The 144,179-nt window shown below is 43.3% G+C and overlaps 1 protein-coding gene across 5 annotated transcripts; it reads right to left on the reverse strand.

Moving 5' to 3' along the window:
• Nucleotides 1-4,151: 4,151 nt before the first annotated feature.
• On the reverse strand, nucleotides 4,152-99,028 carry SPIN1 (spindlin 1). Of its 5 annotated transcripts, none has more exons than XM_075828843.1 (8): nucleotides 98,673-99,028; nucleotides 69,961-70,158; nucleotides 48,351-48,568; nucleotides 33,905-33,953; nucleotides 32,722-32,975; nucleotides 10,325-10,558; nucleotides 8,830-8,862; nucleotides 4,152-7,223 (listed from the first exon to the last, which is right to left on the reverse strand). In XM_075828843.1, the coding sequence occupies exons 3-8, from the start codon at nucleotides 48,400-48,402 to the stop codon at nucleotides 7,024-7,026; spliced, it is 822 nt and encodes a 273-aa protein (XP_075684958.1). In that variant the 5' UTR covers nucleotides 48,403-48,568; nucleotides 69,961-70,158; nucleotides 98,673-99,028; the 3' UTR covers nucleotides 4,152-7,023. The 5 variants fall into 5 exon arrangements, with proteins under 5 accessions (XP_075684958.1, XP_075684956.1, XP_075684955.1 ...); XM_075828841.1 differs by lacking the exon at nucleotides 98,673-99,028 and adding an exon at nucleotides 98,020-98,465; XM_075828840.1 differs by lacking the exon at nucleotides 69,961-70,158.
• Nucleotides 99,029-144,179: the final 45,151 nt, after the last annotated feature.

Genomic DNA, 144,179 nt, shown 5'->3' on the forward strand with positions numbered 1-144,179 from the left:
CTAAATAACTGAGGAGGAGGAGAGGGAAATAATGTTTTATCACTTATCACTACACCGCTTATCGGCCGGTGTAAAGGGGCCTTAAAGAGGCTCGGTCACCAGATTTTGCAGCCCCTATCTGCTATTGCAGCAGATAGGCGCTGCAATGTAGATTACAGTAACGTTTTTATTTTTAAAAAACGAGCATTTTTGGCCAAGTTATGACCATTTTCGTATTTATGCAAATGAGGCTTGCAAAAGTACAACTGGGCGTGTTTAAAAGTAAAAGTCCAACTGGGCGTGTATTATGTGCGTACATCGGGGCGTGTTTACTACTTTTACTAGCTGGGCGTTCTGACGAGAAGTATCATCCACTTCTCTTCAGAACGCCCAGCTTCTGGCAGTGCAGATCTGACACGTCACTCACAGGTCCTGCATCGTGTCGGCACCAGAGGCTACAGTTGATTCTGCAGCAGCATCAGCATTTGCAGGTAAGTAGCTACATCGATTTACCTGCAAACGCCGATGCTGCTGCAGAATCATCTGTAGCCTCTGGTGCCGATGTGTCCTCGCTCGTCTGACACGATGCAGGACCTGTGAGTGACGTCACAGATCTGCACTGCCAGAAGCTGGGCGTTCTGAAGAGAAAGTGGATGATACTTCTCATCAGAACGCCCAGCTAGTAAAAGTAGTAAACACGCCCCGATGTACGCACATAATACACGCCCAGTTGTACTTTTACTTTTCAACACGCCCAGTTGTACTTTTGCAAGCCTCATTTGCATAAATACGAAAATGGTCATAACTTGGCCAAAAATGCTCGTTTTTAAAAATAAAAACGTTACTGTAATCTACATTGCAGCGCCTATCTGCTGCAATAGCAGATAGGGGTTGCAAAATCTGGTGACCGAGCCTCTTTAAGTACAAACATGCTCAGTTCCAATCTCCAACTGGCACCAGCCAATGGAAAAAGTCTTCTCTGCTTGTAAGTTTAAAAAAAAAGTAGAGAATCAGCTTTTATTTAAAAACACAGCTTTTCTTTTCCAGTTAAGGACCGAGTTCCCTATAAAAGACATGTACTGGGGGCATTTGTAGAGTTTCTCCTAGAGAGGAGGGGATGACAGAGGGGGAGGAGCTGCAGCAGAAAGGACACACCTCCTATGCTGCCAGCCTGAAGATAGTCTAGTGAGCAATGAATGGAGAGATCTCTGGATCCATGTAAGATACAAGACTGGTTCTAGCTTTTTTTTTTTTTTTTTATGAAATGGTTATGCCCTATATAAATGTCTGATTTAAAAAAAAAATCCCGCTAAGGCCCCATGCACACGACCGTGTTCGGTCCGTGATATACGGTCCGCATGTCGGCTGCATGTCCCGGACCGAACACAGTGCAGGGAGTCGGGCTCCTAGCATCACACTTATCTATGACGATAGGGGTCACTGCCTGTCCGCGGAACTACTGTCCCGTACTGTAATCATGTTTTAGTGTGTGACAGTAGTTACGTGGATAGGCAGTGACACCTAGCGTCATAGATAAGTATGATGCTAGGAGCCCGGCTCCCTGTACTTTGTACGGTCCGGGACAAGCGGCCGACATGCGGACCGTATATCACGGACCGAACACGGTCGTGTGCATCAGGCCTAATTCTGGGACAACCCCTTCAAAATTCTTAAGGACTTCTCAAAACTTTTCTACAGGGGCCTCACCAGTTAAAGCATGGGGATGCCTGTGCCTCCCCTTTGGTTGATGTTCATGCCAAAATTTACTTTCTTAATTTTTCCTTTTTCATTAGTCTCATGAACCCAGCAAAAGAAAAAAAAAATAAGCACAGAATAAGTAAATTATGTTACTAGATCAGAGATTGCTGCAGCCAGGGAAAGGTCTATGTAGCATATAATGACTTGTCAAAACTGGCTCGCAGCTGCAACTCACAAACCACTATGGGGGGGGGGGGACCTCAGCACCTGTAAAAACAATTATTGTTATGGGCTCACTAAAACCACATGGGTTCTGGATATCATAACACATTTTATACTTTTAAATAGACTTGACAATTTTAAGTTATTTTATTTCAGTCTATTTAGCAGAATATTAATAGTCATAACGACATGAGTTTCTCCTATGGTGGCATTGACATTTGAGTTACAGTTAAATTGGCCATACACATTGAAGAGGCACTGTCACCAGATTATAAGTGCCCTGTCTTCTACATGTAATGTAGATAGCAGCAGTTTTTATTTTGAAAACCGCATTTTTGAGCAAGTTATGAGCAACTTTAGATTCATGCTAATTAGTGTCGAGCGTGGAGGGGGGGGGGGGAGAGAGATGGTTGCTATGGCTGCCTGGGGGCGTTTTTTGTACACCTATTAAGCCTTTAAAAAATATATTAAAAGTTTAAAAAAAAAAAAAAACCTTTTCCCATTTTCCCCCTAGAGCGTAGTAAAAAAATAAATAAACATAATTGGTATCGCCGCGTCCGTAAGTCTGAACCATTACAATATATCATTATTTAAACCGAACGGTGAACGCCGTTAAAAAAATAATAATTTGTAAACGCCAGAATGTCTATTTTTTGGTCACCTAATCGCCCACAAAAAATGAAATAAAAAGTGATCAGTCGCATATACACCAAAATGGTATTATTAAAAACTACCGCTTATGCCGCAAAAAATAAAGCCCTCATACCACTTAATCTACAGAAAAAAAAAAAAAGTTATGGCTCTCAGAATTTGGCAACGCAAAATACATTTTTTACACTTAGGTTTTTACATGTAAAAGTAGTAAAATATAGAAAAAACTATATATTTTGTATCGCCGTAATCGTATTGACCCACAGAATAAAGTTTACATGTTTTAATTGCACAGTGAATTCCGTAAAAACGGCGCGCAAAAAACCATGGAGGAATCGCTGTTTTTTCATTTTCTACCCCACAAAATTATTTTTTCCCCGTTTCCTAGTATATTATACAGCAAAATAAATGGTGCTACGAAAAACTACAACTCGTCCCGCAAAAATCAAGCCCTCATAGGACTATATAGACGGAAAAATAAAGACGTTATTGCTTCTGGAACGTGGGGAGGAAAAAACAAAAATGAAAATCTGAAAAAGGGCTGCGGCAGGAAGGGGTTAATAGACAACTGTGCATTTACCTTTTGACCAAGTGGGCGTTGTAAGGAGGAGTGTATGACGGGCAATCAGTGCCATAAGCTTCTCTCCATTCATGTCCATTTGTACTCGGCACAGCGTGATCTCGGGAGATCACGCTGTGCGGTCACATACACCCACATTAACTTTACTGAATTGTCTTGAGTGTATAGACATTACCGAAGTGTTGGGAGTGTGAATAGACATCACATCCTGGCTGGAGGCAATGTCTATTCTCTCAAGACACTTCAGTAAAGTTAAATGTGGGTGTATGTGACAGCACAGCGTGATCCCACGAGATCACGCTGTGCGGAGTACAAACTGACATGGCGAGAAGTGTGACGCCGATTGGTCAGCGTCATACACTCCTCTATACAACACCCAGTTGGTCAAAAGTTAAAAAACGCCCAGTTGTCTATTAAGAAATTAATTTGCATGAATCTAAAATTGCTCAAAAATGTTTTTCAAAATAAAAACCACTTATCTACATTACAGCGCCGATCATATCATGTAGGAGATCGAGCCTCTTTAAGTGTCCTGTCACCACATTATAAGGCTTTTTTTCTTTTTCTTCAACTTGTATGGTCGACATCCAAAAACGCCTCAAATAAGGAGATGTGGCAGAAATCTTCAGGTCAACATTGTGATGCATATGTTAACTAGGAATAAGTTTCACAAAATATAAAAGTTTTCTCTTGCTTTCAAGCTGGAAGCTTCAAACCTTGGATTGCTTACATTGGTCATACAATTATCGTAATGGCGATACCACAATCTAAAATCTTACAACTGACAATGTGCGCCAATTTTTTTTTTTGAGAACTGAGGGCAAAAATATACATATATAAAAATAACGAACTGTAGTACCTGTAAAAGGGTGACGAAGACAGAACACAAAAACGAAACAAACTAGAAATGAAGAAAAAAAATAAAACAAAATATCACACATGCACCTTTATTTAACAATTAACCTAACTAAGCATGCAAAAAAAAAAAAAGTCCGGTCAATTATATTTTTTATAGATTTTTTTTTTTTATGTAATATTACATGGCAGCCTAACATCACACACAAAATACAAATATACATCAGAAAAATAAAAAAAAAAAATAGAACAAAAATAGGATCACAAACAAAACACAGCTTTTAGTTCAGTCCTGTGAAATTTCTGGACATTGATTTCACCCACTTGTATCAAGATGTAAGGTAACCGTAAATGCAAGCACTGCATGCAGATCTAAAACATGAGCCCTAACAAAAACCTGAAGAGAGATGAATGGTGAAAGCTCTTTAATGTATACCTCAACAGGTGAAATTCATTGACAGAAGCATAAAAGAAAAAAAAAAAAATACATATATATGTACAGAAAAAATTTATATAAAAACAGCAAGTATACATGTAGCCATTAGGACATAAGAGTTCTTTAGCCCCAAAAAAAAATTAAAAATTAAAAATAAGGCCCAATTTGTCAATACATACTGTGCGTTTCCATTTGCACACATTTACAATGTGTTACAAAGTATAATGGTGGGCTCACGGAGCCAGGCTTTGCTTTGAGATTTACATGCAGGACTCTTCGGAGTCAATAATAGTCACTTAGAGATCTGCAGGATATAAACACTACGTACTTTGCGGAGTACACAAAAAAAACCATGATTCAAGACCTTAGTGTGTAACACAAAAAAGACAAATGGATAAGCTATTCACCGAATACCCACTGCCTTTTATTTGCCCAAAAGAACATTCAAGAAAGTACTGAAATAGCAATGGACAACTACACTGACCATGATTGTGAACAGTAAAAGAACAAAAAAAACAAAAAGAAAAAAAAAAGAAAATAAACACATTACAAGGCATTTGCCATAAGGCTAAATAGGAAACATGGCAGAAAGATTCAGTAAAAAGAACGCCACAAGGTTTTAAGTGAGTAACAGTTCAGCACTCTCGTGCATTTACAGGAGGTAAGTGCTAAAACTTAGCAGCAAAGGGGAACAAAACAAAAACCCTATAAGCATTATGGTAACCTGCTCCCTCAAAAAAATCGTACAGAGAAAGTTATATTGGAGGACACATGCGGCATTTCTTTATCCATTGTGCACAAAACACACCTCTTCCAATACTGTGGGTGAAATACATGGTACACCATATTATTATTTCTGGATTATACCAGTAAGAGGTTTATATAGAGCATTCAAGAGCTTGATGTCTACAGAGAAAAGTAATTATATGTTGGCACCAATACAGTTGTAAGTCTAGCCAATGTTTTAAAGGTGGTCCCAATTTAGCCCAACTAGAAAGAAACTCATGGTGCACAGCATTTTAGATGTTCAATACTTGGGGAGTGTAAGATGAACTTGAACTTTTGCAGCTTATCCACTTATAAGTCAACATACAGAACAAATCTTAAAAAAAAAAAAATTAAAAAAAAAATAAAAAAATATATAAATGTGCAAAACATAATGCAGAAGGGGGAAAAACAGGTTAAAAAAGGTATAAAAACACATTTATTTTATTTTAATTTTCACAAATAAATCTGTTTTGCAAGCCTTTCTGCTCGAGCAGAAAACGTTCTACACATTAATATGTAAGAAAGTTTTAGGTCTAGCTTCTTCCACATTAGGAGAAAAGGATTCAAAACATTCTGTATTTCACATGTAACAGAACTTGGCTCCCCAGAAGCGCGAATAAAAATGTATACTCAGCAGTGTCAAAATTTGTGCGTTTTTTTTTTACTGCTACGTTAGAAAAACTCACATGCTTGTCTGAGGCTGTAGATCGAAATTCTTCTTTAGGAGTGTGAAAAAAAACAAAAAACAATGCAGTCAAAGCTTGAGTAGTGCCATAGGTCATCACATGATAGAGTGGAGATAAGAATTTCCTGATATTTCAAAAAGTATTTTGTTTTCATTTTATGAAATTGGAATTCAAAATCAGGTCACACATTTTTCATAGCACTTAAAATACATATTAACCAGCAGCAAGTGACGGGAAAAAAAAAAAAAAAAAAAAAAAAAAAAAAAGAAGAAAAGAAGGAGTAAGTATAGCCAAACACAAAGGACATAACAGAAGAAACAAAAAAAGGAAAAAAAAAAGAAAAAAAGGAAAACGTGGGAAGTAGGAACACTTCTCACTCACAAGACAGACATAACACTGGAAATATACTTTCGACGCAGTCGAACTTGGTGCAGAATTGCCCCACAACCGAAGACAAGTCCAGGTAAAGCCAAAAAAAAGTTAGGACTTTATTTTTGTATCAATTTGTTTTTCCTTTCATTTACACAGCTGCACTAGTGTTGCCATATATTGGATGTGGAGCTTTAGGCCAATTTACAGCCAATGAACATCCCACAGATGCTCAACTGAATTGTGCCAAGAGTTTGGCAAAATGTTGTGTGAACTGTAAGTCAATACCTCACAGTGCAATGTTTTGCTGGGACTCACAGTACAAGTATCAATTACTCTTACAGCCTTCAAAGACGCTGGAAGTTAAAATAATGGACACCTACTTTACGGAAGCTAGACATACCAAACCGTTCTCTGTAGAATAAGGAATGAATGCTTTAAGAAATACATTTCTATCCAGATATTTCTCATTCTGCATGGCGGCTTTCATCTTTGCGCCAAGACACCTCCTGCTTTAAGTTTTTGAACATTATTCTTTAGTGTCCCTTAATCCAAACAGGTAAATCTTTGACAGTGGTTTGTTCCATTTTAAGAGAGAGAGACGGATAAGCATGTTGTTCAAACAAAATTACTTTCCCCTTCCTTTTGTACGCAACACCAGGGATTGTGGGTTCGCAGGAATATCTAAAGCATTTCTGTAATCAGAAAGCAGTATTTCTTTCTACAAATTTTACATATATTCAGATCCACAAGTTTGGCAAGGGTGTCCACAATCCCACTTAGGAGGTCTTCACCAAATCGTAGACATAAATATGGAAATCGTCATCAAACTTTATGAAGTAAACAGACGGTTTGGCTTCAACTTGATGAATAACCATGCCAGTCCTTTTTGAGCCATCTTCTTTGGCATATTCCACTTGCTTTCCCACCAGGCTGTCAACAACCTCCCCTGGTTCTCTTTCAGCTGGAGGAGAATCATCTACCGGTAGCATTAAACAAAATAATAACACATTAGCAGTCTTGCACTTTCAACATACATCACAAATTAAACCCCATTTAAAAGCCATATCTAAAAACGCTCCATGTAAAAGATCTGGGGCATTATACATTAGTCTGTAAAACATTTCCTTTTCCATAAAATGTTTTACATATGACTGGTGGAGGGGAAAAATAGATTTTTTTTTATTATATTGACTTTTAAACACATGTAAAACCCAATAATGTAGCAGAACAGAAATCCAATAGTTAGAGAAGCAGCACTTACAGGCTTACTTGATATGAATGGAAAAAAAAAAAAAAAAGGGGTACAACAGAAAGTACTAAGGGAACACTTGAAAACAAGCTATGAGCCCCAATTTATCTATCCATCAAAAAACAAACAAAATCTAATTTGTGTAAATATAAGGGATAATGCAACCCAAGCAGAAGAGTTCGAGAACTGCAAGAAAAAAAAAAAAAAAAAAAAAAAAAAACCACCAGCGGCTATTTACTTGAAATGTTGGATAATCCTGAAGTACACAATTCCTTATAATACATGAGTAGTAGATTTGTGACAAATAAATGAGTACTTTAAATATCACGGTCAAATGTGTGTTTTTCTGAATGACGTGTGTTTACTGTAAGAAATTAAATCAACCAGCGTTTCAGCAGATGGGATACTGCAGACTCTGGGTGCTTTTCTTCGTGTAGCACATATACAGGAAAGATAGCTTAAAGAGGCTCTGTCACCAGATTTTGCAACCCCTATTTGCTATTGCAGCAGATCGGCGCTGCAATGTAGATTACAGTAACGTTTTTATTTTTAAAATACGAGCATTTTTGGCCAAGTTATGACCATTTTCGTATTTATGCAAATGAGGCTTGCAAAAGTACAACTGGGCGTGTATTATGTGCGTACATCGGGGCGTGTTTACTACTTTTACTAGCTGGGCGTTGTGTATAGAAGTATCATCCACTTCTCTTTACAACGCCCAGCTTCTGGCAGTGCAGACACAGCCGTGTTCTCCAGAGATCACGCTGTGATGTCACTCACAGGTCCTGCATCGTGTCAGACGAGCGAGGACACATCGGCACCAGAGGCTACAGATGATTCTGCAGCAGCATCGGCGTTTGCAGGTAAGTCAATGTAGCTACTTACCTGCAAACGCTGATGCTGCTGCAGAATCAACTGTAGCCTCTGGTGCCGACACGATGCAGGACCTGTGAGTGACGTCACAGATCTGCACTGCCAGAAGCTGGGCGTTCTGAAGAGAAGTGGATGATACTTCTCATCAGAACGCCCAGCTAGTAAAAGTAGTAAACACGCCCCGATGTACGCACATAATACACGCCCAGTTGGACTTTTACTTTTCAACACGCCCAGTTGTACTTTTGCAAGCCTCATTTGCATAAATACGAAAATGGTCATAACTTGGCCAAAAATGCTCGTTTTTTAAAAATAAAAACGTTACTGTAATCTACATTGCAGCGCCTATCTGCTGCAATAGCAGATAGGGGTTGCAAAATCTGGTGACAGAGCCTCTTTAAAGAGCCTTAATATTCTAAAGTTCTAGAAGGATTCTATGAACAAACGTAAAATGTATTACCTTTGTCATTCTCTGGCATGGATGAAGAATGTCCTAATAGGTATAATAATAGGATTAATATATATGTATATAGATAACAATAGAATAATAGTGATGGTCTCCTAGAGATAGTGACGATCAGGGATAACTCAGAGGTTGATGCAGAATACAGTTTATAGCGGCTTAGATTTGCACCACTCATGTATTATACCAGGAATACAATTTACCAGCTATAAAATAAGATCACGATCAACAAATTAAAAAAACTCCAGAGTGTTTAAATCTTGGGTAAAAAAAAAAAAAAGAAAACTTCAGGTAAAAGTGATACATTGTTTTATGCTTCATAAGTGAGCATTGCATGACTCAGACTGGAAAAAACAGCAGTAACATCGGTCCTGCACTGCCCCTTCAGGCCCTGCACTGGGCATAACACCTTGTACCAGTTTTGCCTTGAGTGTTCCTTTAAGCACTACACTACCCCTTACATAATGGCAGTCAACACATTTTAGAGGAACCAAACGTATCAGTGTTAAGTCCTAGAACACCTCTTACATATCTGATAAATGCATCCCAAAACCAAGCGCTAGAGGTCCTCGCAAGCATCTCACCTGTTTGTAGACCCCTTAACTCTGGCTTCTGTCCTTCGGTTTCTGACTCTCACTATTTCTCCACTTAAATGTGTTTTATCAGTTAAAATCTTTCAACCATTTGGCAACACGCACCGTACATTTAGGACGCTAGCGCTATGCAGTTCGGTCCAAGCGCCATAAGTCTACGGTGTGGGCTCAAGAGATGTGCCCGCACCATCCGCAGTACACTGCATACACTAATGCATGCTGCAAGAGTTCTCTCCAATCCAGGCAGTGTAACTCCTCAGATGCTGTGTACAATAGCGACCGTGGCACCTAAGTGGTTAACGGAGTGCCGATGGGTTGCCATGGCAGCCGGGGGCCTTCTTTAGGCCGTGTCTGCAATGTGTGTATACCTATTAGTACACATAATTGGCATTGTGGCAACTAACGATCAACAATAAAATAAAACATTTATCCCACACTTTGCGCGACTTAAAAATAGACGACCATTACATTTTTATTTTTTCCATTGAGTTGCATTGAAAAGCATAGTTGGTGTAGTTTGAGTCAACTGTATCCAGACATACACCAGCCAAAAGGTATGCTAGAAGAACGCTATTGAAGTTAATGAAATTTTAGGTATACACATAGGGAGAATTTCATGGCATATTCGCCAAATAAGCACCACAGCCATGGTATAAACCTAGCCTTACCTCTTTCCACGGTCTCTGGATTTGGTGGTCATTTGGCTGGCAGAGAAAAGCTGAGCATATATAATTTTACTTATCTAATAAAGCCCATTAAGAAAGTCCATTTAACCATATATGTTCTAGTGTTTGTTTTTCCAGCCAAGACTTACATTTAAAGATACTGCGCTCTATATTACCAAAACCAACGAAAGAACTATTTTGCTTCATGTGAAACAAGATACATAAAATACTTACTTGAATCTGGCATAATGCGAAGATCTCCTTCTTTGTAGTCATCTAAAAGTTGATACATGTATAAGACAGGGTCCTTTTCATAGGTTATATAAAACCATGTGTTCATAATGGGTGCTCGTGCCAAAACCATCCCTCTCCATTCATCCTTGGAGCCATCTTCTGTTTCAAACATATGTTCTACAGCTTTACCAATCATTGTGTCTGCTAAATGGGCATCGCTGATTCGGGATGATGCTTTAATAGAGAAATACAAAAATAGTTTCACAGAAATGCTTTTGGTGATCAGACCACAGATACATATGCAACCATTCCACAAATTTTCTGTCAGCCTCAGACTTTAAATGAAGCGGCACGCACATTGCCCGCTCTCCGCTCCATTCAAACTCTTCCTTGCCGCCATCTTGCGGCTGGGGGACTGGGGTTCTCTATTCTGGATAGGTGAAAAATGCTAGTGACTGGAAAACCCCAGCATGAATTTCATATCACCATAAGCCCAATGTTGAACTAGTCCTAATGGAAATTAACTTTATGGACAACACTATAAAAATTCAAAACAGCTCAATAGAGACATTCCTGCATCAAAAACGTATTAACCCCTTAACGACCAAGGACAAAAATGAACGTCATGGTCGGCTGCTAGTTCCCGCACCATGACGTTCATTTTCGTCCGCATTTCAAACGGTCACTCTGTGTAAACACAGAGTGACAGACCCGCGCTGACAGCTGTCCTAGACAGCTGAGACATCAGTCTCGCCGGACAGCGGACCATCGCCGCTGCTTTCGGCAGTTAACCCCTTAAGTGCGGCGACGGATTGCCGTCGCCGCATTTAAGTGGTTTGAAGCACATCAGCAGACCCCACGAAGTGATCGTGGGGGCTACCGATGCTTGTCACAGCAATCGAGGTCAGATAATGACCTCCGGGTTGCCATGTACGGAAGCCTCGGAGGAACAGCCTCCGGCCGTTCCTCCTCTGCTTCCTGTCAGTGTGACAGTTACGTCACAATGACAGTTAGAGTACATTACACTACGTGTGTAGTGTAATGTACTCTAGCAGCGATCAAAGCTGCAAGACTAAGTGTCCCCTAGTGGGACAAGTTAAAAAAGTAAAAAAAAGTGATAAAAATGTTTTAAAAAAAGTGTTAAAAAATAAAAAAGTTATAAGTTATATAAACACGAAATGCTTTTTACCCTATAATAAGACTTTTTATTATAGAAAAAAAATGAACAAGTTAAAAAAGTACACATATTTTGTATCACTGCGTTCGTAACGAACCCAACTATAAAACTAAAATGTTATTTTTCCTGCACGATGTACACCCCAAAAAAAAAAAAAACAATAAAAAACTACGACAGAATCGCAATTTTTTTGGTCACCACCGCTCCCTAAATAAAGAATAAAAAGTGCTCAAAAAGTCGCATGAACCCAAAAATAGTACCAATAAAAACTTCTATCCGTCCCGCAAAAAACAAGCCCTTACACAGCTTTTTTGACTAAAATTAAAAAATTATAGCTCTCATGATATGGTGACACAGAATTTTTTTTTTTTATAAATAAGTCATTTTATTGTGCAAACGCTAAAAAAAAAGGACCAAACCTATATACATCTGGTACCGCCGTAACCGTACCAACCCGCAGAATAAAGTAAAAATGTCATTTATAGCGTAAGGTGAGCGCAGCAAAAAGAAAACATAAAAAACGGTGTCAGAATTCCTGTTTTTTGCTCAGGATTGCAAAAAAATTGAATAAAAAAATAAATAAATAAATAAATATAAAAAAATTGCATGTACCCCAAAATGGTACCAATGAAAACGACAGATTGTCCCGCAACAAATAAGCCCTCACGCAGCTCCGGTGGTGAAAAAATAAAGAAGTTCTGGCTTTCAGAATATGGCGATGCAAAATGTGCAGAGTGCTCCAAAAGCGGATAAGATCGGGCGCCATTTATCAGTGCGACACCGGCCACATATCTATGAAATATTATTTACCCCATTATTATACCCTCTTATTATGCCCTGATGTACCCCGCACAGATTACATATGCCCCCACATTATAAACTGAAATACCAGCGAAACCCAAAACAGAAAAACTACCAAGCAAAATCTGCGCTCCAAAAGCAAAATGGCGTTCCCTCCCTTCTGAGGTCTGCAGCATGCCCAAGCAGCAGTTTGCGCCCACACATATGGCGTCGCCATACCTGAGAACCCGCTTAACGTTTTATGAGGTATTTGTCTTCTGTGGCACAAACTGGGCACAACATATTATGCACTAAAATGGCGTATCAGTGGAAAATTGCAATTTTCACTTTGAACCATCCGCTGCGCATTAACCCCTTTGCGCACTATGACTTAATTGCCCGTCATGGTGCGGCGGTTGATGTATGGAGCGGGCTCACGTGCTGAGCACGCTCCATACGCTGCGGGTGTCGGCTGTGTATTACAGCAGGTTCCCTCGGTACTAACGGACAGATACAGCGATCGCTCTGTAAGAATAACAATATACTGCAATACATTAGTATTGCAGTATATTGTACCAGTGATCCAATGATCGCTGGATCAAGTCCCCTAAGGGGATTGATTAATAAAATGTGTAGAAGAATTATAGTTATTAGTAGTGAGAATTTTTTTTTTTAAAGTTAAAAAAACAAAACACCTTTTCGCATTTTTCTTCTAAAGTAATGTAAAAAAAATGAACAAAATTGGTATCGCTACGTCCGTAAAAGTCAGAACTATTACAATATACGAACATTTAATTAGCACAGTGCACACCTTAAAAAAAATGTAATAATTGAAACCGCCAAAATCGCTATTTTTTTTTTTTGTCACCTTCGCTCTAAAAAAAAAATGTAATACAACTTTTGAATCACTTTTTATGTACCAAAAAAATGGCACCAATAAAAACTGCAGCTCCTCCCGCAAGAAATAAGCCCTCACACCACTCTATTGATGGAAAAATAAAAAAGTTATGGCTCTTGGAAGGCGGGGAGTGAAAATCTAAAATATGAAAGCAAAAAATGGATCAGTCCTGAAAGGGTTAATTCATTTCTAATGAAAAAACTTTTGACCACATGTGGGGTATTTCCGTACTCGGAAGAAATTGCTTTATAAAAAATAGTTGTTTTTTTCCTCCTTTATCCCTTGTGAAAATGAGAAAATGCAACATTTTAGTGGCAAAAATGTTGATATTAATTTTCGTGCCCTAATTCTAATAAACTCTGCAAAAGACCCGTGGGGTGTAAATGCTCACTATACCCCTAGAAAAATTCCTTGAAGGTTTTTCCAAAATGGGGTCACTTTTGGTGGGTTTCCACTGTTTTGGTCCCTCCAGTGCATTGCAAATGCGACATGGCACCGAAAACCATTCCAGCAAAATCATAAATCCAAATGGCGCTCCTTCCCTTCTGAGCCCTGTTGTGGGTCCAAACAGCAGTTTATTACCACATATGGGGTATTGTCGTAATCGGGAGACATTGCTTTACAAATGTTGGGGTGCATTTTCTTCGTTATTCCTTGTAAATAATAAAAATTTATATGTTGTTTCAGAAAAAAAGTACATTTTAATTTTTACAGACTAAGGCCTCATGCACACGACCGTAAAAACTCCCGTTATTACGGGTCGTAATCACGACCCGTAATAACGGGCTCATAGACTTCTATTGGCGACGGGTGCCTTCCCATTTTCTCACGGGAAGGTGCCCGTGCCGTTGAAAAAGATAGAACATGTCCTATTTCAGGCCGTAATAACGGCACGGACAGTCCATAGAAGTCTATGGAGCTCTCGTAATAACGGGTGGCTACATGTGTGCACCCGTCATTACGGCAGCGTTGCTAAGCGACGTCAGTAAATAGTCACTGTCCAGGGAGCTGAAAGAGTTAACTGATCGGCAGTAACTCTTTCAGCACCCTGGACAGTGACTACCGATCAGTATAAACCTGTAAAAAATAAAAAACGTTCATACTTACCGACAACTTCCTGCTTCCTCCAGTCCGGTCTCCCGCCCGTTGCCTTGGTGACGCGTCCCTCTCGACATCCGGCCCGACGTCCTGGATGACGTTTCAGGCCATGTGATCGCTGCAGCCAATCACAGGTCAATCACAGGCTGCAGCGGTCACATGGACTGCCGCGTCATCCAGGGATGTCGGGCTGGATGTGAAGAGAGGGACGCGTCACCAAGACAACGGCCGGGTAAGTATGAATTTCTTTAACTTTTATTACAGAAAAGGCTGTCCCTTCTCTCTATCCGGCACTGATAGAGAGAAGGGGCTGCCGATTAGTGCAGTGCTATTTTGCCGCCAAAAACGCGCTCGTAAATACGGGTGGAATACGTGTGACACCGGACCCATATTTACGAGCACGGGTTCGTAAATACTGGTGCAAAACGGGTGGAATACGTGTGACACCGGACCCGTATTTACGCCAGTATATACGGGTGGGAAAAAATACGGTCGTGTGCATGAGGCCTGATTCCAATATATTTAGCGAAAAACCTGTGTGGTCAAAATGCTAACTATACCCCTAGATAAATACCTTAAGGGGTCTAGTTTTCGAAATGGGGTCATTTATGAGGAGTTTCTATCGTTCTGGCAGCTCAAAGCCTCTCCAAATGTACAGTGGGGCCTAAAACATTTTCAAGCAAAATATGAGTCCTGAAAGCCTCCGGGTGCTCCCTTCCTTTTGGGTCCTGCCGTGTGTCCAGGCAGCGCATTAGGGCCACAATGTTGGTATTTTTGAAAACAGGAGAAACAGGGTGATAGATTTTGTGGTGTGTTTCTTCATTCTCATGGTCGCTTTACAAAGAAATTGGTCTTCAAACTGATACTTTTATGAAAAAAAGTGAAATTATTTTTTTTGTTCACCTGCTATGTATTAAATTTAGCAAAAAACTGTGGGGTCAAAATACTTACTATACCCCTAGGTAAATACCTTAAGGGGTCTAGTTTTCTAAATGGGGTCATTTGTGGGGGTTTCCATCACTCTGAGACCTATGAGCCTCTGAAAACCTGGCTTTGTGCAGGAAAACAAAATGTACTTCAAAATGTATAAAATTATTATTCAATTTGTAAGTCCTCTAAATTGCTGAAAATTTATTTTATTTTTTCAAAAGTGCTGCCAAAATAGAGTAAAGAGATAGAAATATATATTTAATTAAAAAAATTGTACAGTATGTGTGTACATATGTGACATATTGCAGTTAAAAATAGGGGAAAATGGTAATTTTTACAAAATTTCTTCCATTTTTCTATTTTTTAATTAATTTCCGCAAATCGTATCAGTCTACTTTTACCACTAAAATAAAGTACAACATGTGACGAAAAAACAATGTCAGAATTACTTGGATATTCAAAACTTTCACAGAGTTATTCTCTGATAAAGTCAGACATACCAGATTTGACAAATCTGGCTTGGTCATTAAGGTACAAACATGCCCGGTCATTAAGGGGTTAAAAAAGCAGAATACATACCTCAGATGTGACAGCTTCCACCCCAAACTAGGGTAGCACGATGCGTCGAAATCTCGATACTATTTCAATGCCGTGCACCCTCAAACGGTTCAATACCGTTAATTCATGTATTTCGATACTAAGCTGTGCAGCCGCAGAGCTTAGTATCGTAATACTTGTATTTAGTCAGAGTGGGGCTGCGGCTCTGTAATTCAGCCATTGCCCTGTTCCCGACAAGTGTGCGCATGCAGTCAGCATCATGTGATGCGGCCAGCACTGCACTAATGAACGCCAGCACCGAAGACAGAGAACATAGTGGACTCAATGCAAAACAACCCCATGTTGTGTCTTCAGGGACGCGCCGCCGCTCATTAGTGCAGCGCCGGCCACATCACATCATGCGGACTGCGCACGCACACTTGTTGTCAGTAGTGGGGCAATGACTATTACACAGCCGCACCTAACAACAGAGATCAGAGAAACTTCTGATCTCCGCAGCTATCCCCTTGAATGATACGACCAAAGCGGACTGCAGCATTCAAGGGGAAAATTAGAAGGTGGCATGCCCCTTGTATCACGTCACAGGGAATCTCTGACACGATCGAGGGAGTATGTATGCATACATTGAAGGACGCCAGGACGGTCTGACCATATTTCCTGTTAGGACATATCCAACCCCCCAAAAGTGACCCCATTTTGGAAACTACACCCCTCAAGGAATTTTTTTTAGGGGTAAAGTTAGCATTTTGACCAAACAGTTGTTTTGCTGAATTCATTGGAATTAGTCTGTAAAAAGGTAAAAATCTACTTTTTTGCTGGAAAAAACAGACATTTTTAATTTTTACAAGGAATAAAGGAGAAAAAGCACCCCAACATTTGTAAAACAATTTCTCCTGATTACGTAAATACCCCATATGTGGTAATAAAGTGCTGTTTGGACCCACACCGGGGCTTAGAAGGGAAGGAGCGCTATTTGGCTTTTGGAGCTCAAATTTAGCTGGAATAGTTTTTGGGTGTCATGTCGAATTTGCAAAGCCCCCGAGGGACCAAAACAGTGGACGCCCCCCAAAAGTAACCCCATTTGGAAAACGACACCACTTAAGGAATCTATCTAGGGGTATAGTGAGCATTTAGACCCCAAACGTCTTTTGCAGAATTTATTAGAATTAGGCCGTGAAAATTAATATCAACATTTCCACTAAAATGTAGAATTTTTTTAAATTTTACGAAGGATAAATGAGAAAAAGCACCCCAATATTTGTAAAGCAATTTCTCCCGAGTACGGCTATACCCCACATGTGGTGATAAATGCTTTTTCATTAGAAAGTAATTAACCCTTTCCGGACTGATCCATGTTTTGCTTTTTTTTTTTCGCTCCCCGCTTTCCGAGAGCCATAACTTTATTTTTCCATCAATAGAGCGGTGTGAGGGCTTATTTTTTGCGGGACGAGTTGTAGTTTTTATTGGTACATACATCTTTTTTAGCACTTTTTATAAAAAATTTTGGTAGAGCCAAGGTGACTAAAAAACAGCGGATTTGCCATTTTAAATTCTTTATTTTTCACGGTGTTCACCGTGCGAGTTATATAATGGTATATTGTAATAGTTTGGACTTTTATGGACGCAGCGATACCAATTTTGTGTATTTTTTTTACATTACTTTAGAGAGAAAAAAAATGTGAAAAGGTTGTTTTTTTGGACTTTAAATATTTATTTAATTTTTTCTACTAATAACTATTTACTTTTGTTTTTACATATTTTATTAGTCGCCCTATTAGACTTGAACCAGCGATCGTTAGATCACTGGTAGAATACACTGCAATACTATATTGCAGTATATTGTCATTTTTACATGCCCCTGTAACAGCGCGATCACTATTTCTGTCCGTAGTCCCGGGTGTCAGCTTTTATACACAGCTGACACCCGCAGCATATGGCGCGGGCTCAGTGCGTGATACGCTCCATACATCACCCCCCACACCACAACATGCTATTAAGTCATGGTGCGCGAAAGGTTTCATGCGCAGCGGATGGTGCAAAGTGAAAATTAAAATTTTCGACTGATGTGCCATTTTAGTGCACTATATGTTGTACACAGTTTGTGCCACAAATAAAATATTAACAGGGTTCTCCCGGGTATGGCGATGCCATATCGGTGTACGTAAACGGCTGTTTGGGCACGCTGTAGGGCTCAGAAGAGAGGGAGCGCCATTTGGCTTTTGGAGCACAGATTTAGCTTGGTAGTAGCTCTGGCGTTTTGCTGGTATTTCAGTTTATAATGTGGGGGTACACGTAGGCTGGGCAGAGTACATCAGGGGCATAATAAGAGGATATAATAATGGGGTAAATAAATAATAATCTGCAGATATGTGGCCAGTGGCGCCCGATCATATCCGCTTTTGGAACACTGCACATTTTGCATCGCTATATTCTGGGAGCCAGAACTTTTTTGATTTTCTCACCACCGGAGCCGTGTGAGGGCTTATTCTTTGCAGGACAATCTGTAGTTTTCATTGGTACCATTTTAGGGTACATGCGATTTTTTTTTAGCACTTTTTATTCCATTTTTCGTCAAGCAAGGTGACCAAAAACCATCAATTCTGACAATGTTTTTTATTTATTTTTGACGGCTTTCACCCTGGGCTATAAATGACCATTATACTTTATTCTGCGGGATTGATACGATTATGGCGATACCATATGTATATAGTTATTTTTACACTTTGCAGCGTTTGCGCAATAAAATAACTTCTTTATAAAATAAACTTTTTTGTGTCCCCATATTCTGATAGCCATAACAACTTTTTTTATTTTTCAGTCAAAAAAGCTGTGTAAGTGCTTGTTTTTTGCGGGCGGGATGTAGTTTGTATTGGTACCATTTTGGCGTAAATGCAACTTTTTGATCACTTTTTATTGTATATTTGGGGAGGGATGTTGACCAAAAAATAGTGATTCTGGCATGGTTTCTCGTTTATTTTATTTGCGGTGTTAACCGTGCGGGAAAAATAATATTATAGTTTTATAGTTGGGGTTGTTATGAACGCGGTGATACCAAATATGTGTACTTTTTTTTTCCTCTAATAAAAAAGACTTATTATAGGAAAAAAAGCAGTTCTTGTTTATGTCACTTATAACTTTTATTTTTACACTTTTTTTTTATATTTTTATTCTTTTTTTTTTACTTTCTTTACTTGTCCCACTAGGGGACACTTAGACTTGCAGCTCTGATCGCTGCTGGAATACATTACATTACCTACGTAGTGTAATGCATTCCAACGGTCATTGTGACGTGACAGTCAGACTGACAGGAAGCCTACGACGACCACCCTCCGGGTGGTCCTCATAGGCTTCTGTACATGGCAGCCCGGAAGCCATTCTCTGGCTTCCGGTTGCTATGGGTACCATCGCCAGCCCCCGTGATTTTACGAGGGGGCTTCCGATCTCTGCTAAACTCCTTAGATGTGGCGATCAGAATCGACCGCCGCATCGAAGGGGTCAACTGCCGAAATCAGCAGCGATGGGCCGCTGATCGGCAACAGGGAATGCAGGGCAGACACCCTGCACAGTTAACCGCCGTTGCGGTGTAGCGCCACGTGGCGGTTAACTGTCAAAGCACAGACGTAACTGCACGTCGAGGTGCGCAAAGTGACTGCTCACCTCGACGTGCATTAACGTCAAGGTGCGGGAAGGGGTTAATGTGAGGCACATGAAGGTTCAAATTCATCACACCTTGTGCCTCACATCAGAAAATGGAAGAACTTTTTTTTTTTTTTTATTATTATTATTGTTGTTGCCAAAAGTATCGTTCTGGTATAGAGAATTGCAATACTACACACACAAAGTATTGGTATCGAAGTCCAAATTCTGGTATCGTGACAACCCTACCACAAACACATTAAAAAGTTTGTCTACAGCCAGGCAATCAAATATAAATTGTATCTGTTTCAGCCCAACAGACAGGGTTGAACAATTAAACCATCTTAAAAGGACGCTTTTAAAAATGAGGGGGATAATAGTGTACCTCTAGTGGAGATGTAGAATCCACAGCTAGGAGGTACTATGGACGTCTGCAAGAAAACAACATCATATCCTACACAAATATGACAGTCTGAAAATAGTCTCAAATCCTCCCCTACTAGGTTACAGACAACCTCCAAATTTGAAAAACATTATGATCAGGAGTTCATTACCCTCTGACACACAAAAGGGAACTTATCGCCGCAATGTAAAAAAAAAACTACAAAACCTGTTCTCATATAACGCACCATTGGGGGGGTCTATGTGGGAGAAGCAGAATAGAAACGTGAAGCAAGGAGGAGGTAGTCAACGCACAATTAAAGACAGAAAAACAAAACAAAAAGACCACAGAAAAGCACCGAGTTGTTTTTAAGGTGAACTCTTAGGCCTAGTGAACACACCGTTTTGGCCATGTGTATTGCGTACACCAGTAAAGCTCCTGATGTACACGTGTCCATAGCGCTCAATTAGCCTGACGATTTGCCAAAAGATCATCATTTTGGTCTACCTCGGGCTGATATCTGTCAGTATACCTATATTTGAAGGACAGACTAGTGTAGTAGACTACGCTATTCCATCCTACCGGATCCAGCAAGGAAAGGAGGAATACCACGCTGTATTTTTTTGTTTTGTTTCATTTTTATTTATTTTTTAACATGTGAACCTATGGGTGACAGATGCCACTATATGGCATTCGTCAGAGTTATACGTTAAGGAGTCCCCAGCCAGAGTGCTTCCGATGCATTGTATACATATACCTCTGGCAGAAGGCAAAATGCTGACATGAAGGGGGCTTTACTCTCCAAGCTCATTCTGTTTTTTTCTAATATTTTTTACAGAGTGTGTGAGTGCGAGCGCGTGAGAGCACGAGAGAGAGTGCGAGAGCATACGAATTAAATCAAAATTACGATTAGTTGAACATGTAACCTCGATTAATAAACGATTTTTAGGCCACATCATTTAATATAGATGCTCTGATCCTGCTGTATGTAATATATCGCGCCAACACTGCCCCTCAAACAGTATGTCCCTATAGATGCCCCCACAGAGTATAATGGCCCCATACAGCCACAATAGTGGCTAATAAAAACCAATAAAATACTCAACTAACCCTGTTCCGATGACAAGTGGGGGGGGGGGGGGATCCCTCTGCTCCTCCGGTCTGTGTTTCTCGGCACATATTGACAGGACTTCTGGTATATACCGGCATTACAGGCATCCTATTAGTCCAGTATCCTCAATGCCCGCCCCATTTACTTCTTGTTTAGCCTCAACACCCACGCGCCACGCTGAGCGGACAGTGCCCACCCCAATGGTATATAGAGCAGTGATGGGGGATATATACAGGAATAATGGGGGTTATATACAGGGATGATGGCAGGCTGGTATAAACAGTGGATATTAAAATAATATTAATAATCTTTATTTATATAGCGCCAACATATTACGCAGCACTTTAGCAATTTAGACCGGAAGATGGAGGACCCTGCTCGCAAGAGCTTATAATCTATGAGGAAACAAGGGAGACAAGTGTAAAAGAGTTTGTTCAGTACAATGGTCCAGCCATCTTTCATTCACATGGGGTGGTACACAAAGCTGCACGAACCGGTCACCAGCCAATATCCGTGTAGGACGGACATGAAATGCAGTACGGTGCAAGGAGTGTGAGGGAATCTTATTCTGATGACTAGGGAATGTTATAGGACTGTATAGAAATATGTGTTTTCAGGGCACGTTTAAAACTGTGGATATTGGGAATTAATCTTATTGTCTGTGGTAGCGCATTCCAGAGGACTGGCGCAGCACAAGAAAAATCTTGGATACGGGAGTGGGAGGTTCGGATTATGGCGGATGTTAATCTAAGGTCGTTGGCAGAATGTAGAGCGCAAGTAAGATGGTAGACAGAGATGAGGGAGGAGAGTAAGGAGGTGCAGCACTGTGGAGAGATTTGTGGGTAAGAGTAATAAGTTTACATTTAATTCTGTAAGGGATGGGCAACCAGTGTAGTGACTGGCACAGGGTAGAGGCGTTGGTGTAGCGGTTGGTCATAAAGATGAACCTGGCTGCTGCATTGAGGATAGATTGGAGAGGGGAGAGTTTAGGGAGGGGGAAGACCGACTAATAAGGAGTTCTAGTACTCAAGACCAGAGTGAAGCAGAGCAACAATAGGGTATGTGCACACACAATCAAAAACTACTGAAAATACAGGAGCTGTTTTCAAGGGAAAACAGATCCTGATTTTCAGGCATTTTTTTTTAAGCCACTCGCGTCTTTTCACAGCTGTTTTTTGGAGCGAATGAAAAAACTGTTCCAAAAAAGTCTCAAGAAGTGACATGCACTTCTTTCTTACAGGCGTTTTTTACGCAGCCGTTTTTTCAAACAGCCGCGTAAAGAATCCGGCCCGTCAGAACAGAACGTCGTATTTCCCATTAAGATCAAATGGGCAGATGTTTGGAGGCGTTCTGCTTCCGAGTTTTCGGCTGATTCTGGAGATATTTTTGAGGTGAAATTGACAGGAGCATGTAAGTGATTGAATTTGAGGAGTAAAGGAAATATTGGAGTCCAAACTAACCACGAGATAGCGGGTGTGCTGCCTAGGAGTTATGGTAGTGCCACACACTGAGATGGAGACATCAGGTTTGGGTAGGTTAGTAGATGGTGGGAAAACAAGGAGCTCAGTTTTAGAATGATTGTTTCAGATAGAGAGAAGACATGTTAGAGACAGCGGACAGACAATCACTGGTGTTTTGGATTACAGCCGGGGTGATGTCATGGGAAGAGAGTCATACAAGTCTACACACCCCTGTTAAAATACCAGGTTTATGTCATGTCAAAAAAAAAAAAAAAAAAAATCAGTAGAGAATTAATCATTTCAGAACTTTTTCCACATTTAGTGTGACCCATAATCTGTTGTTCAATGGAATTGTACAAACAAATCATTTAGAAAAGAAAAATTAAAAACAACAAAACTAGAGTAATTTGGTTGCATAAGTGTGAACACCCTCTTATAATTGGGGATGTGGTTTTGTTCAGAATTAGCCAATCACATTTAAACTCATGTTAAAGGAACAGTGTCACGACAAAATTTTTTTTCATGTCAGTTTAATGTTAGTGTTTTATTAAAAACGTTTTTATTTGTGTGTTACTTTTTTCTATTTTTTCACTTTTTCTTCCCTATGGGGGCTGGCATTTTTTTTCCATTTCTGTAACGACACATACAGACATGGAATACGGCAGCCACAGTCCCATAGGGACTGCGAACGGGGCCCGTCCCATCCACTTCTGTGTACGCCGTCTGTGTGGGAACTGCGCATGCGCCGCTCCTACACAGTCCAATTTGAAATGCGCGCCGTCCGGCGCCATTTTCCTGTGGACCGGAAGTCGCGGCCGGACAGTAAGATTACTACTTCCGGTCGCGGCTTCCGGACTTGTGCACTTGGACCAGCGGCAGCAGACGGAGCGGACGGGCCGGAGGGAGCCGCGGCGGCAGGAGCAGGTAAGAGATTTCTATGTATGTTCGTGTTTGTGTGTGTTTACTACTGTATGTAAACCTACTACACTGTGTGTTAGCTCAAAAAATGGCGACACACAGTGTAGGAGGTTAGACCGTTCAATCCCCTCGTTTATCCCGGCACTAGCCAGGATAAAGGAGGGGGGGATTCTCAGAGCTCACTAGAGCGAGTGCTTTTTTCCCAATTTTGCAGCAAAAAGCAATGTGGTTGCTTTACCACATGCAATGCTGCAATTTTGAGAATAGCTCCATCTAGTGACCAGCACTGGGAAATATTATAAATTAGAATCTAATTTATAATATTTCCTGACTCGTGAAAAAAATAAACTTGAATAAATTTGAACAATGTTTAATCACCTACACACTAAATGTTTAATTAAAAAAAAAAAATAATATGTTTTGCTGGCAACACATTCCCTTTAAATAGTAGTCAGTACAGCGCTGCCATTATTTAAAGTGATTCTGAGTAACCCCCTATAAAGTTCAGCTGTTCTATTAGGATTTTCCTGACATTTTCTTTGTTGCATGTGACAGCAAAAGCCATGGTCCCTAAAGAGTTTACAACACATCAAAGGGATCTGATTGTTGGAAGGCATCAATCAGGAGAAAGGTACCAAACAACTTCCAAGGCATTAGATGTACTATGAAACACAGTGAAGACTATCATCAAGAAGTGGATTACATTTGGCACAACAGTGACATTACCAAGAACTGGACGTCCTTCAAAACTTGATGAAAATACAAGACGAAAATTGGTCCGGGAGGCTACCAAGAGGCCTACAGCAACATTAAAGGAGCTGCAGGACTTTGACAGGTACTGGTTGTGTAGTGCATGTGACAATATCTCTTATTCTTCATATGTCTGGGCTGTGGGTTAGGGTGGCAAGACGGAAGCCTTTTCTAACAAACAAAAACATCCAAGCCCGGTTATGTTTTGCAAAGACCTACATCAAGTCTTCCAAAAGCATGTGGGAAAACGTGTTCTGCGAGACCAAGGTTGAACTTTTTGGCCAGAATTCCAATAGGTATGTTTGGTGCAAAGCCAACACTGCACATCACCAAAAGAACACCATACCCACAGTGAAGCATGGTGGAGGCAGCATTATGCTTTGGGGCTGTTTTTCTGCAGCTGGAACTTTAGTCAAGGTAGAGGTAATTATGAACACTTCCAAATATCAGGCAATATTGGCACAAAACCTGCAGGTCTCTGCTAAAAAACTGAAGATAGAGGAATTTCACCTTTCAGCACGACAACGACCCAAAGCATACCTCCAAATCAACAAAAGAATGGCTTCACCAGAAGAAGCGCAACATTCTGGAATGGCCCAGCCAGAGCCCAGACCTGAATCCCATTGAAAATCTGTGGGGTGACCTGAAGAGGGCTGTACACAGGAGATGCCCTCGCAATCAGACAGATTTGGAAAGCTTTTGCAAGGAAGAATGGGCAACAATTGCCAAGTCACGATGTGCCATTCTGATAGACTTCTACTCAAAAAGACTGAATGCAGTCATAAAGTCAAAGGGTAATTCAACAAAGTATTAGTTTAAGGGTGTGCATATTTATGCAACCCCATTATTTTTGTTCCTTATTTTTATTTTTCCACCCTAAAATATTTCATTTGGTTTCTCAATACAATTGTACAGATTATAGGTGGCATTAACTGTGGAAAAAGTTCTGAAATTATTCATCTTGGACGGACAAAAACCTGGCATTTTAACAGGGGTGTGTAGGCTTTTAACATACATACATACATACATGATGGGGGTCCCTGTATATAACCCCCATCATAATTCCTGTAAATAACTCATCATCCCTGGCTGGAGGGGGCAATATACAGGGACCCCCATCATCCCTGTGTATACCATTGGGGAGGGCATTAAGGCTAAACAAGAAATAAACGGGGCGGGCATTGAGGACTCTGTGGACCAATAAGATGCCTGAAACACCGGTATATGACAAATGCAGCGGACTCTGAATACATTCGTGCTGAGCCACTCAGGGTCCAGCAAGCACAGGCAGGGGTAAGGTAGTGACGTCAGCGCGCTTGTCTGTGCTGAGCCGTGAGCAGCCAGCGTTACACAGGGAATAGTACAGCAGGGAACTAATGTTCCCCCATCTCTACTATAGGATTCAACTGTATCCGCGTCCTGAGGGCCAAAATGCGCAAGAGGACCTTGGTTACCTATGCCGAATTTCTGCTAACACACTAATCACTTTAGGGTAATTCTAGCTTCTGTAATTGTAAATAGGTGTTTTCTATAGAGAGATTTTTTTTATATTATATATATATATATATATATATATATATATATATATATATATATATATATATATATATATATATATAAAAATTTAAGATATAGAAAACACCTATTTACAATTGGGAAGCTTTACAATTACAGAAGCTAGAATTACCCTAAAGTGATTAAAATGGTAACTCAGCTCAAATTATGGAGTTCTTAAATCTAGTCACAACATTAATCCTTATCAGAGCAAAAGGATGGGTGAAACAAAAGCATGTAATATTTTATTATTGTAATACACCACATACAAGGTTGTTCTTTGGATCTACCAAGCTGTAATACATACAAAAATAGTGCTAGTTTACACAGCCCCTTGTACAGTAAAAGTAATGTATTCATGAATCCACAAGGATCTGTGTTATGCCCAATTCTTTTTAAAGGGGTTTTCCCACCAACTAAAATACAGTTAAAGTGTAGCTAAACGTTCGACAAACTTCTGACATGTCATAGTGACATGTCAGAAGTTTGGTTGGTGGGGGTCTGAGCACGGAGACCCCCACCAATCGCTAGAACGAAGCAGCTGAAGTGTTCATGTGAGCGCTCAGCCGCTTCGTGGCCATTCGGCTTTTTCCGGAAATAAATGTATCGCTGTACGGATTAAATACAAAGTCTATGAGCCCGTACTCAGATACATCGGCTTTCCGGAAAAAGCCGAACAGACACGTATCAGCGGAGCGCTCACACGAACACTTCAGCTGCTTCGTTCTAGCGATTGGTGGGGGTCTCAGTGCTCGGATCCCCACCAATACAAACTTCTGACATGTCTCTGACATGTCAGAAGTTTGTCGAACATTTAGCTACACTTTAAGGCCTCATTTACACGAGCGCGTGAGTTTTGCGCAGGCAAAAAAACACAGCGTTTGGCGTGCGCAAAAGGCACTTGACAGCTCCGTGTGTCATCAGTGTATGATGCGCGGCTGCGTGATTTTCGCGCAGCCGCCATCATAGAGAGGAGTCTAGTCAACGTCAGTCACTGTCCAGGGTGCTGAAAGAGTTAACTGATCGGCAGTAACTCTTTCAGCACCCTCGACAGTGAATTCCGATCACAATATACACCAAGATGTGAATAAAAAAAAAAAAAAAAAAGACGTTCATACTTACCAAGAACTTCCTGCTTCCTCCAGTCCGGTCTCCCGGCCGTTGCCTTGGTGACGCGTCCCTCTCTTGTCATCCAGCCCCACCTCCCTGGATGACGCGGCAGTCCATGTGACCGCTGCAGCCTGTGATTGGCTGCGGCCTGTGCTTGGCTGCAGCTGTCACTTGGACTGAATTGTCATCCCGGGAGGTCAGACTGGAGGAAGAAGCCGGGAGTTATCGGTAAGTCAGAACTTCGTTTTTTTACACGTTCATGTATATTGTGATCAGAAGTCACTGTCCAGGGTGCTGAACCAGTTTAACTCTTTCAGCACCGTGGACAGTGACTGTCTCCCGACGTCGCGTACCGGAATTTTTTTTGCCGGGTTCGGTCAAAACGAGTTCGGCCGAACCTGGTGAAGTTCGGTGCGCTCATCTCTAATTTGACACTCCGTTTGGATGTTTGTAAACAGAAAAGCACGTGGTGCTTTTCTGTTTACATTCATCCTTTTGACAGCTCTTGCGCGAATAACGCAGTTCGCACGGAAGTGCTTCCGTGCGGCATGCGTGGTTTTCACGCACCCATTGACTTCAATGGGTGCGTGATGCGCGAAAAACGCACGATTATAGAACATGTCGTGAGTTTTACGCAACGCACTCGCGCTGCGCAAAATTCACGCATTGTCTGCACTGCCCCATAGAGTAATATAGGTGCGTACGGCACGCGTGAAAAGCACGAGCGTCGCACGCGTGAAAAGCACGTGCGTCGCACGCGTGAAAAGCACGTGCGTCGCACGCGTGAAAAGCACGTGCGTCGCACGCGTGAAAAGCACGTGCGTCGCACGCGTGAAAAGCACGTGCGTCGCACGCGTGAAAAGCATGTGCGTCGCACGCGCGTATATTACGCTCGTGTAAATGAGGCCTAAATGTGTCCATAAGTGGGAGTTATACATTTGTGGAATTACATGTTATTTTCTAAAATGTACTGTTATAAAGAACCGGCGACTGTTCCCAAGTGCTGCTTCTAAACTTGTAGTTAGCGTGTGCTACTGCTGTAGAAGACTTCGTATGCACTCGGGAACTGGCTTTTGTTCCCGAGTGATTGTGACATACGTCTGTGAGGATCTATATTTGGTAAGAAACGGTAGCTCAAATGGACAAATATAGATCCTCACAGGCGTATGTCACAATCACTCGGGAACAAAAGCCAGTTCCCGAGTGCATACGAAGTCTTCTACAGCAGTGCTACTGCGCATGTGCAGTAGCGCACGCTGAAACACATGTTTAGAATAAGCACTTGGGAAAAGTCGCCCGTTCCCGGGTGCATACAGTCTTGCTGAAATGCAAGTTTAGCAGAAGCACTCAGGAACAGTTGCCAGTTAGAATGCAGGCGGGGATTTGGACAGCACTACTGCTGCGCATGCGCAATAGCAGCTACAGAATTTTAGTCACACCAAGCACTCAGGAATAATCGGAAGATCCCGAGTTCAAACGAAATAAAACGCCACATCTTGAAAATGTAATTCCGTTTTGGGCTCCACATTGTAAAAAGGATATAGGAGAACTGGAGAGGGTTCAAAGGCGGGAGACTAGATTATTAAATGGGATGGGAGGTGTCCCCAAGTGTGCACACTTAGTGTTTTCAGGTGTATTTCGGGGTGTTTACGCCTGGAAAAACGCCTGAAAAAAAAACACAAGCAGAACGCATACAAACATCTGCCCATTGATTTCAATGGGAAATACAGCATTCTGCTCCGACGGGGCGTTTTTTATGCCTCGTTTTCCAAAAACGGCACGTAAAAAGACACCTGTGAAAAAGTGCATGTCACTTCTTGGGACTCTTTGGAGTAGTTTTTCATTTACTCTATTAGAAAAACAGCGAGAGAAAACGCTGCGAAAATAGTGAATAGCTTAGAAAAAAAGGTCTGAAAATCAGGAGCTGTTTTCCCTTGAAAACCGCTCCGTATTTTCAGACGATTTTGATTTTGTGTGTGCACATACCCTTAGAAAGAAAGGCTAGAGAAATTGGGCTTGTCCAGCTTGGGGGGAGCCTTAGAGGTGATCTCATTAACATGCAGGGCCGGCCTTCGGATGGCGCCCCGAGCAAAATTTTCGTCTGAAAAAAATGCCCCATAAAGTATATTGCCCCACAGCATAATGGCATTTATAGTGCCCCCACAGAGTATAATGCACGTTTAGTGCCCTACACACATTAACGTTACTTTAGTGACCCCCGTACAGTATAATAATTATTATAATATATAACCCCTTTAAGGACACAGTATACGGTTGTCACGATAACAGAAATTGGACAGCGATACTTTGTGTAGTATTGCGATTTGATAGCAAAAAGTTACTTTGCCAACAAAAAAATAAAATTGGGGGAAAAAAAAAAGGGTCCTTCCATTTTCTGGTGAGGCACATCGTGTGATGAATTTTGAATCTCCATGTGCCTCACATGAATAGTAATTAACTCCAAAATATACCTCAGTCATAATGGGCAACATTGGGTTAATGCGTGAGTGCCACGGTTAAAAACGCAGCGAAAAATGCTTCCTCTGCCTCACATTGAGGTCAATGGGATGTCAGAGACTTTAAACGCCCGAAGATAGGGCATGTCGCTACTTTTTCCATCGAGCCGGTTTTACTGCTCGCAGGATAAAAAACCGCCTCCGCCTCCCATTGAAATCATAGGGAGGCATTTTCGTCCGTTTGACGCATTTTCCCGCATCAAAAAAAACTGTGCGAACAGGGCCTTAATGTGAGGCACATGGAGGTTCAAAGTTTATCACACCATGTGCCTCACATTAATAAGTGACCCCATGATTTCCCTCATAATGGCAACATTGTGTTAACCCCTTAGGGACACTGCCAATTTTGGCCTGGAGGACAGAACTTTTTTTCTTCCTCTTTGCATCCCGCGCTCAGAACTTAATTTTTTTGCTAGACGTAGACTACTTTTTTTTTTTGGTACATTTTACATTATCGTTTAATTTATATACACATTTTTATTTTAGCAAAAATGGTTTTTTTTTTTTCTTTTACTGCATACACCGATCATAAATGACGCTGTGTGTTTGCTGTGCATTGTTCTACAGTCCTGACGATACCAAATGTATAATATTTTATGTATTGGGATTTATTGTAATAATGTTTATTGTATAAGAAAAAAAAGGGGCATTTGTGTATTTTTATTTAACTTTTTATACTTTTTTTTTTTTTTTTAAGTTTAATGTACTGGCATATATCTATATACCAGTACGTTAGCCTGTGTACTGCTAGTACACAGGCAGTTGTTAGTGTATACGGAGGTATGTCCCAACAGGAAATATGGTCAGACAGCCCTGGGGTCCTTAGATGGACCCTGGGCTGTCCACCCATATATGGTGTGTCCATCGATCGCATCACAGGGATTTCCTGTGACGCTATCAAAAGGGGGAGTCCCCCCTGCCCATTTTCCCCGTGAACGACACGGTTAGCTTTGATCAAGGGAATAGTGGCAGAGATCAGAGGTTTCCCTGATCTCCGCCATTAGAGCGGGGCTGCGACCCGTGTAGTACAGCCATTGCCACACACACGACATCAGAATGCCGTGATGCAGCCGGCACTGAAGAGAGAGAGAGACCATGGCAGGCGCTGTGCAGTGCGCCCGCCATGTCTCTGCCCTAGAGCCTGCGCCGCTACATCACACCATGCCAGTGTCCACATTCATGTATTACAATACTAAGCTGTGCGGCTGCTCAGTTTACTATCGAAATACATGTATGCATGGTATTGAACAGTTTGAGGGTGCACATCGAAATAGTATCGATAGGTCGATGCATCGTGCAACCCCAACAGTATTTTGTAATCTAAGTGTGCCCACACAGTATATTGCCCCCTGTAGTGCCCCTACGCCGTATAATGTCCCCCCTCCCCTGGGGACCACAGCCCCCACCTCCCCCTTGTAGACCGTGCCATACGGACACCCCAAACAAATAAAATAAAAAATACTCACCTAGTTACCATGGTAATAGAGCTGCTCCACAACGGGATCCTTGCGGAGATCCGGCGTGATCAGGTGAAGTAATCACGTCAGCCTGCGCAGGGATCCTGTCCCTGCGTCTGTAGCCTAGTAAAACAGCAGAACAGGGAGATACCTCCCTGCTCTGCCATAGTGTTCAATAGTATCTGCGTCCTATTGAATGTGGCGTCGCTACCGCTGTAGCAGAGCTAGTGACTGCTAGCAATGCCACCGGGCATGGGAGGGCCAGTTCCGGCGGCACAAGCCCCAACATGTCGCGGGTGCCGTAGGAGCAGCTATAGCGGCTACAATGGTAATCATGCCATCGCAGAGAAGGAGCGGCCGGGTGGAAAGGCAGCTGCAGAGTTGCCAGGCCCGGGCGCTTCAGAAACACAAGCTGGAAAAGGGAGCCAGCGCTCCCTTCCACCTGCTGGAGTGATGCACCGTGTGTGATGGCACAGGTTGCATACCCCAAAGGCCGGCCCTGTTAACATGTATAGGTCAATAAAAAAAATTAAAAAAAAGCACATAATCTATTCTTACCAAGGAAAGGGTTCTTTACCTTTAGAGTAGTCAAACTATGGAATGCCCATCCCCCAAGAGGCATTTAAAAAAAGGCTAGATAATTATTTACTAAAAAAAAAGGCATGAAGTGTTCGGGTATGTTCACAAGCACTGTTCTGACGTAATTCGGGCGTTTTACGCCTCGAATTACACCTGAGAAAACGGCTCCATTACGCCTACAAACATCTGCCCATTGCTTTCAATGGGTTTTACGGTGTTCTGTTCCCACTGTTTTTTTTGCGCGTCGCTGTCGAAATAAGGCGTGTAAAAAGACGCCCGCGAAAAAGTGCATGTCACTTCTTGGGATGTTTTTGGAGCAGTTTTTCATTGACTCCATTGAAAAACAGCTCCAATATTGTCTGTAAAATACACAGCGAAAAACGCGAGTTGCTACAAAAACGTCTGAAGACCGCTCCGTATTTTCAGACGTATTTTGCCAAGCCGTGTGAACAAACCCTTGTAAGTAAACCTTTGATGCCCGTGTCCAGGTCAAATTTTCCATTTCTGATATGCACTTTTTTTTTTTACAAAACTTATGGGGCTTTCATGTTCTAGATTAGTTTAATTCCATTGTTTAAATTTTTATTATGAGCAGGTAAGTCACTAAAAATGTGAAATAAACCCATACATTCATACCTACACACACAATTGCAGCTCTGTAACAATTAGTCTTCTTCCCTCTGTCACCCTGGATCGCTGTGAGGGGAGAGTGAAGAGTACTATAAGGCTACATTCACACGACATGAGAAAAAGGCAGTTGTAATACGGATCAACTGTCAGTTTTTCATGGCTGTTTTGCATCAGTGTGTCTCAAAATTTGACTGCCATTTACCATCAGTTTCTCCATGGCTGTTTAAAAAAAAAACAAAAAAACTTTTTATTAATTAGGGTTTTCTTGTTCCAACCTCCTGAAAACACCACAGTGTCAAAGTAGATAGTGCTGCATAGCACCAGTGTCCCCTGTAGGTAGTGCCCATATAGTGCAACAATGCCCATGTAGAAGTTGCTACACCTACCCTGTAAATAGAACGCCTCCCACACTCCCTCTAGGAGCTGAATCCCCAGTCCGAGCGCTCTGGACAGGTATTTCGCTCCTAGGAGGAACTTAGGTAGCGCTATCTGCAGGGGGGGGCTTGTATGTGGAGCTATCCACAGGGGGGGTTGTGGGTAGCGCAATCTATGGGGGGGGGGGGGGAGCGAGTGTCTGGCATCTCAAAGTCTCGGCAGACATGAAAGTGTAGCGCGGCTTACACTGAATCAGAACTGCACACATTAAACCCTGTTCCAGGCTGCAGCTTATATACGCCACAACCGCACATGGCAAAGGCAGTTGGAACGTATATAGCCATATGGCTGTTGTGAAGGGGTTAATCAAACAATAAATGATGTGTAATTTTTTTGAGAACGGTTGACCTTGATGGACCAGTGTTTTTTTATTTTTTAACTTATGTAACTATGAAATTAATCACTTCAGGGCACTTACCAACTCTGTCTGGAAGAACTTCAAGAGCAGACACCCTTTCATCCTTGTGAAGCTCCAGTCCATAGACACAATCAAATCCATCATATTTTATAAGATAAAGTGAAGGGTTGACAGGTACTTGATCCAAAACAGTTCCTTTCCATTGAGTTATTGGACCACTGCCCTCTTTCCATCCATGCTGTATTCTACAACCTACAATATTTCTTCTTGGTTGAGAGATTGGTTTACTTGGTCCCATATTGCTTCGATGTTTCCTGAAAATGAGAGAGTCTATGAAAAACATAGCAAAACTAAATTCACTTCGTGAGACCATATGTGATTTTCTATACGATTTAGTATCAGCAGTGCCGATTCAAACCCATAAATGATGCACTAATCATAAGCGCTAAAACATTGTACACTGAATTTGTGTACCAAAACTTTAAATTATTGACAGAGGAGGTTTCTAGCAGTCGCCACAAACTGCACCAGGCAAGAACCAAGACTGATCACTTAGGGCTCATTCAGCCGAGCGCAATTCTCGTCCGTGTGCCGTGCGTTAAAATAGCGCACCGCACACAAACCCATTGATTTTAATGGGGCTATTTGTGTGCGGTCCATGGTTTTCATGCATCAAAGAAGTGCTTGCGTGAAAAACACATGCCACACGCAAAGCACACTGATGCAAAATCGCAATGCACACTGACAGATTTGCGTGCTTTTCTTATGTGCGTAAATCGGTCACGCTCGTGTGAATGTAGCCTTACAGACTAATGTGTGGGTGGGAAGTACATTATTATTATTTTTTTTTTTAAAACAAAACACCGCCTTGAATATACTTTTTTTTCATGCAATTATGTCCTAGGTCTTTATTATTCGCTCTCTAGCTATAGAGTAATCTGATATCATGCAGCAGTCTGGGGGAATTTCAAATCCCTTACTACTGTAAAGCAAAATACTGCCTGTACTCTGCAATAACTCATACAGCTGCAGCAACATGTCTTGCATGCCGTTTTGCAACCAAGAAATATGTAAGAAAACTGCATGAATGTGATCTAGTCCTAACCGGAGGAACAGTAGTGACAAGCTAGTAAGGATTAGAGAAAATACATAGAATATTACTTGGCAGTCGCTTTAGAACGGTTACCAGTTCGTTGCACTAGTAAAGCCTAAACCAAATCCCAAAAAGTTCTTTTATACTCACTTATGAGAGGTCCTTTTCTTCATCATATTTGCAGAAACACCTGCATGTGCTGGGAGACAAGAGAAAAAGGCAATGGAAAATAAGTATTCTCAGCGGATTGTTTTTTTCTCTTAGGACAGCAGACAACTTCAGTGTACATTGGGGTTCATTGTTCTCTAACCAATATGCTGATAAATTGACACGGTTTTCACAGTTATTAGCCTGGGTTCACACGTCGTGGCAAACGGTCACAGTTTGCTGGGATTCACTGAGAAGAAAACAAACATTTTTGACCACGACGTGTAATCCCAGCCTTAGGCTACATTCACACGAGCGTATCCGATTCAAGCGGGTGAAAAACGCGTGTGAATCTGGTCCGGGTGTGTTGCGTTATGCATCAGTGTGCTTTGGGAGTAAAATGCGTTATTCACGCACTCGCAAAGCACATTTTTTTTCTCTCAATTGAATGGGCAAATCACGCACCGCACACGCATGTGCATCCATGTGTGGTGTGTGGTTCTCACGCACTCATTGACTTCAATGGGCACATCGGTGTGTGAAAGCTCACCAATATAGGACATGCAGTAAGTTTCACATAGAGGACTCTCACTGCGTGAAAACTCACGCCTGTGTGAACGGCCCCATTGAAATCAATGGGGACGTGTGCTGTGCATGGTTTCAACACAGCACACGGACGAGATTCACGTTCGTGTGATTGGGCCCTTAGGCAAATAGTTTCCCAGAGCAAAAAGGAGTTTTCCAAACAAAAAAAAAAAAATTACATTAAACCTTCATATAAAGCTTTGTAGACGTCAACACAAAAATATAATATAGCTATGCTCTCAGAATGTGGCAACACCAGAGCAAATGCTCAAATTTTTTTTTAAAAACCAAACTGTTTTATTGTGAAAGTGATCTAAATAGGTTTACAGGATTTCAATTTGTGTAGCATCCACCTGGCATGGAGTCTCGATCTGGTTTACATTTTAGTGAATGAGAAGTCATTGTTCCTTTCAGAAAAGTATATTACAGCTATTTCTTAGCTATGTGTGTCCTTGATGCTTAGGAGAAACTTGTTGTAAGAGATGCATGGTAACCTCAAAGTTGAAACAACTCTTTCATAGGGAGTGAAGGGAGCGAGATAAGAATTTGTTCACGCCTGGTGGGAGGGAATGAAGCTGGTATTGCGTTCTTGCCAGAGAATTTGCAGGTGTTAAGCCTGAAGGAAGCATCTAATGAAAAAAAAAAAAATGTTACATTTGAAATGTATTGTTTGTCTGATTGGCTCAACATGAAAATGAAATATTCTCATTGTATGCTATTGGCTGAATCAGCGTTTGTCATGATGTAAATGATTGGCTGAAATCAGGCCTATTCCCTTTTTGAAAGATATTATTAATAAAGGTCACCAGAATTTGGACTTCGATACCGATACTTCATGTAGTATTGCAATACTCTATAGCAAAACGATACTTTTGCCAACAATAATAATTAAAAAAAAAAGTTCTTCCATTTTCTGATGAGGCACGTGGTGTGATGAATTGTGAACCTCCATGTGCTGCACATTAATAATTAACCCCATCATGTTTCGCACAGTCATAATGGACAACATTGTGTTAGTGTGAGGTACATGATGGGGTTAGTTACTATTAATGTGAGGCACATGGAGGTTCAAAATTCATAATACCTCGTGCCTCACATTAATAAATGAAAGCAAGCAGTTTTAGGTTTACGCTGTTATAAAATAAAAACAACACTAGAATCTCTCTCCCCCTCTCATTGATGCTGCGGTCAGTCTTGATCGCAGCATTCAGTGGAATAGCAGCGGAGAGGAGGTTTCTCTGATCTCCGCCGATAGAGGTTGCGTAATACAACCATTGCCCCGCTCCTGACAAGTGCGCACGCGGTCAGCATGAGGAGATGCGACCAGTGCTGCACTAATGAGCGGTGGTTCAGGCAATGGGGGTGTTTTGCAGTGCAACCGCCACTCTCTGCCTTCAGTGCCGCCGCTGATTAGTGCAGCGCTGGCCGCATCACATCATGCTGACCGCACGCACATGTTAGGAGTCAGTAGCGGGGCAATGGCTGTATTACTCAGCCCCAGCCCCGCTCTCATACATTCATGTATCACTATACTAAGCTGTGCGGCTTAGTCTTGAAATATATGAAATAACAGTATCGAACCGTTTGAGGGTGCACGGTATCGAAAAGTATCGATGCATCGTGCATCCCCGAGTCAGAGGAGTATTTTGAGCATACAAGCAGCGTGTGTTTCTTACGTTTCTCCGATATAACCTACAATTTTGATCGGGATAAATCCCCTGGGAGGGTATCGGTTGACATACCCATTACAAGTTTGTCTAATATATTTTGGGCCATGATTGCATCAACAGCAGTAAAACAAACAAAAAATAAAGTAGTATTACATATTTACACCGAAATGGTGCTATGAAAATATATAACTCATTCTGCAAAAAGGAAAAAGAAAAAAAAAAAAAAAGTTAATTGAAAGATATACAGCTTTCGTAATGCTCCGATTGGAAGGGGGGGGGGGGGGACCCTGCATTCTGAAGTACCAAAATAAGCACTGTTTTTACGGGAGTTAAAGATTGCCAAAAACACGAACGCTCAATAAATATACCTTGAAATGGGTATTCCAGCTGACAGCATTTTTCACCTATACCCTGGATAGGTGATAAATGGTAGAACAGTGGGGGTCCGACCACTGGGCTGTTTCCATCAGTCCCCTAGACTTTAAATATAGCGGCACTGCACATGCCTGGCCACGGCTCCATTCAAACTACCCCTAGCCATTGTGTGGCAGCTGGGACCCCTGTTCTGGCAATTGGTGGGGGTCCCAGTGGTTTGACCCCCACCGATCTAGCATTTATCACCCATCCGCTGGTAGGCTGGCATACCCCAGGTAGGGGGGGGGGGTCGGGTATGGGATTAGAGATCGAGATATATAAACATTAAAGAAATGTGTTGTTCTAGTATCTTAGGCATTCTTAAAAAGTAGTGTTTTTTTTAACCCTTTAATGACCAGCCTATTTTAAACCTTAATGAACAAGCCATTTAACTTTATTTTTGCTTCGACATAGCTGTATAATGTCTTGCTTTTTGCGGGACAAGTTGTATTTTTTAATAGCACCATTTTGGGGTATATAATTTGATTTTTTTTTTTAAATCTCATGAAAAAGTTCTGGCTCTCAGAATATTGCGATGCAAAATGTGCAGTGTTCCAAAAGTGGATAACATCCGGCGACATTTATCAATGAGACACTGGCCACATATCTATGAATTGTTTATTTACCCCATTATACCCCCTTATTGTACCCGGATGTACTCCACGCAGCCTACATATGCCCTGATGTACTCCGCACAGATTAATTTTATAATGTGGGGGCATATGTAAAATACAAGCAAAACCCCAAACAGAACTACTACCAAGCACAATCTGCACTTCAAAAGCCAAACGACACTCCCGTTCTTCTGAGCCCTGCAGTGTGCCCAAACAGCAGTTTACGTTCACATATATGGCACACCAAACCCGGAAGAACCCGCTTAACACTTTGAGGTATTTGTCTTCAGTGGCACAACATATTGTGCCCTAAAATGGCGTTCCAGTGAAAATTTTTATTTTTCACTCTGCACCATCCACTGCGCATTAACCCCTTCGCGCACCACGACTTAGAGGCTCTGTCACCAGATTGTAAGTGCCTACATAATCTGATCGGCGCTGTAATGTAGATAACAGCAGTGGTTTTTATTTTGAAAAACTATCATTTTTGAGCAATTTTAGATTTATGCAAATTAGTTTTAATAGACAGCTGGGCGTGTTTTTACTTTTGACCAACTGGGGGTTGTGACGAGAAGTGTACGACGCTGACCAATCAGTGACTAATCAGCGTCATAAACTTCTCATTGTTCCAGCCCATTGTTCCAGTGGGATTGTGCAGTGAAAGAAGCTGGGCTGGAACAATGAGAAGAAGTGCAGGACGCTGATTGGTCAGCCTCATACACTCCTCTGTACAACGCCCAGTTGGTCACTTCAGGACTGAGCCTGTTTTGGCCTTGTGGATACAGACCAATTTTTCAAATCTGACATGTGTCACTTTATGTGGTAATAACTTGGGAATGCTTTTACCTATCCATGCGATTCTGAGATTGTTTTCTCGTGACATATTGCACTGTATTTTAGTGGAAAAATGTAGTATTGGTTTGTGAAAATCACCAAACTTTAGAGAAAATGTGCAAAAATTAGCATTTTTCTAAATGTAAATGTAACTGCTTGTAAGACAGATCGTAATACCACACACACAATAGTTACTAATTAACATTTCCCATGTGTTTACTTTATGTTGGCATCGTTTTTTTGAACATCCTTTTATTTTAGTTTTCTAGGACAATACAAGGCTTAGAACTTGCAGCAATTTCTCATATTTTCAAGAACATTTCCAAAACCTATTTTTATAGGGACCAGTTTAGTTCTGAAGTGGCTTTGAGGGCCTTATTAGATTAGAAACCCCCATAAGTCACCCCATTTTAAAAACTGCACCCCTTAAAGTATTCAATACAGCATTTAGAAAGTTTCTTAACCCTTTTGGTGTTTCACAGGAATTAAAGCAAAGTAGAGGGGAAATTTTCAAATTTATTTTTTTTGTCAGAAAATCCATTTAAATCCATTTTTTTCTGTAAGGCCTCATGCACACGACCGAAGCAATGTGCACGGCTGTGATTTTCGGGTCGGCTAGCCACAGAGTGTCAGCCGCGAGCCGCCCGCAAATCGCGGGCTGTGCACATGGCCACGGTCATTATTTACTGCTGTGATCAGACTATGTTTTCCCCCCAGTACTAAGGCTGCTTGTAGCAGCCTGTACTGGGGAGATGCCGGGCTGCGGGGAGCGCCCGTGTGCTCTGTTAGGAGCACACATATTTGAACGGGCTGCAGGCACAAGAACCAGCTCTGCAGCCCGTTAATGGGGTGGTCAGGAAGGGGTTAAGAAACTAATTAGCATAAATACAAAATTGCTCATGACTTGCTCAAAAATGATAGTTTTTCAAAATAAAAACCACTGTTTCCTACATAATCTGATCGGCACTGTAATGTAGATAGGCCACTGTGATGGATGGTCAAATTGCTTATGTTCTCTGTATTAAATTACACTATGAATTATCAAGCAGGATGCCGGATTATGAAGATATGTATTCTCCATTTTGTAATGACCTCTTTCTGGTTCTGCTTGAGTCACAAGGGAATTAGTGATTTCTTCGTGTGGCCTTCAATACTGGTAGATGGAAGTCTGGCAGAACGCCTAGACCTGAAATAATCATCATATTTGTAATTCTTTTCTTCTCCGTATTTCACACACATATATGAAATCATCACATAGACTTATGAAAACCTCCTACATTTCTATTGTTTGTAGGCCAGGATTTGCAGGTGTTAGAAAGATCACGTGACCTCAGTGGGAAGGTACCCTATGACGTATTTTCAGTCTACGTGTGAAATGTTATGATTGGTTGTTCCATGAAAGGTAACACCCTGATTAGAGGGTACGCCCTGAGGGTATATTAACTTATGTATCTTGATAATAAATGACTATTGATTGAGACAACAGATTGCTATTGTCTTTATTGATCTCCCGATGCACTGCTGATACTTCAATTACCATATTTGAATACCACCTGACAAAGCAGAGGGAGCCCATTAGAGCACCCATCCCAAAGGAGCTACCTGGAAAGGGTTTCTTAGACACCACTTAAAATCTGGTGACAGAGCCTCTTTAATAGCACGTCGTGGTGCGAGGGGCGATTTATGGAGCGTGCTCACGTGCTAAGCCTGTGCCATTCGCTGCGGATGTCAGTTGTGTATTACAGCTAACAGACCGGAACAGCGATCGTGCGTTTACAGGAGCCTATAAAAATGACAATATACTGAAACACAGTATTGCAGTGTATTGTACCAGCGATCGAATGATAGCTGATTCAAGTTCCCTAGGGGGACTACTAAAACGTGTAAAAAGAAAAAAAAAAAAAAAAGAAAAGTTAATACTAGTGACATTTTTTTTTTAAATAAGTAGAGAAAAAAATGGGGAAAGGTTTTAAATAAAAGTAATGTAAAATAAACCCCCCCACAAAATTGGTATCGCTGCGTCCGTAAAAGTCCGAACTATAACAATATACCATTATTTAACGCGCACAGCGAAAGCCGTAAAAAATAAAGAATTTAAAAAACGGCAAAATCTTTTTTTGGTCACCTTAGCTCTGGAAAAAAAAAAATCATAAAAAAAAAAAAGTTCAAAAGTTGCGTACCAATAAAAACTACAGCTCATCCCCAGAGGCATGATCTAGCAGGCATTCACGACAGGCAGACCTGGGGGCCTCTATTAGGCCCCCAGCGATCTTATCGCCGGGTGTCGGTGAGGGAGAGAGGGAGCTCCCTCCCTCTCTCCAAAACCACTCAGATACGGTGCACGCTATTCAGCACCGCATCTGAGGGGTTAAACGGGTGAGATCTATACGAATATCGATCTCACCCGGTCGAGCAGGGAGATTTGACAGCTCCCTGCTCCGTTTACTTATTGCGATGAAGCGACGTAAAAAGTCTATTGCATCGGAATAAGGCCCGTTAGTGACCGACGTAGAAACACTATGGGCCGGTCACTAACGGGTCAAACCTATCCAAGCGATTCTGAGATTGTTTACTCGTGAGACAATGGGCTTTAGGTTAGTGGTACAATTTGGTCGATATATTCAGTGTTTGTGAAAAATGGCAAAATTTTGAAAAATTTTCATTTTTCTAAATTTAAATGCATCTGCTTGTAAAGCAGATTGTTATACCACACAAAATAGTTACGAATTAACATTTCCCACGTTTATTTTAGATTTGCATCGTTTTTTTAAACCATTCTTTTTGGACGTTACAAGGCTTAGAACAGAATAGCAATTTTTCAGATTTTTAAGAACATGTCAAAAGCCTTTGAGGGGTTTATGTATTAGAAACACCCATAAAACACCCCATTTTAAAAACTAGACCCCCTCAAAGTATTCAAAACCGCATTTAGAAAGTTTAACCCTTTAGGCATTTCACAGGAATTAAAGCAAAATGGAGGTGAAATTTGAAAATTTCATTTTTCTTGCTGAATTTCAATTTTATTCATTTTTCTGTAACACAGAAGGTTTTACAAAATAAATACTACTAAATATGTATTGTCCAGATTCTGCAGTTTTTAGAAATCTCACATGTGGCTCTAGTGTGCTCGTGGACTAAAACACAAGCCCCAGAAGCACCTAGTGCATTTTGGGGCCTCTTTTTTATTAGAATATATTTTAGGCAGCATGCCAGGTTTGAAGAGGTGTCGAGGTGCCAAAAAACAGTAGGAATTCCCCAAAAGTGACCCCATTTTGGAAACTACACCCCTCAAGGAATTTATGGGTGTTGTGACCATTTAGACCCCACAGTTTCACAGAATTTATTTGAATTGGGCTGTGAATTAACCAATTTTTTCATTTTTTCCAAGATATAGTTTTGGGTCAAAAAGTCTTATTTTCACAAGGAATAAAATACCCCATTTTGTTGCCCAATTTGTCCTGAGTGCAGCAATACCCCATTTGTGGTGATAAACTGCCGCTTGGGCCCATGGGAGGGCTCAGAAGGAAAGGACCACCATTTGGAGCTTTTCTGGTGCGAAGTCATGTATGCAGAAGCCCCTGAGGTACCAGTACAGTTGAAACCCCCGAGAAGTGACCACATTTTAAAAACTACACCCCTTAAGGCATTCATCTAGAGGTTTAGTGAGCATTTTGACCCCACAGGTACTGTGTAAAAGATAAGGCGCAGCAGATGGTGCAGAGTGAGATTTGCAAATATATATATATATATATATATGCCATGTCAGTGTCCGATCTATTGTGCCCAGCATGTGCCACCGGAGATATACACCCCATAAACTGTAATGTGGGTTAACCCGGGTACGGCCATACCCTACATGTTGCAGTTATCTGCTTCCTGGGCACATGGCAGGGCTCAGAACGGAAAGAGGAGGGGGATAAGCTGTGCGGAGAGCATCAGGGTAAACTAAAAATCAAGGGATGTATGGTAATTCTAAAACAATCTTTCATACAGAGCCCTGGTTTTTCGGGACACGTGTCGCATTGGTATAGTGTGTCCTTCCTTATCCCCCTCATTGATCAGACTCTGCAACTCTTGACTTTTTCCCATTGTTGCCAGTTTGGGGAACTTATCCTGGAAGATGTTGCCCTGGTAATATGCGTGTGGGCTCACTTCCAGAAGTACTGGGTGCCCCCCTTCCTGGTCCCTAAAGATTAGGTTCTTGATAACCACCTCTCAAAATTCCAGGAAAGTTACCCTCTGGCCTGTAGATCAACGTAGCACGTACGCGTTGTACAATGCCATCTGTATGATGTGCACGGCCAACTTATTATACTATACCACACCCTCGATCTCCGCACGGCGCTGTAGGGCTTCAGGACTTGAACTGACAAGTCCACCCCTCCCATGTACCTATTGTAGTGCAGGTTGCAGTCTGGTTTGGGGGTCTCTGTACTGGTACATGGGTACTGGTGTGGCCATGTATTGTCAATACAAGGACATCTCTATTGTCCTTGTACTTGACACAATCGATTGCTGCTAGATTGTGCCCTGCTCTCACCCTTCTCCAGAGTCTTAGGTAGACCTCTTTTTTTTCTAGCAGTGCCGCATGCCACAGTACTTCTGGAAGCGAGGCATTTGAAGAGTGGGACGCTGGTATAAAAATGATCCAGGTAGACTGCTACCTAAATTTTTAATTTTGTTTTTATAGTTGACTTCCCCGACACTAAACCTAACTAGGGCAAGGGTTCCTAACACTAAACCTAAGTAGATTTTGTGTGAACTTCCCGGACACTAAACCTAACTACGGCGACTATTCCCTGACACTAAACCTACCTATATTATTCCGAGCTTTCCGGACACTAAACCGAACTACGGTGACGGGTGCCTGACACTAAACCTAGCTAGATTATTCCAAGCTTTCCTGGCGCCAACAACGGATTTTATGTGAACTTCCCTGACGCTAAACTGAACTACAGTGATGGATCCCTAACGCTAAACCTAACTATGGTGACTGATTCCTGACGCTAATCCTAACTGACTTATTCCTGATGCTAAATTCCCTGACGCTATACCCGACACTAACTAACCCTAATACTAATCTGTTGACTTTCTAAACTGGCAATTTTTTTTTAGATTTATTTTATAAAGAATATAAAAAAAAACCTCCGGGACCAGGGAAATATGTGGCCCTGAAGACTCAAAAGTGGTCAGTGATCGAGATCACTGACCAAAAACGTGGGTGACAAGGGGAACACAGGGACAGGAGTGGGAAGTGGATACAAGTTGGTAAAAGCAAAATAATAAAATTATATTTTTGTTATTTTTTAACTGCTCTGCCTCTCTCCGACTAACCAACTCCAACAGAGTGCGGGTGCGGCAGGATCTGAGGTCAGAGCAGGAAATTTCGTATTCGATCGCTGCTATTGGTCGGTCACTAACTAACCAATAGCAGCGATCGCGAAGGCGGGACCACTACGATTGGTCCCTGCACACTAAGCTGTGATAGCCTGCTGTCGGAAACAGCAGGCTTCACAGCTCTATGAAACGCTGGGGGAAAATGGTGATACATTTCACCCTGGACGTACTATATTGGCGCTGAGCGCGAACGATGCAGTTAGCGTGACGGAATAGTACGTCGCTGAGCGTGAAGGGGTTAAGGAGTAAAACACTTTCTGAATGCAGTTTTCAATACTTTGAGGGGTGTCGTTTTGGGTCATTTCTGGGGATTTTATAATATATAGGGCCCTCAAAGACTTGGGCCTTTATTAGGCCCCCTGGCTGCCATAGAAGACACAGACACCCTGCGTGTCTGTGCCAGTGGGGTGAGAGAGCGAGCTCCCTGCCTCTCTCCAAAACCACTCAGATATGGCGCTCGATATTGAGTGCCGCATCTGAAAGGTTAAACGAGCGGGATCGATACGGATATTAATCTTGCCAGTTAGAGCAGGGTTGATCCCAGCCCTCAGCTACCGGAGGTAGATGAGAGCAGGGAGATACGACAGGTCCCTGCTCCATTTATTTACTCTGATACAGCACCGTAAAAAGGCTACTCCATCAGAATAAAGCCAGTTCGTGGCCGCCGTAAAAACACTATGGGGCAGTCACTAACTGGTTAATCTTTCAGAAAAACACATTTATTGTTAAACATATGCAATGCTATTCACAAATACAAAACTTAATTTAGTGTCAAAAGAAGAAAAAAAAAAAGAAAAAAGGCAGTTTTCCCCATGAGACACATTTAGGACATATCCACAGGATACGTCATAAATGTCTGCGAGACCAACCTCGGTGAGCCACACCAATCTCCAGAACAGGCCCCCCTAAACCCCGTTGTAGCTTTGTCTAATCTCGCTGCCTCCCGGCCACTTCCTGGTTATGTGGTCAGGAGTTCTGAAAATAGCGTAGCTCGCTGATCTACGCGGTTTCAGTAACTCCCATAGTAGTGAATGGCAGTTACGGAAGCAGCGTAGCATGTGAGCTACACGGTTTCCGTAAGTCCCATAGTAGTGAATGGTAGTTACGGAAACCGAGTAGCTCAATTTCACATTTCTTTTTTCCTTTAGCAACTGATCCACTATAAAAATAGACAACACACGGATGCCGTCCGTGTGCTACCCATTTTCTTTAAAAAAAAAAAAAAAAAAAAAAAAAGTGTACGCATGTACCCCATAATTGTACTAATAAAGACTACAGCTCCGCCCACTCTGCTCCATCCACGAAAAAATAAATAAACTTCTGCTTCTCCGAATATGTAGATACAAAAACATGATATTTATTTTTGTGTTTTTATGGTGTAAAGCTAGTAAGACAAAACAAAAACTATATAAATTTGGTATCGCCAGAATCATATTGACCCACAGAATAAAGTTAACATGTTGTTTATACTGCAAAGTAAATGTCAAAAAAAAAAAAAAAAAAGTTATAAAAAAATAAAATAAAATCAGTGCCAGAATTTTGGGGTCTGCCTCAAAAAAATTGATTAAATATATTTAACAAAAAAAAAAAAAAAAAAGAGCCCTCACACATCTGTAAATAGAATATAGAAAAGTTATGACTCTCGGAACGCAATTACGCAAAAATGATGGCCCAGACTAATTTATAAGTTTAACAGTTTTTCGCCCAAACCACCACATCATTTGCTGGACCCCACATATTGACCCCGCAGACGCAGCAGGGAAGATGACGTTTTGGGTCCTTGTGTTGCATACGGGGCTAGTGAAGAAGCCAAAGATTAGGCAATACTGGGAGCTTGTATATTTTGTACAATACCCCGGATTTACCACATAGCCGTGTCCCAAGGTACAAAAAAAGCTGGCTGTGCAACATACAGATGGCTTTGTATAACGCTTCCCTAATGTGCAGGTCAGATGGGAACATTCCTTCAGTTTTAAGAGGTAATAATCAAAGCCCTAATATTTTGGTAACAGGAAGGAAGAGGAGCCCAAGCACATCTGCCCCTAAAAGTAATCTCCGCTGCAAGCGAGGCCGCTTGTATTATACTAGTGCAACACTTTCTCAGTGAAGTTCCCCAAACTGCAAACGATAGAAGGACTCAAAAAAGGTGCAGAGTGTGTTCCAAAAAAGGAATAAGAATGGACTCTATTAGTGTGACCCGTCCCAAAAAACCTGGCTTGTGAATTAACACTTTGACCGCCAATACGCCTTTTCACGATGGCATGCCAGAGCGCCGATGACCTGTGCCGGCTAAAGCGGGTGTCGGGCGGTCTAAAGACAGCCGGACACCTGCACTAATGGGCGGGATCGATTTCAGCATCTATCTCACTCGTTTAACCCCTTAGATGCAGCGCTCAATAGCGAGCGCCGCATCCAAGTGGTTTTGGAGGGAGGATGCTCCCTCTCAGCCCATCGGCATCCTGCAATTGCAGGGTGCCAATGGCTTCTATGGCAGCCAGGGGCGCCCAGGTCTGCCCTTAGTGGATGCCTGTTAAGCCATGCCTGAGGCTAGGCATGACCTAGCAGGTGCCTGTCAGTTTTAGGCTGGGTTCACACGACCATGTTACGTCCGTAATGGACGGAACGTATTTCGGCCGCAAGTCCCAGACCGAACACACTGCAGGGAGCCGGGCTCCTAGCATCATAGTTCTGTACGACGCTAGGAGTCCCTGCCTCGCTGCAGGACAACTGTCCCGTACTGTAATCATGTTCAGTACGGGACAATAGTTCCACGGGGAGGCAGGGAACATAACTATGATGCTAGGAGCCCGGCTCCCTGCGCGGTGTTTGGTCCGGGACTTGCGGCCGAAATACGTTCCGTCCATTACGGACGTAACATGGTCGTGTGAACCCAGCCGTACAGGCAATAGTACGCTGCAATACAGAAGTATTGAAGTGTATTATAAAACCCCACTTTTTCCCCTTACAAACTGCTTTAGTATTAAAAAATAAAAAAGTTACACATATTTGGTGTCGCCGCGTCCATAACGACCCCGACTATAAAGCTATTCCATTACTTAACCCGCACGGTGAATGTCGTAAAAAATGAAATAAAAAACGACAGAAAAATTGCTGTTTTCTGTGAATCCTGACTTTAAAAAAAAAATGTGACAAAAAAGTGATCAAAAAGTCGCATCTACTCCAAAACGGTACCAATAAAAACTACAAGTCTTCCCGCAAAAAAAGCCCTCATACAACTGCATCGGCGAAAAAATAAAAACATTTCGGCTCTTCAAATATGGACACACAAAAACAAATAATTTTGAAAAAAAAAGCGTTTTTACTGTGTAAAAGTAGTAAAACATACAAAAACTATACAAATTTGGTATCGTTGCAATCGTAACAACCCGCTGAATAAAGTTAGTGTTATTTATATCACACGGTAAACGGCGTAGATTTAGGACGCAAAAAAAGAGTGGCGAAATTTCAGATTTTTTTCTATCCCCCCCCCCCCCCAAAAAAGTTAATAATAATCAATAAATAATATGTACCTCAAAATGGTGCTATTAAAAAATACAACTTGTCCCGCAAAAAACAAGACCTTATACAGCTATGTCGACGAAAAAATAAAAAAGACGATGGAAAATCTTAAAAAATAGCCTTGTCATTAAGGTCTAAAATAGGCTGGTCATTAAGGGGTTAAGGTTTAAAATGGGCTGGTCATGAAGAGGTTAAGGATTGCTTCAAAGCGTACCACACATCCATAGGTTATTCATTTATTATTTATCCAATTATTTTCCACTGTATTATGCCCTGATGTACTCCGCCCAGCTTGCGTATGCCCCCATATTATAAACGGAGATACTAGAAAACCCCAAACGAAAAACTACTATAGGGTATTCCTGCACTTGGGAGAATCCAATTAACCAATTATGGAGTGCGTCTCCCCAGCGGCACAACATACATGGCACTAAAATGGCTGCTCTGTGGGAAACGTAATGTTCACTCTGCAAGATTCATGGAGAACTAATTTCTGGAGAACACCTATGGGCTCAAAATACGCACTACTTCACTAGCTGAGGCCTTGAGGGGTGTAGCTTTTAAAATTGGGTAACTTCTTTGGGGTTTCTTTTATTATTTCACCTCAGAGCCTTTCCTAATGGTGTGTAACGCGGTGTAAAAATCACCAAATTAAGCCTGTACATGATGCTCACTTCCCCGTCGTATGTCCAGGCAAAAGTTAAGGCCACATGTAAAAAGGGTTTCTAAAATGTGGAAACCCAGAATAAACGAGTCTTTTCACAGTAACACAAGATATTGTACTAAATTCTGTGGAAAAATTGCAATTTTCACTCGAACATCCATCGTGCACGGATTTCTGCAAGACGCCTGTGGGGTCAAAAGGACCACGACAGCCCTAGATTCATTGCTTGGGAAGGGCTTCCACTGGTGCCTCAGGGTTTTTGCAATTGTGACATTCGGTCGACAAACCTTTACAGCAAAATCTGCGCTCTAAAAAGCAAATGTTTATTTCTGTGGCCCAAGTCCAAACATTTCCTTGCAACACATCTGTGGTCAAAATGCTCACTACACTCCTAGATTCATTTTTGGAGTGTTGCCGTTTCTTTCCTATGTTTTGGCACTTCAAGGCCTCTAGACATGAAATAGTGCCTGAAAAACATCCTAATGAATAAAAAATTAAAGCAGGATGACCCCAAAATGCACAGGGAGCTCAGCTGTTTCCGCAATCCCAGCCACTTAATTAACCTCCTCCTGGATGCGACGGCCACCTCACTGGATGGGGTTGAGGGACCCGTTCTCAAGGTAGATGCGGGTTTCAGCTCTGGGACCCGCACCTATCAGACATTGGTATCATATCCACAGGATAAATGTCTAAAATATGAATACTCTTAAGGAATCAGATACTGAAGCTAAACAATTCCGACAAACTTTTACCTGCATCAGCTCTTGAACGCTGAGCGGCTGCCTTCCCAAAAGGAGTCTTCATTCATCTGTGTATGCAAGGGGCAGCAATGCTGCCAAACTAGGGTGAAGACTAGTCACTCCAAGTCTGATGTAGTACTTGCCATCTACATGGAAAAGGCACCCTTCTTTCCACCTTGCAGACCAATAGTTATTCAACCATAAAGTGCTCCTACCAAACGAAGAGTAATCTGCAAAACAAAATCAAGATTTTCAGAAGTTCTCGTCTACAAATAATTGTGTAATATTTCTTTATAAAACAGTTATTTCCCATTTAAAAAGATCCACGTGGGAGTCTGAGATGGGTTAATGGGACAATCATCGCCTGACTACCAAAGCAGGTCAGAACATTTTTAGACCGTGCTCCCTTAATGCAGATAAAGAAAAAGTAAGTTGTACAATTGGTCATGATAACAATTCAATACAATCTCGTGCCATCCAGTAAAAATAAATATATACCTTATTTTTAATTTATTTTAAACATGGGATTCTATTGGCACAGATGGAATTCATCAGAGGCATTAGTTGGCCATCTGTTGCCCATAGAGTCCCATGGTAAAAAAAAAAAAAAATTGTATATGTTTAGTACTTTTTTACTGGATGTCTGGGACGTACGGTAGACGTGTTTTTTTTTTGCTTTTTTTAGCATGGGAGTCTACGTGCAACTTATGGCTTTCCGTCTGAGGCCTACTTTTTTTTAGGTCTGTTTAAATCCAGGATGTACAGAGCGAGATTTTAGAGAGAGAAAGAAAGGGAGGACATCTGTACAGTCTTATCAAACTTCTCTACAGTATTCAGTCCTTGACAGGAAGGTTTTCAGGGAGGACATTTTACCTGATAAGTGTGGTATAAAATACGTACCATAATCATTACTAAAACTTTCAAGTTCTCACACTTCGAGCCTAGTTTTTCAACATCTGGAATGGAAGACCATCACGATGGCCTCATACACATTAGATTCTTATCAAAATCTGTAAGGCTTATATTCAACTGTAGTATTAAATCTTAAGACTACATAAATATAAGTAAAGTACACATTTAGGGTCAATGCACATGGGTTTACGTGCGGCTTTGCAGCACGGATTTGCGTGCAAATCCGCAGAGTAATACAGTACCAGCATAGTCAAGGAGATTCCAGGAAATCTTATGTACACTGGTATTTTTCTGAAATTGACCTGTGGCGCGATTTTTTAGAATCTGCAGCATGTCAATTTATCTTGCGTTTCCGCTCGCGAATTCCATCTGTCTAGTGCAGAGAAAAAGAAAAAAAGAAAGAAAAAAGAAAGAAAAAACAAAATCCACAGCATGAAAACGCGCCAAAAAAACGCATCAGAGCATGCACCTTTTGGTGCGTTTTTTTCCTGCAAATTTCTTGAGGCTTCCTGCAGCAAAATATGCAACATGTGCATGTAGCCTTAGGACTTATTCACACGACCGTAGTATAGGTCCGTGTGACGGCCGTTAAAACAGCGGCCATCACACGTACGCATGTATTTCAATGGGGCCGTTTTTTTCCCACAGATCTTTCACACGGTCCATTAAAACTAGGACATATCCTTCAGTTTTCAAGGATCCCTCAATAGACTCAAGTCTATGAGGGATCTGTGAAAACCGGTCCCGCACGGGTGAAACTCAGATGTGAAAAACTGAGTTTGCACACGGTCGTGTGCAGCGAGCCCAAGTATGCGTGTTCTCCCCTACATTTCATTTTGAGAGTTTTTATTTCTTTTTATTTTTTATCACCACAAATATCAGGTTGGCGGAGGCTACACTGTTTGAAGCAAAGTTGCCTGAAAGTGGTTGCTAGTGTTAAAAGAAACGTTTAAAAAATAATTAAAAAAAAAAAAGCAAAGCCTAAACTTACCGTCGGGCATTGTCATAGCGATGCATCCCTCTATTCTCCATGTAGCCCAGCCTACTGGGATGACACTGCAGCAGTCACATGGGATAAACGTCATCTCAGGAGGCCGGGCTGCACAGAGAACATAAAAATGAGTCGCTAGGACAATGCCAAGGGGGTCTGCATTAGCATCTCATTCATTTTTTTTTTGTTTAAAAATATTTTTTTGTTTGCAATTTTTTCAACTTTTCCGTCGTAAAAAAAACGCAACATTTGCCATTTGTTGCAGTTGCAACAGAAAAACAGCACTGTCGCAGAATAAATTCACATGCTGCGGATAAAAAGAAAAAAAAAAGGAGGACGCACCACAGTCGTACTTTATGAACATTTTCTAGGCAAATTTTTTCCAGGGTGTGGAGGAGATTTGTTCAAATCTCATCCACTCTGCTGATGCTGTAATACACTGCGGGTTTTCCCCAATTAAAATCAGCTGCGGAAAGTCTGCAGCTAATCCGTATCAACATCCCCTCATTTTTAATTATCCCCAAAACACTTCAATTTGCCATAACCAGACAACCTTTATAAACCTCACACCCTTAGCCATTCCCTAACAGAAAATGGCAAAGATCAGCAGGAGACTGACTAACTTATACATTCTCTGCAGGACTTCTACAAGACGGTCTCAGGAACAAGCAGAAAATCACACAGTCCGACAAACAGTGGGGGCAAATTTATCCATCTGGAATCACACATGCAGCTTTTGATGCAGTTTTGAGCCAAAGCCAGGAATGGATCCAACAAGGAGACGACGTATACAGTGAAGGAAATAAGTATTTGATCCCTTGCTGATTTTTTAAGTTTGCCCACTGTCAAAGACATGAACAGTCTAGAATTTTTAGGCTAGGTTAATTTTACCAGTGAGAGATAGATTATATATAAAAAAAAAAAACAAAAAAACACAAATCACATAGTCAAAATTATATATAATTATTTGCATTGTGCACAGAGAAATAAGTATTTGATCCCCTACCAAACATAAAGGGTTCAACCTCCTCCAGACCAGTTACACTCTCCAAATCAACTTGGTGCCTGCATTAAAGACTGCTGTCTTACATGGTCCCCTGTATAAAAGACTCCTGTCCACAGACTCAATTAATCAGTCTGACTCTAACCTCTACAACATGGGCAAGACCAAAGAGCTTTCTAAGGATGTCAGGGACAAGATCATAGACCTGCACAAGGCTGGAATGGGCTACAAAACCGTAAGTAAGACGCTGGGTGAGAAGGAGACAACTGTTGGTGCAATAGTAAGAAAATGGAAGACATACAAAATGACTGTCAATCGACATCGATCTGGGGCTCCATGCAAAATCTCACCTCGTGGGGTATCCTTGATCCTGAGGAAGGTGAGAGCTCAGCCGAAAACTACACGGGGGGAACTTGTTAATGATCTCAAGGCAGCTGGGACCACAGTCACCAAGAAAACCATTGGTAACACATTACGCCGTACTGGATTAAAATCCTGCAATGCCCGCAAGGTCCCCCTGCTCAAGAAGGCACATGTACAGGCCCATCTGAAGTTTGCAAATGAACATCTGGATGATTCTGAGAGTGATTGGGAGAAGGTGCTGTGGTCAGATGAGACTAAAATTGAGCTCTTTGGCATTAACTCAACTCGCCGTGTTTGGAGGAAGAGAAATGCTGCCTATGACCCAAAGAACACCGTCCCCCACTGTCAAGCATGGAGGTGGAAACATGTTTTGGGGGTGTTTCTCTGCTAAGGGCACAGGACTACTTCACCGCATCAATGGGAGAATGGATGGAGCCATGTACCGTCAAATTCTGAGTGACAACCTCCTTCCCTCCACCAGGACGTTAAAAATGGCTCGTGGCTGGGTCTTCCAGCACAACAATGACCCGAAACATACAGCCAAGGCAACAAAGGAGTGGCTCAAAAAGAAGCACATTAAGGTCATGGAGTGGCCTAGCCAGTCTCCAGACCTTAATCCCATCGAAAAGTTATGGAGGGAGCTGAAGATCCGAGTTGCCAAGCGACAGCCTTGAAATCTTAATGATTTACAGATGATCTGCAAAGAGGAGTGGGCCAAAATTCCATCTAACATGTGTGCAAACCTCATCATTAACTACAAAAAACGTCTGACTGCTGTGCTTGCCAACAAGGGTTTTGCCACCAAGTATTAAGTCTGGTTTGGCAAAGGGATCAAATACTTATTTCTATGTGCATAATGCAAATAAATATATATAATTTTGACTGATTTTCTGTTTTGTTTTTTAATATAATCTATCTCTCACTGGTAAAAGTAACCTAGCCTAAAAATGCTAGACTGTTCAGGTCTTCGACAGTGGGCAAACTTACAAAATCAGCAAGGAATCAAATACTTATTTCCTTCACTGTAAGTACTTCCTTAATATTTCCCATTCCATTTGGCTTTAGCTCAAGAACTACATGTGTGATTTAAGACTAAAAGCCATTTAAATAGACTTTGGTTCATGTAGGCACAGATATGGCTATATGTTTGTAAGCTCAAAGTGAAGAAATCTTTAATGCCCATTATGCTGCCCTTACTATTTCTCCCTCCTTTTGGGTCACATATGGTACTTAAAAAGTCTTAAGATAATTTTAATATGCACTGGGGAATATGGATTATTCAATGTTCCACAGTATAGTGTGTCTCATTAAAATGAAAATTGAGCACACATTCTGTGCGCAAAATATATGCTTAACCCTTTCCGGTAGCTCCACTGGTGATTTACACAGGGAAAGTTTTTTGTTTTTTTTAAATGGCACCCGCTCAGCCGCCGGGTCTCTGCTGTGTTACACAGCAGGGACCCAGCGACAATGCTTGCGATCAGAAGCATATCGAATCGCAAACATTTAACTCCTCAGATGCCGGCGTCAGATGTGACGATCGGCATCAGAGTTGTTTTTTTTTTTACTGCTCCTTTCAGGTCTCAATAGCAATGCACAGGATTTGGCACAGACTGCAAGATCACAATATTGCAGTCTATGGCATAAGCGGTCAAATGATCGCAGGTTCAAGCCTCCTAGGGGGGGGGGAGGCTACAAAATAAAACAAACCGATGAGGTATCCCCGCATCGGAAAATGCCCAAGCTATAAAAAAGACTTGCCAATACGGTGAATGCCGTAGCAGGAAAAAAAAAAAAAAAAAAAAAGGCAAAATGGCCGAATCGCAGTTGTCACTTCAACCCCCCAAAAAAAATTCAATAAAAAGTGATCGAAATGACAGACATTCTCCAAAAACTACATCTTTCCACATACAAAAAGATGCTTTACACAGCTCTGAACATAGGAATATAAAAAAGTTAAAGGGGCTCACAATATGGCGATGCAAAAAAAATAATTTTTTCAAACTTCGGGCTCATGCACACGAACGTATTCACCACGGGCCGTCCGCAATTCGCGGGCCGTGCATTCATTTCAATGAGCCTGGACTGCAAAATACAGCCATAATAAGACATGTCCCATCTTTTTGCGGTCCAGGCTCCCGGTCAATGCACAGACCGTGGAAACCAATGTCGTGTGAATGGGCCCATAGAAATGAATGGGACCTCAATTCACCCGCAGATTTGTGGGGGAATTGCGACCGCAAAAACACGTTAGTGTGCGTGAGGCCTTACCATTTTACAGGTACTAAAACTACTTAAGTTCGGTATCACCATGATCGTACTGACCCGCTAAATAAAAGGTAACGAGTAATTTTCACTGCACAGTGAACTCCGTAAAAACGAAGAAAAAAAAAAAAAAAACACATGAGAAAATGGCAGAAGTGTGTTTTTTATCCCCAATTCCACACCATTCTGAATTTTTTTCCAGCTTCCCAGTACATCATACAATACTAAGTAGTAAATAACATTAAAAAGTACAATTTGTCCCGTAAAAGCTAAAACCCTCATGTGACAGTCAACGAAAAAAATTAAAAGAAGTTCTGACTTTTTGAAGGCGGGGAGGAAAATAAAAAGCATAAAATTGAAAATTAGTCTGGCCCTGAAAGGGTTAAAGGGAACTTTTGATGCACATTATGCTGCCTTCAAGGAGGGCAGCATAATGTAGCGACAGACACGTTGATGTAGCGACAGACACGTTGATTTCAGCGGTCTGTCACTTATCTGCCAACGTGAAGCCGTTTCTAAGGAACTTACATAGCCTGGGCAGCATTAGTAGAGAGGAGCCAGGAGTATTCATGAGCCGTCACACGCTCAACCCGCACTCTCTTGGCAGACCTAGCTGCACCTCTGCAGACGTTGTCTGGGCTCTGCATGTTGCGAACGACTCCCTTTTTTTTTTTTTAAACGTGCATTTTTCCACAGCGGATATTCTGGACGAAAAACTGCACCACAAGCAGGCAGGCACACACAATCGTGTGCAAGATACTTAAAAGGACCAATCGCCAAATTAATCTATCCAGCTTTTTCTGGGTATTTAAGTTCCTTCTCTTCCTGTGCTCAAGTCAGAGCAATTTGGTTCGGTCTAGTGTTCCTTTGCTATTTTGCCTATTAGATTACCTTTTCTCCAAAGACTTCTCTCCTGCTGAGAAAAAAATATGGCATCGGATATTGCAAATTGTTCTTCTCACGATTTAAACTTCTTCCTCCATTATCGGCCAGCTGACAAAAACATGAAGGCCGATGCCTTTTGACCCTGAAGATCAAGATCCTGAAGCTCAATTTATCATTAAACCAGTTGTATTTTATCAGGGGCATCTACATTACATTCCTCTAAAAGACATATCCCCTACCTCTACAAAAACAAATTCTTCATTTGAGCAGTTTCTCCGAGTTCTCTGGACATCCTGGTAGTCAGAAAACATTAGATCTAGTTTCTCATCATTACTAGTGACCTTCTGTCCCAGAACATTAGAGATTATGTTGCAGCTTGCAAGGTTTGTGCTCAAAATGAAGTTTCCCACCAAAGACCTTATGGATTGCTTCATCCTTTGCCACTACCTGATTCTACAAAAAATTTCCACAGTAATGAGTCCATTACAGACTTACCCTCTTCCTCGGTCAACTACGAACCAAATCACTGTAGTCAGTTTCTCGAACATGGCACACTTCATTCCCCTGACTGGACTACCTTCTGCTAAACATCTGGCTACCCTCCAAAACACATTTTCCGCTCGCACGGACTTCCTAAGCACATAGTATCCGACAGAGGATTACAGTTCACTACAAGATTGGAGATAACTTTGCAGCTTACTTGAAGTGGAGTTGGACTTGATCTGCCTACCACCCTCAATCTAGTCGACCAGTAGAATGAAACAAACAATAGAAAACGCTCAGTAATTTTGAGTCTCCTCTGCAAGATAACTGGACCAATCTTCCTCCGTGGCCAGAATTTATCAGAATCATACTAGGGAAGCTACGCAATCTTCACCTTTTTTTTCTGGTTTATGCGTAACATCCTAGAGTTCCTCTGCCAGTTCCAACATGGGGGTTCCAGCAGCTAATCTTGCTCATGCCCACTTCTTACTCTCCGATAGAAGGCCAAAGGGTCTATTACTAAAACAGTATTCAGTTCCAAGAAAAAGGTAGATGAGAAGTGCAGAATTCCTCCTCAATTCCTTCCTGGAAACCAGGCCAGAGTATCCTCCAAAAACATCTGTTTGAGAACTCAGTCTTACGTTTGCACCTTGTTTCTTGGGTCCTTAAAGAGGCTCGGTCACCACATTATAAGTGCCTTATCTTGTACATGATGTGATCGGCGCTGTAATGTAGAAAAACGATAATTTTTGATGGAGTTATGACCTATATTAGCTTTATGCTAATGAGTTTCTTAATGGACAACTGGGCGTTTTACTTTTTGGCCAAGTGGGCGTTGTACAGAGGAGTGTATGACGCTGACCAATCAGCGTCATACACTTCTCTCCATTCATTTACACTGCACTAGCGATATAGCTATATCGCTATGTGCAGCCACATACACAAATACTAACGTTACTGCAGTGTCCTGACAATGAATATACATGTGGCTGCACATAGCGATATAGCTATATCGCTAAGTGCGGTGTAAATTAATGGAGAGAAGTGTATGACGCTAATTGGACAGCGTCATACACTCCTCTGTACAACACCCACTTGGTCATATAGTAAAACACGCCCAGTTGTCCATTAAGAAAATCATTAGCGTAAAGCTAAAAAATAGGTCATAACTAGGTAAAAAATTATCGCTTTTCTAAATAAAAAAAAACACTGCTGTAATCTACATTACAGCGCCGATCACATCATGTACAATATAGGCCACTTATAATGTGGTGACAGAGCCTCTTTAAGTTGTTTTAAAACAAATCAATACCGTCTCTTGCAAACTCCATCTTTCCCAGTCTTGAAAAGAATTGAGAATTTTTAATGCGTCTCTACTCAAGCCACTGATCATAAATCGGTTTAAGGAATACTCCATCTTCTGCTGCAACTTCTTGTCCAGACACGAGGTCACTAGATTTTAGACGCCAAGAGAGTGAGGGAGAAATTGTTGTATATTGTAGCTTGGAAGAACTTTAGCCTAATGAAAGATCCTGGAACATATGGAAAACATTCATGCTCCATCTCTTCTCAGAATTGTATTGTTGGTTTCCCCGAAAGCCTAAAAAGTGGGAGTGTAAGTGAGTTACGGTAACATACGCCGCTCCCCGCCACCCTGTTTTACTTATACACCCGCCATCCTCCTGGGTAGCGCTGTTCCTTCTGAGGTCCGTATCCGGCGGCGTATATTACATTGCTGACGCTCTTTTAAAAGGGTCAGGGCCTAATTCACAAGTGGCGCTCTCCCGCTCTTTTAAAAGGGTCAGGGCCAAGTTAGTTCACCCAGCACTTCCTGGGTTTAAAGGTACTCTTCTTCCTGTTCTCTTTGCCAGAGCAATTTGGTTCTTTATAGTGTTCCTAGTGTACCTTTGCTATAATGTCTATTAGATAACCAGTGTTTAAAACTCTGCCCGTACCTTTGACCATCCCTGCCTGCCCTGACCTCTTGCTGGTGACTCATGACAAACCTCAGCAAGTGGTTAGGGCAGGTGGCAAAGTACCCCCTTACAAACCTTTTTGCCGGTCTTTACCTTTTGCTATACCTTACCACACTTACTTGCACTTTACCTGTTACATTGGCTATCACCAAGGGAGACTGCTCTGGGGTTAGCAACCTGGGCTTCCCCTGCAGCAAAGTCCAGATCCCTGCATAAGGGTTAAAGGGTGAACAGGGGTTTCCTCAGACTACCTGGTTTAGCCCTACATCACATCCCTTGGTGACAAATTGGGTTCACACCACCCCCTGCTGGCCCAATGACAGACAAAATTTAAGAATCACCAATCTTCATACTCAGACGGCAGTGCTGTGAAACCATTTAATGTTAGAACTTATACAATGCTAAAAAGGGATTTTCCCAGAATTAACAATTATCACCTATTCATAGTGAAATGTAGCAGTGGTTGAGGATGCATCTGCTGATCCATTCAACGTCTATGGGACTGACGAACAGCCGAGCGCTGTACTCGGTTTCCATCATTCCTATAGAAATTGAATGGAGCGGCAGCACGCAAGCTTGACTGCCACTCCGTTCCATGTCCACATTGAGGTGGCACAGGGGGTTCAGGATCCCTGTTCTCACGAGCGGTGGGGCTCCTAGCGGTTGCAGGTGATTGTAAACAGAGCATTCCCAGAATCTATAACGGTTGTGCTAAATCATCAATTTTTCACTAATGGGATTTTTCTCCAATAAAACTCCGAAATCGTTAAATAGTAATATGGGTGCAAACTTTGTATGCAAGCCATTTTCAATTCATTTTCCCCAGAAACAAAATGCCATCCACTACAGAGACGAGACAGTATTGCCATGAAAAACGTATTTATTATACGCTAGATTACAAATAGTCATGTTTTTCTCAAGATACTTGGAGAAACATGACCAGGGAAATGCACGGAGGGAATACCTGACTGCTCTTTCAGTATTATATTACACACACATACATACATATATATATATATATATATATATATATATATATATATATATATATATTTTATTTTTTTTTCTACTAGAGGACTCTAGATCTCTACTTCAGGGATTTTAAAAGGCAATGTGTCCCGAAATTATTATTTTTTTTTAAATATTGGTTTGAGTTTGATATTTAAATACATTTTATTTATTTGTGTTGTGTTTTACTTTTTACGTTTTTCATTCTTTTACTTCTCTATGGGGGCTGCCATTTTTTTTTCCATCTCTGTGTGTGTCGATTTTCGACACAAAGTGATGGAATACGGCACACACATCCCCATAGAGAATGCGAACGTGAGCCATTCCATTCACTATAGCGTACGCGGTCTGTGTGGGAGCGGCGCATGCGCCACTCCCACACAGTCCAAATGGAAGGTCTTCGACCGAAGAGACATCCGGCGCCATTGTCTTGTGGGCCGGAAGCCGCGGCCGGACAGTAAGAGGACTACTTCCGGTCGCGGCTTCCGGACATGTGTTCAGAAGCAAGCGGAGGGAGCAGACGGACCGGAGGGAGAGGCGGCGGCAGGAGCAGGTAAGTCATGTTTGTGTATGTTTTGTGTTATAACCACTGTATGTAAGCCTACTACACGGTGTATTCGCTCAAAAAATGGCGGCACACCGTGTAGGTGGTTTGAACATTCAATCCCCTCCTTTCTCCAGGCACTAGCCAGGATAAAGGAGGGGGGATTGTTGGAGGATGCTAGAGCGAGTGAGTCTTTTCAAATTTTGCAGCATAAAGAAATGTGGTTGCTTTACCACATGCCAATGCTGCAATTTTGGGAATTGCTCCCTCTAGTGACCAGCACAGGGAAATGTTAGAAATTAGAATCTAATTTATAATATTTCCTGACTGGTGAAAAAATTAGAACAATGTCTAATCATGTATACGTATACTAACTGTTTAACTAGAAAAAAAAAAAATTCTAGCGACACATTCCCTTTAAAATGGATAAATGACTTGGTTATCAGAATACGTAAAACAGGGAACTAGGCGTTTCTCTATATGAGCAAAAAAAAAAAAAAAAAAAGTATAGGTGGAACCAAATGACATTTTATAGCAATAGGGCAATACTGATTTGTTCAATTAATGCCCAGAAGTAATGATAAGAGATGAACATGCTGTACAATCTGAACTCCTCAGGATCGGAAGCCTGCATTAGAGTTTAGCATTGCCAAATATAGAATGTATACCAGAAGATGCAACGCCAGCAAAATCAAGGCGGTTACCAAGATCAGTTTGAAATGAGAATTGCAAATGTGGAGTTCAGGTCTAAGGACCTGTTCACATCAGCGTTGAGGGGTTCCGTCAGAGGTTTGGTTCCAATTTGTCGTTTAATACTCAGCGGCTTTTCGGCTAGAAGTCGAAACGAGAGAGTCGGGTGTCACTAGTTTTTCAAATCCAATGTTGTTAGCTCCATAACCATGACAATTCTTATAAAACCTCAATCAATACCAGCTATTAGTTCCTCATTGCTCTCCCGTTTCCTCTGCTCTGTACAGGAGCGAGGACACTGCGAGGCAGATAAGCAGCCTCCGATGCTTTGATTGCAGGAAGTGCCATATAGACCGCAACGGTGGTGCACGGACAATAGCCTCGGTCTGTGCACCAGTCAGCCTTGATCTGTGGTTCTCCCGCTGTCTCCGCGAGCGAACACACAGCGTAACAGGACATTATACAAATCGCTCACTAGTGGAGAGCAGAGTATAGAAGGACAAATTCGAGCCAATTTACGCACGATTATTATTTGATAGTGTATTTATAAAGGAATACAAGGGACTAGATCACTCCATTCTTAGGGTCTGGAATCCTATTACACAAATTATATTCAACATCCGTGGGGTTGCACTATCCTCTCCAGTTAGAATCCAGCCTCAATTCCATCTCATAGCCACATTCATCTTGCAGGTATGGTGATCTGTATAATTTTACTGCCTGAAGATAGAACGATTAAAATTAAATTTATTGAGTTGTTTCATTAAAATGAGCCATCTTAGCCCCAAATAACAATATAAACAGGCTCAGATAAAGTGGTCAGTAATAAGGAGAGGTGTGCTGATGTGATAGTATAGTTGCAAACACCAAGCACCACCTCACCCCTCACGATATATTCTACTGACACACCTCACTGACTGACAGACAATCCAACGCGTTTCAGTGCCACATACATAAGTGACACATCATCAGGGATTATCGATTCAATTCGGTATTGTGTTAGATTTCACTGTTAATTCAGCCGGTTAGCACGATTGTGTGCTTCTTCAAAACCTCCCGGCGCGTGTACGACACTAATGCCTTGGCCGCACACGCGCCGGCGAAGTTCCGGTCTATTTGACAGGTCCAGGCCCACCCACTGTGCTGACGTAGCTTAGACCCAGCACCAACCCGCAGTGACCACGTCAAGGGAATGACGTTGCAGGGTGATAGCCGAGCCTCTTTACTGGCCACCAATCAGCTCTGTTACGGACGCCACAGCGTCCTGTGTTGCCATGGAGATCTAGAGGCGGATACATTTTACCCTAAGCGATCCAATACCGCAAATAAGTCTCAGCACCAAAACACACAACCACACAAACACCAGCTGCATCCTGAACATAGCCAGATATTGATTATCTATATTCGAGGAGATACCTTTAGATAAAGGAACCTTGCGATCCAGGTACAAAACAATCTGTTAACGCAGGATGGGGTACATCGGAGAAACCGGACCAGCCCATAATGCACGAACTATAGCTATTCCAGATGCCCGAGACAATAATGTCCGGTACCAAACCGCAATAACCGTGACACAATTGCAGAGCCTACCAACCAGCCATTAGTCAGATTATGACCAACATACCAGCAAACGGCATTGAATAGAAGGCGGATACAGCCATACACGGGAGTAGGTCTTCTAGATGTAAATTCTACAGGAAACACGCATAGGAGATCTGCTCATTCAAACCTTGGGGACAGACAGTCTGTAGACGGTGGATCCATTGCGCTTCTTTTTGCATGATCCTATCTAAATCACCGCCTCTCATTGTCTGTCTAATGCATTCTACCCCTTGAAATTTGAGACATGAGGAGTCACCTTTATGATGCTCCCAGACATGGCGGGACACTGAGGTATCCACTTGTCGCCTAATGTCGCCAATATGCTCCCTGATCCTCCTTCTGAATTCTCGTATTGTTTTCCCTACATATTGCAGTTTACAATCACAGGTGATCAGGTATACCAAACCCATTGTTTTGCAATTAATGTAGGACCAATTTTCAAAGCTCTTCCCAGTAGTAGTGCTGGTAAATTTACTGCTACAAAAAGTATTGACGCACAAGCCTTACAAGACCCGCATCTGTAGCTACCCTTTAAACTCTGATTTAACCAAGTACCACCTGTTTCCTGAGTATTTAGATGGCTGTGCACTAGCCGATCTTTCACATTCCGTCCACGTCTATAAGTAACCAGGGGGGACTGTCCCACAAGGTCACCAATATCGGGATCCGCTTGCAGAATACCCCAATAGCGTTGTAGAATACAACGAACCTCAACATTGGCCGAGTCAAAAGTGCCAATGAATCTAGTTGTTTCCTCCTCCACTTTCTTTGGTTTCGGGTTGAGTAAATCATCCCGATTTCTGCCTAGTGCGTTTTGATACGCCTCCTTTAAAACCTGTCTTGGATATCCTCGACGCCGAAACCTATTTTCAAGTTCACATGCCGAGATCTTAAAATCGGATATAGTTGAACAGTTGCGGCGTACCCTCAGATATTGGCCCTTTGGAATACCACGTTTCAGGTTTAAAGGGTGACAGCTTTCCCATCTCAATAGACTGTTTGTGGCAGTAGATTTTCTATACATATTGGTCTGTATAGCTCCTGAAGGTGTCTTTTGGATTAACACATCGAGAAATGTAATCTTATTCTCATTAATCTCGTGTGTGAAAAAAAGGCCTAAATTGTTCACATTCAGGACTTCCACAAACTCAACGAACTCGGCCTTAGTTCCCTTCCACAATATCAAAATATCGTCTATGAAACGAATCCATAGGAGGATACACGAGGTCCATTTTTCCATTATTTCCGTGAAGACACACTCTTTTTCCCACCAACCCAGATATAGGTTGGCATATGTGGGAGCACACGGACTCCCCATAGCAACCCCTTTGAGCTGGTGGTAGATCTTTTGATCGAATAAAAAGAAATTGTGCTCCAAAATGAATCTCAATAAAAAGATCACAAATTCATTGTGGGCCTTAAAGTGTGTACCCTTTCCTCTCAAAAAATATTCGATGGCACAACATCCAAGCTCATGGGGAATCGAGCTGTATAATGCCTCCACATCCAATGAAGCAAGGAGCACATCCTGATCAAGACGGATGCCCTCCAATTTCCTAAGGGCATCCATCGTATCCCTCACATACGAGGGTAATGATAACACAAAGGGTCTCAATATCTGATCCAAATATACACTCGCATTTTGCGTCAGACTGTCTATCCCAGATACAATTGGGCGACCTTTAAGGGGGACCGTCCCCTTGTGGACTTTAGGTAAACTATAGAATGTTGCAACCTGAGGGAACTCAATGAACATAAATTTGAATTCTTTCTCACTAATCAATTTGAGATTTTTAGCTGGGTCAAGGATATCCCTAAGCTGATTCTTGAAAATCCTAGTAGGGTCAGACTCCAAGACCCTATAACACTGTTGGTCATGCAGGATATGAAGACACATTTTCTTATAGCGGCTGCGATCCATGACCACGATGTTACCACCTTTATCAGATGGCTTTATGACAATCGTGTCATCTGATTCAAGGGATCGCAGACCCGCCATTTCCTCCTTGGTTGTGTTAAAATGACCAATCTTCGAGTCATCAAGTGACCTGAGCTGGTCTTCAACAACCTTTACAAAGACATCTATGGGTGTATTGTCATTTAAGGGTGAAAATTTGGTAGAAGGCGCCCTCAGGTTTGTAAATGGACCCTCACCAATATCTCTGTGGCCTTCCTCCCACAGTCCCTCCAGTAATCTGAGGTCTGGCAGATCATCTTCCACTATTCCTAATTCAAGACATTTACGTCGATCATGAGTCTTGAAAAATTTTTTCCATTTTAATTTTCGAGCAAAGAGGTTTAGATCCTTGACCCAAGTGAATAAATTGAATTTATTTGTAGGGACGAATGACAAACCCCGTTTGAGGATGCCGATTTCCTCACTGTTGAGCACTCGGGAGGATAGATTAATGACCTGTGATTCGTCCTCCTCAGATCTGGACCAACAGCCTACATATCCCTTCTGTCCCTCAGGAGATAGTCCGAGATGGGATGGCTTTTGGCTAAAAAACCACCTCCACGACTTTGTCCTTTACCTCTCCCTCTTCCCCTCAGATTAGCACGGGTGGGATAACGGCTCTGGTCCATCCCTCCCCGTTGTCGCCTAAACTGGTTCCTCCCCTGCTCAGAATCAGAGTATTCCTGCTCTGACGATGATATGTCAGTTTCAGGTTCGAGAGTCACATTAGATTTTGTGCTATAATCAAAGATTCTTCCCTCTTTAAAATCAAGCGTATCACGAACAAATTGGTAGTGCTTTCTCTCTTTTATATGGCTCGTGAACTTTTCCACTGCTTGTTGTACGACAGTTTCTTTCCTCTCATACTCTGAGTTAGAGGAGAATTTTTGTGCTGATGTTATTGCTTCTTTAAGCTGTTGAGTACTTTTAATTAAGCAATTTTTTTCCTCTTCCAGTAACAGACCCATGAATCTTAATGAAGACTCAATAGACTCTGTTTCCCATTTCTTAAGCAACTCCGGGGATCTAATTCTAACTGCTGGAGTCAAGGAGATCCTTAAGCCTCTCGGAACAATCTTATTTCTGCTGTAAGTTTCCAAAGTCTGAATCTCCCACCAAGATCTTATGTGGTCTTTATAGATTTTAGTCAATTGGCGAAATGATGCATTGATGTTTAAGGTCTGAGTAGGAAGTGCAATCTCATTTTCAGAGAAGACCTCCTTAGCATCATGCATCCATTTATCGGTATTTAAATCACCGGTGAGAAATCCTGCCATCTCCAATCCTAGATAGTATTATAATATTGTTGAATATACACACTGATAAAGTATTCCGTTCCGTAAATTAACAATTTTACTGCCTGAAGATAGCTACAGATGCGGGTCTTGTAAGGCTTGTGCGTCAATACTTTTTGTAGCAGTAAATTTACCAGCACTACTACTGGGAAGAGCTTTGAAAATTGGTCCTACATTAATTGCAAAACAATGGGTTTGGTATACCTGATCACCTGTGATTGTAAACTGCAATATGTAGGGAAAACAATACGAGAATTCAGAAGGAGGATCAGGGAGCATATTGGCGACATTAGGCGACAAGTGGATACCTCAGTGTCCCGCCATGTCTGGGAGCATCATAAAGGTGACTCCTCATGTCTCAAATTTCAAGGGGTAGAATGCATTAGACAGACAATGAGAGGCGGTGATTTAGATAGGAGGATCATGCAAAAAGAAGCGCAATGGATCCACCGTCTACAGACTGTCTGTCCCCAAGGTTTGAATGAGCAGATCTCCTATGCGTGTTTCCTGTAGAATTTACATCTAGAAGACCTACTCCCGTGTATGGCTGTATCCGCCTTCTATTCAATGCCGTTTGCTGATATGTTGGTCATAATCTGACTAATGGCTGGTTGGTAGGCTCTGCAATTGTGTCACGGTTATTGCGGTTTGGTACCGGACATTATTGTCTCGGGCATCTGGAATAGCTATAGTTCGTGCATTATGGGCTGGTCCGGTTTCTCCGATGTACCCCATCCTGCGTTAACAGATTGTTTTGTACCTGGATCGCAAGGTTCCTTTATCTAAAGGTATCTCATCGAATATAGATAATCAATATCTGACTATGTTCAGGATGCAGCTGGTGTTTGTGTGGTTGTGTGTTTTGGTGCTGAGACTTATTTGCGGTATTGGATCGCTTAGGGTAAAATGTATCCGCCTCTAGATCTCCATGGCAACAAAGGACGCTGTGGCGTCCGTAACAGAGCTGATTGGTGGCCAGTAAAGAGGCTCGGCTATCACCCTGCAACGTCATTCCCTTGACGTGGTCACTGCGGGTTGGTGCTGGGTCTAAGCTACGTCAGCACAGTGGGTGGGCCTGGACCTGTCAAATAGACCGGAACTTCGCCGGCGCGTGTGCGGCCAAGGCATTAGTGTCGTACACGCGCCGGGAGGTTTTGAATAAGCACACAATCGTGCTAACCGGCTGAATTAACAGTGAAATCTAACACAATACCGAATTGAATCGATAATCCCTGATGATGTGTCACTTATGTATGTGGCACTGAAACGCGTTGGATTGTCTGTCAGTCAGTGAGGTGTGTCAGTAGAATATATCGTGAGGGGTGAGGTGGTGCTTGGTGTTTGCAACTATACTATCACATCAGCACACCTCTCCTTATTACTGACCACTTTATCTGAGCCTGTTTATATTGTTATTTGGGGCTAAGATGGCTCATTTTAATGAAACAACTCAATAAATTTAATTTTAATCGTTCTATCTTCAGGCAGTAAAATTGTTAATTTACGGAACGGAATACTTTATCAGTGTGTATATTCAACAATGGTGATCTGTATACACTGCAATTGTTAAAGTCCACGTGTCAATTGTAGATATACAGGCAAGAGCTTATAGGCATCACAGCCATTCATATTGCATACGCCTCATAACAGAGAGTGAATATATAAGGTTGGTCCCTATAGCATGTAGGCAAAGGGGTCCTCTGAATTCATTACAAATATATCAACACAGGACTTAACAATATTTATAATAAATCAATAAAAGTACAATATTTTAGATTATACTATCAAATAACCACACAATCCCATCTTTGCCCTCTAAGTATACTATTACAGCTGACAACCTGCTGCATGGCCAGGACGGGAGCTAGCCTCCGATCTGGCAGATTAACCCCTTAGCTGCAGCGCTTAAAAGCGAGCGCTGCATCTACTATGGGGTTTACTAGCAGATCGGTTTCCCGCAATGCAATCGCGGGGTTCTGATGGCTGCTTTGGCAGATTGGAGGCCTAACAATGGCCTCCTGTCTGCCAAGTACAAAAGCCTGTTAGGCCCTGCCCAGAGACGGGGTCCAAAAGGCTTCAGACCGCGAAAGGAAGATTGCGCAGGCACCGAAGCGGAGCTTGCGACTTTAGCCTTGGGTGTCAACTGTATGTTACAGCCGACCCCATGCTGTAACGACAGGGAAAGTTGCTCGCTCCAATCCCTGCCATTAACCCCTTAGAACCCGTCCCGCAAAAAACAAGCCCTTACACAGTTTTGACTGCACAATAAAAATCACTTATTTTATTTTTTACAACGCTGTAAAACATTAAAAATGATAGATATACATACGATATCGCCGTAATCATATCGACCCCCAGAATAAAGTAAAGATGTCATTTATAGCCCAGGGTGAACACTCCCCAAAAAAAAAAAAAAACAAAAAAAAAAAAAAAACACACATTGCCAGAATTGCTCGTTTTTGGCCACTTTGCTTGCCCAAAAAAACTTGTGTACCCCATAACTGTACCAATGAACACTACGGATTGTTCTGCAACAAATAAGCCCCATCACAGTGCCATTGGAGAAACGTTCTGGCTCTCAGAATAGGACAGAAAATGTGCAGAGCGTTCCAAAAGTGCGACACCGGCCACACGTGTGGATTATTTATATACCCCATTATTATACCCTATTATGCCCTGATGTACTCCGCACCATTTACATATGCCCCACATTATAAACTGAAATACCAGCAAAACCCCAAACAGAACTATGTACTACCAAGCTAAATCTGCACACCAAAAGCCAAACGGCACGCCCTCCCTTCTGAGCCCTACAGTGTGCCCAAACAGCCATTTACATCCACATATATGGCATCGCCATACCCAGGAGAACCTGGTTAACAGTCTGAGATATTGGTCTTCAGTGGCACAAACTAGGCACAACATATTGTACACTAAAATGGCATACGTGTGGAAAATTGCAAATTTTACTTCGCACTATCCGCTGCGCATTTCTAATGAAAAAACACCTGTGGGGGCAAAATGCTCACTAAACCCCTTAAAATGCCTTGAGGGGTGTAGTTTCCAAAATAGGGGTCACTGCTTGGGGGTTTTACTATTTGACCTCAGAGTCCTGCAATTTTGGGCCAACTCTGAGGAAAAAAAAACAAAAAAAACAAAACACCAAAATAGACCTCAAATACGCATGGTGCTCTTCAATTCTGAGCCCTGTCATGTGTCCAGGTAAATGATAATTGCCTTGAGGGGTGTAGTTTCTAGAATGGGGTCACTTTTTTGGGGCTTCCACTGTGCTCTGGTACCACAGAGTTTTGCAAATGCAACATGGCGCCCAAAAACCAATCCAACAAAATCTGCATGTCAAATAGCACTCGTCTTTCTGAGCCCTGCAGTGTGTCCAAACAGCAGTTTATGACCGCATATGGGGTATTGCCGCAATCAGGAGAAATTGCTTTACAAGTGTGGGGGTGCTTTTTCTCCTTTATTCCTTGTAAAAATGGCTACGTTTTATCAGAAAAAATTTAATTTTCAATTTGACGGCATAAATTCCACTAAATTCAGCAAAAAGCCTGTGGGGTCAAAATGCTCACTATAATCCATAATATTCTTTCAGGGGTGTAGCTTCCCAAATGGGGTCACTTTTGGGGGATTTTCAATGATTTAGTCCCTCGGGGGTTTTGCAAATGCGACATGGCACCCAGAAAACCATTCCAGCAAAATCTGCACGCCTAGTAGCGCTCCTGCCCTTCTGAGCCCTCCCATGTATCCAAACAGCAGTCTATGACAACATATGGGGTATTGCCGTACTCCAGAGAGATTGCTTTACAAATGTTGGGGTGCTCTCTCCTTTAACCATTCTAGAAATGGAAAATTTCACCATTCTTGTGGAAAAACTGTTGACATTAATTTTCACGGCCTAATTCCATTAAATTCAGTAAAAAGGCCTGTGAGGACAAAATGCTTACTATACCCCTCAATAAATTCCATGAGGGCTGTAGTTTCCGAAATGAGGTATTTTTGGGGGTGTTTCCACTGTTTTGACACAAGACCTCTTCAAACCCAACATGGTGCCTAAGATATAATCTAATAAAAGAAACCCCCAAAATCCACTAGGTGCTCCTTTGCTTCTGAGGCCTGTGCTTCAGTCCATCAGGACACTAGGGTCACATGTGGGATATTTCTAAAAACTGCAGAATTTTGGCAATAAATATTGAGTTGCATTTCTCGGGTAAAACCTTCTGGGTTACAAAAAAAACAAAAAAACTAAACAAAATTGAAGATTTTCTGCAAAAAAAAAATAGAAAAAAAAAAAGAGAATATGTAAGTTTCACCTCTACTTTGCTTTAATTCCTGTGAAACACCTAAAGGGTTAAGAAACCTTCTAAATGTCATTTTGAATACTTTGAAGGGTGCAGCTTTTAAAACTGGTTGAGTTACAAGGGTTTCCAATAAATAAGGCCCTCAAAGCCACTTCAGAACTGCCCCATAAAAAAAAATAAAAAGAAGAACACCCACTTATGACATTTTCTTGAAAACATGCGAAATTGCTGCTAAAGTTCTAAGCCTTGTAACGTCCTAGAAAAATAAAAATGTTCAAAAGAACGATGCCAACATAAAAGGAGACATGAAATAGTAACTATTTTCCGTGGTATTACAAGCAGATACATTTAAACTTAGAAAGATGCAAAATTCTCTAAATTGTGTTCTTCACAAATAAACACAATGTAGCGACCAAAAATTACCACTAACTTAATGTACAATATATCAAGAGAAAACAATTCAATCTTTTGTAAAAAAAATAAAAAGCATTCGAATGTTATTACCACAAAGTGACACGTCAGATTTAAAATAAAAAATGGCCTGGTCATTAGGCGAAAACAGGTAGTGTCCTTAAAGAGGCTCTGTCACCACATTATAAGTGCCCTATCTTCTACATAATGTGATCGGCGCTGTAATGTAGATCACCGCAGTGTTTTTATTTTATTTTGAAAATTAGAGATATGAGCATTTTTAGATTTATGCTAATGACTTTGACAACTGGGCGTGTTTTTACTTTTGGACCAAGTGGGCATTGTAAAGAGAAGTGTATGACGCTGACCAATCAGCGTTATAAACTTCTCTCCATTCGTGTAATCAGCACATAGTGATCCTGCGTTGTTCACTATGTGCAGACATATCTACACACATTAACGTTACTGAAGTGTCTTGACAGCGAATATACATCGCTTCCAGCCAGGACGCGATGTCTATTCGCTGTCAAGACACTTTAGTAACGTTAATGTGCGAGTATGTAACTGCACAGTGAACAACGCAGGATCACCATGTGCGGATTACACGAGAGAAGTGTATGACGCTGATTGGTCAGCGTCATACACTTCTCTTTACAACGCCCACTTGGTCAAAAAGTAAAAACACGCCCAGTTGTCTATTAAGAAAGTCATTAGCATAAATCTAAAATTGCTCATCTCTCTAATTTTCAAAATAAAATAAAAAACACTGCGGTGATCTACATTATGGCGCCCATCACATTATGTAGAAGATTGGGCACTTACAATGTGGTGACAGAGCCTCTTTAAAAGGGGTTAACTCCTTTTCGTCAACACTTTACTAATAACACCCCCCCCCCCCCCAATCGAGCAGAAGGGGCTTACCTTACTGTTCCTGGAATATAGGAATGGAGCGGTAGTGTGCATGCTCAGCCACGCCATTCATTTTTATGGGGCTGCCAAACATAGCAGCCGTTAACTCAAAAACAAAGCAAGATGCTGTGGGTGATTCCAGCCTAAATGTTGACTTTGATGTGGTTTATCTGAAATTGGCTGCAGTTTTAAGCCTGTGTCTATTTCAACCTGCAATCACAATTGAAGAAAAGCTATGACCAAAAAAATAAACCAAAAAAATATCTACTAAACCATTCCCGCTGCATGTGAATATAACCTAACAACTCATTTGCATTTAAGGAACATCCAGAATCAAGGTGCCCTACAAATGGTCTCCGGGGAGTTGCACGATAATTTATTTAAAAAAAAAAAAACCTTAGGCTGGATGCGGACAAATTGTGTTTTTGCCACAATTTTGTAAAGTGTCAAAATGGCACAAAGTCTGCCTAAAAAATGCATTTGGGACCACGACATAACACAGCCTAAAGATTTCAATGAATTATCCGAATTGTATAGCTAGCATACCTACCCGATCCTTTTTTATCCCTTCGACACCTACCGCCCAGGGAGTCGGGAGACTCCCACACACATTACATAATTGGCCACTCCCCCCTAAATCTGATAAAGGCAAAGAACTTATTTACATGCTGCTTTTCAACTAATGTAAGAACCACAGAGAAAAAAAACAAAAAAAATGAACAGATTTATATGCAGTTTTGCCATGGTGCTTTAAAGGGGGAAGCTCTGCCACACCATTACTAATCCACTTGAATGTACTCAGGACAGTGCCCCACATTTTCCCCTGGTCTAGTCATCAATACAGCCCCCCACCCCTGTTCCTCAGTAGGCCCCATCTTATTCATTACAGAAGGGAACCCACTTCCCCTCAACAGGCAGTAACAGTAAGCCACCCCACTGTATTCACAAGGCCCCTTTCTAGCCAATGCCATACTCCTAATATTCAGAGCTAGGCCTCCCCCAGCCCCCATTATACAGTAGTAACAGTAAGGACTCCCCCGTTCACCACACAGTAGTCGTAGTCACGCAAAGCATCCCCAGCTGCTTCCTCCCACAGAGTCACTGCAGGACTGCCTCTCCCACAGTAGTCACAAAAGGACCCTGCAGGGGTCACAGAAAGACTGCCCCCCACTGATCTTACCACAGTCCTTATTTGCAGAAACATGCCATTTAGTTTCATGACCAACACTAGACATATGGCAATTTTTTTTAAAACATTTTTTTAAGAAAACATCCCTGTCCAACACGTCCGTTAGGAAATACTTGCATTCCCTATTAAATAAAAATTCTGGGGCATCTTTTCTTAGAACTCTACAATTGAGCCGTTCCGGTTATTCCTAATAAATATGTATTCATAAATTAAACAACTGGATGTTACTGTAACAATGGCCTTGTCAAAGGTGAGTGTCCCTACACATTCACATTCTCCAATCGATGCGGACGGTGTCAGTGTGTAGAGACACCTTGCCGGGGAATGCTGGGACTTGTAGTGTCCCTCAGAAGTGGAAGATCGTGCGTGCCGATACATCAAGATTTGTTAAGTAACCCTAAAAGAAGGCATTTTTATTGAAAATAAAGTCTATGAGGGAACCTTTTGAAGTGTTTTGAGGGGGATTTTTTATTTTTCTGAGGCGCTGGACAACGTTTGATTAAAGCGATCACTACGAAAAGTCTGTGTGTAGCCCTAGCTCTACTGCTCTGATTGACTAGTAGGTTGCCAGTTCTAAGGAGCTCAGTGAATTAAAGAGGCTCTGTCACCACATTATAAGTGCCCTATCTCCTACATAAGGAGATCGGCGCTGTAATGTAGGTGACAGTAATGCTTTTTATTTAAAAAAACGATCTTTTTTCACAACGTTAGGAGCGATTTTGGTTTATGCTAATGAGCTTTCTTAATGCCCAAGTGGGCGTACTTTTACTTTCGACCAAGTGGGCGTTGTACAGAGGAGTGCATGACGCTGACGAATCAGCATCATGCACTCCTCTCCATTCATTTACACTGCACTAGCGATATAGTTATATCACTATGTGCAGCCTCATACACAAGCCCTAACATTACTAGTGTCCCGATAATGAATACACATGAAATCCAGCCTGGACATCATGTGTACTCAGAATCCTGACACTTCTGAATCTTATTTTCTGAGATTCCGGCAAGTGAAACCAAATCTCGTTTAGCTCCGAGATCTCGCGAGATTTCGTATCCGTTGCTGGCATCTCACAAAAAAAAAATAATTCAGAAGTATCAGGATTCTGAGTACACATGACGTCCAGCAAAAAAAGTTACACATATTTGGTATCGCCACGTCCGTAACGACCCAGACTATAAAGCGGTTACATAATTTAACCCACACGGTGAATGCCGTAAAAAATAAAATAAAAAACAATAGAAAAATTGCTGTTTTCTGTTAATCCTGACTTAAAAAAAAAAAAAAATGTGATAAAAAGTGATAAAAAAGTTGCATCTACTCTCAAATGGTACCAATAAAAACTACAAGTCGTCCCGAAAAAAAAAGCCCTCATAACTGCATCGGCGGAACAAAAAAATAGTTATTGCTCTTCAAATATGGAGACGCAAGAACAAATAATTTTTTAAAAAATGTGTTTACTGTGCAAGTAGTAAAACATACAAAATCTATACAAATTTGGTATCGTTGCAATCGTAACAACCCGCTGAATAAAGTTTGTGTTATTTATACCACACGGTAAACTACGTAGATTTAAGGTGCAAAAAAAAAAAAGAGAAGGTATAGCTCTTCGAATGTGACTATGGAAAAACTAAACTAGCTTGGTCATTAGGGCCCAGAGTGCAGGCAGGGAGAAGGGGTTAAAAAAGTGATGTTGCAGCTTTTTTTTTGTTGTTTTGTTTAGATTTGGTGCTTAAAGAGGCTCTGTCACCACATTATAAGTGGCCTATATTGTACATGATGTGATCGGCACTGTAATGTAGATTACAGCAGTGTTTTTTATTTAGAAAAACTATCATTTTTGACGGAGTTATGACCTATATTCGCTTTATGCTAATGAGTTTCTTAATGGCAAACTCGGCGTGTTTTACTTTTTGACCGAGTGAGCGTTGTACAGAGGAGTGTATGACGCTGACCAATCAGCGTCATACACTTCTCCCCATTCATTTACACGGCATATAGTGTTCTTATTACATCACTATGTCCAGCCACATAAACACACTATAACGTTACTGAAGTGTCCCGACAGTGAATATACTTTACCTCCAGCCAGGACGTGATGTCTATTCAGAATCCTGATACTTCTGTAGCGTCTCTGTGATAGTTACAGCAAGGCAAGTGTAATCTCTCGAGATCACGATGTAACCTGCCATTTAAAACAAGATTACGCTTGCCTTGCTGTAAATATCACAGACGCTACAGAAATGTCAGGATTCTGTATAAACATCACGTCCTGGCTGGAGGTAATGTATATTCACGGTCAGGACACTGCAGTAATTTTCGTGTGTGTATGAGGCTGCACATAACGATATAGCTATATCGCTATCTGCAGTGTAAATGAATGGAGAGAAGTTCATGACGCTGATTGGTCAGCGTCATACACTCCTCTGTACAACGCCCACTTGGTCATATAGTAAAACACGCCCAGTTGTTAAGAAACTCATTAGCATAAAGCGAATATAGGTCATAATTCCGTCAAAAATGATTGGTTTTCTAAATAAAAACCACTGCTGTAATCTACATTACAGCGCTGATCACATCATGTACAATATAGGCCACTTATAATGTGGTGACAGAGCCTCAAACATATAAACCTGGGCTTAGGCTTCGTTCACATCTGCGTTGGGGTCCCGTTCTCACGGAGGTTTCCTTCAGAGCGGGACCCTGAGCAGACACAAACTGACCCCGACGGAAACCAGAGGTTTCAGTTTCCATTGATTTCAACGGTGACGGATCTAGTGCCCATGATTTCAGTTTGTTGTGCACCGGACCAGTCGTTTTGCCGCAAGCAACAGCGTAGTAGACTACGCTATTGCTTCCGGCGAAACGACGGGTCTGGTGAATAATAGACACAAACGGTAGCTATGGGCACCAGATCCGTCACCATTGAAATCAATGTCATTGAAACAGAAACCTCTGGTTTCAGTCGGAGTCTGTGTCTGCTTAGGGTCCCGTTCTGAAGGAAACCTCAGACGGAACGGGACCCCAACGCAGATGTGAACGAAGCCTAACACAAGATTTACTTTAACATTAGGACACAAAACATGCAGAAAAGTCATACAGAGACCTTCAAGATTCTGTGAAATACAGAAGTAATCTACTTTTGGTAATCTAATGAAAGCAGGCCTAAACACACCTTACTAAAGTGTATTTCAGCAGCACATAAGCTAGTGCATGGAATAAAATGACTATTTTATGTTCCAATGGTGTAAGCGCTCATTCAAATGTTCTTGTTTATATAATGTTATTGCAACACATTACTACCCAAGCATGGAAAAACTAAAAACGCAAGGAAGAGATGAATAAGGCATTTCTAAAAAGGTTTTCATTTACATACACCCAACATCGAAACATTAATTTAGTTACGTGGCCAATATAATTCTGACGAATGAATGAAAGTATGGAAAAATGTAGGCCAGCTCTTCATTAAGATCACCAAATCGGCACCAAATAGAGTGGAAATTCCACCATACATCTTACCTGTGCCATTTTTTTATTAGTACTCCTATTTACACCAAGTCATTAATAAACTTCCAGAATGCAGAAACAAGATATGTAATTCTCGCCTGCGTTAAGTTTTTTTTTTTCATTGTTCTGCTCAGTGACGGGAGCAGAAAGAAAAACTGAGCACCGGATCCGTTGAATGACGGACACGAACGGCGCCTGGCAAAACACATTGACTTTAAAAAGGGTTCAGTGAGGTTTCCGCAGCTTTACCGGACTAAACAGTGCAGTATGCCGAGCTATTTTGTGCGGCATTTCTCACCAGATACGAGACGGAGTCTCCAAAGCAGATTTGAACAAAGCCCAATACAATTTTTCAATCACAGCTACGGATGACCGAGATTCTGCCAGACTAAAAGGAAATTTACCTATGAGTTTAAAGAGGACCTATTTCCTCCTGGGAAGACTTATTGAGTAATAGGATATCAAAATAGAAAACCTCTCAAAAACAGAATTCTTAAAATAAAAATAGTAATAAAAAGCTCTGGCCTTTTAACCCCTTAGGGACCAGCCTATTTTAGGCCCGAATGACGAAGCTATTTTTTTTTTCCGTTTCTATAGTCAAATTCAAACAGCTATAACTTTTTTATTCTTCCGTCTGCATAGCTATATGAGGACTTGTTTTTTGCACCATGGGGTACATATTTTTTTCATTCACTTTTTTTGGTGGGGGGGGGGGGGGAATAGAAAATAGAAAAAAAAAAACTGAAATTCCGCTGTTCTATGCGTTTTAAATTCACTGTGCGGCTTAAATAAAACTACCTTTATTCTATGGGTCGGTACGATTGCGGCAATACCACATGTTTTTTTTTTTTTTTTATGTCTTACTACATTTGCACAATAAAAACTCTTGAACTGTTTTTTGCATTGTCGCTTTCCAAGACCCGTAATTTTTTTAGTTTTACGTCAATGTAATGATTTTTATGGGCTTGTTTTTTGCAGGACGAGATGTAGTTTTGATTGGAACGGTTTTGGGGTACATGGGACTTCTTGATTAACTTAGGACTTTGGGGGCAATAGGAAAAAAATAGCAATTTCGCCGTTGTTTTTTTACGGTGTTGTCCTTGCGGTTTAAATTACATATTAACTATTGTTTGGGTCATTACGGTTGCGGCGATACCAAGGTTTTATTTTTTTTACACTTTACACCTTTTAGACCGGCACACAGCGCTGATCAATGATTTAGAACGTCGATCGAGTGATGTTTTAGCGCTGCCGACAATTATGATCTTTAGCCAACAAACGAACACTGCTGAGCACAACTTTTATACGGTAGTAAACGGTGGACTCTACACAGGCCGGTGATTGAGAACAGGCTTTGTTACCCAAATTATCGGCCCATGTAAAAAGGGCCTTTAAAAAAGGGGTTATCTAGGAGTTTTCAGATTTTGCAGGAAGACATGGGAGGGTATAAAATAAACTAACAGCTACGCACACAGAAAAGTCTCTGCTCCAGTCCCATCACGCAGGTTTACCGCCACTTGTCACATGCCATTCATGGCAGCATCACTGCAGAGGCCAGAAATTGGCAGCAGCAAAAACACGATCCGTGTCTGGAGAAAAGGATGTTAGAGCTGGAGCAGGGGGCGTTACCTGCCAGTTTATTATTTTATACCCTCTTGCAAAATATTAAGACTCTAGGATAACCCATTTAATGCCCAGGGAAATCTTTTTACATGGCTGATAAAAAAATAATTTATATATAGATATATATATATATATATATATACACACACACACACATATACATATACACACACATATTCTGTATGAAGTTAAAGGGGGTTTTCTAATCAGGGACATTTATAAACTATCCACAGGATCGTTCATAAATGCGGGTCCCACCTCTGGGACCCGTACCCATCTCTAGAATGAGGCCTCCTAAACCCCGATCACACACACACACAACACAGGAGGTAGAACAGAGTTTAGGGGGCCGTGTTCCAGAGGTGGGACCCGCATCTGAAATTTATGTCATAAACGTCCCTGATGGGAAAAACTCTTTAAGCCTCCTGGCTAGATGTGAGCAAATGTACGCCCGATTCGCAGTTTGCTAGTCAGTCACAGATTAGGATGCATTGCTGAACTATCCACGGTTTGTGTTTCTTTAGCCCCATTCTATGGGCACTGTATTACGGATCAATACTACGGTCATGTACAAGAGGTTTAAATGTATAAACTTCAATTCAAAAGATTAGTTCAGTAGATGGTGGATAGAGCTATATGCAACAGCAAAAACTAATCGATGAAGGGCAAATAATACCCTGTACCCACGATACTAAATAAGAAACCCTACATAATTTTAGAGACAACCTAGAAGTAAAACTTAACATACACTAGACCTAGATCACATTAAAAACCCAACAAGGGTTCTGGAATATAAAATTACAAGGATAAAAACAAAGACAGTGCACTATAGCAGTAGTGAAAATACAGTAGCAGCAATCTGGCTGTATGATTTGTCAATGGGGTGCATCTTCAGATCACACCCCCTATTTTCAATACACAGAACCCTTGCAGTTATTTAAAAATCATATTTCAGTGCCCTCCATCCCAACATGTTTCACATTAGATACGGCACCCATTGGGGTTTATGAAACAAATGTCAGATGCAGAGTCTGAGGCTTAAATAACGGATTATGTGACAGAAGGATTTTCCTACCTTCAGCCAACCCGAGGGTACAAGAGGTGAATGTCCCTCTCATCGTAATTTGAGAAACAGACCATCCAGCCAGTAGTAACATTTAAAAGGTCATCCAAAAAGAATTCTTAGCACAAGCATTTATGGAGCAGAACAACGAGGTGGCAAGCACAGGTGTGAACCATCCCTTACAAACATTTGGTACTAATGAGCGGCGGCGCAGGCACTGAAGATCTAGAACATAGGGGTGTTTTGCAGTGCGCCCGCCATGTCCGGTCTTCAGTGCCGGCAATCATTTGTGCAGCGCTGGTCGCATCACATCACACTGGCCGCGCACACTGGTCAGGACTCGAGCGGGGCAATGGCTGTATTACACAGCCGCAGCCCCGCTCTGACAACATTCATGTATTACTATACTTAGCTCTGCGGCCGCACAGCTTAGTATCTAAATACATGAAATAACGGTATCATACAGTTTGAGGGTGCATGGCATCGAAACAGTACGAAGTTTCGATGCATCACGCAACCCTAGTGAAGACCAATTCTTACTTTCCATTTCGTAGGACAATACCAAAGGAGATGGTTTAGGGTGGGACTAGGGATATCACGATACCAGAATTTGGACTTCGATACCGATACTTCGTTTAGTATTGCGATTTCGATACCAATTTCGATACTTTGCCAACAGTAATAATAAAAAAAAAAAAAATCTTCAGTTTTCTGATGTGAGGCGCGACGTGTGATGAATTTTTTATGTGCCTCACATTAATAGTAATTAATCCCATCATGTTTCTCAGTCATAATGGGTTAATGTGTGAGGTACAGGATGGGGTTAATTACTATGAATGTGAGGAACATGGAGGTTAAATTCATCGCACCTCGTGCCCCAAAATAAGTGAAAGAAAGCAGTGTTTATTTTATTTTTTTATAGCGTACACATCATAAATGATGCAAAAAAATTCTTGTGCGTGCCGATACTGAATGTGTATATTTTATGTATTGAGACTTATTTTAATGTTTATTGTAAAAAAGGTGAATGTGCATTTTTTTTAATTTAACATTACTTTGTTTTTACTTTATTTTTAAACGTTAATGTACTGACATATATCAGATATGTGCCAGTACATTAGCCTGTGGACAGATAGCACACAGGCAGTTGTTAGGACATATCTAAGTATGCCCTATCAACAAGAAATATGGTAAGACAGCCCTGGGGTCTGTCAATAGACCCTGGGCTGTCTGCCCATATATGGTATGACCCTCGATCGCATCACAGGAATTACCTGTGACGCGATCCAGGGGCATCCCCCCTTCTCATTTCTCCTGAATGCTGCAGTCAGCTGTGAGCGCAGCATTCAGGAGAATAACGGCAGAGCTGAGAGGTTTCTCTGATCTCCGCCGTTATAGAGCGGGGCTGCGGCTGTGTAATACAGTCATTGCCCCGCTCCTGACATTAAGTGTGTGCGCAGTCAGCATGAGGTGATGCGGCCGGCGCTGCACTAATGAGCGGCGGTTCAGGCACTGAAGACAGAACATGGGGGTGTTTTGTAGAGTGCCCGCCATGTTCTGTCTTCAGTGCCGCCGCTCATTAGTGCAGCACCGGCCGCATCGCATCATCCTGACCCCGCGCACATGTCATGACTCAGGAGCGGGGCGGTCGCTGTATTACACAGCAGCAGCCCCGCTCTCATACATTCATGTGTTACTATACTGAGATGTGCGGCTGTGCTGCGAAGTATCGAAATACAGGAAATAGCGGTATCGAACCGTTTAGGGATGCAGAGTATCGAAACAGTATCGAAGTTTCGATGCACCGTGCATCCCTAGGTGGGACTAACGCCTGGAGTGCTTTGCGGACAAAGGCGAAGTCTCTACTGGATGAAAGGTCTAGCCTATAATGTTTTGCAAAGGTAAGGGAGCTAGCCCAAGTAGCTGCAGTACAAATCTGGTCTAGCAAAGCTCCTCCCCTTTCTGCCCATGATGAAGCTGTGGATCTGGTGGAATGGGCCCGGATGTTTAACCCCTAGGCGCACCAGGACGCAACTGTACGTCCATGTGGCCAGTGTCTTAGCGCACAGGGACGCACAGTTACTGAGTGGTTCCCGATGCACACTGTCGGCGACAGTGTGCACCGGGAACCGGGAGGCCAGCTGTCCCTGAAAGCTAACACACCACCGATCAGCGGCTTATTTCGGCAATTAACCCCTTAATTGCGGTGATCGATTGAAATCACCGCATTCAGGTGTTTCTAGCACATCGGCAGACCTCACAATGAAATCGTGGCGATCGGAGGCCATGTACACTGACACTCCACTGCGGCTCATTGATGCGGATTTCGGCAATTAACCCGTTACATGCGGGGCTCGATTGCGATCTCCGCATGTAGGGGGTTTGTAGCACATCAGCAGCCCCCATGCAATTCTGGGGGCTGCTGATGCTTGTGATGGCACCCGGTGGCCAGACAACGGCCTCCGGGTCTGCCATGTACCGAAGCCTATGAGGACGGACGTCACACTGACAGTTAGAATACATTACACTACCTAGGTAGTATAACGTATTCTAGCAGCGATCAAAGCTGCAGGTAAAAAAAAATAAAAAAAAAATAAAATAAATTGTAAAAAAAAATTATTTTTTTCCTATAAAAGTCTTACTATAGGGAAAAAATGAAAAATTAAACCGTTAAAAACACAGTACACATATTTGGTATCACCGCGTTCGTAACGACCCAATCTATAAAACTATACTGTTATTTTTACCGCACGGAGAACGCTGCAAAAACAAAAAACAAAAAAAATAAAAATAAAAACAATGCCAGAATCACTATGTTTTGGTCACCACCCCTCCCAAAATATAGAATAAAAAAAAGTGATCAAAAAGTCGCAATAGTACCGATAAAAACTACAACCCGTCCCACAAAAAACAAGCCCTTACACCGCTTTGACTGAAAAATAAAAATTAAAAAAAAGTTACGAATCTCAGAATACGGTGACACAGAAAATAAATTTTATAAAGTAGTGATTTTATTGTGCAAATCATAAAAAACAAAAAAAACATATATGGTATCGCCGTAATCATACCGACCCGCAGAATAAAGTAAGATTGTCATTTATAGCGCATTATGAACGCTGTAAGAAATAAAGAATTTAAAAAAACGCCAAAATCACTGTTTTTGGTCACCAAAGCTCTAAATAAAATATAATAAAAAGTGATCAGAAAGTTGCATGTACCAAAAAAAAAAAAAAATGGTACCAATAAAAACTACAGCTCGTCCTGCCAAAAATAAGCCCTCACACCGCTCAATTCATGGAAAAATAAAAATTATGACGTTTGGAAGGCGGGGAGTGAAAAACTAAAATGGAAAAACAAAAAAAAGGATCAGTCCTGCAAAGGTTAATTAATTTCTATTAAAAAAATTAATTACCACCACATTGTCATACTGTTTATATTCATTTTCACGGCCTAATTCTACTAAATTCCACAAAAAACCTGTGTGGTATAAATGCTTACTAAACCTCTAGAAAAATTCCTTGAGGGGGTGTAGTTTCCCAAATGGGGTCACTTTTGGGGTGTTTCCACTGTTTTGTTCCCTCCAGGGCGTTGCAATCGAGACATGGCACTAAAAACCAATCCAGCAAAATCTGCGCTCCAAAATCCAAATGGCGCTCCCTCCCTTCTGAGGTTATTACTACATAAGGGGTATTTCCGTAATCGGGAGAAGTAGCTTTACAAATGTTGGGGTGCATTTTCTTCTTTATTCCTTGTAAATATTACAAATTTTTATGTTTTTTCAGAAAAAAAAGATTTTCATTTTCAAACTAACTCCAATAAATATAGCAAAATACCTGTGAGGTCAAAGTGCTAACTATACCCCTAGATCAATTCCTTGAGGGGTCTAGTTTCCAAAATGGGGTCACTTGGAGAGTTTCCACTGTTTAGGAACCAGAAGACCTCTTCAAACCTGAAATGGTGCCTAAAATATAATCTAAAAATAAGCAGGCCCCAAAATCCACTAGGTGCTCCTTTGCTTCTGAGGCCGGTGTTTCGGTCCATTAGGGCACTAGGGCCACATGTGGGATATTCCTAAAAACTGCAGTACCTGGGCAATAAATATTAAGTTGTATTTCTCTGGTAAAACGTGTTACACAATAATTTTTTTATTACAAATGAATTTCGGTGTGAAAAAAGAAAACAAATTTGTACATTTCCCCTCTACTTAACTTTATTTCCTGTGAAACGCCTAAGGGGTTAAGAAACTTTCTGAATGCTGTTTTGAATACTTTGAGGGGTGCAGTTTTTAAAATAGGGTGATTTATTGGGGGATTCTAATATATAAGGCCCTCAAAACCACTTCAGAACTAAACTGGTCCCTGTAAAAATACCCTTTTGAATTTTTCTTGAAAATGTGAGAAATTGCTGCTAAAGTTCTAAGCCTTGTGACGTCATAGAAAAATAAAAAGGATGTTCAAAAAACGAAGCAAATATAAAAAGTAGACATATGGGAAATGGTAACTAGTGACTAATTTTGTGTGGTATTACTATCTGTTTTACAAGCAGATACATTTAAATATTGAAAAATTCACATTTTTGCCAATTCGCTCTAAATTTGTGTTTTAGGGTATGTGCACACACACTAATTACGTCCGTAATTGACGGACGTATTTCGGCCGCAAGTCCCGGACCGAACACACTGCAGGGAGCCGGGCTCCTAGCATCATACTTATGTACGACGCTAGGAGTCCCTGCCTCGCTGCAGGACAACTGTCCCGTACTGAAAACATGATTACACTACGGGACAGTTGTCTTGCAGCGAGGCAGGGACTTCTAGCATCGTACATAAGTATGATGCTAGGAGCCCGGCTCCCTGCAGTGTGTTCGGTCCGGGACTTGCGGCCGAAATACGTCCGTCAATTACGGACGTAATTAGTGTGTGTGCACATACCCTTACACGAATATACAATTTATCGGCCAAATTTTTCCACTATCATAAAGTACAATATGTCACGAGAAAACAAATCTCAGAATCGCTTGGATAGGTAAAAGCATTCCAGAGTTATTACCACATAAACTGACACGTCAGTTTTGAAAAAATAAAAAAAAATAAAAAAATCGGCAGTGCCTCAAGGCCAAAACAGGCTGCGTTCTAAAGGGGTTAAAAGAAACATTTTCTCTCAAGAAAACAACTAATTTGAATGGTTGTTTTTAATCCATCTAGCAATGGTAGCTTTTGAGGTCTTCTGTCCTTCATTTTTCCACCCAAAATTGGACCAGGAGGTTGAAGTCTTTCCACCAATCTGCAGTAACCTGTAAATATTGTAAGACTGCCCTTCTAATCTCCTGATTTCTATGAAAATCTGATGATATGACCTTTGGAAGGAAATTAGAATAGTACTAAAACTGGATCATATCAGTTATCCTAAGGTATGGTTCACCTGTGGATAGCGCCTGTATTTCCCCCAGTCTCTTTGCTGTGGTTACCGCTATTAGAAAGGCAACTTTAAAGGGACCAGTGTTTGACTTCTGTTTTCAACTGGTGAATGGGGGTCTGGTTAGGGCCCTAAAGGACAACGCCAAGCTTCCATTGCGGGGATGACTGTCTAATGGTCAGCCTTAGTCTTGAGGCTGCAGACATGAATATTTTCACCCACCTGTGTTCTGACAGTTGGGTGTCAAAAACATACTAAGGGCCGAGACCTGTACTCTGAGGGTGCTTGGTCTAAGACCTAGATCCAGCCCCTGTTGTAAAAAGTCCAAAATCTGCTGGATGACTGGATGATTCTGGTCCAGGGGTTGGTCTCCACACCAGGAGGTAAATTTTTTCCAAATCTTTAGGTAGAAATTGCAGAAGTAACTGGTTTAGGGTTATTACCTTCTGGGACAAACCCCTTTCTTTGAGCAGTGCCCCGTCAGGATCCAGGATGATAAACGAAGGTTCTGGAGATGTTGGTGTCCCAACAGCCCTTGTACTAGCAGATCTGGTTTTAGGCATCATTTACACGAGCGTGATATATATACGTGTCGTACGCACCTATATTAGTCTATGGGGCAGTGCAGACAGTGCGTGAATTTTGCGCAGCGCGAGTGTGTTGCGTAACTCACGATATGTCCTATCTTTGTGCGCTGTTCGCGCATCACGCACCCATTTAAACCAATCGGTGCGTGAAAACCACGCATGCCGCACGGAAGCACTTCCGTGCTAACTGCGTGATTCGCGCAACAGCTGTCAAGCTCTGAATGTAAACAGAAAAGCACCACGTGCTTTTCTGTTTACAAACATCCAAACGGAGTGTCATAATGATGGCGGCAGCGCGAAAATCACGCAGCCGCGCATCATACACTGATGACACACGGAGCTGTTAAGTACCTTTTGTGCACGCAAAACGCCGCGTTTTTTGCGTGCGCAAAACGCACACGCTCGTGTAAATAAGGCCTTAAACAAAGTTCTATAGGATCTTCCAGTGCCAATTCCTTCAGAATTGGAAACTAGGCATTTTTTGGCCAGAGTGGGACAATCAAAACGAGTTTCAGATTTCCCTTGTAAAGCTTTTGAAGGACACTCGATAGAGGTAGTGGTGGAAAGGCATATGCTAAATCCATGTCCCAAGGCAGAGATAGAGCATCTATGCTTAGGGGGACGATCCTGGGGGCTTAGAGTAGAGAGAAGACCACAGTTTTGGAATTCAATTTGTTAGCAAACAGGTCTACTTGAGGAAACCCCCATAGCCGTGTGATCTGAAGAAAGACTTCCTGATTTAGAGAGCATTTGCCCAGTTCTAGGTTTTTCCTGCTGAGAAAATTTGCTTCTGTATTCTCCAAACCTCTTAGGTGGACAGCTGATAGAGAAAGCAGGTTTTCCTCTGAGCAGGGTGGGAGATCCGGTACCCCCATGTTGTCTCACAAAAGATACGGTCGTGATGTCATGGTGAAGGAACTCAATTGACTTCAGTGTTTCCCAGACTGCTCTCAGTTCTCGGTAATTTGAGGAGCGAGCAGCTATGATCGGTGGCCAAGTCCCCTGAATATAACCGTCTGGGAATTTGACTCAAACCTTTTTTGCTTGAAACTGTCAGAATTATGGATTGCTGGATACGGATGCCAAATTACACCCCTCCTGAGATTTGAGTGCGCTGTCCACCAATATAGGAACGTTTTTCTCTTCTGCAGTATTTTTACCTTTCGATCTAGGGAGAACGGTTTGTTTTGTTCCATGAGGAAAGTATCCACCTTTGGAGTGGACGGGAATGGTTTTAGCTCCAGGCCACTGACTGAATGCATGTTGTCATCTGACCTAGCATACTCATTGCCACTCTTATTTTGTAAGAGGTGGCTTTTTAAAAATTCCAGATATTGGAGATTAGAATCCTTTTTTTTTCTCCTGGTAAGAAGGACATCTGTAGGGTAGAGTCCAGTATGACCCATAGAAATGTCACTAGCTTTACCTGAGTGGAAAGAATCTCCTGGGTCTCTGCTGTAATTAGGCAGTCATCCAGATAGGGGACTATAATAATACCCTGTCTGCGAAATGAAGCTATCACTTCTAACATAAGTTTTTGGGAACACCCTTGGGGCGGATGAAATTACAAAGGGGAGAGCTGTAAATTGGTAATAGACCACGTGGCCTGTCGACTCCTTTACTGCAAACCTTAGGAATCTCTGCGAGGAGGGATGACTGGGGACATGGTAGTAAGCGTCCTTTAGATCTAGGGTGCACATTTAATTCCCCTTAATAAGGGGGTGGTGGATGCTACGGATTCAATCTTGAACCACCTGTAAATTAACCAATGGTTGAGGTTTTAGGTTGATTAGCCTGTATGAACGGTCTGGCTTTTTTATAAGAAAGAGGAGTAGTAACCTTCTCCCCACTGATCCCGTGGTACCAGAGATATTACCCCTCTCTGGTGTAGGTTTCAGATATTGTCGAACATCTGATTTTTCAGAAATTGTGAGGGTTGTGTTGTCAGAATAAATCTCTTTGGAGGAAGGGTTGAAAATTATATTCGATAGCCGTTTCTTATTACGTCTAGGACCCATTTGTTCTGGGTGATGTTGTTCTATAGACTAGAATTTTAACAGCCTTCCTCCGACCTTGGAGTCATGGTCTGTTAACTGGTCTATTTGGGTGGAGCAAGAAGCTTCTACACCTCCCCACTTTTGGATAACTCCAGCGACCTGTCTCATTTCCCTCTATAGTTTTCACTCTGGGGTCTTTGGGAAGGAAAGGGACACTTCCTTAAGGTTAGCTTATCCTCTGGAAATCCCTTTTTCTTATCTGCCGCCTTCTCTAGGATCTGGTCTGGGCCGAAAACATATACCCCCCCCCCCCCCCCCAAACGGGATTTTACAAAAACAATTTTTAGAACGGGTGTTCCCTCTTTGCCAGTATCTTAACCACAGAGATCTTCTTGCAGCGTTGGTAAGGGGCGAAACCTGATGCATTGCACCGAGGCATCTGCTAGAAAGTCTGTAGCTGGTTTTAGGAGAGGCTCTTAATTGGTCCCTGGCGGTTTTTAACCTTGAGGTGATGCCTAAATTCACAGGAGGCTCCCAGCTTTTCTTCTGGGTCCTTCCATTCCTCGTTTATTAAACGCAAATAAATTGTCATCAATAAAAAAAACACATTTCTTCCTTGATTTTAGACCAAACATCACGTCTTGGCTGGTTTAAAAAAAAAATATAAAAAAAAAATTACAGCCCTCAGAATTTGGCGACAATATACAATTTTATTTCTTACACAGTTTCTTCCCTGGTCAAAGTATTGAAAATTATATTATATATATATACATACACACACACACACACACACACACACACACAGCAACACCAAGGAGGAAAAGTTTTGGAATTATAGAAATCACAAGATCAACAGGCATGTTAATGATACGCAATAATACAAAAAAATTGAAAAAATTAAAATATTGCAAACCTCTTGATTTCTTCAGTATCGAGTATGAGCGCCACACACAGAAATACATTGTCTTAGCATGCGAAGGCGTGTATCAATGAGGTTATTAATGGTTGTCAGAGGAATGCTATGCCACTTTGAATGCACTTAGGCACACAAATCATCAAGATTGGCTGCTGGCAGCTCCCATGGCCATTGTCGACCAATGACGTTCCAGATGTGCTCGATGGGAGCCAATTCCGGAGACACTGCAGGCCATGGCAACAAGTTTAGACCATGCAGGCGGCTCACAGTAGCACAAGCAATATGCGGCCTGGCGTTGTCCAGTTTAAAAAATGGCTTCTGGGACACTTTGGAGAAACGACCGTACCATGGATTCCACGACCAAATTTAATGTAATGCCGAGCTGTTAGAGTACATGAAACTAGGACTCTTAACTTGGAGGACTAGAGGGGTCTGACTACCGTACGTTATGCCACCCCACAACATAATCCCGGGAGTAGGACCGTTGTGACGTTCCCTTGTGAAGGCCTCTTCATAGCAACCAATCTCTGGCTATCATTGAGGGTACTCAAGTGGGGTACAAAAAAAAAAAAACACAACAGAAATGTAACCATTTGTTTTGAGTGTTCATTTTACGCCGTTTACGTGGTATAAACAACAACTTTATTCAGCGGGTCGTTAGGATTGCGGCGATACCAAATTTATATGGATTATTTTTTTACGTGTTCCTACTTTTACACAGTAAAAACATTTTTTTCAAAATTTGCTTTCGTGTCTCCATATTTGAAGAGCCATAACTTTTTTATATTTTGACCGATGCAGCTCTAGGAGGGCTTTTTTTTGCGGGACGACTTGTAGTTTTTATTGGTACCATTTTGGAGTAGATAAGACTGTTTGATCACTTTTTATAAAATTCTTTTGAAGGCAGGACAAACAGAAAACAGCAATTCTGGCGTTGTTTTTTTATTATATATTTTACGGCGTTCACTGTGCAGGATAACTAATGTAATGATTTTATAGTGGGGTTAGTTACGGACGTGGCGATACCAAATATGTGTAACTTTTTACTTGGTTTTCATCAAGTATTTTGTATCGGGAAAAAGTGGGTTTTTTTTTTTTGTTTTTTTTACTTGCGACATTTATTTATTTATTTCAAACTTTAGTTAACTTTTTACTTTATTTATAGTCCCACTGGGGGACTTCACTGTGCAGACTGCTGATCGCTATTAGAATACACTGCAATACTTCGGTATTGCAGTGTATTATTGCCGTTCAGTGTAAAACTGACAAACACCTGTTAGGTCATGCCTCTGGCGTTTTGAAAAAAGGCTGCGTAAAAAAACGGCCATGAAAAAGAAGTGCAGGTCACTTCTTGGGACATTTTTGGAGCAGTTCTTCATTGACTATATAAAACTGCTCCTAAACGGCCGTAAAAACCGCAGCGAAAAACGCCACGAAAATCACGAGTGGCTTAAAAAAAAAAAAAATATTCTAAATATCAGGAGCTGTTTTCCCTTGAAAACAGCTCCATATTTTCAGACGTTTGAGTTTGCGTGTGAACATACCCTTATATACACATGCACTTGAATTTTTGGGTTTTGTAGTAGGTCATGGGTTTCACATCATATTTTTAAATTCGTTGCTTATGGTACGACATTTGTATATATGGTCATTGCATATTTGACCTGTATTATATTTTGTATTCTCTTTCACTTGTATTGCAAGTGTATCACACATACCTTACTTTATGTATTTTGGCAGTTTTTATTAATGCTATGCCATTGTGGGGTTGGTATATATATTTTTTTAGGTATATGTTCAGGATATAGGATTTATTGCTTTGTAATTTAAGTGAATTTAGAAATGAGAGTCTATACATATGTAGTTTCTATATTAGAACTATAATTGGACTTTTTTTTTTTGCTTACCGTCTCCAAGTCCTCCCTTATTTCTTGTCGGTTCGTGTCCTGCCCCATTATAACCTTTGTAGTTTATATTTTAAAAAGTGCTCTTTTTGCTTTAGCTGAGCGAGTTCCACTGGCTGGGCACTGTGGTGATGTGCTCAATTGCATACATGCTGCTATGAGGGATGTGCGCGATGATGTAGTCTTGTTCCCTCTCTGACAAGCGCACTGAGCGCAGTTTCGGTGCTGTGCCATAATAGATACCGACCGCCAAGTCTCGCTACAGGTGCATAGCGAGTGTTTCCAGCTTCAAAGAAAAAATAAAAAATTATAATATATGCCCCTCCCCTCTATTGATACTTTACTGCCTCCAACGAAGCTGGTTTAACAGCGAAAAGTGTGTCAAGGATTTTAGTGGTTTGCTCCCTTAAAGGGGTTATCCAGGGACCAGAATTTTCTTTGGATTTATATTTTTATGTGAGAATGATTCACTTACTAATGTACTTTAATTTTTAATTCCGTACTCAATTGTGCAGTTCAAAACCAGTGAATTGGTGCTGAAAGCCCTGTAGTTTTCCTAATATTGATGACACGCCCCCACATGACTGAGGGCGAGTTATCAAGCGCATGACAAGGGGCTGGCACATCGCCCGAGTTCCTGAGTAGAGCATCCGCATATGCTCTGCCCAGGGACTGCAGCGATAGGAAACCCTTGATGTCACTCCATATAAGGACAGTGGCGTCGGAGCAGTGCTCGAGTCCCGGGCAGAGCGCTAGCGGATTCTCTGCTCAGGGGACTTCAGCGATAGGCAACCTGACAGCCCCTTTGCATTGATGCGCTTGATAACACGAACAGCACAGGAAGCCCTCAGTCACGTGTCAGTGCATCATCAATATTAGGAAAACTATAGGACTTTTGGCATCATTTCACCAGGTTGGAACTGCACGATTGAGTACAGAATTAAAAATACAAAGTACATTACTAAGTGATTTCTTTTCACATAAAAATATAACTCCAAACAAATTTTTGGTCCCAGGATAACCCCCTTTAATACCTCCACATCATTTCTAAGTGTTAGAGTTTACGTTACATATGGTCGCTGGTCTTTTATTAAAAACAAAATGTTTTAGGCAGTTGTGGAAAACTGCTGCAAAGTAAGAATACTTTCAAAAATAGAATGTTAATTGATTTATTTTTATCAATTAAACTACAAAATGAATGAACAGAAGAGAAATCTAAATCCAATCAATATTTGGTGTGACCACCCTTTGCCTTTAACACAGGATCATTTCTTCTAGGTACACTTGAACAAAGTCATGGATTTTGTAGGATTATAGTCTGGTATAATTGGTTACTCATACACCTAACAGGTGATAATGATCATCATTTTCATATGTAGGTTGAGCAGGACGTCGACCCAAAACATACAGCCATCAGCATTCAGAACTCTTTAGTGTGAAGAAAAACAAGGAACCCTGGGAGTGATGACATGACCCCCACAGTGCCCTGATCTCAACATCATCGATTCTGTCTGGGATTACATGGAGACAGAAGGAGTTGAGGAAGCCTACATCCACAGAAGGTCTGTGGTTAGTTGTCCAAGAGGTTTGGAACAACCTCCCAGCCGAGTTCCATTTAAAAACCGTGTGCAAGTGTACCTAGAAGCATCAATGCTGTTTTGAAGGCAAAGGGTGGTCACACCAAATATTTATTTCATTTAGATCTCTTTTCTGTTCATTCACTTTGAATTTTGTTAATTGATAACACACTTCTATTTTTGAAAGTATTCTTACTTTGCAGCATTTTTCGCAATTGTCTGCATTCACCACATCGGTGTTATATCATACGCTATATCAATCTAGTACTCTATGACTTTCTGCAAATATATTAACTGTCTTACCCTTGTCATATGCACTGTGCCTTACAATAGTATTCCGGGAGGCTTCAAGTTCTGTGCAGTGTTTAGGTTATTCTAGGTCTTCTGTCTTATAATGGATACTTAAAGAGGCTCTGTCACCAGATTTTGCAACCCCTATCTGCTATTGCAGCAGATAGGCGCTGCAATGTAGATTACAGTAACGTTTTTATTTTTAAAAAACGAGCATTTTTGGCCAAGTTATGACCATTTTTGTAGTTATGCAAATGAGGCTTGCAAAAGTCCAAGTGGGTGTGTTTAAAAGTAAAAGTCCAAGTGGGTGTGTATTATGTGCGTACATCGGGGCGTTTTTAATACTTTCACTAGCTGGGCATTCTGATGAGAAGTATCATCCTCTTCTCTTCAGAACGCCCAGCTTCTGACAGTGCAGATCTGTGACGTCACTCACAGGTCCTGCATCGTGACGGCCACATCGGCACCAGAGGCTACAGTTGATTCTGCAGCAGCATCAGCGTTTGCAGGTAAGATCGACTTACCTGCAAACGCTGATGCTGCTGCAGAATCAACTGTAGCCTCTGGTGCCGATGTGGCCGTCACGATGCAGGACCTGTGAGTGACGTCACAGATCTGCACTGTCAGAAGCTGGGCGTTCTGAAGAGAAGAGGATGATACTTCTCATCAGAATGCCCAGCTAGTGAAAGTATTAAAAACGCCCCGATGTACGCACATAACACACCCACTTGGACTTTTACTTTTAAACACACCCACTTGGACTTTTGCAAGCCTCATTTGCATAACTACAAAAATGGTCATAACTTGGCCAAAAATGCTCGTTTTTTAAAAATAAAAACGTTACTGTAATCTACATTGCAGCGCCTATCTGCTGCAATAGCAGATAGGGGTTGCAAAATCTGGTGACAGAGCCTCTTTAATATATTTTTATGTATAATTAACTTTGTTATTGACTTATAAAATACCCAAAAATGTTTAGTTGGAAATGGCTTAGGGTATGTTCACACGGCCTACTTACGGTCGTAATTCGGGCGTTTTTGCCCCAAATTAAGTCCAAAAATAGCGCCTCAATAGGGCTGACAAACATCTGCCCATTGAAAGCAATGGGCAGACGTTTGTCTGTTCACACGAGGCGTAATTTACGCGCCGCTGTCAAATGACGGCGCGTAAATAGACGCCCGCGTCAAAGAAGGGACCTGTCACTTCTTTGGCCGTAATTGGAGCCGTTATTCATTGACGCCAATGAATAGCAGCGCCAATTACGTCCGTAATTGAAGTGGCGTTCAAGCGACTGCACATGCCGGTACGGCTGAAATTACGGGGATGTTTTCAGGCTGAAACATCCCCGTAATTTCAGCCGTTACGGACGCCCTCGTGTGAACATACCCTTACAGTCAGTTGGTGAAAATTTATTTTCTGATAAATAGAAATCTTTTCCATCAGATATGTATTAGCAATAACAATTACCAAAGGAGAGAGAGGTCTAACACTGTAGCGTGTAACAGATATCACTAGAGACGCAGTCAGCGGATGTTAAAGACCGGGAACGGACAGGATAGGGACAGCGTAAAAACATATATACATTGTTCATGTCTGTGCATGTGGTGCGACTTATTTTGATTCCGTGATCTGGATGCTGGAAAACCTCTAGGTCATGGAATCAATAAACCGAATTAGACACAGAGGGGTGATTAGATAACTCTACTTCTCTTCTCACTTTTTTGTCAGACCAAAAAAAAAAAAAAAAAGAAGCTCTCTCATCTGAGAGAAATTGTGCGCTGATTGACAAGGGGGTGATAAAATGAACAAAAGTTCATGTAAGGGTATGTTCACACACAGTGTTTTCAGGGCGTTAACGCCTCGAAAAACACCAGGAAAAAAACGGAAGCTAAACGCCTCCAAACATTTGCCCATTGATTTGGGAATGGGTGAAACAGCATTTCCTTCAGACGGGTAAAAAGACACTGCAATAAAAGATGTGCATGTCACTGAGAGGTTTTTCATTGTGTCAATCGAAAAACATCTCCAAATAACGCATCAAAAAACATTTGACGCTTTAAAAACAGCTGACAGAGGCTGTTCTGCCCTGAAAACGGCACCGTGTTTTTACTTTAGTGTGTGAACATACCCTTACCCATTCCGTTGGGGACATGTACAGGAACATAAGGCAAATAACAGATTCTCTTTTTTTTCCCTGCATGCCGCCAGCACCTCCCCACTGACCACCCCCCCCCACACCGGCTGAAGAGAGCTGCAAGTATATGCAGCTCACAATTCAATCTGCTCCAGCTCTGACTAAATTGCAGCTAGAGTTGCGATCTAGGTCTGATTTTAAAGCAAAAAAAATCGTAGCTTTAAAACAAGAGCCATTAGTAGCAAGGACATTTTCAATACGCCGGAGATACGTTCTCCCCACTCTTTAAATGCAGAATTACCTAGTAGGGTATATAAAAATGGGTTTTAAAATGCAGAGTGTTGAGGAATAAGACATAAGGTGCAGCTATAAAAGTTGCTACTTTTGAACTAGCTTCTAAGCAACTAGTGGTAAATTGTCACTTTGTATGGAATGTACATGCAGTCAGAATACCATCAATTGAAGAAGCCCATAAACACCGTAATATAACAACTGAAATGAAAGCCAATCAATCTAAGGCAACGTTCACACGACAGTGAAAAATAAATGGGCGTTAAAAACTGATCAACGGTCAGTTTTTCCATAGCCATTTTGCATCGGCGTATCTCCAAATTTTAATCCATTTCCAGTCCATCTGTCCATTTTTACTGGCATCTTGTCATCCGTTTTTGACGTCCGTTAAATAAAAAATAAAAATAATGGATTTGATCGTTTTGGTTTTTTTTGTCCCAACCCCCAGAAAACACCAGCGCCCGTGTAGAGTGCCGCAATGTCCCTGTAGGTAGTGCCAGTGCCTACTGTAGATCATGCCTACATATAAAGTGACAGTGCCCACGTAGTGCCACGTAGATAGCGCCAGTGCCCTCTGTTGATTGTGCCAGCCCACCCCCCATATAGTGCCAGACCCCATATATGGACAGTGACAACAGGGGCTTCCTCGAAGAGTGGAATCGCCTGCCAGAGCGTCAGAGCTCTGGCTGTAGATGCCGCTTCAGAAGTAGCCCCTAACGTCACTGTCCATATACGGATAGTGATGCCAGGGGCTTCTCTAGGAGGGGAATCCACAGCCAGAGCATCAACAGAGCTCTGGCCAGGGATTCCTCTCCAGGAGTAACCATATATGGATAGTGACGCCAGGGGTTGTTTTTTCAAGAGCGGAATCCCCGGCCACCGGGGTTTCCAATCTCCAGGCAGGGGATGCTATCTACAGGGGTGGGGGTCAGGGGGAGCCCCTGACACCACTGTCCATATATGGAGAGTGACGTAAAGAGCTTTCTCAAGACAGGAGTGCCCAACCAGAGATTTTGAGATGCTCCGGCTGGGGACTCCATAGTTAAAAGCCCTTAGTAAAATACATATGGACAGTGCTGTCAAGGGGCTTCCCCGAGCTCAGCGCTCAAAGTAGCGCTGTGTGTGGGGAGTCCTCGGCCAGGATCAGTTTTTCCCGGCCGTTACAAAGATTCCTAAAAAAAAAAGTCCGTAAAAAAGGATCCATTGACTTCTATGGAAGCTATGAAAATGGGCAATGATATTTTTTTGACAGCTGGTATTTACGAGCCGTTAAAAAAAAAAAAAAAAAAAAAAAAAAAAACAGCCGTGTGACTATACCCATAGAACTTTATTATTCCGAAACCAGCCGTCACGGCGTGTGAATGTAGCTTAACTTTAAAAAGAGGAAATTATGTCTTAACCATACAGAATAAAACCAAATAATCCCTTAGTCAATGAGACATTAGTGGAACGTACAAATTTTAAGTTGCTATATGAAATCAGAACAAAAAAACAAAAAAAAGTATTTAAAAATATTTTTTGCATTAAAGGTTGGACAAGATTTACTGAAGAAGCTGGTTGTGAATAAGATTTTCACATTAGTAGTTTGAAAATAAGCGATTTAAAAACACTATTAGGGTATGTTCACACTACAGCGTCCGTAACGGCTGAAATTACGGGGATGTTTCCGCCTGAAAACATTCCCGTAATTTCAGCCGTAACGGCATGTGCAGGCGCTTGAACGCCGCGTCCATTACGGACGTAATTGGCGCTGCTATTGGAGTAAATGAATAACGGCCAAAGAAGTGACAGGTCACTTCTTTGACGCGGCCATCTATTTACGCGCCGTCATTTGACAGCGGCGCGTAAATATACGCCTCGTGTGAACAGACAAACGTCTGCCCATTGCTTTCAATGGGCAGATGTTTGTCAACGCTATTGAGGCGCTATTTTCGGACGTAATTCGGGGCAAAAACGCCCGAATTACATCTGTAATTAGTGTGTGTGCACATACCCTTAGGTGTTAATGTTTAAGCATAGCTCCCATAGAACAGAATGGAGAGAGCTATGGCTAACCTCACCAGGCGGCGCAGAGTTTGGGTGACTGTTCCTTTCTGGAGAATAGGTGTGGATAAAATGGCTGATGGAGACTAATTATCGTTAAGAACAGTTCATTCCCCATACAGTTTGATATTGTTGGCAGCACATTCCCGCTTTACACAAGGAGGAGATGTGCTGTCAATTGATAAACGGTCACTAACTTTTCAATAAACTTTACATAAAATCCATAGTACACGTAAATAAGAAACTTTGTAATATAGATTACAAGGGGGGGGGGGGAGCGCCCTTTCTCCAGCTATCAGGCTCCCCCATGTGTATGTTTACACAGTTTTGCTGAAGCTCAAAAAACAAATGCAAGCTGTTTTCACGGCTTTTCAGCACCAAAAACTACGGGAGCCAAAAACAAGGCATTTTCCACACCGATAAAGGGAATGAGCGTAACAAAAAACGCCCTGTGTGAGTGAGACACTGCTGTTCTAGCTCATGAGATAGAGAGATAATATTAGAGATAGGGGGGCAGGATGTTCTCTTCCGATGTATGCTCTTTATAGGAGACATAATAGCGGTTGGGGATTCCTCAGGTACACAAGCATAGGACTGCTTATTCTGAAAAGTCAGGAATGTTATAAGTTGGGCATAACTAACAAAGAACATTCATTCTCCCATACGTTACTCCGTCCAATCAGCACAAGATCTCACATTATTTCTAAGGAGATATTAACAGGATCTTTCGGCATTTTTAGAAATATTGCAATAGAGCTCTATCAGTTGCTGAATCATTTCACCGGGAAAACAGTTTATACACTTTCCTATACAGTGAAAAAAAAGGGATATGCGTTTGGATATGTTTCACGTACGCATCAGAATTTTTCCAATAGTCAAAAAAAATTGTCGACAAATCCTTAAAAAGGGGCTTCCTGGTCTTTAAAGAGGCTCTGTCACCAGATTTTGCAACCCCTATCTGCTATTGCAGCAGATCGGCGCTGCAATGTAGATAAGAGTAACGGTATTTTTTTTTAAAACAAGCATGTTTGGCCAAGTTATGACCATTTTTATATTTATGCAAATGAGGCTTTCTAAAGTACAACTGGGCGTGTTTAAAGTTATGTACAAGTGGGCGTGTATTCTGTGTTTACTTGTTTTACTAGCTGGGCATTGTGAATAGTAGTGTATGATGCGGACGAATCAGCATCATCCACTTCTCTTCGTTACCACCCAGCTTCTGGCAGTGCACAGACACACAGCGTGTCCTCGCGAGATCACGCTGTGACGTCACTTCCTGCCCCAGGTCCTGCATCGTGTCGGACGAGCGAGGACACATCGGCACCAGAGGCTACAGTTGATTCTGCAGCAGCATCAGCGTTTGCAGGTAAGTAGCTACATCGACTTACCTGCAAACGCTGATACTGCTGCAGAATCAACTGAAGCCTCTGGTGCAGATGTGTCCTCGCTCGTCCGACATGATGCAGGACCTGGGGCAGGAAGTGAGTGACGTCACAGCGTGATCTCGCGAGGACACGATGTGTGTCTGTGCACTGCCAGAAGCTGGGCGTTGTGTAGAGAAGTGGATGATGCTGATTCGTCAGCTTCATAAACTTCTATTCACAACGCCCAGCTAGTAAAAGAAGTAAAAACGCCCAGATGTACACACATAATACACGCCCAGTTGTACTTTAGAAAGCCTCATTTGCATAAAAATAAAAATGGTCATAACTTGGCCAAAAATGCTAGTTTAAAAAAAACAAAAAAAAAAAACGTTACTCTTATCTATATTGCAGCGCCGATCTGCTGCAATAGGAGATAGGGGTTGCAAAATCTGGTGACCGAGCCTAACTAAAAAAATTGTATGCAAATTGTGTAACTGTAGTAAGATTAGTCAACTACCAACGTACTGTCTTGTAGCTGAAATACCTCTCAGTCTCACATAACCATGCTCCTGGTGGTTTTTCTCCTGCTTTTCGGACATCTGGTACTCCAGTTATCTTCCTTCTCCCTCTACTACAGGACGGCACATGCATTTTATCTCTACTGCTCCAACCTCTCCCTCTGGGGAAAGGGGGATGGTGTTTCCCATGCTGGGCAGCAATCTAGTAGCAGACCGGTGTCTCAGTAGAAGACAGTGGGTAATTACAGCACTACCTTACACCTTGTAATAGAGGGAAATGCAGGCAGCTGTAAACATAGGCATTATCTGTGAGAGGAACGATGGAAATTGTAGTCCTATACGCTTCAATGTTGCCCACAGCAAGCCCTAGCAAAACAACAATAACAGTGCTGCACAGAGATGGGCAAAATAATGAAAAATAACTATCTGGTGACCATTCAGACACATCGGTACATTTCTGTGTTTTGCATAAGCTCTGAAAACCAATTCACGTTGCTCAGCAGTGTAAACTAAAGGTGCGTGACTTATGGAGAACCCACATAAGTCCTGTTTGAAGTAACCAAGGTTAAAACTTCACCTACGCACAGGAGTGATGTAGATAGACACGGACAGAGCGAGTAGGGATTTGTGGGATCATATAGGTAGTACCTAACCATTCTACAGTGTATATCAACGGGATTCAGGAAGGGCAGGTGTTTCCATTAGAGAGCTCAGACGTTTAAAAGGATGACCTTTATGGATTTTATTTAGTGAACATAAAACGACTGCGCTATAACTATTGTCATACCTATGAGATCGCCACTTGTTTTAACTAGAAATCTGCTCAGAGAAGCCATAAATTCCCTTCCCCCACAGGTGATCTCGAAAGGCCTGGATAAGCACAGGAGAGCCAGGCAAGCTGGGAGACATTCAATAGATCAAACATACCGGTTTCTAAAATGTGTCAAACAATAACAAAGAAACGTTCATTGTATCAATCTATGAAAAATAAAAAGCTACAAAACAACCTCTTACATTAGCAATAGAAGTACATTATATGATACATCATAAAAACCTCCACTACAAGACAATGACTGGGCCTGATGGTGATCAACGTCTTAGGAGAAAAGTGCTGCAAAGTTTCACAACTTATATGGACTATTCAACGAATCACTAGCTAGTGCATGAGATCACATCACAAGTGAGATCCGCTATGGCTTATTCAGCAAAAGTAATTCATCAGAATCTAGCAAAATAAAGCTGCATCCTTTACAGCCAGTAGAGACAAGGTCAAAACCACAAGGAGCCATCATCATTCCCGCACATGTAATGCTTTAATAGCCCTGGTCCTTCCCTAGCAATGACAAAGGCAGCATTTTCTTTATAGGAAATCACGCTTAATACATTCATTCATTTCTTCAGCTGCAAACACGAGCAGATCGGACGCAATCCAGGCATAAGTCATAAGAAGTCTAATTCACCAGCAGCATAGAAAGGCGACATACCTACTAATACAATCATCACATAAAATAACTGCTGTCTGCCAGCGCATTATGGCGCATCACTCCCCTCCCCAAATCACAGAATGGGACCCCTCCACTGGGTACCGAGGCCTGCTTGTGATCATTCCTATGCCTGCAGATGTAAAGACAGCCGGCAGTGTGCGGGGCTCTTACCCTTGAAATGCCAGTGTGGGAAGAGAGGCTGCCCGCCTAGTGCTTGTGAGGCAGCAGGCTGATGAATCCTATGACCCACCGAAGGAACAAGGCATTCCTAGCAGCCAGCGTCAGCCATGTTGTGTGCTGCTCCAGTATTTACAAACCTGCAGCAGCTAGCAATTCAGTCTTGGAGAAAGAGACGAGGGGGGAGGGGACGGAAAGCGGCAGACAAAGAAAGCCAAAGCCTGAGACACAGACAAGACACACACGGCAACGCTGCCCCAGCCTGGCTCTATCCCCGCCTTATGGGTCTGCTGCTGCCTCCCACAAACTGACAATGGTTTGGCTCGCACAGCGCCGGCCGCATAAAAGAGCCCCCTGCTAATGACATCACAAAGAGAGGATTCCTCAGCCCAGGTGAAACAATAGCAGCAGCTCTGTTACGTCATACATTCTCCAGCCGCTGTGACATCACTGACTGAAGGGGAACACAAGGGGGCGTCGCTGCGCGCCAGGGGAGAGCTCCGAGTACAGTGTGGCGCTCGCAGCAACAGGAGGAATGTAGGGGAGGCGCGGATACCGTGCAGGGAGGTGATGGAGACAAGCCGAGAGTATTACCAGACAAAGGGCTGGAAGAGCACAGGCCGGGCGCCTGTACAATAAGCGCTTACCTTGAGAAGGTGTTTCCCTCCACTTTTCCACAGGAAGCTCCAGGTGAAGGCTGCGACACTGCTCCACTGGGGCCGAGTACCCCCAGTGCCGCCCCCTCCCTCCTTTGTCAGACTCAGTCAGCTGTATTTTTTTAGCAGAGCAGCTCCCGCCTCACTCTCCTCTCCCCCTGAACTTCCAAGCCCTCCAGTCAGGCACTACAGTTCTCGTTTTCTCACTATTCACTCACCCCCTCCCCCCACCGCCAGATTTGGAGCTGGCTGCTAATATACAATGTGCTATGTCTCCCCTGCCAGGATAAGGCCTCGCCTTCCTGCCAAATAATGATCCCTTCAGCGATGGGCCCCTCCTCCCTGTGTTGGTGCAAGACCGAGCTGCACGCATGCGCATAAGGAGTCCGCTCTCCGCCGCGGTAGGACTCAAATGCGCATGTGCCCCACTTTTTCAGCGTTGCCAGTGTTTCATGGACAGGTTTTTCCAATAACATCCTAGCCTGAAAGTAATAACGCTGTATAATGAGCACGTGTGACCCCAGCCTGAATCTATGTGCAAGGTGTCAGTGGTGGTTTAGGGTGCGTTTATACGTGCTGCTTTGATGCAGTTCTTTGGTGCTGTTTTTAAAGCTAGAACTACGAGTGGATTCAAAAAAAGTAGAATCTTCCTGTAGGGTGGAATTCATATTTTCATTCTATTTTTACTGAAGTTCAGGAGCGATTGCCATGTGCTTTTTTTTATTATACTGCGAACCGCTGCAGTTTTTGGGGCAGCTGTTACGGGTAAAACACATGGTTTTGAATGAAAATCACTCAAAAAACTGTAGTAAAAAGCGTGATCAAAACGCCATGTGCAATTCCAGCCATATAGTTTTTCTCCCTTTACAATCCATAACTGGCATTGGCTTCAGAAACTGTTGAGAAAAATTTCACCAAACGAGCAGGTGGGGAAGCACCCTCAGGGTATGCTCACACAGGATATTTTCAGATGTTTTTCGGGGCGTAAATGCCCCGAACACGGGTAAAAATACGGGAGCTTTGAATTCAGAAAAGAGGGACATTTTAAGCCACACCCCCTAATCACGCCCAATACCCCGCATCAACACATCAAATCACGGCCAGATCCTTCTGCAAATTCTCACTGCGGATCTCTAGACTGTCTTGATATCAAAGATATTATATTTCAGGTTATATTGTCTTTGTGTTACTTTTCCTATCTTGGGTATAACATTTGCTCATCACGGCGGCAGCAGCTGCAGGACAAACCAAAAGGCCGAGAACAATGAAAGTCAAGAGGGAGACCCTGTGGTTGATGATTTTCAATTGACAGGTAGCAGAGTTACATGATGGGGATTTATTTTTTTCCAGTTGTGTAACTCTGCTACCGGTCAATGGAAAAATCATCCACCACAGCCCCCTGTAGATTGCTCCACACACAGCCCCCCTGTAGATTGCTCCACACACAGCCCCCCTGTAGATTGCTCCACACACAGCCCCCCTGTACATAGCTCCATACACAGCCCCCTGTACATAGCGCCAGACACAGCCCCCCTGTAGATTGCTCCACACACAGCCCCCCTGTAGATTGCTCCACACACAGCCCCCCTGTAGATTGCTCCACACACAGCCCCCTGTAGATTGCTCCACACACAGCCCCCCTGTAGATTGCTCCACACACAGCCCCCCTGTAGATTGCTCCACACACAGCCCCCCTGTAGATTGCTACACACACAGCCCCCCTGTAATAGCTCCATACACAGCCCCCTGTACATAGCGCCAGACACAGCCCCCCTGTAGATAGCTTCCCATAGGTAGCGCAACACAACCCCCTTAGGGATAAGAGGTAGCCGGCCCTACTGCTGCCACTCTCCGCTCTGCTTTCACTCACCGTCAGAAGAAGGCAGGAGTCTTGCGGCGGCGTTCTCAGTGGTGTCGATGCCGGCCCGGGAGTGGACCAGTCCAGTTCTCTGACCTGTCACCTGACCGGTCAGGTGACTGGACTGGTCAAGTCCCGTGCCGGCATCGATCCCAGTGAGAACACCGCCGCAAGACTCCTGCCTTCTTTTGATCGCTGCTGCAGTCGTTTGGCATGCAGGGTGCCTGTCAGCAGCGATCAGCTGTTTTGATAGAGCTGCAGCGCCCAGAGGGACATTTTGCAGAACTCCCGACACGGCGGGACAGCGGTGAGAAACCAGGACTGTCCCGTCGGATCCGGGACGGTTGGGAGGTATGGCTGACCGCCTCCAAACATCTGCCTATTGATTTCAATAGGAAAAACGGCATTCCGTTTCCCACGGGATGTTTTTTACACGGCCATTATTAAAAACGGCCACGTGAAAAAAACACCTCGTAAAAAGAAGTGCATGTCACATCTTGAGCTGTTTTTGGAGCCGTTTTTCATTGACTAAATATATAAAAACAGCTCCAAAAACGCGAGTTGCTTAAAAAACGGCTGAAAATCAGGAGCTGTTTTCCCTTGAAAAAAGCTCCAGATTTTTATCCGTTTTTTGTTAAGCGTGTGAACATACCCTTAGGGTATGTTCACACTATGTGTTTTCAATGCCCCGAAAAAATGGTAGCTGAACATCTACAAACATCTTTTCATTGAATTCGATGGGAAACATGGCGTTTCGCTCAGAGATGGCGTTTATTTTATGCCTCAGTTTAAAAGAACGGCACGATAAAACAAGTAGCGTGTCCCTTCTTGAGACGTTTTTGGATCTGTTCTTCATTGGGTCAATAGAAAAACGGCTCCAAAAAACGTTTTCCGCTTTAGAAACGGCTGAAAATCAGAGGATGTTTTCTCTGAAAACAGCTCCGTAATTTTCAACTGTTTTTGACTCAGCATGTGAACATACCCTTAGGCCCTATTCACACGGCAAGGATACCCGGCCGTGTGACGGACGTTTTTTAAACGGCCGTCACACAGTCGCAATAGGAACAATAGACCCCAAATGGGGCTATTCACACGGCCGATTTTTTTGGAGCTCCAAAAAAATGGAGCATGCCCTATTTTTTACCGTTCTCTCCCGGCCGCACGACTCCCATAGAAGTCTATGGGGCCATGTAGAAAACGGCTGTCACTCGGATCTGATCCGAGTGACAGCCGAGCTTTCTGCAGCTCGCTCTCTTCCCCTCCTCACAGTGCAAAGTGCATGTGAGGTGGAGGGTATTTTGTTGCTCCCTGTAGGAGCTGAATCCCTAATCCCCGGCCACAGCGTTGCCGAAGTTGTGGCCGGGGATTCCGCTCCAGGAGAAGTCCCTAACTTCACTGTCCATATATGGACAGTCACGCAGGGACTTCTCTTGGAGCGGTCCCCTACTCCTGAAGCGAAATACCCGGCGCTGTGGCCGGTGTTTCCGCTCCAGGAGAAATCCCTGACTTCACTGTCCATATATGGACAGTGACGTCAGGGACTTCTGAAGCGGAATCCCCGCCGTTGTTGCCGGTGTTTCCGCTCCAGAAGTCCCTGATTTCACTGTCCTATATGGGCACAGTGACGTCAGGGACTTCTGAAGCGGAATCCTTGGCGCTGTGGCCAGTGATTCAGATTCAGGAAAAGTCCGTGATGTCACTGTCTATATATGGACATTGAAGTCAGGCACTTCTCCTGGAACGGTCCCCTACAGTGGCGCTATCTACAGGAAGGTAGGAGGGTGCCATCGATGGGGAGGGGGTGCTATGTAAAGGGGGGCTGTGGTGCTCTACCTACAGGGGGGCTGTGTGCATTACCTACATGGGACTGTGTGGCACTATCTACATGGCGCTGTGTGGCACTACCTACAGGGCGCTGTGTGGCACTACCTACAGGGTGGCAGTGTGGCACTACCTACAGCGGGCTGTGTGGCACTGCCTACAGGGGGGCTGTGGCAGTATCTACAAACGGCAGTGTGTGCCATTCTCTACAGAGGGAAGTGAGTGGCAAAAAATGTACAAATGAAATTTATCCGTTTTTAAAACGGACAGGGAAAAAAACTGATGCAAAATCGGCCGTTAAAAACGGAAACACGGCCCGAAACGGAACAGAACGGTCGAGAAAAACTGACATTTTTATCGGCCAATACTCTGACCCTGTCGTGTTATTGGAGCCTAAGCCCTTATTCACACGACATGGTCACCCAGCTGCATTAGGAACAATAGACCCCTAATGGGGCTATTCACATGACCAATTTTTTTGACGGCCCGGGAAACCTGGGTCGTCAAAAAATGGGACATGCCCTATTTTCAGCCGTTTACCCGACCGACCGACTCCCATAGAAGTCTATGGGGCCGGGTAATACACGGCCATCACCGGAATGTGTCCCGAGTGATGGCCATGTATTCCGGCCGGGGATTGGGGATTCCGCTACAGGAGAAGTGAGTGACTACACTGTCCATATATGGACACAGCGACGTCACTCACTTCTGTAGCGGAATCCCCGTGGCCGGGGATTCCGCTACAGGAGAAGTGAGTGACTACACTGTCCATATATGGACACAGCGACGTCACTCACTTCTGAAGCGGAATCCCCGACCCTGTGGCAGGGAATTCCGCTACAGGAGAAGTGAGTGACTACACAGTCCATATATGGACACAGTGAAGTCACTCACTTCAGAAGCGGAATCCCCGACCCTGTGGCAGGGAATTCCGCTACAGGAGAAGTGAGTGACTACACAGTCCATATATGGACACAGTGAAGTCACTCACTTCAGAAGCGGAATCCCCGACCCTGTGGCAGGGAATTCCGCTACAGGAGAAGTGAGTGACTACACTGTCCATATATGAACACAGTGACGTCACTCACTTCAGAAGCGGAATCCCCGACTGTGGTAGGGAATTCCGCTACAGGAGAAGTGAGTGACTACACAGTCCATATTTGGACACAGTGACGTCACTCACTTCAGAAGCGGAATCCCCGACCCTGTGGCCGGGGATTCCTCTCCAGGAGAAGTCAGTGACTGAACTGTCCATATATGGACATTGAAGTCAGTGACTTCTCCTGGAAGGGGGGGGTTGGGTGCAACCTACAGGGGACTTGGTGGCATCACCTACAGGGGACTTGGTGGCATCACCTACAGGGGACTTGGTGGCATCACCTACAGGGGACTTGGTGGCATCACCTACAGGGGACTTGGTGGCATCACCTACAGGGGACTCGGTGGCATTACATACAGGGAGCTCGATGGCATTACCTACAAGGGGCAGGGTGGCATTACCTGCAGGGGGCTGTGTGGCATTACCTACAGGGGACTTGGTGGCATTACATACAGGGGGCTGGGTGGAATTACCTACAGGGGGCTGGGTGGCATTACCTGCAGGGGGCTGGGTGGCATTACCTACAGGGGGCTGGGTGGCATTACCTACAGGGGGCTGGGTGGCATTACCTGCAGGGGGCTGTGTGACATTACCTACAGGGGACTTGGTGGCATTACCTACAGGGGGCTGGGTGGAATTTCCTACAGGGGACTTGGTGGCATTTCATACAGGGAGCTGGGTGGCATTACCTGCAGGGGGCTGGGTGGCATTACCTACAGGGGGCTGGGTGGCATTACCTGCAGGGGGCTGTGTGGCATTACCTACAGGGGACTTGGTGGCATTACATATAGGGGGCTGGGTGGAATTACCAACAGGGGGCTGGGTGGCATTACCTACAGGGGGCTGGGTGGCATTACCTACAGGGGACTTGGTGGCATTACCTACAGGGGACTTGGTGGCATTACCTACAGGGGACTTGGTGGCATTACCTACAAGGGGCAGGGTGGCATTACCTGCAGGGGGCTGGTTGGCATTACCAACAGGGGGCTGGGTGGCATTACCTTAGGGGGCTGTGTGGCATTATCTACAGAGGACTGTGTGTGGCAACAAATTTAAATGAAATTCATCCGATTTTAAAACGGACAGGGAAAAAAACGGATGCAAAACGGGTCAAAATCGGCCGTTAAAAACGGCAACACAGAACGGAATCGGAACGGATGCAAACCGGCTGGGAAAAACGGCCCAAAACGGCCGTTTTTATCGGCCGACACTCGGACCCTGTCGTGTGAATGAGGCTGTAGCCTTATTCACACGACAGGGTCCGAGTGTCGGCCGATAAAATCCCAATTCGGCGTTGCCGAAGCTGTGGCCGGGGATTGGTGATTCTGCTCCAGCAAAAGTCCCTGACGTCACTGTGTCCATATATGGACACAGTGACGTCAGGGACTTCTGAAACGGAATCCCCACCGCTATGGCTGGGGATTCCGATCCAGGAGAAGTGCCTCACTTCACTGTCCATATATAGACACAGTAACGTCAGGTACTTCTGAAGCGGAATCACCGGCGATGTGGCTGGGGATTCCGCTCCAGGAGAAGTCCCTGCCTTCACTGTCCATATAAGGACACAGTGACGTCAGGGACTTCTGAAGCGGAATCCCCACCGCTGTGGCTGGGGATTCTGATCCAGGAGAAGTCCCTCACTTCACTGTCCATATATGGACAGTGAAGTGAGGGACTTCTCCTGGAGCAGTCCCCTACAGGAAAGTAGGTGGGTGGGGTGCCATCTATAGGGGGTGACTATGTACAAGGGGGTCTGTGTAGCATTACCTACAGGGGGGCTGTGTGGCATTACCTACAGAGGGGCTGTGTGGCATTACTTACAGGGGGCTGTGTGGCATTACCTACAGGGGGGCTGTGTGGCATTACCTACAGGGGGGCTGTGTGGCATTGCTTACAGGGGGCTGTGTGGCATTGCTTACAGGGGGCTGTATGGCATTGCCTACAGGGGGGCTGTGTGGCATTACCTACAGGGGGGCTGTGTGGCATTGCTTACAGGGGGGGGTCTGTGTGGCACTACCTACAAGGGCGTCTGTGTGGCATTACCTACAAGGGGGGCTGTGTGGCACTACCTACAGGGGGGTTGTGGCAGTATCTACAGAGGGCAGTGTGTGGCATTATCCACAGAGGGAAGTGTGTTGCAAAAAATGTACAAATGAAATTCATCAGATTTTAAAACGGACAGGGAAAAACACGGATGCAAAACGGGATCAAAATTGGCCATTAAAAACGGCAACACGGCCTGGAACGGATGCAAAATGGCCTGGAAAAACTGTCCAAAACGGCTGTTTCTATCGACTGACACTCGGGACCCTGTCGTGTGAATAAGGCCTTAGGGCCAGAGGCAGGACCTAATACGTTACATGTTTGGTTATGTTCACACACAAACTCAAAAACGTCTGAAAATACGGAGCTGTTTTCGAGGGGAAACAGCTTCTGATTTTCAGAAGTTTTTTAAGCCACTCACGATCTTCGCTGTGTTTTTCGCTGCGTTTTTTTACGGCCTTTTTGGAGCTGTTTTCAATAGAGTCTATGAAAAATGGCTTCAAGAAGTGACCACTTCTTTTTCGCGTCCGTTTTTTTACGCGCCCGTTTTTCAAAACGGACGCGTAAAAAAAAAGGCCGTCGGAGCTGAATGCCGTTTTTCTCATTGAAATCAATGGGCAGATGTTTGGAGGCGTTCTGCTTCCGATTTTTCGGGCATTTACGGCCTGAAAAACGGCCGAAAATAGGCCGTGTGAACATACCCTCAGAGTGGGACAGCGATCAGACAGTTGGACCTTCAAATTCCTAGTGGGACTAAAAATAAACAAGTTAAAAAAAAAAGTTGTACAAAAATAAAAAGTTAAAGTTCCAAGAAATAAAATAAAAAATCGCCCTTTTTACCTTATCAAATCCTTTATTATTAGGGAGGAAAGGGAAACAAAAAACTATACATAGTTGGTATTGCCGCTTCCGTAACGGCCTGAACTATAAAAATATTATGTTATTTACCCTGCACAGTGAGCGCTCTACAAAAATATAATAAAAGAACAATACCAGAATCGCTATTTTTTGGTCACTTAATCTCCCAAAAAATGTAATAAAAAGGGATCAAAACTTTGCATGTTCCCAAAAATGGTACCAATAAAAACAATTAGTTCTGCACAAAAACAAGTCCTCACACAGCTTTCTTGATGGAAAAATATAAAAAAGTTATGGCTCTTAGAATATGGCAAGACAAAACGAAATGATTGCTTTAAAAAGTGATTTTATTGTGCAAACACCGTAAAACATAAAAAAAACAATAAGCATTTGGTATCGCCGTAATCGTGTCAACCCACAGAATAAAGGAAGTATGGCATTTATAGCGCATGGTGAAGGCTTTAAATAAAATAGAAAATTATAGCAGAATTACTGTGTTTTGGTCACCACTCCTCTCAAATAATAGAATAAAAAGTGATCAAAAAAGTTGCATGTACTCCAAAATGGTACCGATAAAAACTCTAGATTGTCCTGCAAAAAATAAGCCCTTATACCACTCCGTCGCAAAAAAAAAAAAAGTCATGGCTCTCAGAATATGGCGCCACAAAATGTGCAGTCTGTTCCAAAAGGGGGGATAAGATTGGTGTAACGTCTATGACCACGCCCCGTCTTTCTGACTTACCCATCGACGGCCGTGGCCATGTACATCCGAGTTCCTTGCAGCGTCGTCCTCCTGTGAGGTTGTGGCACTCACTTCCGGGTATCGAGACTGTCTCTTCACGGTCTTAAAGGGCCAGTGCGTGCATAATTGCAGGAAGTCTGCAATCTAGCCCAGAATGCTACTGGGCTATAAAAGGGGCCCTGCCCTCTTGTTCTTTGCCTGTGCGTTGCTCGTTACCCAAAGTTTGTCTTGTTAATGGTCCCCTAGTGTCTTCCAGTTTCCTAGTGTTCCCTGTATCCTGTTCCAGATCTAGTTCCGTGCTGAGCTGTTGCCGTGTTGTGCTGCATTCCATGCCTGTTCTGCTACGCCACGCCTGATGTCTACCTGCCGCCTGGTCCCAGCCAAGCCTGCCTTGGTACTGTCTATGTTGCCTCAGGTACCCTCTTTGGACTATAGACTCTGTACTATACCTGTTTGGCCAGCTGCCATCCCTCTATGCGGTACGGCCCAGTGGGTCCACACCCCGCATCGTGACAGTACACTCAGGCCATGGACTCCGCTGGTCAATTCAAAGGCATGTCACCCTCCCAAGCCATGCAGGCGGACCTGCAGGATCTCCGAGCTAGACAGGATCAACTTCTTGTGGCAATGGACTCCATGGCACCACAGCTAGGGACACTAGCTGCTTCTCTTCCTGCCTCTATGCAAGCTCCTCAGATCGACCCTCCTGCTACACCTCCTGGCAATTCCGGCCCGGATCCTTGGTTCGGAGGTTTCTGAACCAATGCTATATCCATTTTACCCTGCACGCCCAAGCATTTCCGTCAGACGGAACCAAGATCGCCTTCATCGTGTCTCTACTTGCCGGCAAGGCCCTGGCATGGGCAAACCCTATCTGGGAACGTCAGGGACCCGAGAACCAAGACTTCCAGGGGTTTGTGCGGTTATTCCGGATTAAATTTTGAAGAGCCAGGACGAGTCTCTTCGGCAGCCACTGCTATATTTAACCTTCGCCAGAAGTACACCTCCGTGGGCGAAGACACCATCGAGTTCCGGACCCTGGCAGGAGAACTATCCTGGAACAATGAGGCCTTGGTGGCATCCTTTTGGCATGGTCTATCATCCGAGATCAAGGACGAACTGACCGCTCGAGATCTGCCACATGCCTTAAACGACCTGATTCTGCTTGCCACTCGGGTGGACATAGGGCTGGGGGAGAGAGCTCATGAAGTTCGTCAGGAGAGACGGCTTCCTAGACTGGTGCCCAACTTCCAGCAACCCCTCTTGCCTCCTCCTGCTTTGCCCGAGGTTCCGATGCAAGTGGATCGGCTAAATTGTCCGTCCAGGAGAAACAACGCAGGCGCACCTCTGGACTCGGTTTATATTGCGGCCTCGCTTGCCATGTCGTGCATCTGCGTCCTCAGAAGCCAAAAAACCCCAGCGCCTAGGTTTGGTTGGAGAGACAACCCTGGCAACCACAGCATTTAATCGAGAACTCTCCTCTAAACTGTTCATTCCCGTAACCATTATTGCTGGCGAGAGGCCCCATCCGGTCTCTGCCTAACTGGACTCTGGCTCTGCAGCCAATTTCATCTGTCAAGACCTTGTGGACCTTCAGTTGCCCACTGTCCCCCTGGAAAGGCCGTTGATCGTTGCCTCGATAGATGGACTGCCATTGCCTGACCCAGTTGTGTCTGTGACCAAGCCATTAAGATTTCAAGTGGGAGCTCTTCATGCTGAGCTCATTTCCGTTTGTCCTGTCCAAGGCCGTCGACCCCGTACTGCTGGGTTTGCCTTGGCTCCGTTTGCACACCCCAGTCCTGGATTGGAACTCTGGAGAGGTTCTCCTGTGGGGCCCGAAGTGTCTTGACCGCTGTCTGGGTCATATCCAGCCACTGCAGCCTCCTCCTTCAGTCATTGGCAGGGTTGCCTTCTGGTTTCTCTATGTTCTCCAATGTCTTCGATAAGAAGGAAGCTGAGACCTTGCCACAACATCGAGCATATGACTGTCCAATCGACTTGGTTTCTGAGTCGTCTCCTCCTCGTGGTAGAGTGTACCCTCTCTCCTTGCCAGAGACCCAGTCTATGTCGGCCTACATTAAAGAGAATCTGGAGAGGGGCTTCATTCGTAATTCCTCATCCCTGGCCGGATCTGGGTTCTTCTTTGTCAAGAAGAAAGATGGATCCCTATGACCTTGCTTTGACTACCGAGGCCTCAACCAGATCACGGTGAAGGACAGGTACCCACTGCCTTTGATTTCAGAACTGTTTGATCGCATACGGGGGGAAAAAGTTTTTTTCTAAACTGGACCTGCGGGGGGCCTACAATCTGATCCAGATTCGTCGAAGTGACGAGTGGAAGACTGCTTTTAATACTCGTGATGTGCACTATGCCCTTCGGCCTGTGTAACGCCCCCGCGGTGTTTCAAGAATTTGTTAATTACATTTTTCGTGATCTCCTTTATGTTTGTGTTGTGGTGTATCTCGATGACATTTTGATTTTTTTCCCCAGATCCGGTAACTTATCAGAGTCATGTCCGCCAGCTGTTGCTTCGTTTAAGAGAGAATCATCTTTATGCCAAGCTGGAGAAGTGTGTGTTTGAGAAAGAGACTCTTCCCTTCCTGGGCTATATCATCTCCGATCAGGGTCTCAAGATGCACCCTGACAAGGTAAAGGCTGTCCTGGTGTGGCCACGCCCCCAAGGCTTAAGGGTCATACAACGCTTCCTGGGATTCGCCATCTTCTACCGGCTGTTCATTCCCAACTTCTCATCTTTGACTGCTCCCATTTCTACCCTCACTGAAAAGGGTATTAATGCCAAAGTGTGGACTCCGGAGGCAGAAGCCGCATTTGAACCCTTGAAAAAATCCTTTACGTCAGCCTCTATTCTTGACCACCCTGATGTATCCCTACAGTTTTCTTTAGAGGTGGACGCTTCCTCTGTTGGTGCGGGTGCACTGTTGTTCCAGAAAGGTTCGAAGGGCAAGACTGTAGTATGTGGCTACTATTTCAAGCTGTTTTCTTCCGCAGAGCGCAACTACTCGATTGGGGATCGGGAGTTACTGGCCATCAAGCTGGCTCTGCAGGAGTGGAGACACCTACTGGAAGGCGCAGTCCATCCTATCCTGGTCTTTACGGATCACAAGAACTTGACCTACCTACAGACGGTCCAGCGGTTGAATCCTCATCAAGCCAGGTGGTCATTGTTCTTTGCTCGGTTCCGGTTCGAACTCCACTACCGACCTGCCGACAAGAATGTGGGGTCCAATTCCTTGTCTAGGTCATTTAAGATAGAGGACACTGTGGAGTCCCCACAGAATGTTATTGACCCTTCCTGCATCTTCTCTGTGAACGCCCTGCAAGTTAGAGACATTCCTCCGGGAAGGATTTTTGTGCGTCTGGCAGACAGAGGAAGAATCCTTTGCAGGGGTCACAGTTCCAAGCTGGCAGGTCATGCGAGTGCTCGTAAGACCCAAGATCTAATCGCCCGCCAGTTCTGGTGGCCCACGCTGCCCAAAGACGTTATGGACTTTGTCTCCTGATGCACGGTATGCGCAGCAAATAAAGTTGCTCACTCCAGACCTGCTGGCCTTCTCCAACCACTGCCTGTGCCCGTTGCTTCCTGGCAGCATGTCGGTATGGACTTTGTCACAGATCTTCCTCCTTCTGCGGGTTGCAGTGTGATCTGGGTGGTGGTGGATCGATTTTCTAAGATGGCTCATTTCGTTCCCTTGACCGGTCTGCCTTCTGCTTCGCGATTGGCTGACCTATTCATTCAACACATCTTCTGTCTGCACGGCTTGCCCCTGCATATGGTCTCGGACCGAGGGGTTTAGTTCACCTCAAAGTTTTGGAGAGCACTCTGCGGTCTCCTCGGTGTAAAATTTGACTTCTTTTCGGCCTATCATCCCCAATCCAATGGGCAAGTCGAGAGGGTTAACCAGATTATGGAGAATTCTCTGCGTCACTTTGTTTCCAGGTGGCATGATGACTGGGTGTAGCTGCTCCCGTGAGCAGAGTTCTCCTATAATAACCACACTAGTGAGTCCACCACTTCCAGTCCGTTCTTCATCGTCTACGGCCAACATCCTCGTATAACTCTTCCTGTCTCTACTATGTCCCAGGTGCCTGCAGCTGACGCTACCTTCAGGGACTTTCAGCAAATATGGCAACAGACCCGATCTTATATCCTGCTGGCGGGGGACAGCATAATGAGAAAGGCAGATACAAGAAGACGGGCTCCTCCTCAGTTTCTTCCAGGTACAAAGGTCTGGTTGTCTACAAGGAATATCCGGCTGAGGGTGCCGTCCTGCAAATTTGCCCCTAGGTTCCTCGGACCCTTCGGGATCCTGCTACAGATCAACCTGAATAGATGTCAAATGGTGTTTTAGTACCTTCCACCAAAGGTTGTTTGAAATATTAATAATCTATTTGGAATTAATGAACAAATCACTGGAATGAGGATAGATTTTATCAAATATAACTTTTACTTATTATTTGTTAAAAGTGTGCAAATACATACACAAAGAACAAATTTATAGAATAAAACTGTACTCCTTTTATGAGAGGAAAATGACATTCTGTTTGGTCACGGATTACCCATTTGTGCAGGTTGTGACCACTTTTTTACAGAGTAAATCTAAAACTCCAAATATTACTGCATAAGGAAGAGGTTTTTCAGGAGGTATATTTGGGGTAATCCACCCCCCTACCCGTTCTATAATGTATCCAATTCCATCTCAATCCTGTATCTGGGGACTGGGAAACCTCCTTCTTTCCTTTTATGTGTATCCAGGCAACTAGTATTATGCCTTCTCCCGACGCGTTTCCTTGTGGCCAAAATTCTTCAGGGGAGATCAGGCTAATTAGCCTCTACAAACGGAGGCTTTAGAGCAAGAAAGAAATAAATCTTATGCAGTGGCAAAGATAGTTAAATGCATCTTTTCCCGCGATGCTGGGATAAACGCCTGTCATGGCGTGTAACGTCCTCCCTCACATGTGTAAAGAGTCATCTATTTATCTGAAGACTCCTCCCTATCGAGACTCAACCCCGATGACGTGTCTGTGGGTGTGTTCAGGAGTAGCAGCTGTAACGATGTCAACAGTAAAAAAAAACCTCCCAAAGAGGGGGAGGTGTCCATGTCTGCATAAGCAGCACATAGCTCCTCCCACCAAGGCCGACAGCCAATAGGTTCGTGTAGCCTGTCACAGCTGGTGATTCGCTGCATTTGCAGCTGAGCCAGCCGTCTGTGAACAGGATGGTAGCATACCGAATGCCTGCCTACACGAGATAACATCCATCGGTATGTAAGTCCAGGATGGCGGGGAGGGAATTAGATTAGATCTGTTCTAACGTCTCCTTCGGTGTTTACTTAATGTCTGTAAATGTTTTATACTGACTATTAAACCGAGGTTAAGAGACTACATCAAAAAAGCCCATTTCTTTATTTTAATGGGTTTTGAATATTATTATATTGGATATTTTTTGCAGTATCTACCAATCTACTATTCTTATATAGAAGATAATGAACTCTAATTGCAAACATATCTAGTATTTGAATAGAAAATCTTTCTAATGAAGGAAGTGAGAATATGACCTAGACGTTAATAGTTTTATTTATGGCTTCCATGTCATGTATCTAAAGCAGTGAACTAATTATATATGTATTATGAATTGGGACAAGAGATCTGGGGACGCGAACCTATAGATACTATTTTCATTTGTCATATACCTTAGAGGGAGACCTAGTCTTTAGTGGAATTTATATGAAACAGCAGTAATTTATTTGTTCATTTAGTCCATGAGGAATTACGGAACCCATTTTAAATATCCACCTAGACTCCCTTTGGAGAACCACTTTATCTATATCTCCTCCCCTTGGTGATGGATGGATGGATAAGCTCTATGGCTGTGAATTTGAGGCATTTTGCATCTCCCCATGTTTTAGATGTACATGTCTAGCTACTGGTTTATCCCTATCATTCGCGATGTCCCCTAAATGTTCCAAAACTCTCTTTTTAAATTCCCTGATGGTTTTGCCTATATAATCCATGGGGCAGCTACAGGTGATTTTATACACTACGTTTTTGGAACTACAGTTAATGAAGTCTCTGATTTCATAGTTTTTGCCAGTGTTTGAACTCGTAATTTCTTTCGTGTTTAGTACTGCAGTGCAGGCCTTGCAATGTTCGCATTTATAACACCCATTTATCTTCGCATGGTCCAACCAACAGAGACCATTTTGGGAGTTTTTCAAGTGGCTGTGTGTAACCCTATCTCCAATGCTCCTACCTCGTCTATATGTAATCTGTGCCCACGGGGATATCGCTTCACTTAGATCTGGATCCATTTGTAGGATATCCCATGCTTCCTTAACCCCTTAAGGAAGCAGCCTTGTTTTGGCCTTAAGGCTCAGAGCCCATTTTTCAAATCTGACATATTTCACTTTATGTAGTAATAACGTCGGAATGCTTAAACCTACCCAAGCGATTCTGAGATTGTTTTCTCGTGACACATTGGGCTTCATGTTCGTGGTAAAATTTGGTCGATAAATTCAGTGTTTATTGGTGAAAAATTGCAAAATTTAGAGAAAATTTTGAAAAAATAGCATTTTTCAGAATTTAAATGCATCTGCTTGTAAAACAGACAGTTATACCACCCAAAATAGTTACTAGTTCACATTTCCCATATGTCTACTTTAGATTGGCATCGTTTTTTGAACATTCTTTTATTTTTCTTGGACGTTACAAGGCTTAGAACATAAACAGCAATTTCTCATATTTTTAAGAAAATTTCAAAAGCCTTTTTTTTAAGGTACCTCTTGAGTTCTGAAGTGGCTTTGAGGGCCCTATGTATTAGAAAACCTGATAAAACACGCCATTTTAAAAACTAGACCCCTCAAAGTATTCAAAACAGCATTTAGAAAGTTTTTTAACCCTTCAGGCATTTCACAGGAATTAAAGCAACGTGGAGGTGAAATTTGTAAATTTCATTTTTCTTGCTGAATTTCAATTTTATTCAATTTTTTTCTGTAACACAGAAGGTTTTACCAGAGAAACACTACTAAATATGTATTGCCAGATTCTGCAGTTTTTAGAAATGTCCCACATGTGGCTCTAGTGCGCTCGTGGAATAAAACACAAGCACTAGAAGCAAAGAAGCACCTAGTGCATTTTGAGTCCTCTTTTTTATTAGAATATATTTTAGGCAGCATGCCAGGTTTGAAGAGGTGTTGAGGTGCCAAAACAGTAGGAATCCTCCAATAGTGACCCCATTTTGGAAACTACGCCCCTCAAGGAATTCATTTATGGTTGTTTTTACCATTTTTACTGCACAGTTTTTTCACAGCACGTATTTGAATTGGGCTGTGAAATGAAAAAAATTAAATTTTTTCCAATAAAATGTCATTTGTGATCAAAATTCCTTATTTTCACAGGGTACCAAATACCCCATTGTGCTGCCCAATTTGTCCTTAGTGTGACAATACCCCATTTGTGGTGATAAACTGCCGTTTGGGCCCATGGGAGGGCTCAGAAGGAAAGGAGCGCTATGTGTTTGTTGGCGTCCAGATTTTGCTGTATTGGTTTTCGGGTGCCATGTCGCATTTGCAGAGCCTCAGAGGTATCAAAGCAATGGAAACCCACCAGAAGTGACCCCATTTTGGAAACTACACCCCTCAAGGAATTCAAATATGGTTGTTGTTACAATTTTGACCACACAGTTTTTTTAACAGCACCTACTTGAATTGGGCTGTGAAATGAAAAAAATGAAATTTTTTCCAATAAGATGTCATTTTTTATCAAAATTTCTTATTTTCACAGGGAACAAAATACCCCATTTTGTTGCCCAATTTCTCCTGAGTGCAGCAATACCCCATTTGTGGCGATAAACTGCCGTTTGGGCCCATGGGAGGCGTCAGAAGGGAAGGAGCGCTGTGTATCTTTGGAGTGCAGATTTTGCTGGTTTGGTTTTCGGGTGCCGTGTTGCATTTGCAGAGCCCCAGAGGTATCAAAGCAATGAAAACCTACCAGAAGTGACCCCATTTTGGAAACTACACCCCTCAAGGAATTCATTTATGGGTAATGTGACCATTTAGACCCGATAGTTTCTTCACAGAACTTATTTGAATTGGGCTGGGAATTAAAAAAAAATTATTTTTTCCAATAATATGTCGTTTTAGCTCAAAAATTCTTATTTCCACAAGAAACAAAATAACCCATTCTGTTGCGCAATTTGTTCTGAGTGCCGCAATACCCCATTTGTGGTGAAAAACTGCCGTTTGGGCCCATGGGAGGGCTCAGAAGGAAAGGACCACCATTTGGCCTACTGGGGATTTTCTAGTGCGAAGTCATGTATGCAAAAGCCCCTGAGGTACCAGTACAGTTGAAACCCGCAAGAAGTGACCCCGTTTTAAAAACGACACCCTTAAGGCAATTATCTAGAGGTGTAGTGAGCATTTTGACCGGAGACCTACACCCCATAAACTGTAATGTGGGTTCTCCCGGGTATGGCAATACCCTACATGTGGCTGTTATCAGCTGCCTGGGCACACAGCAGGGCCCAGAGGGGGAAAGACGAGGGGGATAAGCTGTGCGGAGTGCATCAGGGTAAGTAAAATTGGGGTAAATTATAAACCAAGGGATGTATGATAAATTTTAAAACACTCTTTCATACAGAGCTCTGGTTATTCAGGACACGTGTCACATTGATATATTGTGTCCTCCCTTATCCCCCTCTTATAGCAGACTTTGCACCTCTTTTGACTTTTTCCCTTCTTGCCAGTTTGGGGAACTTCTCCTGGAAAGTGTTGCCCTGGTACGATGCGTGTGGCCTCACTTCCAGAAGTACTGGGTGCCCCCCTTCTTGGTCCCTAAAGATTAGGTTCTTGATAATCACCTCTTGAAATTCCAGGAAAGTTCCCCTCTGGCCTGCACATCGATGTAGCACGTACGCATTGTACAATTGTAGTCCAGGATGCAGTCTGGTTTGGGGGTGGCCTTTCCTTCATATATCCTAAACCTGTAGGTATACCCTGATACACTCTCGCACAGCTTATACAACTTCACGCCATACCTTGCCCTCTTACCCGGCAGGTACTCGCGGAATTGAACCCTCCCTTTAAAATGTACCAGGGACTCATCAATAGAAATACACTTCTCGGAGGTGTATGCTTGGGAAAACCGGGCACTGAAACGGTCTAATAGGGGTCTCCATTTATACAAACGGTCAAAACTGGGGTCATCTCGGGGTGGGCACGGCTCATTATCAGTATAATGTAAGAAGCGAAGTATTGCTGTAATGATGGGGGTAGGGAAACAGACAAGTGAGCCCTAATCTACCCGCCACTCAGTCCCTGCCTACTTGCAACGACCCGCCCTAGGCGACGGGGTACAACTGGGCGACGGTCCCTACACTCAATAAGTGAACGACAGACAAACATACAAGGGAACACAGAACCTAAGGGAAACGGGGAAGTTGCCCACGGCAACACTGTGAGCAACAAGAGTAGTAAACGAGCCGAGTAAAACCAGGAGAGTATGAGGTGCCAAACGCAGAACAGGAGAGTAGTGAACAAGCCGAGTCAAACCAGGAGAGCACGAGGTACCAAACGCAGAGCAGGAGAGTAGTCAACAAGCCAGGGTCAATACGAAGCAGGGACAAATAGTACAAGAAGCTGCAGCAGGGCCAGGAAACCAACAGAGAAGATTCACAAGCAAGGAGGAACAGGAAAGGCAGGTATAAATAGACAGAGGGCGGGAGCTAGCTCCGTCTGGCCAGGCTGCGATAGGCTCTCCCACGCCTAAGCCTGCTATCCTGAGTGGTGGAAGATGGAGTCAGTCTCACAGACCTAGAAGCAGGTGCAGACTGATTACCTATGGGCGTAGATAAAGAAGCTGTGCCTGGCAGATCCTTTACAGTACCCCCCCCTTTTATGAGGGGCCACCGGACCCTTTCTAAGTGGACCTGGTTTATTGGGGAAACGAAGGTGGAACCTCCTGACCAATATCCCAGCGTGAACATCCCGGGCGGGTACCCACGTTCTCTCCTCAGGCCCGTATCCTCTCCAATGGACCAGGTACTGGAGGGACCTTGGACCATTCTGCTGTCCACAATCTTGGCCACCTCTAATTCTACCCCCTCAGGGGTGAGAACAGGGACCGGAGGTTTCCTCGAGGGAGCCAAGGACGGGGAGCAGCGTTTAAGGAGGGAGGCATGAAACACGTCGTGTACTCGAAAAGATGGGGGCAACTCCAGTCGGAAGGAGACAGGATTGAGGACTTCAATGACCTTGTATGGCCCTATAAACCGGGGAGCAAACTTCTTGGACGGGACTTTCAGGCGCAAATTTTTTGACGATAGCCACACCAGATCCCCGACCATAAACAAGCGGTTAGCAGAATGTCTTCTATCTGCCTGAGTTTTTGTATGCTCTGGGAGGCCTCTAGGTCCTTCTGAACCTGGGCCCAGACTGTGCACAGTTCCCGATGAACGACCTCTACCTCGGGATTGTTGGAACTACCAGGTGAAACGGAGGAAAACCGCGGATTAAACCCAAAATTACAGAAAAAGGGGGAGACCCCTGACGAGTTACTGACCCGGTTATTAAGGGAAAATTCGGCGAGGGGAATGAATGAGACCCAATCATATTGACAGTCAGAGATAAAACACCTTAAATATTGTTCTAGAGACTGATTAGTCCTCTCAGTTTGGCCATTAGTTTCAGGATGGAAGGCCGAGGAGAAGGACAGATCAATCTAACTTTTTACAGAAGACTCTCCAAAAAAATGAAACAAATTGTACCTCTCTGTCAGAAACAATATTGACAGGGACCCCATGGAGATGCAGGATGTGTTTGACAAACAAGGTAGCTAACGTCTTAGCATTGGGTAGTTTCTTGAGGGGCACAAAGTGGCACATCTTACTGAAGCGGTCTACTACAACCCACACCACCGACTTGCCTTGAGATGGAGGCAAATCGGTGATAAAATCCATGGAGATATGGGTCCAAGGTCTCTGGGGAATGGGCAAAGAACGTAGTAAGCCCGCTGGTTGGGACCTGGGAGTCTTGGACCTAGCACAAACCTCACAAGCGGCGACGTAGGCCTTAACGTCTTTAGGCAACCCAGGCCACCAATAGTTTCTGACAATGAGGTGCTTGGTACCCAGGATGCCTGGATGACCAGATAGTGCGGAGTCATGATTTTCCGTAAGTACCCTTAGCCGGAATTGCAGGGGAACAAACAGCTTGTTCTCAGGAAGGTTCCCGGGAGCTGAACCTTGATCAGCCGCAATCTCAGAGACTAAATCAGAATAAATAGAGGAAATGATTATACTTGGAGGCAAAATACAAGCAGGATCTTCCTCCGAAGGAGGGCTGGCCATGAAGCTACGCGACAGTGCATCAGCCTTAATATTTTTAGACCCAGCCCTATAGGTAACCAAAAAGTAGAATCTGGTAAAAAATAGCGCCCATCGAGTTTGTCTCGGGTTTAGCCTCCGGGCAGATTCTAGGGAAACCAGATTCTTGTGCTCGGTAAGGACCGTTACCTGCTGCCTAGCCCCCTCCAGGAAGTGGCGCCACTCTTCAAATGCCCATTTAATGGCTAAGAGTTTGCGGTTGCCAATATCATAGTTACTCTCAGTGGGCGAAAACTTCCTGGAGAAGTAGGCACAGGGACGGAGATGGGTGAGGGACCTGGTACCCTGGGACAAGACAGCCCCCACTCCCACCTCGGACGCGTCAACCTCCACGATAAACGGCTCCATTTGGTTGGGCTGAACCAGTACCGGGGCCGAGATAAAGCACTTCTTAAGGACCTCAAAAGCCTGGACAGCCTCAGGAGGCCAGTGGAGGAATTCAGCACCTTTGCGAGTGAGATCCGTAAGAGGCTTAGCGATGACCGAGAAGTTAGCAATAAATCTCCTGTAATAATTAGCGAACCCCAGGAAGCACTGTAACGCCTTCAGGGAAGCAGGTTGGACCCATTCCGCCACAGCCTGGACCTTGGCGGGGTCCATTCGGAATTCATGAGGAGTGAGGATTTGACCCCAAAATGGTATCTCCTGCACCCCAAACACACATTTTTCGGTCTTCGCAAACAGTTTGTTTTCCCGAAGGACCTGGAGCACCTTCCTGACATGCTCAATGTGGGAGGACCAGTCCTTGGAAAACACAAGTATGTCATCAAGGTACACTACAAGAAATACCCCCAGGTAGTCTCTTAAAATCTCATTTATGAAATTCTGGAAGACCGCGGGAGCATTACACAACCCAAAGGGCATGACGAGGTATTCGAAATGGCCTTCGGGCGTGTTAAACGCAGTCTTCCACTCATCCCCCTCTTTGATGCGTATAAGGTTATAAGCCCCCCGTAGATCAAACTTAGAGAACCATCGGGCCCCCTCAACCTGATTAAAGAGATCAGGAATCAAAGGAAGGGGATACTGGTTCCTCACAGTGACCTTATTCAAGTTTGGTTAGTCAATGCATGGCCTAAGACCACCATCCTTCTTCCCAATGAAGAAGAAGCCAGCACCTACCGGAGAAGTAGAGGGGCGAATGTAACCCTTGGCCAGGCATTCCTGGATATACTCTCTCATGGCTTCACGTTCGGGACAAGAGAGATTAAATATCCTACCCTTAGAGAGCTTAGCTCCTGGTCCCAAATCGATAGCGCAATCGTATTCTCTATGAGGGGGTAACACTTCGGAGGCCTCCTTAGAGAAAACATCAACGAAGTCCTGAACAAACTAAGGTAGCGTGTTCACCTCCTCAGGGGGAGAAATAGAATTAACAGAAAAACATGACGTCAAGCATTCATTACCGCATTTGGTAAGATCCCCAGTATTCCAGTCAAACGTGGGATTATGCAACTGCAACCAGGGAAGGCCTAAACCCAAATCGGACGATAATCCCTGCATTAACAGTACAGAGCACTGCTCCAAATGCATGGAGCCAACAAGGAGTTCAAAAACAGGGGTATGCTGTGTAAAATAACCATTAGCAAGAGGAGTGGAGTCAATACCCACTACCGGGACAGGTTTAGGCAAATCAATCAAAGGCATAGCTAGAGACATAGCAAATTCCACAGACATGATATTAGCAGAAGACCCTGAATCCACGAAGGCACTGCCGGTAGCAGACCTACCACCAAAAGAGACCTGAAAGGGAAGCAAGATTTTATTACGTTTCATATTTACGGGAAATACCTGTGCGCCCAAGTGACCTCCCCGATGATCACTTAGGCGCGGAAGTTCCTCCGGCTGCTTATTCTTACACCCAGGACAGTTGTTCACTTGATGCTTGTCATCCCCACAGTAGAAGCAGAGACCATTCTTCCTGCGGAACTCTCTTCGTTGTTGGGGGGACACGGAGGCCCCGAGTTGCATAGGTACCTCCAAGTCTTCCGTGGAAGAACGAAGCAACGGAACCTCGGGAGGCATCATGGGGGAGTCAGAGGAGAAAACACCAAGACGTTCAAGTCGTCGTTCCCTGAGACATCGGTCAAGTCGTACCGCTAAAGCCATAACCTGGTCTAGGGAGTCAGAAGAGGGGTAGCTAACTAGCAGGTCTTTCAGGGCGTTCGACAGGCCCAACCTAAACTGGCACCTTAAGGCAGGGTCATTCCACCGAGAAGCTACGCACCACTTCCTAAAGTCAGAACAATACTCCTCAACAGGTCTCTTACCCTGATGTAAGGTCACCAGCTGACTCTCGGCAAAGGCAGTCTTGTCAGTCTCGTCATAAATGAGTCCGAGAGCAGAAAAGAAAAGATCAACGGAGGAAAGTTCAGGGGCGTCAGGAGCCAAGGAGCAGGCCCATTCTTGGGGCCCCTCCAGGAGCCGGGACATAATTATACCCACCCGCTGGCTCTCAGAACCTGAGGAGTGGGGCTTTAAGCGAAAATAGAGCATACAACTCTCCCAAAAGGAGAGAAAAGTCTTCCGGTCCCCTGAGAACCGGTCAGGCAACTTGAGGTGGGGTTCAAGAGGTGAGGTGAGGGGCACTACCATGGTAGCATCAGGCTGGTTGACCCTCTGAGCCAGGGCCTGGACCTAGAGGGAGAGACCCTGCATTTGCTGAGCCAGGGTCTCAAGGGGGTCCATAGTAGTGTCAGGGACCAGGGTAGACTAGGTATATAGGCTTGTGAATATGTAATGATGGGGGTAGGGAAACAGACAAGTGAGCCCTAATCTACCCACCACTCAGTCCCTGCCTACTTGCAACGACCCGCCCTAGGCGACGGGGTACAACTGGGCGACGGTCCCTACATTCAGTAAGTGCACGACAGACCACCAGACAAGGAAACACAGAACAAAGGGAAACGGGGAAGTTGCCCACGGCAACACCGTGAGCAACAAGAGTAGTAAACAAGCCGAGTAAAACCAGGAGAGTACGAGGTGCCAAACGCAGAGCAGGAGAGTAGTGAACAAGCCGAGTAAAACCAGGAGAGTACGAGGTGCCAAACGCAGAGCAGGAGAGTAGTCAACAAGCCATGGTCAATACGAAGCAGGGACAAATAGTACAAGAAGCTGCAGCAGGGCCAGGAAACCAACAGAGAAGATTCACAAGCAAGGAGGAACAGGAAAGGCAGGTATAAATAGACAGAGGAAGGGAGCTAGCTCCGTCTGGCCAGGCTGCGATAGGCTCTCCCACTCCTAAGCCTGCCATCCTGAGTGGTGGAAGATGGAGTCAGTCTCACAGACCTAGAAACAGGTGCAGACTGATTACCTATGGGCGTAGATAAAGAAGCTGTGCCTGGCAGATCCTTTACAATTGCCTCATTTATTTATTTTTTTAGGTTACAGTTCAGTTCTGAAGTTGCTTTGAGGGGCCCATATATTAGAAACCCCTATCAAACACCCCATTTTAGAAACTAGACCCCTCAAAGTATTCACAACAGCATTTAGAAAGTTTATGAGCCCTTTAGGTGTTTCCCAGAAATTTAGAGCAAAGTAGGTGTGAAATTAAAAAAAATTTTTTTTGTCAGAAGATCCTCTTTATACGATTTTTTAAAAAACACAAAAGGATTTATCAGAGAAACGCAACTTAATACGTATTGCCCAGATTCTGCAGTTTTGAGAAATATCCCACATGTGGCCCTAGTGCGGTAATGGACTGAAGCACCGGCCTCCGAAGCAAAGGAGCACCTAGTGGATTTTGAGACCTCTTTTTTTATTAGGCACCATGTCCGGTTTGAAGAGGTCTTGTGGTGCCAAAACAGTGGAAACCCCCCAAAAGTGACCCCAATTTGGAAACTAGACCCCTTGAGGAATCCATTGTAGTTTTCTTGGGGTGCATGCGGCTTTTTGATCAGTTTTTATTCTATTTTTTTACAGCGTTCACCGTGCGCTATAAATGACATATTCACTTTATTCTGCGGGGCGATACGATTACGGCGATACCCTATGTTTATAGTTTTTTTTATGTCTTATGGCGTTTGCACAATAAAATACGTTTTGTAAAAAATCATTCACTTTTTGTGTTACCTTTTTCTAAGCGCCAGAACTTTTTTATTTTTCAATCAATAAAGCCGTGCGAGGACTTATTTTTTGCGTAACGAACTGTAGTTTCGATCAGTACCATTTTTGGGAACATGCGACTTTTTGATCTCTTTTTATTCTATTTTCTGGGAGGTGAAGTGACCAAACAATTGTGATTGTGGTACGGTTTATTATTATTTTCTTTTACGGCGTTCACCGTGCGGGATAAATAACGAAATAATTTTGTAGTTCAGGCCGATACGGACGCGGCGATACCAATTATGTATAGTTTATTTGTTTGTTTATATATTTTTATTAATAATAAATGACTGATAAGGTAAAAAGGGGGATTTTTACTTTTAATACTTTTAAAACTTTTATTTTCTTATTTTTACACATCTTTTTTTTACTTTTTTTTTACTTTATTACTTTGTCCCACTAGGGGACTTGAGGGCAGGAGGCCCTGATCGCTATTCTAATACACTGCACTACATGCGTAGTGCAGTGTATTAGAACTGTCAGCTACTCACTGACAGCAAGCATAGTGGGTCCTGACGTTGTCAGGACCCACTAGGTTTCCGTCTATGGCATAGCCGGACGCCATTGTTTGGTGTCCGGTTGCCATAGTCACCATCGCCGGCCGCTATCGTGTAGCAGGCCGGCGATGGCAGCTTAACCCCTAAAAAGCCGCGATCTCTATAGAACGCGGCTTTTAAGGGGTTAATCAGCGGGGACACAGCGATCGGTCCCTGCTGTAGGAGCTGTGACAGCTGCTGTACAAGACAGCAGCTGTCACAGCTCCTGTATGTGTCGGGAGGACGGCCGAAACGGCCGTTACTCCCGAGACGTACTATTAGGTCATGGAGCGCGAACGATACAGCTGCCATGACCTAATAGTACGTCGAGGTGTGGGAAGGGGTTAATATCCTTTTGATAATTTTGTTGGATCTATCAAAAGTACCAATTAGCCGTATTGGTTGTTTGAATTCCTCTATCTTTTTTTGCAATGAGTAGTTCATCCCGTTTCTTTTCTTTTGCGTGTTGATAAGCCTCTTTCAGAGTCTTCAACGGATATCCCCTCTCAAGGAATCGGTTTTTAAGATCTTTGGCTTGTTCTCTAAATTCTCGTTCGTTAGAGCAATTTCGTCTTAATCTAAGGTACTGCCCCTTGGGTATGCCTCTTTTCAATGGTGTGGGATGATGACTTTCCCATCTAAGCAGGCTATTGGTCGCGGTTGGCTTTCTATATACAGTGGATTTTAAACCTCCTTTCTCGTTTTTGGAGATGCATACTTCCAAAAATGGTAAACATTCACTGTTAGTTTCAGATGTGAATCTTAAACCTATGATGTTTTTGTTTAGTGCATCTGCATAATTTCTGAATTCTCTTTCTGGTCCACCCCATAGAACGAACACGTCATCTATGTAGCGTACCCACATCAAAATTGGAAGGTTTAGGGATTGTCGTTTGTCTGTGAACACCATCGTTTCTTACCACCAACCTAGGAGCATACGTTGGTGCACATGAGTTGCCCATGGCAGTAGATTTAACAGTAGAAGCATATTTAGGATTTATTTTCAAGTATCCACAGTGATTGCTATAAAACTTTGCCTGGGGTTGTCTCTCAAGGCAAAATATTTAACCCCTTAAGGACGCAGCCTAGTTTTGGCTTTAAGGGTATGTTCACACGGAGTGTTTTCAGCCGTTTTTCGGGCCGTAAACTTCCCGAATAACGGCAGAAAAATCGGAAGCAGAACGCCTACAAAGCATTTTTTAAAAACGGCCACGTAAAAAAACGCCCATGAAAAAGAAGTGCATGTCACTACTTCAGCCATTTTTGGAGCCGTTTTTCATAGACTCCATAGAAAAACGGCGTGAAAAACACGACTTTGATTAAAAAACTTCTGATAATTAGGAGCTGTTTTTCCTTGAAAAAAAATCAGTATTTTCAGACGTTTTTTATTTTGTGTGTGCACATACCCTAAGGCTCAGAGCCCATTTTTCAAATCTGATATGACTGGTAATAACTTCGGAATGCTTAAACCTATCCAAGCGATTCTGAGATATTGAGCTTCATGTTAGTGGTAAAATTTGGTCGATATATTCAGTGTAAATTTGAAAAAAATAGCTTATTTCTGAGTTGAAATGCATTTGCTTGTAAGACAGAGGGTCATACCACCCCAAATAGTTACTAGTTCACATTTCCCATATGTCTACTATATGTTGCCATCATTTTTTTGAACATTCTTTTTTTTTTCTAGGACGTTACAAGGCTTAGAACATAAGCAGCAATTTCTCATATTTTGAATAAAATTTCAAAAGCTTCTTTTTTTAGGTACCAGTTCAGTTCAGAAGTTGCTTTGAGGGGCCTATATATTAGAAACCCCCAGAAAACACCCAATTTTAGAAAATAGACCCCTCAAAGTATTCAAAACAGCATTTAGAAAATGTATTAACTCTTTAGGTATTTCACAGAAATCGAACGCAAACTAGAGGTGAAATTTACAGATTTCCTTTTTTTGTCAGAAATTTCTTTTTATTAATTTTTTTTCTGTAAAACATACGTTTTTACCAGAGAAACGCAATGCAATACTTATTGCCCAGATTCTTCACTTTTGAGAAATATCCCACATGTGGCCCTAGTGCGCTAATGGACTGAAGCACAGGCCTCCGAAGCAAAGGAGCACCTAGTGCATTTTGAGGCCTCCTTTCTATTAGGCACCATGTCCGGTTTGAAGAGGTCTTGTGGAAACCCCCCAAAAGTGACCCTATTTGGCAAACTACACCCCTCAAGGAGCTTATCGAGGGGTATAGTGGCCATTTAGAGCCCACAGGTTTTTTTGCTGCATTTTGTGGAATTAGGCTGTACAATTGAAAATCTAATTTTTCTGATAAAATGTACGACTTTTTAATTTTGACAAGGAATAAAGGAGAAAAAGAACCCCAACATTTGTAAAGGAATTTCCCCTGATTAAGGCAATACCCCATATGTGGCCATAAACTGCTGGTTGGACAAACGACAGAGCTCAGAAAGGCAGTGGGGCTATTTGGCATGTAGATTTTGCTGGATTGGTTTCTGGGTGCCATGTCGAATATGCCGCTTCTGAGGTACCAGTACAAGGGTAACCCCCTAAAAGTGACACCATTTTGGAAATTAGACCCCTTGAGGAATTCATTGTAGTTTTCATGGGGTGCATGCGACTTTTTGATAAGTTTTTATTCTATTTTTAAGAGGCGCGGTGACTAAAAAACAGCAATTCTACTATTGTTTTTTTTTTCTTTGTTTTACAGCATTCACCTTGCGCTATAAATGACATATTCACTTTATTCTGTGGGGCGATACGATTACAGCGATACAATCTGTTTATAGTTTTTTTTTATGTCTTATGGCGTTTGCACAATAAAATACTTTTTATAAAAAATCATTTACTTTTGGTGTTGCCATATTCTAATAGCCACAACTGTTTTATTTTTCCATCAATAAAGCGGTGTGAGGACTTGTTTTTTGGGTAACAAACTGTAGTTTCGATCAGTACCATTTTTAGGTACTTCTGACTTTTTTTCTCTCTTTTTATTCCATTTTTTGGGAGGTGAAGTGACCCAAAAATTGTGATTCTGGTATGGTTTATCGTTATTTTTCTTTTATAGCGTTCACCGCGCAGGATAGATAACAAAATACTTTTGTAGATCAGGCCGTTACGGACACGGCGATACCAATTATGTATAGTTTATTTGTTTATTTATTTTTATTAATAATAAAGGACTGATAAGGGAAAAAGGGGGATTTTTACTTTTTTATTACTTTTAAAACTTCGCACAGAGACTGCATTAATTTTAGTGTTAAATAAAACAGAAAGAACCACAAAGAGTGAGAAAATGTGGACTATTAGTCCATGTTCACGCAGTGCAGAATTGATGTATATTTTACATATATTTTTTCAGCCAACAAGATCGGAACCTAAACAGAAGAAATGTATAAAGGCAGGCCTTAAAGGGAAGGTGTCATGATTTTTTTATTTTTTATCATATTGCTTTTAATATGATATTAACATAAATTTTATTTATTTGTGTTCTCATGTTCTACTTTTTACTTTGTTCTTACTTTTACTTCTCTATGTGGGCTGCCATTTTGTTTTCATCTCTGTATGCGACGATTAACGACACATACAGAGATGGAATACAGCACATACAACCCCATGGAGAATGCGAACGGGAGTCGTTCCATTCTCTGAATCGTACGCCGTCTGTGTGGGAACGGCGCATGCGCCGCTCCCCCACAGACCAAATCAAAGCTCGTTCGCAGAGGCGCAAGGAATAGGAGCGGAGGCGGTGGCAGGAGAAGGTAATTTATGTTCGTGTATGTGATGTGTGTATTATGTTCGTGTATGTTCGTGTTATACTGTCTGCTGAGCACTGTATCTAATCCTCCTACACTGTGCAGTCGCTCAGAAAATGGCCGCACACAGTGTAGGAGGTTTGAAGATTCAAACCCCTCCTTCTCCTTGCACTAGCCAGAAGAAGGGAGGGGGGATTGTCTGAGGACACTAGAGAGAGTGTGTCCACCCCAAATTTGCAACATAAATCAATGAGGTTGCTTTACCATATTGACCATGCTGCAATTTTGGGAACTTCTCCCTCTAGTGCTCAGCACATGGAAATGTTATAAATTAGAATTGTAATGCCGGGGTAGGGAGACAGACAGGTGAGCCCTAATCTACCCGCCACTCAGTCCCTGCCTACTTGCAATGGCCCGACCTAGGCGACGGCGTACAACTGGGCGACGGTCCCTACGCTCACTATGTGCACGACAGACAGACAGACAAGGGTACAAAGAAGCTAAGGGAAAAGGGGCAGATGCCCACGGCAACACCGTGAGCTACAAGAGTAGTGAACGAGCCGAGTCAAACCAGGAGTGTACGAGGTACCAAACGCAGAGCAAGAGAGTAGTCAGTAAAGCCAGGGTCAATAAGAAGCAGAGGACAATAGTACAAGCAGCAGCAGCAGAGCCAGGAAACAAGCAGAATCACAGGCAAAGGAGAAGCAGGAAATGAAGGTATAAATAGACAGAGGGCGGGAGCTAGCTCTGTCTGACCAGGCTGTGATAGGCTCTCCCACTCCTCAGCCTCCCAGCCTGAGTGGTAGAAGAAGGAGTCACTCTATCAGACTTAGGAGCAGGTGCAGACTGACTAACCATGGGCGTCGACACAGAAGCTGTGTCTGGCAGATCCTTTACAGTACCGCCCTTTTATGAGGGGCCACTGGACCCTTTCTAGGTGGACCTGGCTTATTGGGGAACCGAAGATGGAACCTCCTGAGCAATACCCCAGCGTGAACATCCCGGGCGGGTACCCAAGTCCTCTCCTCAGGCCCGTATCCTCTCCAATGGACCAGGCACTGGAGGGAGCCTTGGACCAACCTGCTGTCCACAATCTTGGCCACCTCAAATTCTACCCCTTCAGGGGTGAGAACAGGGACAGAAGGTTTCCTCGAGGGAGCCAAGGACGGGGAGAGAGTTTCAGGAGGGAGGCATGAAACACGTTGTGTATTCGAAAAGACGGGGGTAACTCCAGTTGGAAGGAGACAGGGTTAAGGACTTCAATGACCTTGTACGGCCCTATATACCGGGGAGCAAATTTTTTGGACGGGACTTTAAGGCGCAAATTTTTAGAAGACAGCCACACCAGATCCCCGACCACAAACAAGGGGTTAGCAGAACGTCTTCTATCTGCCTGAGTCTTTTATATGCTCTGGGACGCCTCTAGGTTCTTCTGAAACTGGGCCCAGACTGTGCACAGTTCCCGATGAACGACATCTACCTCGGGATTGTTGGAACCACCAGGTGAAACGGAAGAGAACCGTGGATTAAACCCAAAATTACAGAAAAAGGGGGAAACCCCTGACGAGTTACTGACCCGGTTATTAAGGGAAAATTCAGCGAGGGAAATGAAGGAGGCCCAATCATATTGACAGTCAGAGATGAAATACCTTAAATATTGTTCTAGAGACTGATTAGTCCTCTCAGTCTGGCCATTAGTTTCAGGATGGAAGGCCGAGGAGAAGGACAGATCAATCTCCAACTTCTTACAGAAGGCTCTCCAAAACAATGAAACAAATTGTACTCCTCTGTCAGAAACAATATTGACAGGAACCCCATGGAGACGCAGGATGTGTTTGACAAACAAGGTAGCTAACGTCTTAGCATTGGGTAGTTTCTTGAGGGGCACACAGTGGCACATTTTACTGAAGCGGTGTACTACAACCCACACTACCGACTTGCCTTGAGATGGAGGCAGATCGGTGATAAAATCCATGGAATTATAGGTCCAAGGTCTCTGGGGAATGGGCAAGGAACATAGTAAGCCCGCTGGTCGGGACCTGGGAGTCTTGGACCTAGCACAAATTTCACAAGCGGCGACGTAGGCCTTAACGTCTTTAAGCAACCCAGGCTACCAATAGTTTCTGGCAATGAGGTGCTTGGTACCCAGGATACCTGGATGGCCAGATAGTGCAGAGTCATGATTCTCCCTGAGTACCCTTAGCCGGAATTGCAGGGGAACAAACAGCTTGTTCTCGGGAGCTGAACCTTCATCAGCCGCAATTTCGGAGACTAGGTCAGAATCAACAGAGGAAATGATTATACCTGGGGGCAAAACACAAGCAGAATCTTCCTCCGAAGGAGGGCTGGCCATGAAGCTACACGACAGTGCATCAGCTTTAATATTTTTAGACCCAGCCCTATAGGTGACCAAAAAGTTGAATCTAGTAAAAAATATTGCCCATCGAGCTTGTCTCGGGTTTAGCCTCTGGGCAGATTCTAGGAAAACCAGATTCTTGTGGTCGGTAAGGACAGTTACCTGGTGCCGAGCCCCCTCCAGGAAGTGGCGCCACTCTTCAAATGCCCATTTAATGGTTAAGAGTTTGCAGTTGCCAATTTCATAGTTACTCTCAGTGGGTGAGAACTTCCTGGAGAAGTAGGTACAGGGACGGAGATGGGTGAGGGACCTGGTATCCTGGGACATGACAGCACCCACTCCCACCTCGAAGGCATCAACCTCCACGATGAACGGCTCCATTTGGTTAGGCTGAATCAGCACTGGGGCCGAGATAAAGCACTTCTTAAGGACCTCAAAAGCCTGGACCGCCTCAGGAGGCCAGTGGAGGAGATCAGCACCTTTGCGAGTGAGATCCGTAAGAGGCTTAGCGATGCCCGAGAAGTTAGCAATAACTCTCCTGTAATAATTAGCAAACCCCAGGAAGCACTGTAACGCCTTCAGGGAAGCAGGTTGGACCCATTCAGCCACAGCCTGAACCTTGGCAGGGTCCATGCGGAATTCATGAGGAGTGAGGATTTGACCCAAAAATGGTATCTCTTGCACCCCAAACACAAATTTTTGGTTTTAGCAAACAGTTTGTTTTCCCAAAGTGCCTGGAGCACCTTCCTGACATGCTCAATGTGGGAGGACCAGTCCTTGGAAAACACCAGTATGTCATCAAGGTACACTACAAGAAATACCCCCAGGTAGTCTCTTAAAATCTCATTTATGAAATTCTGGAAGACCGCGGGAGCATTACACAACCCAAAGGGCATGACAAGGTATTCGAAATGACCTTCGGGCGTGTTAAACGCAGTCTTTCACTCATCCCCCTCTTTGATGCGGATAAAGTTATAAGCCCCCCGTAGATCAAACTTAGAGAACCATTGGGCCCCCTGAACCTGATTGAAGAGATCAGGAATCAACGGAAGGGGATACTGGTTCCTTACAGTGACCTTATTCAAGTTTCGGTAATCGATGCACGGCCTAAGACCGCCATCCTTCTTCCCTATGAAGAAGAAGCCAGCACGTACCGGAGAAGTAGAGGGGCGAATGTAACCCTTGGCCAGGCATTCCTGGATATACTCTCTCATGGCTTCACGTTCGGGACAAGAGAGATTAAATATCCTACCCTTAGGGAGCTTAGCCCCTGGTATCAAATCGATAGCGCAATCGTACTCTCTATGAGGAGGTAACACTTCGGAGGCCTTTTTAGAAAAAACATCAGCGAAGTCCTGAATAAACTCAGGTAGAGTGTTCACCTCCTCAGGGAGAGAAATAAAATTAACAGAAAAACATGACGTCATGCATTCATTACCCCATTTGGTAAGATCCCCAGTGTTTCAGTTAAATGTGGGATTATGCATCTGCAACCAGGGTAGGCCTAAAACCAAATCGGACGATAATCCCTGCATCACCAGTACAGAGCACTGCTCCAAATGCATGGAGCCAACAAGGAGTTCAAAAACAGAGGTATGCTGCGTAAAATAACCATTAGCAAGAGGAGTGGAGTCGATACCCACTACCGGGACAGGTTTAGGCAATTCAATCAATGGCATAGCTAGAGACATAGCAAATTCCACAGACATAATATTAGCAGAAGACCCTGAATCCACGAAGGCATTGCCGGTAGAAGACCTACCACCAAAAGACACCTGAAAAGGAATCAAGATCTTATTAGGTTTCATGTATACGGGAAATACCTGTGCGCCCAAGCGACCACCCCGATGGTCACTTAGGCGCGGAAGTTTTCCGGCTGCTTATTCTTACACCTAGGACAGTTGTTCACTTGATGCTTGTCATCCCCACAGTAGAAGCAGAGACCATTCTTCCTGCGGAACTCTCTACGTTGTTGGAGAGATACGGAGGCCCCGAGTTGCATAGGTTCATCCGAGTTTTCGTGGAAGAACGAAGCAACGGCACCTCGGGAGCCATCATGGGGAAGCCAGAGGAGAAGGCACAAAAACGTTCAAGTCGTCGTTCCCTGAGACGTCGGTCAAGACGTACCAATAAAGCCATTACCTGATCTAGAGAGTCAAGAGGGATAGCTAACTAACAGGTCCTTCAGGGCGTTCGACAGACCCAATCTAAACTGGCACCTCAAGGCAGGGTCATTCCACCGAGAAGCTTCACACCACTTCCTAAAGTCCGAACAGTACTCCTCAACGGGTCTCTTACCCTGATGTAAGGTCACCAGCTGACTCTCGGCAAAGGCAGTCTTGTCAGTCTCGTCATATATGAGAGCAGAAAAAAAAAGGTCAACAGAGGAACGCTCAGGGGCGTCGGGAGCCAAGGAGAAGGCCCATTCTTGGGGGCCGTCCTGGAGCCGGGACATAATTATACCCACTCGCTGGCTCTCAGAACCTGAGGAGTGGGGCTTTAGACGGAAATAGAGCCTACGACTCTCCCGAAAGGAGAAAAAGTCTTCCGGTCCTCTGAGAACCGGTCAGGCAACTTGAGGTGGGGTTTAAGAGGTGAGGTGGGAGGCACTACCAGGGTAGCATCATGCAGGTTGCCCCTCTGAGTCAGGGCTTGGACCTGTAGGGAGAGGCCCTGCATTTGCTGAGCCATGGTCTCAAGGGGGTCCATAGTGTGTCAGGGACCAGGGTAGAAAAGGTATATGGGCCTGTGATTATGTAATGCCGGGGTAGGGAGACAGACAGATGAGCCCTAATCTACCCGCCACTCAGTCCCTGCCTACTTGCAACGGCCCGTCCTAGGCGATGGCGTACAACTGGGCGACGGTCCCTACGCTCACTATGTGCACGACAGACAGACAAGGGTACAAAGAAGCTAAGGGAAAAGGGGCAGATGCCCATGGCAACACCGTGAGCTACAAGAGTAGTGAACGAGCCGAGTCAAACCAGGAGTGTACGAGGTACCAAACGCAGAGCAAGAGAGTAGTCAGTAAAGCCAGGGTCAATAGGAAGCAGAGGACAATAGTACAAGCAGCAGTAGCAGAGCCAGGAAACAAGCAGAATCACAGGCAAGGAGAAGCAGGAAATGAAGGTATAAATAGACAGAGGGCGGGAGCTAGCTCCGTCTGGGCAGGCTGTGATAGGCTCTCCCACTCCTCAGCCTCCCAGCCTGAGTGGTAGAAGAAGGAGTCACTCTATCAGACTTAGGAGCAGGTGCAGACTGACTAGCCACGGGCGTCGACACAGAAGCTGTGTCTGGCAGATCCTTTACAAGAATCGAATTTATAATATTTCCTGACTTGTGAAAACATTAAAAGAATTAAAGGAACATGTAATCACTTAAATAATAATTATTGAACTAAAAAAAATAAAAAATTCTAGCGACACATTCCCTTTAAAGGATTTTCAAGGCAAATACAAGTTTAAACCTGTTTAGTAGGTAAGTGAGCGTTACTTACATATACACAGTCGAGTCACATTATTATGACCACCTCCTGCTTTCGACATCGGCAGCGCGTAGCCCATCAAGAAAGGGATATATACACTGGTTTGGTGAGTATATAAGGTGTTCGATAGGCTGTCTGAACACATATCACTCATTGTTGCCATGGGTAAAAGGGACGCTTTATCAGAGTTGCAAAAAGGGATGATTATTGGCTTTCGAGCAAGGGTGGCAGTATTTCTCATCACAGTTTATGAATTGTTCGCTTGCTGCTGTGGTGAAAGTGTATCCTGAGTGCACAAATGGCACTATTGGGAATAACCGATGTGGAAACTGTGGAGCACCACATGCCAATGATGTGAGAGGTGAACTTCGGCTACGCAGGTGCGCGAGGGCCGAACGGAGCAGCTCACCGCTCACCGCAAAAATCATTCAGGGGGCTACCAGACGTGTGTGCAAAACAAACAGTTCAGCGAACCCTACTGCGTATGGGGCTCCAAAGCAGACAGATGGTCACTGCTCCTATGCTAACAAAGGTGCATTGGAAATAAAGGCTTCAATTTGAACGTCCGTATCGGAATTGGACCACCGATGATTGGCAAAGGGTTGCCTTCTCCAATGAGTCACATTTTCTGCTTCATCGAACAGATGGACATTGGCGTATCAGGAGCGCAAAATCAAAGAACAAACATCCTGCAACCATTACTAGAAGAACACAAGCTGGTGGTGGCAGCATTATGGTCTGGGGAATTTTTCATGGCATTCTCTGGGCCCACTCATCCATGTGGAAGGCACTCTGAACCGGTTAGGGTATGAATCCATTGTTGCCGATCACGTCCACCCATACATGCTATTTGTTTTCCCTGGGGCAGATGTAATCTTCCAGCAAGACAAAGCGACATGTAACACGGCTAGAAATGTTTGACAGTGGATCAAAGCATGACCAAGACTTTCAAGTACTTCCCTGGCCTCATAATTCGCCAGACTTGAACCCAATTGAGCATCTGTGGGACCACCTCGATCATCTTGTTAGCTCTATGGATCCTCCCCCACGCACCCTCCAGCAAATGTGGCATGCACTGCAGTCAGCATGGCTCCAGATACTTGAGAGAACCTACCAGCTTATCTAGCTGCTGCTGTGATATTAGCTGGTGGTCATAATAATGCGACTCGTCTGTGTAGATGGCTGCTTGGGCACTTGTATGCGCCATTCCGCTAGTGTCATCGCTAGTCACATGACCACTGAATTCCGTTCTTCTTTGTGAGTACACTAAAATGGGAAGTTCATGTAAGTCACTCCTCCATTGTGACATCTAAACCCCTCCCTCTGCATGGTGCATAATAACAGTAAGGGCTGGTGAATCTCAAAGGCGGCGGCAGAATCCATCTTCAATTCAATGCACATGCACAGTAAATATGCAGACAGATGGATTAGAGTCACATGTCTGGATGATGCGCCGACCACTGGGGCGTGTTTAGGAGCACTGCAGCAGAAGAGAGATGGTTGTTACCACCAGGCCCGGCCTTAGGGGTGTGTGACCTGTGCAACAGAACGCAGCAGCCTCCCCGCATGTAGGGGGTGCAACTGGGCAGGTTGTTTGAGCTCTATATCCTCTGCTCCTCATTGTACACACGGAGGAAGCAGAGGCAGCAAGAGGAGAGTAGGAAGCTCCACCCCTGCAAGAAACCTGTGAGCCTGTGCAGCAAGGAGAGATGGACAGTGCCTGTGTGTATCTCTGTTACTGTACATATCTCTCTAAGTGTGTGTGTGTGTGTGTGTGTGTGTGTCTATATATGTGTCTGTATGTGTATATATGTCTATGTGTAATTGTATATTTTTCTGTGTGTGTCTGTATAAATAAATATATATATATATATATATATATGTATGTGTGTGTGTGTGTGTGTGTGGGGGTACAGTTATCAAAGTGTGATATCTGTGATCCGGGCCAGCTCTAGTTGTATGTGGGCCCTTGGGCGACACAGACTTTGTGGGCGCCTCTGCGGCGGGTGTAAAATGGCAAAAAATTTATTTTTGTGCCACCATATAGAAGTTAGGCCCTGTTTATGCCCCCATATAGAAGTTAGGACCCCAATTTGTACCCTCATAAATTTAGTGCCCTCTGTAGGTAGTGCCACACAGCCCCTTCCCAGGTAGTGCCACACAGCCCCCACCCAGGTAGTGCCACACAGCCCTCATCTGTAAATAGTGCCATACAGCTTCCCCCGGTAGATAGGGCCATACAGCCCCCTTGTAGATAGCGCCATACAGCCCCCCTGCAGATAGCACTATACAGCCCCGCCAGTAGTTAGCGCCAAACAGCCCCATGTAGATAGGAACATACAGCCCCCCTCTGGTAGATGGCACCATATAGCGACCCCCCCTCCAGTAGATAGCGCCATTTAGTGACCCCCCTCATGTAGATAGCGCCACCCTCGTGTAGATAGCGCCCCCTCGTGTAGATAGCGCTATATAGCGATACCCAAACAAATAAAACCAAAAACGTCATAGTCACCTAGGCCCCATTCCTACGACGAACGGAGCGAATCAACGCCGATGGGATCCTTGCGTAAGATATCTCCCTGCTCTGCCATAGCATTCAATAGTATATTTTATTGAATCTGCCGTGGCTACCGCTGTAGCAGCCATAGCGGCAGCTAGCGGCACCTTGGAGAATGGGGGGGCCGTTTCGGAGGGTGGCACGGGACCCCTCGTGCTGTGGGCCTCGTAGCAGCCACTATAGCTGCTACAACGGTAGTTACACCGTTGCCTAGACAGGGGCTCCCTCTAAAAGCAGAGTCGATGGAAAGAGCATCGGCAATGCTCTAGCCGGAGATTCCACTCCGGGAGGAGCCATGACGGCACTGTCAGCACCCGGCAGCCGAGTGGGCCCCCTCCCACTTGCCCGGGTTCATCGTGTGCTGATGCCGGCCCTGTCTGGGAAGTTACTTAGGACTGCAGGTAACATTACTACATTATCTGTACTGTGTATATGTGTGCCTGTGGGGGTATATATGGGTCTATCTGTCTGTCTGTGTGTGTGTGTGTATGTATATATATATATATATATATATATATTTATATATATATATACACAGTGCCTGTCGAGTGGGGGCTCATCTGAAAGCTGTTTTCGATACAAACACTATGCTGCAAGCGATTTTGAGATAGAGATATTTAACTACCGCCGGGGTTAGCATTACCCGAAATGTACCACGCGGAGGTCGCACGGTCGGATTTACATCCCATCGGGGTGCTAGATTAATGTGAGTCCCCTTGCCTCTCACTTTTGTGTGTGTGTGTGTGTGTGTGTGTGTGTGTGTGTGTGTGTGTGTGTGTGTTATCCGGCCAAAGCAAGACCGAGTTCATGTATTATCTGTATTAGTACAAACATAACAATTACTGTATTAAATCAAATGTTCGAACTGATGTCCTTCAATTTGACAGTATCATAAGCGAACGTAAAACGTGTCGATAACGTTATTTATAACATCTGGTGTTATTGAATTCAAAATGTTTACTATTCTTTCCCGCAGCTCGTCTAAGTTTGCGATCCTAGTCTCATAGACTTTACTTTTTAAATACCCCCAGTAAAGAAAGTCTAATGGGATCAGATCTGGTGATCTCGGTGGCCATTCTGTCACGTTGGGTTCGTGGACCCACTGGGCCGTACCGCCTTGATTGAATGACAGCTAGCCAACAAGGCGCAGGTCACAGTCCATAGTTCGTATAGTGTACCTGTGGCAGCTCGGACAGTAGCAAGGTGTCACGTAGGGTTCATGGACTCACTGGGCTGTACCGCCTTGGCGGTATGGCAGCTCGCCAACGGGTCAGAGTCTATAGTTCATATAGGGTACCTGTGGCAGCTCGGACAGTAGCAAGGCAGGCTTGGCTGGGACTAGCCAGCAGGTAGACGTCAGGCGTGGAGAAGCAGGACAGGCGTGGTATACAGCACGGCTACAGCTCAGCATGGCACTAGATATGGATACAGGTTACAGTAACAGGGAACACTGGGAGCAGGAAACACTAGGGGACCATTTGCAAGACAAACTTGGAATACAACAACAACAACTCTCAGGCGCGGGAGGAAAAGGGGCTGAGACCTTCTTATAGCCCAGAGTGCTCAGGGAGCAATCAGCACAATCTCCCACATGCGTGCGCTCTGGCTTCTTGAGTCTGGACTGAGCTCGCGAGTGCACCCTGGTTGTCACTGTGGAACAGGACGGCTGTATTTGCAAACATCTCTGGAGAGAAGGGCGTCGACTGGATGGAAGGAGTTTGTAGTCAGCGACCACGGACGTTACAATATCCCACCTCTTACGCCCCCTCTTCTTGGGACCAGAATGAGAGAGACACCTCTTAATGAGGGTAGGAGGGTTGAGATTCTCTTCTGGCTCTCAGGACCTCTCTTCTGGACCAAACCCCTTCCAATCTACTAAATAAAAGTTTCATGCTCTTACTTTTTTAATGTCCAGGATCTCTTTTACCTCGAAGGTGTCTGAAGTACCGCTGGAGGCAACCGCAGGGCTAGGAGTCTTGGTAAAGCGGTTCAGAACCACCGGCTTCAGGAGGGAGACATGGAAGGAGTTGGGGATCTTGAGAGTAGGAGGCAGCCGAAGCTTGTAGGCAACTGGGTTGTTCTGCTGTAGGATCACGAAGGGTCCGAGGAACCTGTGAGCAAATTTGTACGACGGCATCCTTAGTTGAATATTCCTGGAGGACAGCCAGACCTTCGTGCCAGGAAGAAACTGAGGAGGTTCTCTTCTCCTTGTGTCCGCCTTCCGTTTCATGCGGTCGACCACCAGCAGGATGAAGGATCGAGTCTGCTGCAAGATCTGCAGAAACTCGCAAAAGCCGTGTCAGCAGCTGGTACCTCGGACGTATCAGGCACCGGGAGAGGAATTTGTGGGTGTTGGCCATAGACAATGAAGAACGTTGTCTTCTGTGTGGACTCGCTGGGGTGATTGTTGTAAGAGAATTCAGCCCACAGAAGCAACTGCACCCAGTCATCATGTCGCTTGGAGATGAAGTGGCGTAAGTAGTTCTCCAAGATCTGATTGATCCTCTCGACCTGACCATTGATGGTAGGCCGAAGAAAAGTCCAACTTTACACCTAGGAGTCCGCAGAGGGCTCTCCAGAACTTCGAGGTGAACTGAACCCCCCGATCAGACACAATATGCTGCGGTAAGCCGTGCAGGCGGAAGATGTGTTGGATGAACAGCTTGGCCAGTAGAGGAGCAGAAGGAAGACCGGTCAGAGGAACGAAGTGGGCCATCTTCGAAAATCAATCCACCACCACCCAGACAGCACTGCATCCAGCAGAGAGAGGCAGGTCAGTAATAAAGTCCATAGCTATATGCTGCCAGGAAGCATCGGGCACAGGCAATGGCTGGAGCAGGCCAGCAGGTCTGTAGTGAGTGACCTTGTTAGCTGCACACACTGAGCAGGACAAAACAAAGTCCAAAATGTCCTTGGGCAGAGTGGGCCTCCAGAAATGATGACCAATCAGATCTCGGGTCTTACGGGTCCACGCGTGACCTGCCAGTCTAGAGAAGTGTCCCCAGCAGAGGATTCTCCCTCGGTCAGCCAGGCGCACAAAAATCCTCCCTGGAGGAATGTCCCCAACTTGCAGGGGATTGACAGAGACAATGCAAGATGGATCAATAATGTTCTGTGGCATCTCCATGGTGTCCTCTGTCTCAAAAGACCTGGACAAGGCATCGGCCCTCACATTCTTGTTGGCCGGGCGATAATGGAGCTCAAACTGGAACCTGGTAAGGAACAAGAAAAATCGGGATGGGATGAGCTGCGCTCTCTAATAGATGTCTCCACTCCTCCAGGGCCAACTTGACTACCAATCCCCAATCGAGTAGTTGCGTTCTGCGGAAGAGAAGAGCTTAGAAAAATATCCACATACCATAGACTTGCCCTTGGAGCCTCTCTGGAACAGGAGTACACCAGAGGATGCGTCCATCTCCAGCGAAAACAGTAGAGAAATGTCGGGATGATGGAGGATAGAAGCTTACGTGAAGGCACTCTTCAGGCTATTGAATGCAAAGTGTGCCTCAGGAGTCCACACCTTGGCGTTCATTCCCTTCTTAGTGAGGTCAGAGATAGGAGAAGTCAGTGAGGAGAAGTTTGGAATAAATTGGCGAATCCCAGAAAGTGCTGTATGGCCCACTAGCCCTGAGGGCGTGGCCATTCCAGAACGGACTTTACCTTTTCAGAATCCATCTTGAAACCTCTATTCAAGACAATGTAGCCGAGGAAGAGCAGAGCATCCTTTTCAAACCCCGAAGGGCATTACTGGATACTCATACTATCCATCACGTGTGTTAAGCGCAGTCTTCCATTCGTCACACTGGCAAATCCGGATTAGGTTATAAGCCCCACGCAGGTCTAGTTTGGAAAAATTTTTGGCATCACGTATACGATCAAATAATTCAGAGATCAGCGGCAATGGATATTTATTCTTCACCGTGATTAGGATGAGACCCCGGTAGTCAATACAAGGACGCAGGGAGCCATCCTTTTTCTTGACGAAGAAGAACCCGGCTCCTGCCGGGGAGGAAGACTTCCGTATGAAGCCCCTCTCCAAGTTCTCCTTAACATAGGTGGACATGGACAGAGTCTTTGGCAAGGAGAGAGGATATATCCTACCACGGGGAAGGGATGCACCATGGATCAGCTCGATAAGACAGTCATACGCCCGGTGTGGGGGCAGTGTCTCCGCCTCCCTTTTACTGAAGACGTCCGAAAATGCAGCATAATGACCAGGCAATCCTGCCAATGATCGAGGCAGAGAAGGCTGGACCGAACGAATCTGCACCAGGCATCGGCTGTGATACTCGGTGCCCCACTGGAGAACCTCTCCAGAGTTCCAGTACATTACTGGGGCATGTAGTGGGAGCCAAGGCAGACCCAGCAGCACAGGGTTAACGGCCTTGGACAGGACACAGAACGGTAGAAGTTCAGAGTGGAGAGCCCCTACTTGGAGCCTCAGCGGCTTTGTCACAGCTTTAACTGGGTCTGGCAGAGGTAGTCCATTTACTGATGCAACCATCAACGGTCTCTCCAGAGGGGTAGTAGGTAATTGGAGAAGGTCCACCAGGTCTCTACAAATTAAGCAGCGGATCCAGAGTCCAGATACGCAGAGACCTGATGCGATTTCTCACTGGACACTATGGTCACGGGTATGGACAACTGTTAGAAAAGTTTTATTTTGAATGTATTCTAACTTCATGTAATAGATATTAAATGTGAATGCAGGGTTCTCAGAAAATGCTTTAATTAACAAAGGGTTATATATGTTATATTCTTAAGTGTGAGAAGGTTGGATTCCTTAATAAAGATTGCAATCTCCAGAGGAAGTCCAACTGACCTAATCTCATTCTGAAGTGTAACATTTCATGTGACAGGAAAACCACAAATGGTTTTTCAGTTGGTCTGTACTGCAATATGGATTGATATGTGTATATAAACCTGTGCTTATGTAATGAAGTCAGACATTTGTCTCCACACCAGTGTGAATACAACTCTTATTGGGATAAAAACTTGAATCATTATTGATAAAGCATGGAAAATTCTTCTAACATCTTGGTTCTTCGAGCCGGAAACCAATATCTCCAGACCCTCGTCCACCCAAAGACTGTACACCGTGCATGGGGTGAGTCATCAAAATACTCACTTAATTCAAAGACCTCCGGTTAAATTACCGTTAAAAAAGAGGCCAGTCAGACGGAAGGACGAGGTGGAGTGACGGTTTTTAAAAGCACAAAGTAAGGAGAATTGAGGATTTGAGTTTTCATCTGAATAACGGTAATATAATTTTGTATATATATATATATATATATATATATTTTTATTTTTTATTTTTTTTTGTGTATATATATGTGTTTATTATTTTACATATTTAGATGTATAAGGTTATGTGATAAAAGCCTAAGTTGAATCTTAGGTACTAAGACTGGGTCTTAGTTATATTAAGCACAGGTCTTAATATAAAAACCTGGGAATAACGGTTCTTGAGGTTAGTAGTCCATAGCCTATGGGAAAAGGCTACAGATAATAAATAACTCCGTGCAGCACGTAAAAGATAAAGTACTTGGAGATTTGGAGGATCTCTTATAGATTAAGGATTATAGAGTATTAGGATTATTTGTTATAGAGTATTAGGATTATTTGTTATAGAGTATTAGGATTATTTGTTTTATAAAGTTCAAGATTGTGACTAAAAAAAGTATTGAATGATTGAGATAAACTAAATCCAAAGTTAAGGAAAGATAAAGACTTTCAAACTGTGGTGTAAAGACACATCCAGGACATCTGCTGCTGGTCTAACCAGCCTCTTATTGTCTCTGGACGCCCCTGACACCAGAAGTTTTATTGTAATCAAGTATTTCTTTGGTGCAGTTGACAGAAATAATTGTTATAGATTAAACATATATGAGACTCCTTGACTGTGAAGATTGAATGTATGAGGGTTAAATAAATATAGCCCTGTGTGTATAAGGGAGCCCAATTAGGTATGGTCCTTTGTAAAATTGTTACAAGGACAAATAAGTAGGAAAAATACTGTAAAACACCCAGGAACATTAAGTATATGACTGATCAGCATAATACTTGTAAATATTGGTGTGTTTTGTGTGTGTACTGTGACTTTGGTGAAAATACCTTGTGGTCAAGATATACGAGGTATACAGAAATATAGAATATGATAGCAGGTTTTTTTATTCATATTGAATCTGTTTGTTAATCGTTAATCATGTGTCTTGTCTAGATGTTGGGAGAGTTGAGACAGTGTTTCACATTTCCTCGTCGTAGTCACCTTGGGTGAGCGACATTACTCTCTTGGGACTGTGTTTTGGTAAGTGGCTCTAGGCGTCTAGAGTGCAGCGAATACTACAGTCCAGGGAGAATAACGTTTTGGTAAGCGGCCTTATTTATAAGGTGCAGCGAACACGGTTATTCAATATTCCCAACTGACCATAAAAATTCTATAAGACTCTTTGAATGAGATCAAATTAGAGTCAAATCATAGAACCAAGATTAAATAATAGAATAAAGGTATAAATGAATATTAGTAAGTCAAATTTTCAAGTAGCAAAAAAATAAAATAAATGGATTAACATCTATTGTCCCGAAGGCTTCTCATTAAGTTTGGTTGTTTTTTTTATTATTTACTATATTTGTGATGACTAAGATATTTAAAAATATTAGAAAAGGACAAAGGTACACCATATTGTTTTAAATCTTTTGTCCTGAGTGTCTGTTTGGATTAATGTGGCTCTTTCTACTGAAGGTTGGAGAATAGTCAAAATAATTGATAAAGGATACAAAATTAATCAAATCTTTCCATATTAAAAGTGTTTAAATTAAATATACGTAAGACTCCTATTCTAGAAAAAAAAACTATTGGCATATTATTAATGGACCTAGAAGGAGGCAAACTGTATATATCCATAGAAGACGCCTCATTTAGGTATCCATTAAATAGAGAGAGACATATACTGAAATTGCTAAATTAGATTTCCTTTCAAAAGGACACTGCTTGTAACATGGGTAATATATCAGGAACAGTTTCAGGATATGGTTGTTTGTGTTAAAAAGTATTAAAATATTCCTTTAGAAGGGGCTGTTAAAGAGGCTCTGTCACCAGATTTTGCAACCCCTATCTGCTATTGCAGCAGATCGGCGCTGCAATGTAGATTACAGTAACGTTTTTATTTTTTAAAAACGAGCATTTTTGGCCAAGTTATGACCATTTTTGTAATTATGCAAATGAGGCTTGCAAAAGTCCAAGTGGGTGTGTTTAAAAGTAAAAGTCCAAGTGGGCGTGTATTATGTGCGTACATCGGGGCGTTTTTAATACTTTCACTAGCTGGGCGCTCTGAAGAGAAGTAACATCCTCTTCTCTTCAGAACGCCCAGCTTCTGACAGTGCAGATCTGTGACGTCACTCACAGGTCCTGCATCGTGACGGCCACATCGGCACCAGAGGCTACAGTTGATTCTGCAGCAGCATCAGCGTTTGCAGGTAAGTCGATCTTACCTGCAAACGCTGATACTGCTGCAGAATCAACTGTAGCCTCTGGTGCCGATGTGGCCGTCACGATGCAGGACCTGTGAGTGACGTCACAGATCTGCACTGTCAGAAGCTGGGCGTTCTGAAGAGAAGAGGATGTTACTTCTCTTCACAGCGCCCAGCTAGTAAAAGTATTAAAAACGCCCCGATGTACGCACCTAATACACGCCCACTTGGACTTTTACTTTTAAACACACCCACTTGGATTTTTGCAAGCCTCATTTGCATAACTACAAAAATGGTCATAACTTGGCCAAAAATGCTCGTTTTTAAAAAATAAAAACGTTACTGTAATATACATTGCAGCGCCTATCTGCTGCAATAGCAGATAGGGGTTGCAAAATCTGGTGACAGAGCCTCTTTAAGTATATGCACAAATTAGATGTGGTGAATGTAAAATGATGATGATGATAAGTGGTGTGGCAAATTTGGATTGAAAAGGAATTTGAGGGTAATTGAATGTTATAATTTAGTGAAGGGAAAAGAGAAGTGTGTTTTTGATTGTGTAAGACGACGGTTGGAAGAATCTCACAAAGGGGAACAAGTTAGAAAGTTCTGACAGAATGTTAAAATGGAAAAGCGGAACTATAGAAGAATGTGTCAATATATGTTGATACTGAATTAATTGAATTTCAAATTATTATTATTATATGTAAAATTATGTGTAAAAAGTCCTAGAACATTGAACTAAGGTACAAGATTGTGTAAATAGACTGACTTTTTAAGTAATTAATTAAAGTTAGCTGTGTAAAATCAGGTTTTAAAGTTATAAATACAGTTTCCTTAATGTACGAACTTGCAAATGACAATGACTTGTTTGATATGGAACATGAGTCTGATTGTCACAGTTTAATGCAATTTGAATCTCAAGGGTTACCAGGTGTCACTGATGTACCTTTTACTAACCATGATGTTCAGTATTTTGTAGACGGATTCAGATACTTGCGTGAGCAGACAGGACATTTCACCACCGGGTCTGCAGTAATCCAGGAAGGTAAGACAGTGCTGCAAAAGTCACTGCCCTCCAGCAGCTCTGCCCAGGAGGCAGAACTCATGGCACTCGCAGAAGCATGTAAGTTGGGCACAGGTAAAAGGGTGAATGTCTATACAGACTCAAGGTACACCTTTGGAGTCGCACACGATTATGACACAATATGGCACGCAAGAGGCTTTCTGACTGCAGCAGGCAAACCAATACAACACTGGTTTGCACCTGAATTTCAGAATGCAGCTCGACATGTAGAGGGTTGCCTGACATGCGTCAGACACAATCCCGGTAAAATGATAAAAACTCCCAGTAAGCACATGCCTCGGCCTGATTACTCCTTCCAGCGACTGCAGGTGGACTACATACA

This window comes from Rhinoderma darwinii, chromosome 1 (assembly GCF_050947455.1).
Source record: "Rhinoderma darwinii isolate aRhiDar2 chromosome 1, aRhiDar2.hap1, whole genome shotgun sequence".
Classification (NCBI taxonomy): domain Eukaryota; kingdom Metazoa; phylum Chordata; class Amphibia; order Anura; family Rhinodermatidae; genus Rhinoderma; species Rhinoderma darwinii.

What these genes read in the sequence shown, in the direction of transcription:
- SPIN1 (XM_075828840.1), bottom strand. Translation starts at nt 48,402, where the DNA reads ATGAAGACTCCTTTTGGGAAGGCAGCCGCTCAGCGTTCAAGAGCTGAT. An exon ending in AAGAAAAGGACCTCTCATAA is followed by an intron (nt 32,976 to 33,904) that starts GTGAGTATAAAA and finishes TCTCATTTTCAG; the next exon opens with GAAACATCGAAGCAATATGG. An exon ending in AGTTCTTCCAGACAGAGTTG is followed by an intron (nt 10,559 to 32,721) that starts GTAAGTGCCCTG and finishes TCTCTATTAAAG; the next exon opens with CATCATCCCGAATCAGCGAT.